At 40.9% G+C, this 144,179-nt stretch overlaps 1 long non-coding RNA gene across 1 annotated transcript; it reads right to left on the bottom strand.

Annotated features, from left to right (window-relative positions):
• Positions 1–39,722: 39,722 nt before the first annotated feature.
• Positions 39,723–99,781, bottom strand: LOC140712479 (uncharacterized). Its single transcript, XR_012094084.1, has 10 exons — positions 99,347–99,781; positions 93,098–93,280; positions 72,849–73,289; positions 69,357–69,491; positions 44,524–44,626; positions 43,570–43,623; positions 41,590–41,676; positions 41,147–41,281; positions 40,591–40,690; positions 39,723–40,097 (listed from the first exon to the last, which is right to left on the bottom strand). It is a non-coding gene; the product is annotated as an uncharacterized lncRNA (long non-coding RNA).
• Positions 99,782–144,179: the final 44,398 nt, after the last annotated feature.

The following is a 144,179-nucleotide window of genomic DNA, read 5'->3' as shown; positions in this document are numbered from 1 at the left end:
TAAGATAAGGAGTTGTGAAAAACAGGGTAATGATCATTTAAAATTTTAATGCAGGTATACCTCAGAGACATGGCAGGTTTGGGTCCAGACACTACAATAAAGTTAATATTTCAATAAAGCCAGTCATACAAATATTTTGGTTTTCCACAGTATATATGTTATGTTTACACTATACTGTAGTCTATTAAGTATGCAATATAATTGTGTCTAAAAAGATGTACATATCTTAATTTAAATATACTTTATTGTTAAAAATGCTAATAATCGTCTAAGGCTTTAGCCACTTGTAATCTTTTTGCTGGTGGGAAGGCTGGGGTGGCCATGGCAATTTCTCAAAATAAGACAATGAAGTTTGCTACATTGATTGACTCTTCCTCTTACAAAAGATTTCTCTATAGCATGCTGTGCTGTTGGATAGCATTTTACCCACAGTAGAACTTCTTTCAAAATTTGAATCAATCCTCTCATCTCATGCCACTGCTTTATCAACTGTTGATGGAATATTCTAAACTCCTTTATTGTCATTTCAACAATGTTCACGGTATCTTCACCAGGAATGGATTTTATCTCAAGAAGCCATTTTCTTTGCTTATCCATAAGAAGTGACTCCTCATTCATTCATTCTGTTAGCTTTAAACTTTTCTTCTGCAGTTTCCCTGCTTCTGTCAGTCTTCACAGAATTGTAGAGAGTGAAGGTCTTGCTCTGGATTAGGCTTTGGCTTAAGGGAATGAGTGACCAGCTCGATCTTCTATCCAGACCACTCAAACTTTCTCCCTGTCAGCAATAAAGCTATCTTACTTTCTTTTCGTTTGTGTTTTCACTTGAGTAGCACTTTTAATTTCCTTTAGTAATGTTTTCTGCACATTCACAAATTGGGTACGTGTTTGGCACAAGAGACCGAGCTTGTGACCTTTCTCAGCTTTCAACATGCCTCCCTCACTAAACTTAATTATTTCTAGCTTTTGATTCAAAGTGAGAGACAGGGGATTCTTCCTTTCACTTGAACACTTTGAGACTATAGGTTATTAATTGGCCTAATTTTAATATTATTGTGTCTCAGGAAACAGGGAAGCTTGAGGAGCTTGAGGAGAGGGAGAGAGCTGGGGAATATCTGGTTGATGGAGCTCTCAGAACACATACAACACTTATCGATTAAGTTTGCCATTTTATGTGGGTGCAATTTGTGGCACCTCCAAACAATAAGAATAACATCAAAGATCACTGATCCCAGATCACAGTAGCAAATATAATAATGGAAGAGTTTGAAATATTTGAGAATTAACTGAAATGTGACATGATGGCATGCAGTGCGCACCTGCTGTTGGACAAATGGTGCTGACAGGTTTGCTTCATTCGGGGTTGCTACAAACCTTCACATTGTAAAAAACCCGCTATCAGGGAAGCACAAGAAAGCAGACTGTAATAAGGCAAGGTGGGCTTGTACGTAACAAACAAAATAACTGCAATTTTAACAAACGCACACTTTCAGAAATTTGGATATTGCTTGCTTTGAGACATACCTCTATTCGTATATTATTTCTTCTGGTTTAATCTCTCCAGGAGTTTTAGAGTCACGAGCAACTAACATTTGTTTGTGGATCTATGCACTTGGTCCGTTGTTCCTGGACATACCTCTCATTTAAGATTTGATTCTTAGGAAGTGGATTCTTTGTTTGGTATTCGTATCTTTCAAATGGTAATCCAGAGATAACGAATGAAGGGGTTTTCTTGAGTGCCAGTACTTGACACTAACATCAAGGTTCATGTTGGTCCGTCAAAGCTCCCTTGTGTATGTGTACAGGTTTTCTTAGGAAAGGGTGAGGGGCTTGGGCTTCCATCTTTAGATAGTAATGCCAAAATGTCCCTGCCACACAGCAAGTAGGTTTTTATCCAAATGACTTATTAAAGAGATGAAAGATATTGTTCTTGAAATCTATTTTTAGCAGTCTGTGTCTGCAGTGACCTTAAACATATGACAGATGACAAAATGTAATCTCTTTTGAAATACTGTACGTGCCCACTTCATGCATTTTAAACACAGGGCCACTCCGAGCCCAGAGTGTCCCCTGTCAGCAAATGTGCTGTCAGCTGGTTTCCGTGTAGATTTCTTCTGCAAAGTTTCCATATGCATGCAAATATTTACTTCCTTTCTGATTCATAAGCATTACAGTTATGGGAATCAAGTGCAGCAGCAACGTTACATGCAAATAGGAGAAGAAGGGACAGAAAGGCATGATGGGAAGGGACGGTGGGGGAAAGGGAGCAAAAGAAACCTTGACACCACAACTGCGGCAGGAGATATTGGCCAGGTGAGGGCACAAAGAAAGCAGCTGGAGGTCCATGGGTGCCACTTGGAAGACTAGTGCAACCCTGTTATTTCTGCAGCTCTGCCACAACATACAGACATGCACTGAACGCTGTTCATTTCATGCCTTGTAAATTTACTTCTCCGTATTCTCTTATTACTATTTCAACATTAAAAAAGGTCATTCTTGGCTCGGCTCAGTGGCTCACAACTGTAATCCCAGTACTTTGGGAGGTCGAGGAGGGTGGATCACCTGAGGTCAGGAGTTTGTGACCAGCCTGATCAACATGGTGAAAACCCGTTTCAACTAAAAATACAAAAATTAGCCAGGTGTGGTGGCGCATGCCTATAATCCCAGCTACTTGGGAGCCTGAGGCAGGAGAATCACTTGGATCTGGGAGGTGGAGGCTGCAGTGAGCCGAGATCATGCCACTGCACTCCAGCCTGGGTGACAGAGTGAGACTCCGTCTCAAAAATAATAATAATGATATTTCTTTTAGACTAATTGTGTATCTAGGAAAATAAAGATGGATTAAATAAATCTTCTGAAAGTAAGTGTGCCTAAGCTCCTTTTTTTTTTTTTTTGCAATTTTCAACATATAAAAATATAAAGAGAGTTCATAATGTTTTTCAAGTAAAATCCCTGTAGGGTATTTATATGCAACTATATTTAAATTATTAACAAATGTAAATGGTGTTTTGAAAATATTAGAAATAAGATGCTTGGAATAGTCTGTGTACTCTCAGCACTTTCTGTGTATTTCTGTTCTTTAAATTATCTGCAAAAAAATTATTTGGGTAATGAGGGTAAAGAGAATAAACATTTCTTGAACACCTCTCTCTAGAACTTTGCATATATCATCTCAATTACTTTGAACAGTAAACAGATTTGGAATGTGAGGCTCCAGGCGGTTCAGTGATCTGCCAGCGTCACACACAGCATGGGAAGTGGCAAGGTTGATGGGGGTTTCCGGTTTTGTGTCACCCCACATGCCCTGCTCCTCGGGACCCAGCCCTGCTGGAGCCAGCACTGCCCAGCCAGAATTTCCTCAGCAACATGTGCTGCTTCTAATACTGAGACGGGCTCCTGTCCCAAGACCTGCACTACACCAAACATAAAATTAAACAACTAAACACAGCTCAACATTTGTTTTTTGTTGAATCGTAAAGCATAATTATTAAATATATTACTAGTTTGTTTTCATTTTTGTTAGAAAGTTTGTCAAACTAATATGAAGACAAATTAGACTTCTTCTTTTTTTTTTTTTTTTTTTCCAGATGGGAGCTTGCTCTGTCACCCAGGCTGGAGTGCACCAGCACGATCTCGGCTCACTGTAACCCCCACCTCCAGAGTTCAAGCAATTCTCCTGCCTCAGCCTCCTGAGTAGCTGGGATTACAGGTGCCCACCACCAAGCCCAGCTAATTGTTTGGAGTTTCAGTAGAGACGGGGTTTCATCATGTTGGCCAGGCTGCTCTCGAACTCCTGACCTCAGGTGATTCACCTGCCTCAGCCTCCCAAAGTGCTGGGATTACAGGCGTGAGCCACCACGCCCGGGCCTAGACTTCATCTTTGAGTGAAACAGAAATGAAGTCTTTTCAATCGTGTTATATAATAGTCATACCTCCTCATCAACATACACCAAGAGCCTTACTTTCAGAAGTGTGTGGCGTCGGAGGGAGCCATTAGCTTATTTGCTTGGCTACTAGAGCCAACCCTTCTTTAGGTAGAAAAAGTGATAGGCAGGAGTGGGAGAGCAAGTAATCAGTTAATGAGAGTAAACATTTAACTTTTTAATTTGAAAAACATATAAAAAGTCACATTATTCCATTCTACTTCAGTTTTCTAGAAGAAACTGTCATCAAATGAATATGCAATTCTTGAATGCTAAGGTATTTTTGCATTTCATTATAACATGATATAATATATTTTTATTCTCCTACATAGTGGGTTGTGCTGACTATATACACAGGCACTATCTTCCTGTCTATAGCTGTCTCTGTATGTGTCTTATAGCAGCAGTAGGCTAGTATTTAATCAGAAGAATCATAATTTCCTATATCTGTCTAGAATTTCATAGTTAAGGGCATTTTTACGTGTATTATCTCATATGTAAACTAAAGCAATTAGATTTACTTTCTTCACTGAACACTTTTCACCAAATGTAAAACAATCCATCTCATGGATGGACAGAAATAAGGAGGTGTCAATAACTGAGCAGTCGGTAACTCTTGGCCTGGCCCAACGATGGCATGAGCTTTGTCTCGTCAGCCTCCTGCTGGTTACAAGGGTGGCCTTAGGAGGAAGCGATGGACGGGGGGCAGTACCCACAGGTGAATCCTTCTGAAGCTCAGCAACCTGTACCTGACAATGTGAGGGAGGTGGAGGAGGAACTCACATCCTTCTCCAGATCTTCACCTGGCTTAGGGACTTGCAGAATGTTACCACTGAGTCTTCTTAGAAGGCTGCCTAAGCCCTTCATCTCTTCCCCAAGAGGAAACTGTTTAAGACTCTCACCCAGTCCTGCACAGGTAATGAGGAAAACACAGAATTGGACCGCAAGTCTCAAAACACCTTTCCCCTGGGAAAGTATTATTTTATTTTCCTGTGAAAGCACACACACACACACACACACCCACACTCTCTCTCTCTCTCTCTCTATATATATATATATATAATCTATCTATCTATCTATCTATCTATCTATCTATCTATCTATCTATCTGTCTAATCAACCTCCTTATAAAATTCTGCCTAAGACCAAGAGAAAGTTATAGATTCGATTTGTTTGCTGATGTTCCTTTATCTTTCTGAAGACCAAGATATTTGTAATCTGAAGTATATGTGGCAATGTATATTCAATGTGGGGAAAAAAACAGGATTTGTGCTTTGCCTAACTACTATTGTGATAGATCTGGTGGTCAAGAAGGGGCAAGAAAAGGTGTTTAGTCATAATCTCAGCACGACAGTTCCTCCAGGGAATAAACCCACCTCCAGCCAACCCGTCTCTCATCGAAGGGCTCATGAAGTGGAGTGATGTCACTAACCTGCAGGCTTCCAAGTCACTTCCATCAAATCATGGTAGCAGATGCATTTTTATATTTTTAAGATCATTCTTGGCAACCACATGATACAGCAGGTGTGGCTGTTATAAACACAATAATTAACTTTGGTCAATTATTTTTTTAAAGTCTAGAATAATCTGTTCCATTTTCAATTATAAAGTCCTTTTTTATAAAGTTACATAACCACAGAAGAGAAAACTAGGAAAACAGGGGAAAACTTCAGAGTTCCACAATCCTCGCAAAGCAAATAGCACATTTATCTAGAAAAATTTTATCTGCATATATTTATGTCTGTGGGGGCCTCTGTCCCTTGGTAACCTCTCAGTACCATCGCAGAGGTCTAGTCTCCTCATGAGCTTTCCTACCTTTAGATCCTGCACTAATGCCTCTAATTTACCCTGTGTCAACCCAGATGTAAAACTCAACTCCTCTCCGCACTCCCAGGTGGCCCACCTGCCCCAGGCACAGGCACCATCAAGCACAAATCCATTCTCTCTCATACACTGGGTACTTAGACATTGTGCCGTTCTGTTAACCATCGAGCCTGTGACACTATAAAGACAACATTCAAGCACCAAGATCAGAAAGTTTCATAATTACCCAAAGGCCATGCGACTGTTAACTTTGTTTGATATTTAGACTCTGATTTTCCTTGTATAGATGTTATCGTGCCTGAAATTTGTTGTAAATTTCTTTTTCCTTCCTCTCTCCCTCCCTTTCCTCCCTCCCTCCCTCCCTCCCTTCCTTCCTTCCTTTCTCTCTCTCTCTTTCTTTCTTTCTTTCTTTCTTTCTTTCTTTCTTTCTTTCTTTCGTTCGTTCGTTCGTTCTTTCTTTCTTTCTTTCTTTCTTTCTTTCTCTCAACTTCCTTTCTTTCTTCTTTCCTTCCTTCATCCCTCCCTCCCTCCCTCTTTCTTTTTCTTCTTTCCTTCCTTCCTACCTTCCTACCTTCCTTCCTTCCTCTCTTGCCTTCCTTCCTTGCTTCCTTCCTTCCTTCTTTCCTCTTTCTTTTTCTTTCTTTCTTTCTCCTTCCTTCCTTCCTTCCTTTCTTTCTTTCTTTCTTTCTTTCTTTCTTTCTTTCTTTCTTTCTTTCTTTCTTTCTTTCTTTCCTTCTTTCTTTCTCCTTGTCTTCCTCCCTCCCTTTTTCCTTCCTTGCTTCCTTCCTTCCTTGCTTCCTTCCTTCCTCTCTCTTTCTCCTTCCTTCCTTCCTTCCTCCCTCTGTCCCTCCCTCTCTCTCTTTCTTTCTTTCTTTCCTTCTTTCTTTCTTTCTTTCTTTCTTTCTTTCTTTCTTTCTTTCTTTCTTTCTTTCTTTCTTTCTTTCTTTCTTTCTCCTTCCTTCCTTCCTCCTTCCTTCCTTTCCTCTCTGTTTCTCTCTCCCTCTTTCTTCTTCTCTTTCTTCTTCTTTGACAATAGCAATATATTTGTTCACTTTATCCGTAAGTTTGCACTATTTATTTTAGGGGTTGCACTTCAACATATTTCCTTGGGCCCTTTTTATTTTATACCCTAGTATGACCCAGTTGTTCTGTAAGCCTGATATACAGTTGAATTCTAAAATTTATTTTCTTTCATTCTTTGATTAAATCCATGATATATTGAATACTTACTCTTCATTTTCAGATGTTTCAGTTGGTTTGTTTTGCAGTTGATTCTTTTTATTTTACACCACCACATGGGTGGTATAAACAGGAGGTGTCCTGCTGGTGACCTACAGATATATGTAGGTCTTCTGATTTGGGTTTCGTGTTGTTTTCCAGAACTTAACTTTCTATAGTGGAGCCTGTACATTCTTTAGTTTCCTCCAGGTGCTGCTGATTCTTATTGCTTTATGCCTGACCACAATTATTTTTTGATATTGTTGCAATAGCCATGTCCATTTATAATCCCAAATGAAATGAATCATTTTTTACCCTCTTAACTGATTCATATTGAGATTTTAGAACCCTGGGCTCAGTGGTTTACCCTCAGAACTGCAACACGAGTTTCTGCAGACTTCTACCAGAAAGGATTGCTGAAGAAAGTCCTTCACTGTTGCTGATGAGAAACCAGAAACTACATCAATTTGAGTTTTCTTTTATAAGTAATGGAAATTTAACCTTCTCTTTCTGGAAACTTCTAAGATAGGTCCTTTATTCTTGGTGTGCTAAAAACTTTATAAGTTGTTCTTTGTGTCAGTCCTTTTTAATTGTCAAATCAGCACAGTTTGGGGACCAAAGCCTTTCTGCAGCTCTAGAAAATTCTGTTCTTATTTTGTTAGCTTTTTCTCTCCATTTCCCGAGTTCTCTCCTTTCTTGAACTAGATCAGTATTGACTCATTTATTGGCTGATTCTATTCTATTTCACATTTCTTTATCTCTTTGTCTAAAACATGAGAGATTTATTTGACAATGTCTTCAATCTCTTCAATGAAATTTTATTTTTTTCTATTTCTGAAGTGCACTGTATTACAAATTCCGAAAGTCCACCCAGAAACTCTCTCCATACTGACATGTAACAGGGGCTTCAAATTTGTCTCCACAATCCACACAACAGCAAAAAACAAAGCAGACAAAATCAACAATTCTTAGATTTATCAGAGAACTGAGGTCCCAGCACAAACTAGAAACCCAAAAAGTAGAGAGGGAGACAGATGGGAGAATAGAGAGTTACAACTCACTGTGGTGAAAACTCATGAGCAGAAACCTCCAAGGGAATAAGCAGCGGGTCAGGAAAGCCAGACCTGTCCTTCATGAAACGTTGCAGACCTAACAGGGACAAGTCTGAAAGAAAAATTCTCCAGGGACCCAGTCTTCTAGGGTCACCCACACTTCCATAAATTTTACTTTCAGGAATCCTGGAAGTAAAATTGCCGTTTTGAAATATGCCAGAATATCCAGTTCTTCTTAACAATGCTTCCTTCAGAATAAACCATTTTACCAAAGCCTAACCTATTTGGGCAAAGAAGAAGACCCAACTCCAGCTCCCTTTAATCTTTCTGTCTAACCTAAGGGGTGAAGACACAGGAGCTCTTGTAAAGATCACAGCCCAGGGACACAGGCTTGCTAAAAGACTGAGGCCTAATTATAGGACTGTATAACACTTTCTTCTTCCCCAGAAAAGAGCCTCCAAATAGGACTCTTGTGTGAAAACAGAGGGAGACAACTAAAATAATTGAATCACACATTATTTAAGAAGTCTGTAGGGAAACCTAAGGACAACAGGAAATGAAACCCAGTTCATTATGACTGACTTACAATAAAAATGTACAAGGCATATTAAAAGACAAAATACACTTTTAAGAAACAGAATAGGCAAAACCAGACTCAGATATGGCAGCGATGTCAAAATTATCAGAGGAGACGTTTAACAACTATAATTGATATGCTAAGAAATCTAGCTGAAAAAGTGTACAAATCCAAAACAGATGCATAATGTAAGCACACAGATGGATGATGTAAGAAAGAAATAAAAGAAAACTCTAGAAATAAGAAACACAGTAATAAAAATGAAGAGTGCCTTTGATGGACTCATCAACAGATTGGAAACAGCTGAGGAAAGAATCAGGGAGCTTAAAGAAATGTCAATAAAAATGCCCAAAATTAAAATATAAAAGAAAAAAAGCAATGAAAAGATATAACAGAAAAATCGAGAGCTGTGTAACAGTTACAAAAATGTGAATATACACATAATGGGAATTCCAAAGAAGAGGAAAGAGAGGAAGAAACAGAAAAAAAAATTTGAAGCAATAATAACTGAGAATTTTCTAAAATTAATGATAGACACTAAACCACAGATCTAGGAAACTCAAAGAGTATTAATTAGGATATATACCAAAATGTCTATTCTTAGGTACATTATAAACAAACTGCAGAAAATCTGGACAGAAACCACAAACAAACAAACAAACAAACAAAAAACCAAAAAAAACAAAACGCTTTTTCTATAAAGAAGCAAGGATAAGAATTACACTAGACATCGCTTCAGATCATGCAAGCAAGAAAAGAGTGGAGTAAAATATTTAAAGTGTTAAAAGAATCGTTAGCTCAGAATTCTGCATTCACTAAAATTATTCTTCAAGAGTGAAGGATAAAGACTTTCTCAGACAAACAAAAGCTGAGAAAATGTGTTGCTAGTAGAGCTGCCTTGTAAGAATCGTCAAAAGAAGTCCTTCAGAGAGAAGGAGATTATGCAGGTCAGAACTTGGACCTACATAAAGAAAGCATGATTGGGAGGCCAAGGCAGGCCAATTGCTTGAGCTCAGAAGTTCAAGACCAGACTGGGTAAATTGGTGAGACCCTTTCTCTACAAAAAAATACAAAAATTAGCTGGCAAAGTGGCTTACGTCTATGGTCCCAGCTACTCAGGAGGCTGAGGTGGGAGGATCACTTGAGCCCAGTAATTCAGGGCTGCAGTGAGCTATGATCATAGCACTGTACTCCAGCCTGGGTGATAGAGTGAGAACTTATCTCCAAAAAAAAAAAAAAAAAAATAGAAAAACAAAAAAGAAAAAGGAAGAAAAGCATGATAGGCATAAATGAGGATAAAATAAAATCTTTTATTTCTGCCCAGGATATTAATTACTGATTGAAATTTTATTAATTATTGATTTTATTTATTTAAAAATGTATAGACCTAATCAGATTGTCTATTTCTCCTTGTATGATTGTATCTGTCAATGAAATGGTCCATTTCACCTATATTATTACATTCGTGGGGAAAGAATTTTTCACAGCACTTGTTTATTCTCCTTTTAAAAAGTGATCGGTCCTCTTTCATTTCTGATGTTTGCAGTTTGGATCTTTTCTCTTTTTCTCTCAGTTAACCTGGCTAGAAGTTTCTCATCTCAATTTTATTTATTTTCTCAAAGAATCAGCTTTAATTTTATTGATTTTCTCTAATGATTTTGTGCTTTCAGTTTCATTGATTTCTGCTCTAATTTTATTAATTCTTTTCTTTAGCTTACTTTAGATTTGTTTTTGTTTTCTTTTCTAATTTCCTAAAGTAGAAATTTGATTATTGATTTTAGATTTATCTTCTTTTTAATATATGCATTTACTGCTACAGATTGATCCCTGAGTACTGCTTTTACTGCATCTTACAAATTGAGAGCAGTTATATCTTCATTTTATCTTAGTTCTCCAAAGACTTCTTTCACCTATAGCTAAGATGGAGAAGAGCTGCAGAGTATGTGTTATACAGAAGCATGTTTTTAATCTCCAGGTATATGAAGTTTTTTCAAATATGCTTTCTGTTATTGGGATGAAAGTTTATATAAAAATACTCTACACTATTGCTCAGTATTTATGTACCTTTAAAACTGCTTTAGAAAAAGGCTTTAATTACAACAAATATCAGAACACTCAATCATGGTAAGTTAAAAAAATTTTAAATATGAAGTTTCACATTTTAAAATCTTTCCAGAATTATTTTAGAATTTTTAAAATCCGTTTAGTCGTAGTCTGCTCTTATTTTATAGAATTACCTTCTTAAATTTCTCTCAGGATGCTAATTGGAAACCATTTAAAATCTTTTCTGTTTCCTTAATATTTTGTCTTATTTCCTCATTCTTCCCATTTTAGGGGGCAAGTACTAGTGTTTTCTTCTTATCTGGTGACCCTTGGTTGTTTGCTTGTATTTATGAGTGAAGGACTAGATAAATTATCAAAGGCTTCTCAGAATTTCTTCTGCAACCATGGAAGCCTGTTTCTCCACCAGTTCTCCCTCGAGTAAGTGAGTTGACTATTACCTTTGCATACACAGGTAAGCTTTGGTGACAGGAACATTTCAGCTTGAAGCACACATGTGGGAAGCAGGGAGGAAGACTGGCTCCTCTCATCTCCATCCTTGATAGAATGAGGAAGGTTTGACTCTGGGCGATCCTTATTCTTCCCATGTTCAATGGGTGCACAGCACATTTAACTTTGAGAAGAGAACCACGATCAAAAAGCTGTTGGGCGTGGAGGGGATGGTGAGGAGAGGCATGTCTCTGTGTGAAAAGATTTCCACAGTTCTTCCATTGACAGTTTTGCAATTAATGATGTTGATCTCTGCCACACTTCCTATCCTCATTTTCCATACTTTTATTAAAAAGATCAGGGTGTCTCGAAGGGCACATCAGAAAGCAGTGTCTTCTGCCTTCTCTAATGCTATTTCCATGCACATTTCAGGCTATAATTAACTCTGATATATTTATAAATGACTCCAAATGTTTTCAGTGGACTAGATATTTATCAATATTTGTGACCTGCCTTTTACAAATATATTTCTTTGTACTTCCATACCATTACTTTAGTGGGATTTTAGGGAAGAGAGGAAATAATTACATGTCCTCCAGACGCTGTCTCGAACTTGAAGAAACACATGAGCTTTCCATAAGCATTCTGTATTGGATATCTTCCATTTCTTGAATGAGAGCGTAATATTCCATTTAGTACCAGCTCCATCATTTATTTACTTATTTTTTATTGTGTATATTTATCATCTCAGATTTTACTCTTAAATATATGATAGAACAAATATTACTTTTGTTCAAGTGGATTTTGCCTTCATTTAAATTATTTTCATTGGACAAATTCCCAGAAACAGGATTACTGAATCGGAGAAGTTATTTATTTTTGTAACTCAAATGGTTTTCCAAAGGAGTCAAGCCAATTTTTGCTGACACCAACAATAATGGAGAATGATAGTTTCTGTGCACTTTTTCACCTCTGGTCATTAAAACAATTTTAAATATTTGCTTTTTATGATTTTTCAACGTTTTCTTTCTTAGTTTGTTAAGTCTCTAATTATTATTTTTGCCTGGTTAATTAGCAAAACAAATGGTTTAAACAAAGAAATATCTTTTTTTTTTTTTAATTAAAGCCCAGCCTTCATTCCTATTTTTTTTTTTTTTATTTTACTGTGTTAACTTTTAGCTAACGAATTAAATGCAATTAATTCTCACTCATTTTTATTTATTTATTTATCTATTTTTTTGAGATGGAGTCTCACTCTGTCGCCCAGGCTGGAGTGCAGTGCAGTCTCGGCTCATTACAACCTCTGCGTCCTGGGGTTAAGAGATCCTCCTGCCGCCTGTAATCCCAGCACTTTGGGAGGCCGAGACGGGCGGATCACGAGGTCAGGAGATCGAGACCAACCTGGCTAACACAGTGAAACCCCGTCTCTACTAAAAAATACAAAAAACTAGCCCGGCGAGGTGGCGGCGCCTGTAGTCCCAGCTACTCGGGAGGCTGAGGCAGGAGAATGGCAGGAACCTGGGAGGCGGAGCTTGCAGTGAGCTGAGATCCGGCCACTGCACTCCAGCCTGGGCGACAGAGCGAGACTCCGTCTCAAAAAAAAAAAAAAAGAAAAAGAAAAAAGAGATCCTCCTGCCTCAGTTTCCCGAGTTGCTGGGATTACAGGTGCCTGCCCCCACACCCAGCTAATTTTTGTATTTTCAGTACAGACAGGGTTTCACCATGTCGGCCAGGCTGGTCTTCAGCTCCTGACCTCAGGTGATCTACCCTCCTCAGCCTCCCAAAGTACTGACGTTAGAGGCATGAGCCATTGCACCTGGACAATTCTCACATTTTAACCAATAATTTCAGCTTTCTTTACTTCCCAACTAAATCTAGCGCTCTATTTTTACTACCAATAAATTACTTTTTAACTGAGTAATGTTTTTCTCTTGTCTGTATAGTTGCAACATAGCAGTCACAAAAGAAGAATAAACCAACTGACTTTAAAAGATTAAAAAAATTCCCATAAAAAGGAAATGTGACAGTACCGACCAGCTGCTTTTCAGACCAACAAATAACCGGTTAACCAAAGGACTTCTGGCATTGTGTGCAAATATTGTATATAATTTTGAAGACAATCTGTAACATAGATGTTGTTGTCGTCTGCTGCTATTATCTAGGTTTTGTTTTTGTTTTTTGTTTTTAACAGCAGGCTAGAAGCAGCAATCTATAGAAACTGTTTTAAATTAAAGTACTTATGTTAGGAAAACCCTTAGAAGAAAAGCAATGGTTTCCAACAAGGCAAGACAGGGGCAAATCAAAAAATAAATAAGTAAATAAATCATGTTGACAGATAATTTTAAAGTCTTGTGTATAATAATGATCAATTGAATCATCAAAAAAAGTTAAAATCTTTTTAAGCCCCTGAGTTAAAAGAAATTATTTTGACATATTTTAGAAAATCGTATTCAATATATATTTTGAGCCTTAAAATTTTAAGTGGTTAACAGAAAAAGAAAACTTTTATCTTTGTTCACTATAGTTACAAAAATGTACAAAAATGGGAAATTCTTCATAAAAAGTAAATCATGAATTTTAAGTTACAAAGTTAAATTCTGGCTGGGTGCAGTGACTTAAGCCTGTAATTGTAGCACTTTGAGAGGTCAGGAGTTCAAGACCAGCCTGACCCACATAGAGAAAACCCCTCCTTAAAAAATACAAAAATTAGCTGGGCATGGTGGCAGTCACCTGTGGTCCCAGCTACTTGGGAGGCTGAGTCATGAGAATCACTTGAGCCTGGGAGACGAGAGCTGAGATTGCACCAGTGCACTCCAGCTGGGTGACAGAGTGAGACCCTGTCTCCCCCCACTCAAAAAAAAAAGATGAAATTCTGAGTCTTATGGCACTGTGCTCTGTGACAAGGACATAGCCGTTCCCTGATGACTAGAATTCTACCAGCAAAGATCTGATGATAAATTTATAGGGTTTTGATCAACTTGAGCAAAATAGAAATGTGAAATAATTAGTAAATAAAATAGTGTATTATGAACTGATGAATTCTGAGCACAGAGGCTAAGGTTCTAATTTTACATTATTGAAAATGTGTTCAGAAACAGCGCAGAGAGCTGAAAGGTAAATATAGATTGCAAAGACTTGCAGGTCTTCAGGTCCCTGCCTTGATTGGTTGTTGTATTGTATTTTATTTTCTTAAAGTAGATTGTAGTTCAGTTAGCTGAAAAACACGAATGACACATGATTTCAGCTTATAGTAGAGAAGTGATATGTGATGATGATTCAGTAAAAATCCTGTCCAAGAAACATACTTTTATGTTGACATCTTTAATATTTTGGCCTTTCTATGAAGATGTGAGTCTGTGCATGCCCATGCAAATCAACACTGATATAAAGACATACCCATTATGTATGAACATGATGAAATGCAAGTGCAAACTATGTGCCTCAGTGGACTGAATTTTAAAATCTTATCTTTGTAACAGGGTCGAAACAGAATACTTAGTCGATGATGAAGTTAGCAACAAGAATAAAATTAGATGTCATTCAAATGTTTTCACCCCATAACCTAAATCTGGTAAAATTAGGAAAAATTCTCTGCTGAATCCCAGTTGAGCAGAGATTCTCATAATAACTGCTATGGTTTGAACATTTCTCCCAAAGCCCATGTGTTGGAAACTTGATCTCCAGTGCAGCCGTGTTGGGAGGCATGAACTGATAGGAGGTTTTGGGGTCAAGGGAGTGCCGTTGTCTTCAGGAATGGAATAATGCCATCATTACAGGGATAGGCTTGTTATCACAGGAGTAATTTCCTTATAAAAAGACAAGTTCAACCTCTTCTTTTTCTCATCCTCTGTTTGCCCTTCTGCTATGGGATGACTTCGCAAGAAAGCTTTCACCAGATGCCAGCTCCTCAGTCTTGGACGTTCCAGGCTCCAGAACGATGGGCTAACAAAGCTTTGTTCTTCATAAAGAATGTACCAGAAAATCAAGAGATAACTTAAACTCCATGGTTTATAAAAGAGCTGTGGTCAAATTGTTTCACCCAAGACTCTCATGCTGTATTGCGTGTGAACGAGGACAATAACAGCATCTGGTCCCCTGGGTGGCCTGTACTTCCCTCGTTGTGCCCATTGTCCTCTCAGTGAGAAAGGAAGAGAAAGAGCTCTTGAATGTATTTGCAAAGAAACACACCTACATCCTGTACTCATATTGTTTGAGATCAACGAATAATTTAACAAAACCTTCTTTCTTGGCATTATGTGAAAATATTATATATGATTTCCAAGACAATCTTATAAGATAGATATTATTCTTGTCTCATTTTTCAGATAAGAACCAGGAGAGCCAGAGAGTTTAAGCAATTTCTTCAAGGTTACACCTTAGATCAATAAGAGAGTGGACTTAAACCATGTCTAAATTTTAAAAGCCAGCATTCTTAACCATGAAGCTGTAGTGCTTCCCTAGTGTGCTTGAAAGTGTCTACTTTAGTCGGTCATGTTAGCACTGGATAACAACTCAATAATTGATGAAAATGGATAAAAATCAGTTGTGATTGGATATTCTTTAAACTCTCAAAAGACAAAAGAGATTTTATGCCAGAGGAGACTTTGCACCCTTAACGTATTTTTTTCTACCAATGCCAGCTAAAGCTTGCTGGATATATATATATTACTTCTCAGGGACATATGCTGACAGGGTGGTTTTCTCTCTTGTACCAAACACAGAGATCATGCATTTAAGAATTACATGAAAATCTGCAATTATTCTTCTGGCATGACCTTTTGTCTGCTCCCAATCAGAGTCTATAAAACCCTGCCAGAACATGGAATGCTGAAGGAAAATAAGATGTTGTCTCAGCGCCAGGGTTCTTGTCCCTGCAGCTCACAGCTTTTCTTAACCAAGCAGCTTCTCAATCCTGAGGACACACTAAGCAGTGAGGACATAGCTGTACATTAGCCTCCCCAGCCTGTGATGTAGATGAGTGAAATTGTCATTCACATAGAAGCCAAAAACTGAAACATGCTCACAAAACAATCAACATAGATGACACGTCAGCCACTCTACGAAATCACATCCATAATCACACATTGCCAAAGACTAACAATGTTTTCCTCCCAAGTGGAAAAAAATAATGTTTCCAGGTGTCAGTGTTATTTTCTTTAGTTTATGAAAATAAATGAACATATTATCGCTGATTTTCTCATCAGTAAAGTCTTGAAATACCCAATATTTGAAAACTAACCAGAAGAAAATGACTTAAAAGGAAAATTTTAAAACAAGCCAACTATTGTTCTTTCAACAATGAAATGAATTTTAAAAAAGATGTTTATTATTTTCTTGATGAGTCATCTTTTATTGGACCGAATACATAATTCAAGTATTACTAAGTTCTTCAGCATCCTTGTCAATCTCTCTACATTCAACACTCATCGTCAGGGGCTAATTCCGGTTTCACTTTTGCACGAACGCTTTGCAGTGGCAATGAACCCATAATGACTTCTCTTTTCTTGGAGATCCAGATAAGCTTCATAGCACTAGTAATGTTTCAGGTGTCCTTTTTGTACATTACTGTTGTATCTACTACAGCAGGAAGGGTGCCTACCACATGCATAGTAACTGAAAACATGTCTCAACAGTTTTCATAGATATTGCCTATTGTTGGATAGTGCGTCTCCAATTCACATTTGGGAAATTGTAGGGTTGTATTGACTCACTGGTTTACCCTAAGATAGAGGGGTAAAGATAGCTAAAATAGGTACTTAGTTACACCTATCTATAGATATTTTAAAAATTTGACTGTCTAGTCTGGAAAATCCTTTTTTAATGTATTCTAACACTGTTTCTCTTATTACTTTCTATTTCTAGACTCTATTGCTGAGGCTGAGAAAAAGGAAGGTATTTCCAAATATGTATCAATACTTTATTGGCTGAGAAGGAGTCTGATTTATTTTACTTTATTTTATTTTATTTCATTATATTTATTTTATTTTATTTTATTGAGATGGAGTCTCACTCTGTCATCCAGGCTAGAGTGCAGTGGTGCGATCTCTGCTAACTGCAACCTCCACCTCCCAGGTTCAAGTGATTCTCCTACCTCAGCCTCCTGAGTACCTGGGATTACAGGCACACACCACTATGCCCAGCTAATTTTTGTATTTTTGGTAGAGACGGGGTTTCACCATGTTAATCAAGCTGGTCTCAAACTCCTGACCTCGTGATCCACCCACTTCGGCCTCCAAAAGTGCTGGGATTACAGGCATGAGCCACTGCGCCTGGCCGTAGTCTGATCTTTTTACAACACCCTGCAGTTCTTCACTTATTTGACTCCTGCCCTGATCTCAGCATCATGCGGAAATACGTACACGGGACAGAATGGAATGAGGGCTAACCTTATGGAGTGGACAGAATGGGCTGGCACCACCCTGCTTCAGGTGTCATGTTTACATCCTCTTCATGTTTATAGTCTTCAGCTTCACTTGCCTTCTTAGAAGCAATGTTTTGAAGAACATTAACTTAAGTCTTATACCCCTAACTATAAAAGTAAGCTATTTCATAATACTTGCAAAGTCAGGTAATTGATTCCAAGAGGAATGCAGGGGTTAGAATTGCAATTTCCTGCAAAGGAAACACCCATGTTTGGAAGCTTTCGTAGTTGTCTCTCCATTATTAACAGCCCTACTTATCTTTGACAGACAAGTAATAATGTGGCCATCTATCTCTATGACAGCAGAGCTGAATATATTTCCAACTTTATAAATGAATTTTAAAAGCCCTACAGACAAGTTTCATTAAAGTAAAGAATAAAAATTTGGTAAATGGAGTCTTTGGATTTTACTGAAGAATAAATCTTTACTATGCTACAACTGCTAATAAGGAACTTGAAGGTTAAATAAATAAAAAGAACATTTCTTGTGTACTAATGCAGTCCTCTTTTAGCAAGGGTGTGTAGAATGCTTTTAAGATGACTGCATTTATACACCCTTACAATTAGGCAAAATTACATCCCAGTATTCTGTTTAACAGTGGGTCAGCCATGGAAGAGCTCAGACATGTCACAAACAAAACTCAAAGAAGAGCCTCCATGTTCTATGTAGGCCCTTCTTGCTACATAGAAAAGTCCAAGTTCAGCATGATAATGTATTTCACAACTATCTTGAAAAAATCAAGTTGAATATAGTACATCTGGTCTTTTAGTAACAATAAAGTAGTTAAAGCATTAATAAAAACAGGTCTTTCTTCATATGATGCGGAAATTATCCTTTCTTAGAAGAAATTATCTTTCTCTTAAGAAACAATTTTCACGTATTTTTACTTTAAGTCAGAGGTCCCAAGCCCCTAGGCCGTGAACTGGTACTAGTCTGTGACCTGTTAGAAACCGGTTGGCACAGCAGGGAGAAGAGAGTGTTACCACCTGAATTCTGCCTCCTGTCAAATCAGCAATATCATTAGATTCTCATAGGAGCACAAACCCTACTGTAAATTGCACCTGCAAGGGATTTAGGTTGCACACGCCTTATGAAAATCTAATGCCTGATGATCTGAGGTGGAACAGTTATATCCCAAACAGTTATATTCCAAATCATCCCCCAAGTCCATGAAAAAAATTATCTGCCATGAAACCGGTCCCTGGTGCCAAAAGGTCGTGGAGCCACTGCTGTAAGTGAAGAGCTTCTAGGAGATTCTGAACATTAGCACATGGGAGAGTTGACCATCGATCTCTAAAACACATTTTCCACTTGAGCTTGCAAGATCCTTCCCAGGTGTCTATAGGTCCCAAGCTTTGCCACCTGTTCATCTCTTAAGATGGCTCTATATTTACAAGAAGCTTTCAATTTTGGTAGAAACGTGTGATCCTACTAAGGATGTTGTCAGATTAGTGGTGTCTTAAAATGATCTTATTTTATTGCATATATCAGTTACCTGATGAAATTCATTAGAATTCCTGTTATGTGGATTAAGATGGTGTAAACTGGAAAGAAATTATTTTCAGTTTCAAATAATTTTCTGATGTTGGAACCAACATAGAAAAGGCCTTGTGAGAAACCCTCACATCCACCCACACACATAGAGAGCTATAGTGGGTCTATAAACTACCCAATGAATATAAACTACAGTCATCCATCAAACAAGCCTCAACTTCCCCATGGTCAACTTACTAGAAATGACTTTTCAAGGCATTCTGGTCTTTTGAGGGCAGGGCAGTTTCAGACAAAGTATTTGATGACAGCTATTCTGATATTGGGAAAGATATTATGCATCAAAATTGTGAACAACAATCCTCAATTTCTGTAAAACTATTCATTCATCTATTATCGATGGCATAGTGTGTGCCAAGCACCTGACACTCTGGGAACCTGAGAAACAATGACGAACCACAGGACACAGCCCCTGCCCTTATGAAACACACGACACAGAAATAGCAAATTAGCGATTTTCTTTCCTTTTTTAACACCTGCATAGATCAAAAGGAGTTTTTTTCTGAAACACATCCGTGCATTACATTAATTAGTCAATAAACAATAAACATCTACTATGTGCTAATCTCTGTGCCATTGACAAATGTGAATGCTTAAACAGGAAAAGATATGGATGATGACTAACGAGAAATTATCGTTTAATTGGAAGACAGCATAAATGCATGGAAAGAAAACTAGGAACCTAGTAACTCAGTTAAGTTTTGATAACTTAACTAGCTATTGGTAGAGCCTTTGGGCAGTCAAAACTAGCTGTTGGTAGAGCCTTTGGGCAGTCAACTGAACTGGGCAAAATGTTAACCCAGGCATTGTAGCCAGGTAAGAATTCTGAGTCAATAATGTTAAGGATGGAAGTGAAAATCATACCCCAGCTATTTTATTCAACAGATCCTTTGAGCACCCACTGCATCTGGTAATGTGCTAAATGTAAGATCCTGGCATTACAGAAGTTAGCGAAAAGACGGAGCCTTGGCCAGCTAATGCGTTGGCCAGTTAATGAGGTGAGTACTATGAATCCCACTTTACAGATAAAGGAAATGATCCCCACGTAATAATCCACATTCCTCGGAAAATAGATGATATCTAAACCCAGGCTTGTACCTCAGAGATTTTGAAGACCTGTTGTTTTCTCCCTCTGCCATGCTGAATATATGTCAGATCTGTTGTGAAATAAACCACTAAAATGAAGTAAATCACCATGTCAAAAGGGAGAAAGACTGGCAAAAGTCAGGGAACTGTCTGGGGCAAGTTGCTCCGTGTCATGGCTATAAATAATATACAAGTACGGGAAATCTGCTACATATGGGGCTAGCTGTGACACACAGTGGTAGTCCCAAGGACTCAAAACAGCCACTTGAAAACACTGACAAAGATCCCAAGGGCTAGGGATTTATTCAAAAGGCAGGGATCCATAGAGGCAAATATGGTCAGGAAAGGTCTTTAGGCAATAACCTTTTTTCTCGTGGCTGTGAAAGGTGTGAAGGATTTGGGTAGGAGATGAACAGCAAAGCAAAGAGCACAAATGAGTTAAGGTTTTGAACAAACAATGGCATAGCCAAAACACTGAGAGACACAGGAAAACCTCTCTCTGCTGGGTGAGCGTTGAGCAACTCCGAAGTTGCACCTACTAATATCACACCATCAGAAGATGACACGACAAGCAATGTGTTTATTTAAACTCAAAATTAAAACTCATTGTTTTAATCCACTAGAAAAGGCTTGTTAACATGCCACCTCTTTGATTATTTCATTCTCAGTAATGTCTTGGAATGATATTTAAAAATTACTTCAAATACAAGTCACATACTATTTATTTAAAATCCATTTTCAAAATTCTTTTAAAAGTAATTACAGGAAATTATCTTCCTTTGTATCTTTCTGGCTGACACATCATATAAATCACCCAATGTGTCACTTCTGATAAAGCCCATGTAATCATATTACATGACAGGAACTGCCTGTCATAAATAGACACAATAACCTAATTTGGGAAACTCAGACAAACACAATTTCGTTTAAATTTTAGCTTAAAAACATGGGTGAAAGTCTACAGAGCATTGGTACATGGATGTGGCTTTGAAGAATATTTGTCTCATTTTCTTCTTTCAATCCTGACAGTTATTTCAGTTTCATACTTTAGATATAAGCTCATAAAAATGCATAAAATAAAGTATTTATAGCCAAAGTTAAGCAAAGAGAATGATATAATTATTGGGCTCAATTTGTACTTGGTTCACTAATTAGTCTTTTTGAAGTTCAGCATTTATACGGTAGTCTCTTCCTTGGGCAGAAAGCTGGAACTTGCCAATGACTCCATATTGAGAAAACCAGGGACTTTTAATAAAGAGACAAAGATAACCCCAAAATTGTATCTACATCGGTATATACTGCTGATCTTTGAATGTCATGATCAATAAGAACATCACAAATGCAAGAAACGAATTCTCTTGGACCACAGAGAATATCGTTAGGAGAATTTGCCATGCGGAAGGCAAAATGGGATTGGAAGTTCTCAGCTTTTACCGTTGGATACCAGTGGCTGCCAGGCAGGTGTAAACATAGGCTTACACCTATGTTGTTAGACATAGTGTTGGACAAGATTTTGGTCAGCTCCGCTCTGGCTGTGCTGAGTTGGGCAATGCTCTCCAGGGTGTGAGTGGCTATTCCTGTTACGAAGATTAAGGAAGCAAAAACTGGAGCTTTGGGGTGAATACAGGACACTGACATGTTTGGATTTCTGCCTCTTGACCTTCACTTGCTGTATCACCTATCTCAGCAGAACTCCAAAGTGAATGCCAACAAAATATGCTAATTTAGCTCTATTATGACAATTGAACATCATACAATAAGGAATCTGTTAAATGTACAGTGCTTTAAAATGTGTGTGTATGGTTATGCTTGGCTATTTTCATTCTCACTTGCTTGCAATCCAATACGTTTTATTTTTGAAACTGAAAATGGTGTGGTTTCAATCATACTATAATCCGGGGTATAAGCATTATCAGCACCAGTTAATAGGGGGATAAGATCCACATTAAAACAATACACAAATTTATCATAATCAGGAAACGATGAGTACTGGAGTGAGGATTAAAACACAAGCCTTCTGATGCTGGAATTCATGGTTTTAATTCTCTGTAGGGCTGCCCTTTCACTAAGGCTGATGGGTCAAGCTATCAAGAGAACTGAAGAAGACAAAAACAAAACTTAAAATGGCTGCAGTTTCTTGATCTAAAAGGTAATCAATTTAAATATTCAAAATCACTTTGAGGCCGGGGACAGTGGCTCATGTCTGTAATCCCAGCACTTTGGGAGGCTGAGGCTGGTGCATCACCTGAAGTCAGGAGTTCGAGACCAGCCTGGCCAGCATGGTGAAACCCTATCTCTACTCAAAATACAAAAATAAGCTGGGTGTGGTGGCGGTGTCCTGTAATCCCAGCTGCTCAGGAGGCTGAGGCAGGAGAATCGCTTGAACCCTGGAGGCGGAGATTGCAGTGAGCCGAGATCGCACCGTTGCACTCCAGCCTGGGTGACAAGAGTGAGACTTGGTCTCAAAAATAAAATAAAATAAAATAAATAAAATAAAATAAAATAAAATAAAATAAAATCACTTTGATAATAGCCAATTATAGAAAAAATAAAGCACTGAAATAATTTTATACTTTTTTCTGGGAGGCAATAAAAATGTTTACCTATACAATGAATGCTGTCTTCCTCTGCAAGACATAATCAATGCTCATTTCATAGTCTAGAGATTCTTCCGAGAGATGTTTGGTCTTTTGCAATTATGCATATCTTCATGGGGACGTGTTGGTTTTGGTAACCTGTAGTCATAATCTTTAGGATTAACTGTATAATTTCAAGAAGTATTCAAAATAATAGTCTTTTTTGTATTTCCAGTTTGATCAAGACTGTAGATTTATTTATTTTTTAATTGAATTACATCAGGGCACAAGCTAACACTTTTTTCTTGGAAGATACTGGAAACTTTAGACAGATATTTAGCACCTAGTGAGAGTCTCTCTTGATGCATGAATCTGTTACAACAACCTCTCTGCATTTAACAACGGCATGATCTACTGGAGATATTTACAAATCAGTACTACATTACATTGGTATGTAGAAGCACTGACTGTACATATAATACATTTTTGTCTCCATATTTTATCATCTGTAATCATTTTGCAGACAAGTAATAATGTTCCATCCAAATTTAATTTAAATTGCAACCGTATCCAAGTGCTACCAATGGAGATACCTCACATTGACAGCCAAGTGAATGGACGGCTGCCACGCCCAGATGAAAACCATGTCCCAGCAATGACAGGTCTGCCAGGACCTATCTTCTCCAACGACAGCTGCGGAGAGTACATGGTTTCTGACATTGACTATAAACCATGACTTGATTTCAGAGGCACTAAAATATGAAGAAACCACATATTTAAAAGTGATAGATGTGGTGAGAGAGGTCAGTGAGACAACCAGTTGCAAAGTAGATATAGACAAATCAGTTTTTCTACATGTCAGCAATAAAAAACCAGTATATTTTCCTTTGGTGTCGTTAGAAGATGTATTGGAAATGATTCTATTATTGTAATATTTATGCTATGATAACAATCACCTCAAAATCACTTTTGCAGTCCTTTGCAGTAAATTTACCAAGCAGCTTTCTAACACAAAAAGAGGGGCATCCCCTGAATTTTTTCCCTTTGTCAGGAACTGTGCTAAACGCTCCACAGATAACACCTCAATTAATCCTAATGAGGACCCATGTAGGAGACGCCACCTATGAGAAAAATGATAAAACTGAGGCTTAGAAAGAAGTTGATAAACTGTGAAAAATCATATATTCGTGGAAAAAAAAGACTGGCTTTTTTTTTTTTTTTTTGACAAGTGGAAACATTCAAGTCTGTTTCTCTTTAATTCTGAGGTTCAAGCAAATTCTCCATAATTGTGTTGTTTTAATAGAGCATTTCATCTCAGAAAAAGTTGCCAGAAGAGGTTTCTTCAAAAGTTAACAGGCCAAGCGAGATGACTTATGCCTGTAGTCCCAGCACTTTAGGAGGCTGAGGTGGATAGATCACCTGAGATCAGGAGTTCGAGACCAGTCTGGCCCACAGGGTGAAACCTCATCTCTATGAAAAATACAAAAATTAACCGGGCATGGTGGTACACACCTGTAATCCCAGATGCTCCAGAGGCTGAGGCAGGCGAATTGTTTGAACCTGGGAGGCGGAGGTGGCAGTGGGCTGAGATCGTGCCACTGCACTCCAGCCTGAGCCACAACGTGAGACTCTGTCTCAAAAAAAAAAAAAGGGTTAACAGAGGACCCTATTACTTGCTAGAAATGTTATTTTCAAATTTAGTCGAACTTTCTTAGTCTTTATAGGAAAAAACAAAGATTAAAGAAATCAAGTTTTATTTTAATAATTTTCAAATACTTCTCTGAAACATGGTGAAACTGTTAGAACTTTATCAGACCATAAACCAGGATCAAAAGCCAATAAAGACCTTTTATATTTTTCCATCTTCAAAACAAGGAGTGTTCTAGTTACCTTTTAAGAGATAATCTGAATTGGTTCATCCTTATGTAATCTTTATGGCTAAATGTAACCAAGGCCACCAAGACACCACAATGTGGCATGTATCCAGTGAAGATGCAGGCTTCAGTGAGGATAATGCATCAATATCAAAACACAGAAAACTGGTGAGGGGATGGCATAAAAGTTGAACTCCCTAAAATTAAATGGAAAAAGTTCCGGGGATCCCCTGAACTTTGTATTTTTAGTTTGAATGAGAAATCCCTTTAAACTCTTGATGTTGTCATAATTGATTTTCTACATTTTATTTCTCAATTTAAGTCTATTTTCAAAAAGGGGAATATTGGGTTACGTGTTTACTGACTGAGTTCAAATGCAAAACTACGGAGAAGAAAAACACCACTGAATTAGGCATCTAATAAGCAGTGTACATCGTAAATTGAGTGGTTTGAGAAACAGGGAAGTGTTTTCACTATATTGTCTACATGCTAGAGAGTCATTGCAGATCTTATCCAGTTAAATTGCTGCCAAAATTGCCTCCTCCTCACGCTATCAGTTGCCACTTCTGGCAACTACTGGAGTGATCATAAGTCTATAACCTCCTATAGAACTAGGATGCACCATAACCAGAACATCAACATCACCTTTAAAAGCAAATTAAAATCGCCACACAACAAACTCTGACGCTGGTTCTGTGAAAGGCATCCTGGAGCTAGAATGTCCGTGCCGTCCTCCTGTCCTCACAGCCTGCCTCTCAGGGCTCCGTCTGATGCTGCTTCCTGTCACAGCCCTGCAAGGAGAGTCTCTCGGGAATCAGCGAAAGCTCAAGGTTTGCATGTGACCGGCTGAATGAGAAGTGAACTGGAAAACCATTGGCAAAGGCACCCACGGGATACTGCACCCGGCAGAGACAAAGGCAAAAATGGAAACTGTCATCGATATTACAGAGGCGCTGTCTGACAGCCCTGGTATGTCATCATCATCCGGGTGTCCCCACCACTGAACACAGGGTGGGATTCCCGTGCCTTACTAAGGACTTCCTTTTTCTATGGACCTGGTGGGTTGCGATTCAATCTCTAGGGCACAGGTGTCCGTGGTACAAATATGCTGTCCTTATAACCATTGTTGAATTCCTGTGAGACAGGATTTCTGAGGCTGAGACCACTTTTCCAATAATCAATTTACCTGAAACTAATGCAACTAATCAATTTATTGCTTATACACAGGATTTTAAACGTCTTCCAGAATAGAAACAAGTGTCAGTTATTCTTTTGGTGAATATTTATGAGACTCCTGCTGTATGCCAAGCATCGTCCTGGGCACTTTGGATTCCATTGGAGAATGGGATAGACAAAGACCTCTGCTCTTGTCGAATTGACTTTCTGGTAAGGTAGAAACAGAAAACAATCAATAAACACAATAATCAAGTAAATCATACAATATGTGAGAAGGCGATAAGTGCTAAGGCAAAAAAAAAAAAAAAAGAGGAAAATAAATAAAGGTGAAAAAGAGGATTTAGAAATGTGAGAGCTTGATGTCCTTGGAGATTGCAAAATGTAAGCAGAGTCCGAAGGGTAGAGCTTCCATTTCTGACAGCATAACCTCCAGGAAAACCGTCAAGATTTTAAATTCAATGCAATGCAAAATTAACATTTGACTCTACTCACCTCAAATGCCCAACCTCTGCATCGTACCTCAGGGAAATGCCAACTTCATTCTCATTGCATAAACAGGCAGAGGACACAGAATTCTATTCAATCTCAAGGGGGATCGGCTCTGTTGCCTTCATATTTTTCTTATAAGGCAACAGGCTTATGTTATTTGAAAGAAATAGAAATTTAGACAATACGCCACTGTAACAATCACTGAGATGGTAACCGCCCTTTGAGGAAAAAGGAATGATGACAAAAGCAGGGATTCCACTTGGACATCCTGTGGCAGGTTTTCATGTTTCTCATAGGGCTGACTTTTCATACTGAGCCTCCAAATAAAGAACTGTGATTTATATTTAAGAGAAAGTAAAAAAAATTAATGTTTCTTCTAGTGAATCTTGCACACATTCACACAATAATTATATGTATATATGTATGTATGTATGTGTGTGTGTGTATATATATATTTAATGGAGGGCACCCTAAAATTTTACAAGAGAATGATAGGGTATATACATGTATGTGTATGTGTGTATTTAAATGGAGGGCACCCTAAAATTTTACAAGAGAGTAATGGTAGGGTATATACATATATATATGTGTGTGTGTATGTATGTGTATATGTATGTGTGTGTGTGTGTGTGTGTATGGTCCTGAAATAAATGAAATTTATCCCTTGGAATTAAAAAAAACCTTAGTAGAGGTGACGGTGGGGTGTATTTGACCATAGATTGAAGGAAACAGGCTGACAGGACAATCTGATAGGGCTGGGATTCTGCACGTCAGAATAAAGAACTACTCATATATTTTACAGCTGACAAACTGAGGCCCTCAGTTCTTGCCCCAGCCCAACCTGCACAAGGTCCCACATGGCATAAGCTGAGAGCTGTGAGGCAGTCGAGCAGTTCTTGAGCTTCCTGAAAGTCATTGCTGGGTCAGCTCGTCACACTTTGAACCAGCTGGTAAAGAGACAATGAGCCCAGTGGACCTGGGAAATCTGTTACCAAGAACACAGTGGGCAGCGGGAGCTTCCTGCTCACACTGATTCTCCCTGTCCCTAACCCCGAGAGGGTGCAGAGGCAGGGGAAGAAAGGGGCTGCACACAGGGTGTAGCCCTGCCGAGGACACCCCCATCTGACGTGGGCTGCTGGTCACCCTGCCATCCTCCCCTCCATGGAGAGATATTACCTGTAGCACACCGGGGTGTAAGCACATCCTTTCTGGGAAGGAGAGGGGGTCTTTATCTTTGCTATTTAACATTTAAATACATCTAAGCAAATTGCTGTTAAAGCCTAGATAGGAAGACGTGAAAGATTTCTCAATAATTGTCTCTCAAAAAATGCATCCCAGATTCTTACCCCTGACAGGTTGCTGGCAGATGTTCCCATTTGGTCAGCCACTCAATCAATCCGACCAACAATGTGTGTATGTATACGCCACCATTCATTTATCCACCCATCCGTTGATGGACACAGGTTAATTTCATATCTTGGCTACTGTGAACGCTGCTGCAATGAACATGGAAGTGCAGGTATCTCTTTGACCTACTGATTTCCTTTGGGTGTATACCAAGAAGTGGGATTGCTGGCAAATTTTTTGAGGAACCTGGATGTGGTTTTCCATAATGGGTGTATATATAACTTGAATATATTCAATCTTTATTTGTAAATACAATGTTGAAACAGAGCAGGCCCAAATCCACTTGGTTTGCCTCATTTAGTACTTAAGTAAAACATAATCACCAAAAATGCAACAGGATTGAAAAAGTTGTAGATATTCAGGTTAATAGATGAACATTGTGTAGACTATAACAAACACTGAAAAATTTTGGTGAGCTGAACTAATATTTTACTTTGCGTGGGGGAATGTATTTTTTAATTGATTCTTTTATTTAAAAGTGAAATGTTTATGAAACTGAACTTTGCCCATATTTCACAACTTTATATGGATTATCACAACCTATTTATAGGGAGATTACTTACATTAAATGTTTCTAGGCTGGCTGTGAGGAAGACTGAGAGATCTACAAATTCAATCTACATATTCATTCCACTGCTATTTATTAAGTGTTTGCAATGTGCTAAGTACATTATAAATCATGTGAAGTCCTCCAAGTCCTAGCCTAGTGAGCCTTTATATGCAGACATAAAGGCAATGAGCGGAAATAATGCAACATGTTATAACACTGACAATCACGCCTAGAAAACCTCACACAAACGGGACCTTTGTCTCTATCTTTATCATTCCTTACCTGAAAGTTGTTGTTATCCATATCTTTAAGGTCAGCTAGTTTTATTAAATGCAAATCTTAGCCTATCCCACTTAGAAGTTATTTGAATGACTGTTCATGACTTTGGGAATCAAGTTCAAGTTTCTTCCCGTGGTGGAATGAGTCATTCCATGTTTCTCCTTATCCCCATTTCCATTCATTTCTCCATTTCTGGAAATGCGATGTGCTATTTCATGCCTCTGGGCTTTGCAAATACTTTCCTCTGCCCAGAATACTGTTTCCTCCTTAAAGGCTAATGGGATTCTTTTTCTCACTCTTAAGACACTTTAAATGTCATTGTCATTGTCCTTTTTGAGATTGTGTTTTTTCTTGCTCATTGTACCTTAAATTTGCTTATAGATTGCACATAAATCAATGAATTATAGCTACTTTTCCAATTGTTTATTGTGGTAAAATATGCATAACATAAAGTTACTATCTCAACCATTTTAAGTGTGCAGTTCAGTGTTATTAAATACCTTCATAATGTTGTGCAACTACCAACACCATCTATTTCCATAGCTCTTTCCATTTTGCCAAATCAAAGCTCTGTACCCATTACATGACCACTTTCTCTTCTGCTTTCTATTTCAATGATTTTGACTACTCCAAGTATCTCATGTAAATGGAATCCTCAGTATTTGTCTTTCTGTGAATGGCTAACTTTACTCAGCATAATGTCATCAAGATTCATCCATGCCGTAACATATGTATGAATTTTCTTCCTTTTTTAGGATGAATAATACTCTGTTGTATACATAGACCACAGTTTGCTTATCCATTCATAAGTCAATAGATATTTGGGTTGCTTCCATTTTAGTTATTATGAATAGTACTATGAAAATGACTATACAAGTATATCTTCAAGATCCTACTTTATTTAATTTATTTATTTACTTCAAGACAGAGTCTTGCTCTGTGCCCAGGCTGGAGTGCAGTGGTGCAATCATAGCTCACTGCAACCTTAAACTCCTAGCTCAAGGGATCTTCTAACCTCAGCCTCCCTAAATACTGGGATAACAGATGTGAACAACCACACCCTGCCAAGAGCCTGCTTTTAGACCTATAGGTAGACTTGCTAGATCACAGGGTAATTCTACTTTCAGTTTTTTGAGGAACCACCATGCTATTTTACACAGTGACTGCACCATTTTCCATTCCCACCGGCAGTGCACAAGAGTTCCAATGGCTCCGCATCTTCACCAACACATTTTCATTCCTGGTGTTTTGATGGCAGCCATCCCAATGGGTGTAGGGTGGCATCTCATGGTGGTTTTGATTTGACTTACCTAATGATTAGTGAGGTTGAACATCTTTTTAGGTGCCTTTTGGCTATTAGTATATCTTCTTTGGAGACATGTGTATTCAAATATTTCTGTCAGTTTTTGAATTAGGTTATTTGTTGTTGTTTTTAAGTTATAGCTATTTTTAAAGATACTTTAAAAATACAATGTGAGCTTATTGAAAGCGGGAAGCATATTTTATCTGTATGCATATCTCAGTAACTAACACAGTACTGCGTACATAGTAGCTAATCCATAAATATTTATTAAAAGAACAAATAAATGAACGCATATGCAGGATTGCAGTAGTATTTGAGTAAGAGACCCTATTGTTTTCTGTTGTATAATACAGACCACTGCCCAGGTTTTCCCCTAAATCCAGCCTTCCTTTCTCCTATGGGGAAGGGATTTTTGTGAGATGCCAGATCCCCCAGCTGGAGACGAAGCTTCCACCCTCCGCTCAGTGGAGGTGCCTTCATAATGAGGTTTGGGTCAGAGCAATGTAAATGAATCAAGTCTGTGAAATGTCAAGGTCATCCTCAACACAGAGGCAAAGCACTTGGCTGAAATAATGCTGTTTCTCTTTTCTCTCGCCTGGACTCCCAGCAAGTTAATGACTCATATTTGATAGATGCCACAAAGCAGCTAGGTAAAACAGCAAGACTCCTAGTGTAGATGTGTGGGGCAGGACCCACACCCGTGGCATCAGCCCCTGCCATGTGATTAGAAAGGAGAAAGACACTCTGTTTTTTCTAAGACACTGGATCTGAGGTCTCCTCCTTCTCATCTGATACAGAAGTAGTCTCCACAATACATGCCTCAATTTTTTTTTGCTTTGTTTTGGTTTTTTTCGTTTGTTTGTTTTTTTAGACAGAGTTCTGTTGCCCAGGCTGGAGTACAGTGGCGAGATCCCAGCTAACTGCAACCTCCACCTCCCGAGTCCAAGCAATTCTCTTGCCTCAGCCTCCCAAGTAGCTGGGATTACAGGCCTGCACCACCACACCCGGCTAATTTTTGTATTTTTAGCAGAGGCAGGGTTTCAGCATGTTGGTCAGACTGGTCTCAAACTCCTGACTTCAAGCAATCCACGCGCCTCAGCCTCCCAAAGGGCTGGGATTACAGGCATGAGCCACCATGCCCAGCCGTACCTCAAATTGTCATCTAACTTTCATTAGAATGCTTCCACTAATGTTCCCTACCTCATGCGATAGCCTGTTCTAACGTTGGAAAATAAATATCAGAGTCTGCTTATGCCTAAGTTATACATCCTTATAATTTCCACTGGTTGGTTCAGTGATAGAGCCAGAAGCTCCCCGGCTCATGTGGCCAAGCCACACTCATTACATGAAGAGCATTATTATTGTCCTAGTAGCCTGTGCTCTTCTAGACAGTAAAATCATGGACTCTGAGCCATTTCTCCCATTACGAGTTTCCCAGATAATTTTTATGTTTTCACCAGGATTTTTCAAGATTCTGTGTGTTTCACAGTCTGTTAATATCAATCATTAAAGGCTACTTTCTGAAACTGAATTAAATGGGGCATGAACTCTGCCTAGAAACAGGTAGTACCATGTATAGGTAGAACATCTTACATTTTTTTTTATTCATTCAAGAAAAATGTGTGGGATGCTTATTAAATGCTTGACATTCTTTTGGGTGCTGGAGATGACTGGGACAATTCCTGCCTCCCAGAAGCTCGTCAACCACAAAGAGAGTAAATTTTCTTCAAAAACACTAGAACCGATCAATTTGCCTCTGACCCTGCAGAACAATAGTCAAAAGGGAAGGTTTCTCTGCCCATAAATATCAACAAAACTCAGCTTTCATTGCCTAAATGTCTTCCAAATACATTCCTCCATTGTACTAAAATTGACTTTTTTCAAAGACCAAAATATAGCAAGATAATTGTATTTTTAAAAAAAATCTTTCCAAGTCTATGGCCATCAAATATCCTTTATATTTCTCTACATTTGACGGGATCAAAGGTCATTTACAAATAAACACACGTCTCATGGCCATGTCTCTACAACTCTCTCCTCTCTGCTGAAATCTCCATTCTCTCAAGTTAAGGTACATGTGTGTCTATATGTTCATACATACAAATATAAATATGCACATGCATATACACACATGTATATGTATACACAATATTTATATATATTTATATGCATAGAAGGAAATCAAGCATTTAAAAATAAATTACATTCTTGGAAATCATCCAAGAATCTCAGGACAAAGACTTCTGAAAATGGCTGGACACCTACCTATGAGACCACTGTGATTTTTGATATATACCATTACAGAATTAATAACAGGATATGATGTAAACTGAAACACGAAGGATCGTGCTAGTCCAATTCTGATAGACGTCTTTTAAAATTGTGCCCACAATCCTACAATTTATGCTGACAAGCAAAATGATAATGCAAATAAAGAACTATATGCTGTAGTATTCTGCTTTCTAATCATACAATGTGTGTATACGTGCTGGGTGCATCCAATCCAGTGTGTTCCCCGGTTCCGTTTTACAAAAAGCCTGACCTAGTGGCTGTGTCAGAGGGCCTTCTGAATGATCTCCTCCAATAAGTACTGTGGCTCAATGTTCAGACATCACCAAGAAAATGACCTAGTCCATGAACCGTTCTATGCTTTGTGGACAGCAGTTATTCCCAGCTTATCACTGAGTTATGTTCTAATAGTTCACCTTTAAGTAGTTACTTTTTTCCTGTCAATTTTATTTACACGTGCAGGTGCGTTACACGGGTGTATTGCATGATGCTGAGATTTCGGATACAGATCCTGTGACCCAGGTAGTGAGCATTGTACCCAACAGGTAGTTTTTCAGTCCATGCCTCTCTCTCCCCCTCTCTCCTGTACTAGTTAGTCCCTGGTGTCTACTGCTCCCGTCTTTATGTCCAAATACCTCATGTTTTCACTTATAATTCATTTCTTTTTATTTTGTGGTATGAAAATTGCTATATTGAAAGGTTTATTGAACTCATAATTTTCCGGATCGTGGCACAAATATTTTAATGCCATAGATCACACGCTTCCTCTAGAAAACAAGGCTAAAACACAGTGACAAAACCGTCTCAGCAGTTGAGCCCCAGCAGGGGAGGGTGGAAGCAGTGGAGGAGTAGAGGGGACTCCGGGAACCCAGTGCTCTGCAGGAACTAAACGTTCTTTCTTAGGTCCCTCCAGGCACTGTGCATTTCTGAATCCCACACTAAACGGCAATTATTAACTTCTTGGAGGTTGACCACCCCCAGATTCAGATGCTTTGTCTGCTGTGCCCAGGAAAGAAGAGAAGTCCCATCCCAAGAGTTCGTAAGAGGGAGGCCCAGGAGAAGCACAGAACACACCCACAGGGTCTTTTGGCCTCTTCAATTTAGATTGACTGGAATATTTAGTGAATAAATACAATGTTAATTTTACTCTGCAAGAAAATTGCTTAGAATTCTGGTTACTGAGAGGGGTAATTTGCATTAAAAAATTAAGGCTTTTTTTTTTTGAGATGGAGTTTCACTCTTGTTGTACAGGCTGGAGTGCAGTGGTGCAATCTTGGCTCACGGCAACCTCCGCGTCCCGGGTTCAAGCAATTCTCCTGCCTCAGCCTCCCTAGTAGCTGGGATTACAGGCATGCACCACCATGCCTGGCTAATTTTGTATTTTTAGTAGAGATGAGATTTCTCCGTGTTGGTCAGGCTGGTCTCGAACTCCCAACCTCAGATGATCCACCCGCCCTTGCCTCCCAAAGTGCTGGGATTACAGGCGTAAGCCACCTCACTCGGCCAAAATTAAGGCATTTTGAGTGGAAAAGATTGAGATCCCAAAGGCTTCCTTGAGAATTCAAACTTAAGGAAACTCCCTGAGGTGGACAGATTTGGCCCACACAAAGGCGGAGGTGGAGCACAAGCATCTGAAATAGAGTCACAGCTGGGGTGGGAAGAAACAGGACTCAGTGAGTACGGCCTTCCCCTAAGCCTGAAGGTTGAAGTAGGATGGCTTTGGGTTCATGGTGCGGGAGTGCTGGAGCCTCTCTCAACCTGGGTATCCAGTCCCATGTGCTGGGGACAGTGGCTGTGGGAGAACATTTGAGGTACTATTGGAGGGCACCTGAGCTCAATTTGGGCATGAAAATATCCTTCACAAAGTAAAACAGTGACTTTGTTCAGGACCAGTTCTGCACCAGTGTCAGTGACCAGACCACAATAAAGGGCTCAGCAGAATTCGGGAATCCGGTGCCCTGCACTTGATGAGCGGCTATAGCTGGTGCATCAACAGCCCAGGGGCTCCTTAGCCAGGCTTGGAGCCAGCTGTGGAACCAGGTCTCTGCCCTGTAGCATCCTACTGAGAGGCTTCACGTGTTTCTTGCGACTGATGAAGTCCTCCAGCCTCACGGGGTCTGTCTGCTTTCCAGCTCCCTGTGCTTTCCAGCTCCCTGTGAACGTGCACCGACGCAACCTCAGGACTTCATGAGGGTCTCGCAGGAGTAGAACCTGGAGAGGAAAGAAGAACATTCTCCGGAAAAATGGGAGGATGCAATGGGGATATGTGTGTCCTTACTGGTGCGTCCAGGCTAATACACGGGATTAGTAGCCGCATGACAGAAGTATACTTTTAATGAATGCCAATCACAAATTATTAAGTTACTTCTAACCTTTTTAGAAGATGCTTAACCAATAAATTAATTGACAGAAAAGGAAGAGTCTAAAAAACAAAACACCCATTAAATCCAAATAAAGCAATTAACTGATCCTTTCACTGACTCTTATTTTGTCACCATATACAGATGGTCTAAGACGCAGATCCCACTCAAATCTCTAAATATGCTTCGACTGGTTTAAGATAAATATTACTTATTTTAATTAAGGTTTTTTAAATGTAAGGTCACACTTACACCCTGCCCTTTGTCGTAGTTTCAGAATGATTTATTTGTGTTTCTGTCTGAGCATCAGTGAACAGTGCTTGTTAACACCTTACATTTTTCTGTACCCCTGAACATTCAAACACCAAAGCCTTGTAGAGACACCCATGTGCACTAGGGGATGTCTTCATTTTATTCCTCTATAAAATGACAGCCAATATTTCAATCTGGAGAATGACTTCCACTGTTAGATTTCACAAGATTTTACATTGTGCTTTCTTTTCAAAACTATTTTCATTATTAAATTAATATACACAAAATTTGGAAAGGATTGGAGGAGAGCTCCCATTATTCCCCCCACCCTAGCGGAACTGATGCTATAATTTCTGGCCATGCTTTTAGTTTTCTTTCTTGTATGCTTATCTTTTACAAAGTTGACCTAATAAATAAAAGCCAATCTGCATCACGATTCTTCACCTAGAGTGATTTTCATTCTAGCCACGCCTCTTTTGTTTACAGGCAGTAGACACTGGGCTTGTTCAGAAAAATGATGATGTCGGCATTACAAGATCAGCACCTTGAGTTCCTGTGGGAACATCAAGGTCAAGGCTATGTCCCTCATGGTGCTGTGAGGGTGGAGAGCGCTCTCATCTCTGCTTCTTTCCATGTGCTCGCTCCACCCCCCGTCAGCATTCTTCCCTAATATCTTGACAAGTGTCCAACGATGTTCACTTAAGAGTTGACTTGGCTTTATTAACCCATTATTAACTGAAATAGTTTGGATATTCGTTCCCCCAAATCTCATGTTAAAATGTAATCCTCAGTGTTGGAGGTGGGGCCTGGTGGGAGATGAGTGGATCATGGAGGTGGATTTCTTATAATTGGTTTAGCACCATCCTTCCGCGATGCTGTTCTTGCAATAGTGAATGATTTCTTGTGAGATCTGGTTGTTTAAATCCAGTGGCACCTCCCCCAACCCTCTAGCTCCCATTCCTGCCATGTGAGACACCTGCTCCCCCTTTGTCTTACCCCATGATTGGAAGCTTTCTGAGGCCTCCCCAGAAGCTAATGCCAGCCCTATGCTTCCTGTACAGCCTGCAGAACTATGAGACAATTAGATCTCTTTTCTTATGAATTACACCACCTCAGGTATTTATAGCGTTGCCGGAACCGCCTACTTTACCATCCCGTTTCCATGGGATATTTAAGATGTTTCAGATTTTCCTAAAGCAAGAAGATTTGCTCTATTGACCTCTCTCTCCCTCATTATCTATCTATCTATCTATCTATCTATCTATCTATCTATCGATCGACCTACCTACCTACCTATCATCTGTCTGTCTATATATCTATAGATATCTCTCTATATAGGTATCTGTACACACATACACATATGCTTCTCATCTAACAGTAAAGTTACATCACAATAAATCCATCTTTAGTTGAAAATATTTTAGGCTGAAAATGCATTTGGTATACCTCATCTGCTAAACATCATAGCTTAGCCTTGCCTACCTTAAACATGCTCAAAACACTTCTATTAGCCTAGAGGTGGTCAAAATCATTCAACACAAGCAAGTGTTAAATAGTTTATGTAGTCTATTGAATACTGTGCTGAAAGTAAAAAACGGCATTGTCCCTGTAATCCCAGCACTTTGGGAGGCCGAGGCAGGTGGATCATCTGAGGTCAGGAGTTCGAGACCAGCCTGGCCAACATGCTGAAACCCCAAAACCCCATCTCTATTTTAAAAAAAAAAACACACACACAAAATTAGCCAGACCTTGTGGCGGGTGCCTGTAATCCCAGCTACTCGGGAGGCTGAGGCAGGAGAATCGCTTGAACCCACGAGGCAGAGGTTGCAGGGAGCCGAGATGGCACCACTGTACTCCAGGCTTGGCCGCAGGAGTGAAACACCGTCTCAAAAAAAAGAAAAGAAAGAAAAAAGAAAAAGAAAACTCGGCATGGTCACGGTCATGTGGGTTGTATGCGCACTGTGGTAAAGTCGTAGTTTCTGACTTGTGAGAGTTCAAGTTACAACGTTTTGACTTTTGATTACACCTATGCAATCACTCTGTTTTTCACCATCAGCACAGTATTCAATAAACTACGTAAAATATTCAACGCTATTTTTATATAAAATAGGATTTGCGTCAGGTGATTTTACTTACCTGTAGGCTAAGGTAAGCGTCCCGAGCACATTTAAGTTACGCTACGCTGATCTATGCAGCTTGATGAGTTAGGGATATTGAATGCGTTTTTGACTTACTGAGAGAGAGGGGGAGTTGGTGAGTTTCATGACGGGATGCCTAAGAGGGAGTCACAGACTGGCAAATTTAGTTGGATTAAAAAACAGAAAAGGTAAGGAAATGGACACAACACTTCTAAATGATCTGAAATATCTTGGTTGAGAAAAAAAGCAGTTTGAGAAATGAGATAAGAGTAGAAGAAGAAGACGTTGTGAGCTTAGGACAGCGGAATAGTACTGGGGTTCCTCCAAGGTTCCGACAAGCAGTCAAGGAATGAGATGAGGGAGCAGGGGAGGCAGAAGAGGGACGGGATGATTACAGGAAGAGGGCAAGGCCGGGAGAGACAAGAGGTTGTCTGGGACAGACTCGAATAGTTGTAAAAAAGAATGTAGAGAATTGCGGCAGTAAAAATAGAAACTCCTGGGAAGTCTTATGAATGGGGGTGGGATTGTTTAGCTTCATGAATGGGAGGGACAAAAGCTTGAACAATAACGACCTGGAGCCTCCTGTGAAGGAGAAGGTTTGTGGGTCTGCTGGGAGGGTCTGGAGAAAAGCAAATATTATGTCTGCACCAAGCTGAAGGGGGACACGTCTTTCACATGCTTGGAAATGGGAAAGTGGCCAGGTTGGATAAGAGTCAAGAAGGAGAATGAATTTTCAAAACCATTGAATGTCTTGACGGGGACTTGGCAATCGGACGGTATCGCTCTCTATGTTGGGAAACTCGGGTGAAAGGAAGTTATATAAGGAGAAATTAACAGTTTTGTTAAAAATGACATTTTTCTCCCTGTCATCCATCCAAATAATTCCATTGTCAGTGATATCCCTTTCCTCGGCCTCAGACCCTCCCTTCACATTCCGTCCCCTTCCTCTGCGGCTTCTTGCAACCCAGGCATGCGTCACTTTCTGGCTGTAAATCATGCACTTTTCTCTGTATCGCTTTTGAAATGTGAAGGATGCATTCTGTCATGTAATTAGTCACAAGGAGTCCAAGTGTCACCTTTTCCTTCTTTTTGCAGATCCCTTAACGTCTAGCATGCAGCCAAGCACTTCAATGTACACAAAATATTTACCAAATAATCTGAATTGTCTGGTTCCAGACATTGTTTGATTTATAAACATTGCTTTGGTGTAGGTTAAAACGAATGAACAACTCTCTTTCTTATACCCATAGATATCTGGATTATAATTGAATCTAATGCCGTGGCATTGTTAAGGACCCTGATCTATATATAGGGGGAAGACAAGGGACCACAGTCCTTCAGGGAATATTGCAACACTCCAATTATTTCTATCATATGCAGGCATTATAGTGCATAAAATTCAAAATCCCAAGTAAGATGTCACCTGTGTCGTCATCTCAGACTGAGACTGGAGTTGCTGCTGTGGTGTGTGTCAGGGGCAGCACTGCATTTCCCCCTGCTTTGAATTTACGACAGAGGAGGCAGAACCCAGGAAAGGTAGAAACACAGACTTTGAATTGTCATAAGGCACAATCAAATCCTAGCACGACTCTGATTGCACATGGATGGGGAAATTACTTACTCCCTCCAAACCTCAGTTTCAGTGTTTGTAATATTGAAACGCAGTAATTAATATCGACTCCATGGAGTTGGGACCACAGTTAAGTAAGAACACATGCAAAGTATTTAACACACTATGGGGCTTATAAAAATAGCTTAATAACTGGGAGTCATGGTGATTTCTTATTGTAATTATAATTAAAGATAAGTGTAAAGGGGCCAGGCATGGTGGATCATGCCTGTAATCCCAGCCCATTGGAAGGCCAAGAAGGGGCAGATCACTTGAGGCCAGGATTTTAGGAACAGCCTAGCCCACATGGCGAAACCCTGTCTCTACTTAAAGAAAAAAAAAAATAGCTGGGTATGGTGATGGGCACCTGTAACCCAGCTACTTGGGAATACAGGAGTATCTGGGATTATAGCTACTGGAGAGGCAGTAGAGTTGCTTGAGGCAGGAGAATTGAATCAGGAGCTTGAATCAGGAGGTGGAGGTTGCAGTGAGCCGAGATAGTGCCTCTGGAGATAGTGCACTCCAGTCTGGGTGACAGAGCGAGGTTCCATCTTTAAAAAAAAAAAAAAAAAAAAAAAAAGTGTAAAGGAAAATTTCAGGGCTCTAACAGTTCTGGTAGAATGTAAATAATCATCAAATAACCCATAAGGTCCTTTAGTCATAAAATGCTTCTTAGTAGCTAGGGTACCATCTCACAGGTTCCTGCGTAAGGAGTCCATCATCACGTATTTTTATAACATTTAACCTGAATATTGCATCCCCTAAGTTACAAATAAAGTTTTATTCCTCCATGGATTTATGTCATGGGTAAGACTGATCTATAAATTTTGAGTGCTGAGTTACCTCTTTAGGGCAAGTGTATCGTTCAAATACTGCTTTTTAATGTGAGAGTACTGGTCAACCTGCAGTTTGGGTTTTGAACAAAGGACTATGTAGAGATGTCGTCTGCTCTCACAGCAGAGAACACAAGAGCATTTCTAAAGACACATCCCATGCATTTCCTTCTAGAACATCTGGCTAAAATGACACATTTTAATCAATGTAATTTCTTCTTTAATCCCATGGATTTTTTATTTATTTTTTCTGCCTTTACCATATAGCACCAATACAATAATAAAAACCTAAGAGAAAACAAGTATCAGCTTTGAAAAGCATAAGTCCCAAATTCACTAACTTATCGAAATGTCTAATTGTTATTGTATTATATATTCACCAAATGAGTTGAATGGCAAATTAATTAGAGGAGGTGAGCCAAGATATATTAAAGCTAAGAAATTTAAGTTTATATTTTTGTTGCTTTGTATTTTTCAAAAAGAAACAGTTTTCAAGCAACTAGATATTTGGTGATAATTAAGTACAAAACTGTCATAATATAGGCAATTAAGAACAACAACAACAACCCTTCACCTTAGGAACATTTTATGTTGTTTCCCTAAAATCTCAATTCCTGATAGACATTGTAAAATGTCAGCATGGCCCACATTCTGAAAGCTCTTGAAATGATCAATGCGGTATCGAGAGGAAAGCTGAGAGGGTGAAAGATCACTGCACATCCCTGCGCTGGAAAGGCACCCGTACGAGACGAAATCTGTTTATCAATGCCAGTTGCTCCTGCTCTGCTAACGATGCCAAAATTCAGCAGGAGTTGCAGAGAGCTGAAAGTACACAAAACAAGTCAGTTACTTTGAAATCCTTGAGCCAGAGCTAAGCGTACCTCAACCCACATCCTGAAAACATCCAAGACGCAATCCTCTTATGTAATCTTGGCTCTTAGAATTCCCTTTGGCAGAGTGAGGAGGGCCATCTTCCCTTTGCCAGGAAAATGCACTTCAAAAGCACAGCCTACCTCACTTTCTACTATCTGATTTCAAAGCTCTGGTGCTTATCACTTGGACCCCTGCCTAGAGAACATTGCAAATTCCCATAAAGATGCATTAACACAAGATAGAAGAATCTGCCAGTCTGAAGGCATCTGTTCTTTGTCAGCTGTCATTCCATGAGTTTCTCTTCTGGATGTCAATGGCCAATGACACTGGCCTCGCTTCTAAACATGTGATCAAGGCTGAGATCCCAGGTCAGGGATACAAGCTGACTTCAGCCTTTTCTCGAATCTGGACTTTGCCACACCTCCACTCTGTGATGGCACACCTTCACAGCTTTTGGGAGGTCACAGCATCCACCTGGATTCGGTACACACGCTGATTTTCAAGGGCCCATCATGACTTGCAATGCTGCATAGGTGTTTTCTCTAAATGGTAATAATAACGCACGAATTATTACACTATTGCTGCTTGACAGAGCTTTTCCTGTGTGTAGTGGTTTTGGATTTCGGCCCACAAAGGCCATCAATTATGCTAGAAAACTAAGGAGCCGGGGGAAAATCACAGGGCAAAATGTATTTTGAGAGACATCATTGTCTAGACTCAAATGTCAGCCTTGGCACCCTCTTCTCAGCCTGGCCTAGATCCACTGTTGGGCAAGTTGATTCTAAAAGGTCCATTTCATTCTCCTCCATGCAAAGCAATGGTAAACAATCAAGTATGTCAAAAATGTTGTTGACAGTGCATGTTTCTTTGGGAAAGATTACATCTTAGTCGTAGCTCATGAGACTCGGGTCTGGATGGAAAAACCGTTCCAGTGGAGGATTTACAGAGTACAATCTAAATATAGATGACAAAGCAAAACAACAAGATGGTTATCTCACTTGACAAATTACATACATCATGGCTGGGTGCAGAGGCTCATGCCTGTAATCCCAGCACCTTGGGAGGCCAAGGTGGGTGGATGACTTGAGCCACGAGTTTGAGACTAGCCTGGACGACATAAGAAAACCCCATCTCTACAGAAAATTCAAAATTAACCTGGCATGGTGGCTCATGCCTTTAGTCCCAGCTTCTCAGGAGGCTGAAGTGGGAGGATCACCCAAGCCCAGGAGGTCAAGGCTGCAGTGAGTCGTGATCATGCCACCGCACTACAGCTTGGGGGGCAGAATGAGACCCTGTTACACACGTACACACACAAATTACCAATTACATACATTAAAAAATGCCTTGTATGTATCTCTATGCATTGAGATTTTGAGTGAATTTGTTTTCTTCTCTACATTTCTCTATATTTTCTAAGTTTTCTATAATAAATAAGCAGTACCTTGGAAATTCTTGTTCTGACTTTTCTTAAACAAAAGATATGTTGAAAGATTTCACCCAAATGAGAGCTTTAGTTGAAATATAGAATCTGAAATAAAAATTAGAAACATGGTTTCATAACAACTCACTTTAACCTATTTTCTAGAAACAGAGTGAGGAAATGAGGAATCTATTAAAAATTTTAAAATGAAATTTCAAATTCTTACCAGATGTTTTACAAGTAATAAAATATTACTCTTAAATATCATCTTTCTAGTCTTAATTTTTTGGATGTTTTATTTTTAAAGCAAGAGCTTTTTTTTTTTCTGTGTAAGTGGGATGGGAATGCTATTCATCACAAAAAAAAACTCAAACGTTTTAGATCTTAAAGATAGAGGTTGCACTGTGTAACTTCCTTAATTACACATTAGGAAGCGGAGGACCAGAGAACAGCAGTGACCTCAGGTCACATCATAAGTAAGGCAGGGCCACAGCTCGGGTGGGCTCACTCCCTCTCCATACTCTTGGCCTGGGATTTGTTGCAATTCTGGCCAAGTCTCTAGACGGCCTTCTATGCAGCAGTCACTGAGTAGACCCTAAAGGCTTTGACACAAAACGGAATTGGAAGTGGTCATGAGGTCATCAGATGCCTTTCCTAGGGCATGAGGGAGGAGATCACTTTGACTTATCCACACAGCCACTGATTTGCAGGGAGACTCACACAGACAAAACTATACTCCCACCAACACAAACACACTCACCACACACACTGCAAGGGTTTACTACTAATGCCAAACACATGTATTTGGAAAATTAAAATGCGTATAAAGTTTCCAGAGTTCTACTTGTAACTACTGGGATATCTCCTCCTGAAGTTGTGGGGAGTATGGGAACATCCCTTAAATGCGGGTTCTCACTTAAAAGAATCAGATAAAGTCCACTGAGACCACTTTTTTTTTTTTTCTTGAGATGGAGTTTCACTCTTGTTGCCCAGGTTGGAGTGCAGTGGTGCGATGTTGGCTCACTGCAACTTCCACCTCCCGGGTTCAAGTGATCCTCCTACCTCAGCCTCCCAAGCACCTGGGATTACAGGCATGCATTCCTGGCTAATTTCATATTTTTAGTAGAGACAGGTTTTCACTATGTTGATCAGGCTGGTCTCGAACTCTTGACCTCAGGTGATCCACCCATCTCGACCTCCCAAAGTGCTGGGATTACAGGGGTAAGCCACTGTGATGTAATCCCTGCCTCTTTTCTTTCCAGTCAGAAAGATGGTGTCACCGATATGGTGGAAAAAGTAAGGATTTAGAAACCTAAGGATGATAATATAACACATAAACCTCGCTTCATTCAAAAGAGTTGTGTGCTCTTGAGCATGTCACTAATCTCTCTGAATTAATATTTCTGTAAAATGAGGACAATATTACATTTCTCAATGCTCTGTCATAAAAATTATACACGCTACATATCTATGGCCTATTATGGATTGAACTGAGTCCTCCCCAAATTCTTGTGTTGAATGAGATCATCAGGACCTCACAAAGTGACTGTATTTGGAGATATGGTCTTTAAAGAGGTAATTAAAATAAAATCAGGTCAATGGAGTGGGCCCTAATGCAACGTGGCTGTTGTCCTAGTAAGAAGAGGAGATCAGGATATCAGACACACGTAGGGGGAAGATGATGCGAGGATATAGGGAGGGTATGGCTGCCTGTCAGCCAAGGAGAGAGGCCTCAGGAGGATGCCGCCCTGCTGACACCTTGATCTCAGACTTCCAGCCTCTAGAATTGTCAGGAAATAGATTTCTGTTGTTTCAGCCGCCCAATCTCTGGTGCCTAGCAAACAGATGCACAGATGTTCACAGAATACGTGCTCAACAAATCACAGTGGCTATGTTCACCATGATTATCACAGCTTTTCACTGGTAGAGAAGAATGTCGGCTCTGAACTGTACATTAGTGACCACACATGAGAGATTTTTGCAACTCAAATTGCAACTCACTTTATTCACTTCCTGTTTACTCCATCCTTGCAAAGAGTGTCACATTTAAGTTTCCTGTTTTTACAAAAACTTTATTATTGTTATCTACGAAGTATTTTTCTTTAAATTTTTTTTTTTTTTTTTTGGATGGAGGAAGAAAATAAAATTGTACCAGGAAGATGAAAATCAACCACAAATTATATAAGAATCTGCACCAACAACTAGAAAATTAACTATATCATAAAAGCCTACCCTCACCATATGAGCTATTGAGGTCTAGTAAATCATTTCATGCTAAAGGATTTCAGCCTCCTCGTCTCTAAATTATGGAGTTAGGTCGAGTCTCTAAAATTTCCTTCATCTCTGATTCCAAGGCTTGGCATTTAAGACTTCACTTAAAGTAGCAAAATAAGAACATTCGCTGATATTCCGGCACTCCGGGAGTGACATACTAGATGACTCTCAGTTATGGCCATTGTCCAGAGAGGAAGTTCAAAGACGGAATAAAGAGTTAAACATAGGAGATCAGGACCAGCCTGGCCAACAAGGTAAAACCCCGTCTCTACTAAAAATTAACCAAGTGTGGTGGTGGGCCCCTGTAATCCCAGCTACTCGGGAGGCTGAGGCAGGAGAATCACTTGAATCCATGAGGTGGAGGTCGCAGTGAGTCAATATAGCACCACTAAACGGCCTGAGCAATAGAGTGAGACGCCATCTCAAAAGAAAAAAAAAAAGTTAAACATGGAAGAATGGACACCGACCAAGTGAAAAACATCTTTCTATTTTATCTTATGGAGTTCAAGTTCAGTAAGAAAAACAAATGTGTTAATTAGCGACCAATTTTAGAATGAAAAAAATATATACAACCATGCATTGCTTGACAACAGAGATAGGAGAGATGGGTTCTGCAAAATGTGTCTTTAGGTGATTTCATTGCTGTGGGAACACCATAGAGGGAGCCTACAACAGGCTTACCCGGGCTCTTGTCCCCTGGCTACAAACCTGCACAGCGTGTAACTGTACTGAATACAGCAGGCAACTGTCACTCAGTGGTGAGGATGTGTGTATCTAAACATATCTAGACATAGAAAAGGTACAGTAAAAATACAGTATGAGAATTGTATGGGACCACTCTTGTATATGCCGTCCCTCTTGGACTCCAATTTTGCCATGTGGTGCAGTACTGTATGTATGTGTACATAATATACTTTCTGCAGCTGTTCTCAGACCCTGTTCAAGGTCTCAGACATGACTTTACCTATCATCACATTTTTATACAGAAAGATGGCTTCTCATTTAGAAAACATTATTGCCAACCAAAAAGCTTTCCCCAGTTAAAGACATATAATATATATGTAAATGTATATATTTATACATACACACGTGGTTCTATACATACATGTAATATATGATATATTAAGGTTGATATTATCGACATTATAGATAGCATCATGCATATATATACATATATATACAATTTAAGTTTAGAGTTAAATACATCTGAGTTAAAACTGAGGTTCTGCTATGTAATATGTACATGCCATGAGACAATTAGTTTCCACTTATTCTCATCTGTAAAATTATAATACTGCTTAATGAAAATATCTCTGTGAAAAATAAATAATATACGGGTGTGAAGAGTTTAGCGTGTGTCACATAATATACATTCGATGATAGTTAAATGTTAATTATTATTATTGTTGTGTTTTCACTATGTTTCTTCATCTTTTTGATAAATAATTCCAATATCTGTGAATTGGAGATAATCGATTACTCCAGGATGGAAATAAAGAATCTTTGTAAGCAGGCAGCCCAGTGCCAGGCACATGGTGAGTCCTGCCTAGATAAACTTTCTCCTTAGTCCTTCCTCTCGTCATTAGAAGAAGGGGAGGCTCCTAAATAGGTCAAGGGAGGGGAACACACCTGCCTGTTCCTCCAAAAGCCTCTAACTGCTCAGTTCTGTCCCCATGCCCCTGGGTGCTCTTTCGCTGGGTGCAGCCTGCATCAAGGTGGCCACAGTTTCTGCCCTGGGGCAGGTGCTTTAACCCGAAGGGAGCTCCAGCTTCTTTCTCACTTTAGGAGTTCCTTCCCTTCCCCTTCCCTTCCTTTTCCTTCCCTTCCTTTTCTTTCCCTTCCCTTCCTTTCCCTTCCCTTCCCTTCCCTTCCCTTCCCTTCCCTTCCCTTCCCTTCCCTTCCCTTCCCTTCCCTCTCCTCCCTTCTCCTACCCCATTCCCCTTCCCCTCCCCTCCACATCCTCCCCTTTTCTTTCCCTTTGTCTGTCTTTCTTTCTCTCTCTCTCTTTCTTTCTCTCTCTCTCTTTCTTTCTTTCTTTCTTTCTTTCTTTCTTTCTTTCTTTCTTTCTTTCTTTCTTTCTTTCTTTCTTTCTTTTTCTTTCTTTCTTTTCTTTCTTCTTTCTTTTCATCTCTTTTCTTTCTCTTTCTTTCTCTCTCTTTCTCTCTTTCTTTCTCTCTCTCTTTCTCTCTCTTTTTCTTTCTTTCTTTTTTGCAACAGAGTCTTGCTCTGTTGCCCACGCTGGAATGCAGTGGTGCAATCTCAGCTCACTGAAACCTCCACCTTCCAGATTCAAGCAATTCTCCCAGCTGAGCCTTCTGAGTAGCTGGAATTACAGGTGTGCACCATCACACCTGGCTAATTTTGTTTGTTTGTTTGTTTGTTTGTTTTAGTAGGGATGGGATTTCATCATGTTAGCCAGGCTGGTCTCAAACTCCTGACCTCAAGTGATCCACCCGCCATGGCCTCCCAAAATACTGGGGTTACAGGCAAGAGCCACTGTGCCTGGCCAGGAGCTCATTTTTCTTACCAATTCTACTTGAGTATTTACAAGGATGCTTTTCCTGATCTGCCTGTATGATCTGTATAATAGTGGAGAGTAAAAGATTCTTTCTCTTCCAATGTTTGCTCTACAAATTGCCCTGCAACCGATTATCTCAGAAACACTTGATTTTTCTTTCTCTCTTTCTCTTATTGTCTGTCTCTCTCTCTCTCTCTTCCTCTCTCTCTCTCCTCGTCTTTCTCCAGCATTCCTACCACCCCTACGTCTACTCCTCTTTTGGTGATGGAGTGGCTTTATATACTTGCAGTGTCCAACAACTAACCAACCATGGCTATTGAAAATAATTTTTTAAAGATTTTAAAATTTTAGTGTCTCAGTCACATTCATCTCATTTCTAGTGTCCCAGAGACATATGTGGCAAGTGGGTCCCATATGGGAAGGTGCAGATAGGGAAAATTTCCATTCACGCAGAAAGTTCTATTAGACCACCCTGTCCCAGCCTGTTCGGACCTTTAGGTAGGAATAGAGCTCGGAGATTGAGGATTAAGTGAGGAAGTTGCTATTGTAGCATGCAAGCAGCTGGCATTGCAGCCTGCGCCATGAGTCTTGCCTCTCGGACTCCAGTTAGAGTGCCTCTGTTCAGTAGTTTTAACTGTCCTATCTGTCTGGGTTAGACTGCAATCATTCCAAATTCAGTTTAAGTCAGCTTTGAGATACGTACACCAGAATACTCGATATAAGCCAGAGTTAGATTAATGGAAATACAGAAGCAGAGCAAGACAGGAGATGTCTGAGTCACTGAGTGCCACTCAGACAGCCAATGGAAGATCATGTTCATTTCTGAGCAGACAATCGAATCAGAACCCTGGCTCTGGGGCCTGTTCAGAGAAAAACAGAAATAAAGAGAGGACAAGGAACTGTATTGCACAAGATGACTAAAGAAAGTCTAAGTCTTTGATCTCAGAAAGAGAAGTTTAGAGGGATGTGATACGTGACTTCAGATAACCGGCAGGTAGCCATGACAACGATGAACCCTACTTGTTCTGGGGCCACAAAACAGAACTGGGAGGAATGGCTCAGGCTGTGCACAAAAAGATTTTCTGGCTAATACAAGGAAGGATCTTCTATAATGGCCAGTATTCTCCGAAAATAAAATTGAACTTCTCAGGGAGGTTTCAGCTTCTTTTAAAGAATTCTTCAGGATGGACAGTCAATGGTTAAGAAGGTTGAAGGTGAGACTTGAGCCTCAGACTTATCTGAATTAAGAGTAAGGACTGTCGGCAGGGTGTGGGGGCTTATGGTTGTAATCCCAGCATTCTGGGAGGCCAAGGTGGGCAGATCACTTGGGATCAGGAGTTCGAGACCAGCCTGGTCAATATGGTGAAACCCTGTCTCTAGTAAAAATACAAAAATTATCTGGGCTTGATGGCAGGTGCCTCTAATTCTAGCTACTCAGGAGGCTGAGGCAGGAGAATCACCTGAACCCGGGAGGTGCAGGTTGCAGTAAGCAGAGATCATTCCACTGTACTCCAGACTGGGTGACGGAGACTCCATCTCAAAATAAATAAATAAATAGAGTAAGGACTGTTACGTCCCTTCCAGGTCTGTGTTTCCTATGTCTGCATCTTCCGGAAAAGCTTTCACTCTATCTAAGCACTAAACAAATTCATGTCTCTGAAACAATCCATCCAATGTTTGAACCGCAATGCCGTTCAACCCCTAATGGTATAAAGAGGCATATGTTCAACTCACAAAATCTCCAAGGAACTAGTATTATCTCAATAACTCACAGGGATCTCAAGAAATGACCTGCCAGTAAATGTCATCTTTTCAGAGAACTTGTTTTTGTGAGAGTATTTTCTTCTTACGTCATTCTCATTAAAAGGAACGGAAGGGAAAGGAAGGAAGAGTGTCTTAGTTTTCTGGGGCTGCTGTCATGTAGTACCACAAATTGAAAGTCTTAGAAGAACCGAAGTTTATTGTTTCACAGTTCCGGAGGCTGTAAGTCCAAGATCAAGGTGTCAGCATGGTTGGCTCTTCCTGAGGGTGTGTGGGAGAATCTGTTCATAGATCTCTCCTGGTTTCTCATGGTTTGCTGATGATCTGTTTCATTCCCTGGCCTGGGGAAGCATCACCCTGAACTCTGCCTATTCCCTGCAGGTGTGCGCATGTCTGTCTCTGTGTCTGAATTTGCCCTTTTTCTAAGGACATCAGTCATATTGGATTAGGGTCCCCACCTTCGCGACTTCTTTATTTCATTTTATTTGCGACAGATTCTTGCTCTGCTGCCCAGGCTGGAGTGCAGTGGTACATTATCAGCTCACTGCAACCTCTGCCTCCCTGGCTCAAGCATCCTGACCTCTTTTAATTTGATTACCTCTGTGAAGACCCCATCTCCAAATAAAATCACATTCTGAGGTGTTGGGGGTTAGGACTCCAATATATCTTTTTTTGTGGGGGTGGGGAACAAAATTTAATGTATAACAACAGGAAAGCAAAACAGTCTTACTATATACTCAGAGAAAACAGCAAGAAAATAAACAGAAAGTAACCCCAACTATTAGCTTTCTATAATGGAAAATCGAATCAAATAATTTCCTCACTTAAAACACTTCAGTTGCTTCTCATTGCCCTGGGAATCAAGTTCAAATGCCTTCCCGTGCCTCCCGGTGCCTGGCTCTCCAAGGCCTGGTTCCTGTTTACCTCTCTATCTGTATCTTCATGTGTTCCCCTCTGCACATTCAGCTCTGGGCTTGCTCACTGTCTGGGTTTCTGGAACGTGCCTTGACTTGCCAGCTTCAGCACTGGGAATACTCGTGTGCCTCTGCCTGGAGTACTTGTTTCCCACCCTCTCTGCACCTGAAACATCCTATCCTGTCGGGTGCAGCTTACATTTTTCTTACCTAACCACAGACTGGGCCAAGCACCCCCGTAGGGAGCAATCACAGTCCTGAGTATCCAATGGGTGAGACGAGGCTCCATCCTAAGCCGGTGCCTTATATCCCCAACCTGAAACAACCCCACGTGCACTAAGTAGTCATGAGATTAGCAGACTGGGACGAACATTCACTGGAACAAGCCCAGCGGTGAAGACGAGCTGCGTTCACAGGCAGCCACCCTGGTGAATCTCAAGCTCACCATGTTACATCAAAGGAGTCCTGCGTAAAGTGCACATGGTGTGATTCTGTTGATATGAAATACAAATGCAGGCAGAGGCAGTGTTCGAAGAGCATGTGAAGGAGCTTTCTAAGAAAATTAAAAAGCCCCTTATCTCATTCTGGGCTTTGCTAACATGAATATATACAACTGTCCAGAGTCATCTAATTGGACACTTCAGAGAAAAACAATTTGATATTGACTTTTTACTGTACTGTCTTTCTCTACGCATCTCCCCCCAGCCTGATCAGGCATTTGCTCTCAGCAGAGGCCTGTAGAAGTCATCCATGCGCCTAGTTTTTAATAGCAGCTTTTCTTGCCATGTGTTCTTCTAAGCTGCCCCTCTGGGTATGACTTCTGGCGGCAGCTTCTGGACTGACACATTCATCCAGGCTTCCGAAGCTGGGCTGCAATGGCCTCAAGTGACGCCTCTGTTGCCTGCTGAGTAACCAGGCTTGTCCTCACCAGACCTTTGGAAAACACTGGCTCTCAACTCCATTTACAGGAATTATTCCACTTCCTGTTAGATTGCATTTGAGAAATAATTGGGAGTGCCACCTCCCAGTGGTGTTTTTTATCCCTTCTGACTATGCTTCTCTCTGGATTCGTGGTGAATGCTCAATCTCTGCAAGGAAGGAAGGAAAATGATAGACAGAGAAATGAGAGATGCATGCATACATTGAGGCAAAAGCTCTAGTCCCTCTCAATATGTTCTTCCCCCCATTCCTCAGCAAAGCACCATGATTCATAAGCATGAAAGGCCCCGGGAAGAATGTTTAATGTTGCATAGTGTCATGCATGACGTTACATGGTTTCCCAAAGCACTATCAGAAAACTGTGTAGACTAAACAGATACTGACAATACGCGGATGCCATGCAGACAACATAGAACTCTCACCATTTTGGGTAACTCAATGGGAGGATTTAAATGGGCCTTTAAAAATCTTCAAAACACCATGATTTAAAGAAAGCCTGTGACACTTAAGCTGTTCAGGCCATTGCCCTACATTTAGGAAGTGGATATGTTTCCTGCAGAGTGTCTTTCACCATCATATCTAAAGAAAAGAAAGAAGGGATTGCACACACCAACATGATACATGTATACATGTATAACAAACCTGCACGTTGTGCACATGTACCCTAGAACTTAAAGTACAATAAAAAAGAAAAAAAGAAAATAAATAAAAGAAAAAGAAAGACAAAAAAAGAAAGAAAGAGCTGCAATAAACACCATACATTATTTACCAATAAAAAATTCGGGGAAATATGGTTATAATGACTTTATATTCTTGCATAATTTTTCATGTGACTCAGTCAGGGACCCAATCCATTAGAATGTTAAAGAGATTCAAAGAGAGGAAACATCAGGTAAGGTAAGATATATCATCACACCATTTTTTGGTGGGAAGTAATAGAAATCTAACTCAAGCAAGCTTAAATAAAAGCTTAAAGAAGAAAAAGCTATAGTTCTAATAAAGGAGTTAAATCTGACATTCAATAGGACAAAGGAATCTTTCTAACCCACATATTTTTATGTGGTCTTTGTGATAAGAACAAAGCATGTCTGGGGAGCTACAAAGGTATAATTATTACTTAATAGGTCATCTAGAAAGAGCTAGAGGTAAAACAAAAAGGCTTTTGGTAAAGCAAATGAAATAATCTGTCGGTGATGGGTCAGTATCGGTCACCCACTGGCATCCGCTAGGGCAGACCCATGCTTCCAGACACAGTGTTGGAGAAGATTTCACTGCACGATGTGAGTCAGTGCAAGCCTAAGGGTCAGTGCCCCAAAACATGCCCAGGGATGCAGAGAGAAGCCAAAAGTAGATCAAGTTCACATCCCGGAAACAGAATTCCTGTGACAGAGGAACAACTGCATTGTGAATTGTGATCAGTGGTCTTGATGCTAAGACGAAACTATTCTTCTTTCTACAACTTTATTTCAACCATATCTGTCACTGTCATGAACATTTGATGACTTCTCCCCTTGTGTAGTTTCAAATGGCACTGGGGAAATGGGAGAGACTGCGTTTCTATTTCTCCCTCTGCCTCCCTTTCCTGGGTGAAGCCCGAACCCTCCTCGGCGAGGCCCCAACTTTGAGGTTGGCCTGTCCTGCATCATTTGGATGCCTGTTTGTTTTCCAAATATTCCTGATTTTTTTGGGTTGGGTCGTGGTGGAGGGTGGGATGATTGGGGAAAAAGTTTTTTTTTTTTTTTTCTGAGACAGAATCTCGCTCTGTCGTCCAGGCTGGAGTGTGGTGGTGTGACCTCAGCTCACTACAACCTCCACCTTTTGGGTTCAAGAGATTCTCCTGCCTCAGCCTCCCGAGTAGCTTGGATTACAGGCTTGTGCCACCACACCCAGCTAATTTTTGTGTTTTTGGCATAGTTGGAGTTTCACCATGTTGGCCAGGCTGGCCTTGAACTCCTGAGCTCAAGTGATCTGCTCACCTTGGCCTCCCAAAGTGCTGAGATTATGGGCGTGAGCTACTGCCTCCCACTGAAAATCCTTTCAAAAATGATAAACAATTGAAAACTTTGATAAAGTTTTAAAATATAAAATTAAAACTCCAAAAACAATGTCTTTTTTGTTTGTTCGTTTGTTTGTTTTTTGGAGATGGAGTCTCACTCTGTCACCCAGGCCGCAGTGCAGTGGCACAATCTCGGCTCGCTGCAACCTCCACCTCCCAGGTTCAAGCAATTCTCCTGCCTCAGCCTCTGGAGTAGCTGGGACTACAGGCATGTGCCATCATGCCCAGTTAATTTTGTATTTTTAGTAGAGATATGGTTTTGCAATGCTGGCCAGGCTGGTCAGAGATGGAGCTTCGCCATGCTGGTCTCGAACTTCTGACCTCAAGTGATCTGCCCAGCTTGGCTTCCCAAAGTGTTGGGATTACAGGGGTGAGCCACTGTGCCTGGCCAAAAATGGCGTCTTTACAGTCAGGTTTCTATAAAAAGCTAAGAAATTATATCGTCAAATGTTACATCTCATGAACAGACCCATATGTTTTGTGACATGTTTCATAGAAGGCATGATAAAAGACAACACCTCAGCTTTTAGAAATTCAGACATGATGATAATAAAACTTATGAATGGAAAGTTTTCCCGTTTTGTTTTCTACCATGCTTTGAAGAGCACAGGAGCGCATGGTGAATGCGAACGGCTGCCCAGCGTTCCCTGTAGCAGCTCTATCAGGGCAGGAAACACAAAAAAATTCAAAGAAGCTTGAAGTTTCCCCACCATACATCCAAACACACACACACACACACAGAGAGAGAGAGAGAGAGAGAGAGAGAGAGAGAGAGAGAGAGAGAGAGAGTGCAAACATGGAAGGAATCTCTATAGAAGAATGTGGGAAAAGACATGCATGCCTCTGGAATTTCTCCACAGGGTGCTTTCATATTTTTAGATGTCTACTGAAACCTTTAAGATTATCCAATGTAGGCCAGACGTGGTGGTTCACACTTGTAATCCCAGCACTTTGGGAGGCTGAGACGGGTGGATCATAAGGTCAGAGGATGGAGACCATCCTGGCTAACATGGTGAAACCCGGCTCTACTAAAAATACAAAAAATTAGCTGGGCGTGGTGGCAGGCGCCTGTAGTACCAGTTACTCGGGAGGCTGAGGTAGGAGAATGGCGTGAACCCAGGAGGCGGAGCTTGCAGTGAGCTGAGATCAGGCCATTGCACTCCAGACTGGAAGACAGAGCGAGACTCCATCTCGAAAATAAATAAATAAATAAATAAAATAAAAATAAAATAATAGATTATCCAATGCAGACCACCAGAAACCATGTGCAGGAAAACATCAGAAATGTCCCTGTGGATGTTTTCTGTCATGCTTCTGATCTTATGCAGTTTTTTTGCAGTTAGAGAAAGAGAGCAGAAGAAGACTTGATCATGGAGCTTCCTGTGGGTCATTAATGTCTGTTGAGAGAGGTGAACGGCAGGCCGTGATTAGGACCTTCTACCCTCAGACTTAAGATAAGGCAGTGGGTGTCTGTGTGGCTCAGCACACAGGCGGGTGTGGCAGTGGGTGGCTGCATGGCTCAGTACACAGGTGGGCGTGGCTGCAACAGATGCTTCTCTTGGCCTTGCTCTAGAGCTGTGCTGAAAGCTGCTGGAGGTGGGTCTGGTTTACTCTGACTAGAGCCCATGCTTACAATGGAGGGTTTTATTAATTTGGCCTTTTGAAAGCTGTGAAAAATCATCTCATGGAACCCAAACAAGGCTGATGGAAAAGACTTCTGTGCTGTCTTCAAAAATGTCTGCCAGCCCCTGTGTCTGTGCTGAAAACACAGAGGTGTTCCCTGGAGGAGACCCGTGGCTGCCTCACTTGGCCACTGGAACCATGCAGCTGTTGGCCCTCCAGCTAAAGTGCTCAAGTCCAAATCTACTTTACCTCAATGTTGGATAAATTAAAAGATAAAAATGTTTTTAAGTGAACTCGAATAAGTGGAGAACAGAATGTGTTTTCCAAGGAGAGTTTGTTTTTCTGGGTAGATTTTCCTATTCTAAAATGTCAGACCATCTACAGAGGACATACCGGTTCCACTTAGGTGGTATTTGATTATAAGTGTCTTATGATTTTAAGTTGCTTCACTGCTGCAATGTATATGCCATCGAAAGTTTTTATTCACAAATCATTTTCTTTAATTGAAAAAAGAAATTAAGATAGTTCTCCATGGAATACAGGAGATAAGTTTAGCTACTGGAGAGGAAAACGCAATGAATGTTTTCCCACATTCACTACTTAGGACTTTGGATGAGTTCCAGGGTCTGAAAACTTCCAAGTGAGAAGCAATCATTCTTTAAGGAATTTTAGTTTGGGAAATGTGCATAAAATCTCAAACTTTGAGTCCTGGTTATCAGCATACTTTGTCCTTGATGAGTATATTTCAGAATCCTTATTTATCCTAGTTTTTTCATGGAGAATTGCTACTCTTGCCTTTAATAAGTGATTGAGGAAAAACTATCAATGTAGGTTCAACGCCATCAAGCATTAAAACAAAAATCAGAAAATGAAGGGAAAAGGTAGTTGTTACACTAAAAATAATTTTTTAAAAACACTGATAGCCACCACTCATTGAGCATGTATGACACATTAGACTCGGTGACAGACAGTCCTGCGTGTTCTTTTAAATCACTGCAACCACAGTAAAGAGGCATAGTTATCCTCCTGTCAGGGGATGAGAATATGAGGCTTTTAAGGAGAAGCTAACGGATGTGAAGAAACAAAGGAATGAACCACAGGAAAATCTGGAAGAAGAACACTCTTGGCAGAGAGACCAGACCTGGGAAAGGCCCTGAAGTGACCAATTTTTGGCATCATTGAGAGCATCAAGAAACCGGTGTGGTTGAGTGGAGGGAAGGGAAGAGAATGTAGGAGAACAAGCCTGAGATGCCTGAACAGGCTCTGGCATTTCCCGAGATGAGACAGGAAGAGATTGCAGAGGTTAAGCCTAGTGGTATGATGGAACTCTAGTTGCTTACTCTGGATGTTGTGTGGAGGATGCCTGTGGTGGAACAGTGTCAGGAGGGCAAGAAAGTGGCAAGGCAGTCAGGGGCCATTGCTACAGTCCAGAGGGCAAGTAATGCCTGCATGAACCCAGCAAGGCAGCCATGCAAGTGTAGACATTCCATGGATTCTGAGTCTCTTTTCATAGCTAGAGCCACTGGGAGGAAGATAACTCAGAGGTGTGAGGAGAGGAATCAAGGGTAGCCTCCTGTTCTTTGGCCTTTGGAACAGGAAGGAGAAACTTGTCTGTTCCCGAGATGGAGGTGACAGTGGAAGGAGCCAGTCTGGGAACACTGGGAATCTATCTTTGGATATCACATGTGTCAGATGCTGATTACATGACCAAGGCAATGGCAAGCGGGTGATGAGGGGCACAAGCCTGGAGATCAGGGTTAGGGTTAGGGTTAGGGCTAAAGTCAGGGCTATGGTTAGGGTTTTTGCTAGCGTTAGAGTTTGGGGTAAGTTTAGGGTTAGGGTTAGAATTAAGGGTAGCGTTAATGTGAAGGTTAAAGTTGCAGAGATAAACTTAGGATCTAAAGCTGAGAAACCAACTCTACTCAATGTCATGGGGCTAGATCTGACCTGCAAGAGAGTGTGTTTTAAGGACTAGGTTGGAGGATTTTTGTGAGTTGAGTAGGAGTTAGTGATCTGAAGATGTAGCAATTTAGGTGATGTGTGACTGTCCAAGACAGCATGCTTTGTGCATGGCACGAAAGTGATGCATCTTCACACATAAGCAATGAATGCCTGGGCCGAATTCTGCTGGCAGTTCAGAGCACAGGACAATGGGGACCTGATGTTTTGATTAAGTAACATGAGTGCTAAGGGTTGACCTACCCAGTTGCTTTGAGGGTATGTCCTGAGGGCAAATAGTCTGATTAGGGAGATTTCAAAAAGAGGAACTGCAGATTGTGAGGATAGAAGATGGGACCATGAAGAAATAATGCAGGTAAGCAATCAGTTAGTCTGAAAACTGAGAAGGATTAGCCAACGTGTGACAATAACCAGAAGATGTATCCCCAGAATGAAGGGCAGCATTGTGGGAAGGAAAGTCAGCCGGCAGCGTCAGCTCGGGCTGTGGCCCTGGGAAGGACAGCCTTAGACATTGCCTCAGGGCTGACAATTGTAACGTGACTCATGATTTTTAAGAGAGCAGTTTTATTAGAAGAGGGAGCCAAATGGTAGTGGAATAAAGACTCTCAGGGAAGTAAGAGTCAGGGCTTGACAGCTCAGTCTATTTCATGAAATTTAATATCAAAGAGAAAAGAAGATTAGGAAGTATCTTAGCAGTGATCTAAAAAATGCCATTACTTTGTATATTATAGGACGCATATATTTTCATATTTTAACGGCTTTGAAAGCAGAATGCGTCTTACGATTGATGGCTTTTTTCCACTTTAATTGGCAGCATGTTCGCTTTCTCTGTGGTGCATAATGCCACCATGCATTTTATTACTGATATTGCTTCAGATTCCATAACATATGGGCAGGTCATGAGTGACTAAGCTAGGGAGAGGAAACCCTCTCAGTGGATGTGAAGGTGAAAGAGAAGGAAGTGGAAAGAGGTTATTTGGAAGAGCGTTATCATTCCATAAACATTCATTGAGTGAGAATATTGAAAGGGGTAGTGGGCGTGGATTTTTAAATAGAATCCTATGTCCAGAACTAGAACAAGGGAAGCAAGACAAGAGGAGGCTGATGAATGAGGAGGAGCAGGGTGACCTAAAGATTGGCTGTGCAGTGAAAAGGAGCAATGTGTTCTGCCAGGGTGAGGACACTGACATGGAGAAGGGGCTCAGGCAAGTGTCCCAAGAAAGAGGAACTTCTGGATAGAGAAAGATGGGAGTTCCTGGTAAAGGGGAGGGCCGGGGTGTGTCCCTTGAGTGGATTCTAGAAGTGAGACAAAGGTTAAGATTCTGGGCGTGGAGGAAATTCATAAATTTTGAAGGTAGGGTGCTGGGCGGGCCATCGGTATGCACATAGGCGAGTCATGGCATGAAATATTGGAGGAAACCCAAGTGTCCCCAAAGTCCTCAAGGGCCACGCAAGGGTGACCCAAATGTAGTAACAGTGACAAGGATATAAAGAAACGGTGACTTTTAAAAGTGGGTAAGGAAATGGATTTACAGGAATAAATTCCTAGGCAAGGCAAGGAATAAACTCCTACACAGCAACGCCTGAGACCCCCTCCCTAGGCTCCGTCACTCCTCGTGGAAACCCTGCCATTTCCCTTACTGTCTTCAGCTCGTGGACAAGAAAACAGGAGCTCAGAGAAGCTATGCAACTAATGTCCTATTTGAGGAATCACTTGGCTTGGAGGCTTCTCCTCCAGAAACCTGTGTTCTCAGACAGGACTTCGCTACTAAGTCAATTCTGCAATGAGATGGTCTCAGATGAGTCAGCTACCAACTGAGTAACAGGAGTCACTCCTGGGCTCACAGGCAATTTCTCAAAAGGGCCTCATCTCCAGGGACTGTGCTCAGCCCACTATCTGTCTGGAGCTCCTGCCATAAACTCAAAGACTGTGCAGGGCAGGATCAGACAGGGCAGGGGCCCCCTCTTTGCTTTAAGCACTCTGAGTTTGCATTCTGTGAGCTACATGGATCGGTGCTAGAAGGGAGTAAATATGCATATCCCCTGTCCCATTCCACCTCTCTCCAGACACCTCCCCGCCAGATCCTACTTAACTTGTTTATCAGATGCCGGCAGACACTTTCTGTGAGCATCTCTGAGAGCCCCAGCGCTGCTGGTGGCAGGTGGGGTGCTCTGGGGACAACTGCCCAGAAGAAGGCAGCTGACATCATGGCTGGGAGCATGAATGTCTGGGGTCCTTGGTCTACTAAAATATTGAGTATTATTCACAGTGAACACAAGAAAATGCCAAAAGAGGTGGCATTTGTCACAATGATAAAAAGATGGCGTAAACCACTGTTGGTGTGTCATCTTAGAAGCAGTGTGCTTGTTTTGCTCATAATCCCAAAACGTTCTGTTCTCTCTGACAATGAATGTTGTGCATCAGTCAACATCATGTTGTCGTGTTTTCCTCTTGACCCAGCATTCCTCGTTCCTTCCATTGTCTCAAACACAAATCACCAGTGAGGTGGGTCTCTTTATTAGTCTGTTTTTAAGAGACAGGGTCTTACTACGTTGCCCTCAAACTCCTGATCTCAAACTCCTGGCTTTGATCCTCTTGCCTTGACCTCCCAAAATGCTGGGGTTACAGGTATGAACTATTGCATCTTATAAGTCTTATTTTCAGAGGCCATTAAAGAAAAACGTTTATTAAAGTTCATGTAGCTAGTAAGTAGCAAAATTTGTTCTTGATTTTAGGCCTTGAGCTTGAATCTGAGCTTTTCTCAATCCAAAACTGCTAGATCATGATTAGACGATATCACCTCTCATTAGTTGTAGGCTAGTATTCTTAGCCACACTCCTTTACCCAGTCCAGCAATGTAAATACAGACAGTCCCATCACCAAAGAAATTAGGAAAAAAAAAAATAGTATTACTCTAGTAATTCTGACTAGGAATACAGGGTGAAATCATCAAAGCTTCCAAAGTTCAAATTAATGGGGTATTAAATAATACAATGTTGCATGCTTAATAAAAATGATCATCCTGTACTATTTTAATGAAAACCATTCATATTTGTAGTTCACTAAAACCAGCCTAATTCACACTCGCGTCTCAGGTTTATCCAGGAATCACATTCAGGTGGGAAAGTTTGGGTTAAAGATCCATAAACACAGGCTCTGCACCTATGTTTTCCTGCTTGAAACATTTTCCTTGGGCTCCCTTTTGTCAAGTAACCTCACGGTTTTTTACAGTAAGACTCTGTGTGGCAACTCTACCATGGTGCTCATGACAGCAGCCTGTGGGCCTGCTGTGCAGGGCACGGACCCCAGGACCTCAGTGCTTCCTCGGAGGCCAGCCCATCCACGGCTGCCACTCTGCATTCTCACTCCTGACTTTGCCAGACACGCTGAGGGGCTGGGGATCATTCTTGCATTTGTTCTCCAGGCAGCAGAGGAGCTGGGGTCCACAGGAGATGGTCGGAGAGGGAGTAGGTACGAAGTTCTGATTTAATCTCACCTTGATAGGAAGTATGATGTCAAGTCACCATGTCAATGCAGGAGCAGACACTGATGACGAGAAAGGAAAGGAGAGTCCACTGAGGGAAAGCCAGAAGGGAGACGGTTTCACGGCAGTCTTAGTCCATTCTGGCTGCTGTAACAAAAGACCAGGGCTGTGTGGCTTATGAACAACACATGCGTATCCTCAATGGATTCCCTGAGGCTGGAAGTCCAGGATGAAGATGCTGGTAGATTTGGTGTCTAGTGACAGCCTATTTCTTGGGACATACATGACATCTTCTCCCCATGTCCTCACAGGGTGGAAGGCATGGGGCATCACTCTGGGGTCTCTTTAATGGGAGCACTGATTTCACTCATGGGGCCCCACCCTCATAATCTCATCACCTCCCAAAGTCCCCACCTGCTGTCGCCAACACATTGGGAATTCGGTTTTCACATATAGATTTTGCAGGGACATAAACATTCAGTCCATTGCACTGAAGGTATAACCTACATCTACATAGGGCACATTTACCAACATTCTACAGATGGCACAAGGAAAGGAGTTACCAAACCATGCCGTGTTGATGCCAGGAGGAAAACCTAGAGCATTCATTCCCAGGCTTTTAGAACTGCGGGGCCAGAACCCTTCTCAAGTGTAAGTAAAGTGATTTCTGAGTAGAAAAGGGCTGTTTCTGAAGGTTATTAATGTAGTAGCTCCTTTTACCCTTCAGTTAAGTGATTTTCCATGAGAGAAATTTTCTATAGATAAGCAAATTCCCTTTTAAGTTTCTTTCCTTCCTTCCTTCCTTCCTTCCTTCCTTCCTTCCTTCCTTCCTTCCTTCCTTCCTTCTTTCCTTCCTTTCTTTCTTTCTTTCTCTTTCTTTCTCTTTCTTTCTTTCTTTCTTTCTTTCTTTCTTTCTTTCTTTCTTTCTTTCTTTCTTTCTTTCTTCTTTCTTTTTCTTCCTTCCTTCCTTTCTTTTCTTTCCTTCTTTCCTTCCCTCCTTCCCTCCTTCCTTCTTTCTTTCTTTCTTTTTTTTTTTTTCTGAGATGGAGTCTTGCTATGTCACCCAGGCTGGAAAGCAGTGGCACAATCTCGGTGCACTGCAACCTCCATCTCCTGGACTCAAGCAATCCTCCTGGCTCAGCCTCCCAAGTAGCTGAGATTACAGGTACCTGCCATCACGCCCAGCTAATTTTTGTATTTTTTTGTAGAGACAGGGTTTGTCCATGTTGGTCAGGCTGGTTTTGAACTCCTGACTTCAAATGATGCCCCCGCCTCGGCCTCCCAAATTATTGGGATTACAGGCATGAGCCACCGCGCCCAGCCCTTTTTAAGTTTATTATCCTCAGCTTAGATAGTCAACCTCAGTAGCCTTGAAGAAGAATCACAGAATGACAGAGCATGACTGGAATTTATCTGGCCAGTGGAGACAGGCATTGAACATCTAAGAAAACTGTCCCTCTTTTCCGTTGTAATAGTCTTCCTAATAAAACAAAAACAAAATGGAATTTTAAAACTTTAAGGAAAAGAACATGCTATTTCTTAATCTAGAAGTAAAGATTGCCCAGGGAGACGATAAAGGGATAAAATAATTCTCAGACTGTGTCTGCCTTCCAGTTTTAGTCAAGTCCCTAGAGGACCAGGAGAATAGATAAAAACAGCTGAGGGCAGCGGGAGGCAGGAGACCGCCTGAGCGACGGATGTGCCTTCTCATGTGATATAGTAGGCACTCGCTCCGGGACAGAAACAGACGTGATTCCCCAGCTCTAAGCCACTGTTGTTCTATGATCAGATGAGAAGCCTTTCAAGCAAAATGTCTTTTTAAAGAATGTCTTGTCTGTTCATTAGGTTGTTTTATTATTATTATTAAGTCAAATGTGCATATGCACTTGCAATTTTATTGACATAGATCAAAGGCCCATTTAAAGCATTCGGTTTAAGACCAGGGCCAAGCACCCCAGAGCCTCTAAAAACTGTCCCTACTTGGCTGGGTGTGCGGTGGCTCACCCCTGTTATCCCAGCACTTTGGGATGCCAAGGCGGGTGGATCACTTGAGGTCAGGAGTTGGTGACTAGCATGGCCAATATAGTGAAATCCTGTCTCTACTAAAAATACAAAAAATTAGCCGGGTGTGTTGGTACCCACCAGTAATCTCAGCTACTCAGGAGGCGGTGGCAGGAGAATCGCTTGAACCTAGGAGGTGGAGGTTGTAGTGAGCTGAGATCGTGCCATCCCGTTAGTCAGTTGTTTCCAGATTCTTCCCTCACACACTGATGTGTAACACAAGTTCCCAATGACGTGGTGGCTTCTCCCTGAGGATGTGGGAGGGACCCCCTGCTCCCACTCCCCACAGCTTGTGAGTTCGGGCTGCAGAGGGAGGGAGGGGGGGCAGTAGGTCTGTTCTCCTTTAACGGGGTGGCGTCCAGCCCCATCCCATCCATGACTTCTTCTAGGAGGTTTCCTTGGTGTCCTGCTAGGTAGTTAAGAGAAGCGAAGATTTCTTGATATGCATTGCTCATGCAGGCCTACTGTGCATTTGAATCACCTGGAGATCTTGTCCACATGGTTTCTGGTTTGGGTGATGGGGCAGGGCCTGAGAGCCTGACCATTTTGGAGTAATGCCAGTCCTGCTGGGTCACGGGTCACACAGGTGGGGGGCAGTCACCTGTTATTATCTGTCCCATTCTTTCAGGCAGTTCACTTGTTAACCAGAGACGGGGAGGTTTGTTGAATGCGTTCAAAGGCCTGTGACATTATTGCCCTGAGGCCACTGCAGTCCAGCTCTGTTCTGTAGGAATTAGTTTCTCTCCTTAGAGTGAGAGGTGATCTCACCGCAGGGCTCCTCGGTTGAGTGTTGGCCCAAGGACACTATCAACTCTCAAGAGAAGCGTCTACCAGCCAGCCACCAAGAGAAGCGTCTTCCAGCCAGCCACCCATGATTCACAGGGTTTAGGCTCTGGAACGGGGAAGAAGTGGCTCCACGCCATGGGAAGATCTGAAGAAATTCTTAGCAATCGTGTCAGTTCTGATGCTACAATGAGGAATCTAAATCAACCCTGGGATTGACACAACAAAAGCAGAAATTCCAGCGTATTTAGAAATAATCCCAATAATCCCGAACAGAAATAATCTAAGGTCTGCCATGGATAAGAATACAAAACTGGATTTAGGGCTGGATTCAGCAGGAAGGGCTTGAGGAAAGACAGGAAGGAGAAGGGGCAGGGAGGGGAGACACAGCTGATGGCCTCACTGTAGATTCAGGATGAGGATCAGTTAGAAGCATTTGGACAAAGGTCAAAGTTGTTAAAAAAAAAAAATTCATACACCATCAATCAAAATAAAACAACATGAATGAAGTGACTCAGGGAACACGCAGTTTGGCTCAACTGTAAACCGCTTCAGTAACATCTCGCTTCCCTTCTCCCGGTCAAGAAACTACATTATTCATCTTCTAATAATAGATTATCACCCTCTTCTTGGAATGACAGGAGCTCCACATTGCAGGAAAATAGCACAGCTCACAATACCTAGAAGAATATACACAAGACTTTCAACATACTTTGGAAAAAGCATCACAACAAAATGGCTCAATGACTAAAGAGAGATGTTTCTACTATTTGCCATAAAAACCAGAAAGGCTATTTGCAGAAAAAGAGCCAACATATTTTCTTGAAGTCATCGGTAGGCTGTCTCTTCCCCAAGCAGAAATTCAAAACACAATATAAACATTTGGTTCAAGTCTTGGCACTCTCTCCAGTCAGAACAATGCCCCTCCCTCTCCCTGGTGGTAGCAGAACTGGGGGAGCCCTGGGCTGAGCCCGTTCCCTCCCTCTCTGCCATACTGCCTGCTGGAAGACTGGAGGAACGTCTAAACTTAGCACATCGTGGTGTAGGCAAGATTATGCAAGCACAAGGAGATAGTCCAAGCAAATGTTCTGAAATGAATTCATATCTTCAAGATCAAAGTCTAGACTTATTTGCCCAGACACTCAGCGCTTCCCTGCTCTTGTTTTTGAAAGTTGTGGTCCTTGGCACCCAGTTAGTTTGTCCTATCTTCATAGACTCTGGGAGGGGGCCAGACACCCGCGTGGCTGTCTATGCGCGCTGCGCGCTGGACTCTCATGTGTGAGGGCGTGTTGCTGGTGTGCCTGCACATGCCCGCCCCGTGTGTGAGTGCTCCTTCTTCAGGAAATATTTTTACCTCGTTGCACATTCCCCTTCCTGCATAAAATGAACTCCTTCCATTCCTTAACCAAAATGATTCTTGCACATCATTCAGGATTCCATTTAAATGTCATTTTCTTTAAGGTCTTAAAGGGTATCCTCAGATCACTGGAACCCAAGTAGGAATTTGGATATCTCATATCCCTGCTCTGTTCCTTAACACATTTTTGTCATAATGTAGACCCTTGAATTTTTAATTGTTTAATGTCTGTCTCTTACTAGTCTACCAACTCACTGAGGATGGAGACCGTATCTGTTTCTTTATTGTTGTGTACCTAACATACAACAAAGTGCTTAACACCTGGAAGCCAGGTAATTAATAAATACATAAATGCATGAGCAACTGAATAATAAAGATAATTCCATATAGTTATATGTGGAAATACATATATTATACATATACTATTGTGATTATCATTATTACTTTTGTCATCGCTATTCTAATTTGGGTTCAGTTTTTATTAATTATTTATAAAATTCAGTAATTTCTAGATTTACCATAATGTAAATTATTACTATCTAATACGAAATTACTGTTTACCAGCAAATCATCACAAATTATTATTATAGTAACAAGAAACTATTATTATAACTAAATTATTATAAATTATTATTATAGTCTATGAATCCAACAGGAAACAACATCTCTTATTTTGAATTAGTAAGGTTTCTAAACTGGAAGGATCAGTTCTTCCTTATCCAGTTTAATTTCTACTCCTTCCGTGACATTTTTGCAGGTAATATGCCGGGACACACTTAGCATCCCATCAAGTTTTGGGTAAGAATATTTTCCATCTCTGGCTAGCTTGATTTGCTGAGCTGTGCTAGATGTTAGCAGCTACACTGAACATTAGCTGAGAGTAAATAATGAACATACATCAGCTTCCAACCCTGTGCCAGCCTGCGCCACGTCTTTGGCCCTGGGTAAGGTTAGATTAAGTGATGCCAGCCAATCCCCCTCTGCAGGCTCCTTCCCTTCTTCTTGGTTCCCCTTCTTCCCCAATGCCCCTCCTACCCCGCCAACAAGTCTGTCACTCCTGCTGCTCAGCCTGACGCAAGCCATACACAGCTGATGCATGGAAGAGGATACACTGGACACACAAGATGAAACAAACAGAAACTCAAGGCCGTCGATGCTAAAGCGACTCTCCTGGCTGGTGTTTGGAGACCAACACAAACTTTCTGGAGCATATGTCAGCATTTAAGTGGGAAAAAAATGGAAATCAAAAGATTCCCTTTCTTCTGTTCCTATCTCACCACTCCCAAACCATCGTTACTCTGGTCGCTTCAGGGGAAATTTAGGGTTGGTGGAAGGAGAGTGGTGCCCTGGGCCAGGTGGTCAAGAGTAGCATCACAGCTAAACTCAGGGCAACAGGGTGGAGACTGGACATTAATGACTGAAGTGTAGCTTTGTCTTGGGGGACATTCCACATTACCACCTACTTTGTGCATCCCTGCTCCTCTAAGCTGAGCAGTCTAACTTGTTCTTGAGATTAAACTGTGGTTCTCAACTTTGGCTACCTGTCGGTCACCTGGGGAGCTTTGAAAACTCCCAGAAGACCCAGGAGGCGTCTCAGGCCAATTAGATCAGAATTCCTCAGGCTTCCAGATGAATCCAATGCACCATTACAGCTAAAATGTCTGAAAAGGGTCAGATGGCATTCGGGTGTTAAATCAGACACAGAACAGAAGAAGCAAATGCTCTGTTTAAAAATAAGAGCCACCTATAATGAATGCTATTTTTAAGAGGTTTTATATAAGCAAAATAAAGCGTACATCCAACGCCACTTTTTTTTTTTTTTTGACACAGAGTCTTGCTCTGTGGCCCAGCCTGGAGTACAGTGGCATGATCTTGGCTCACTGCAAACTCTGCCTCCTGGGTTCAAGAAATTCACTGGCCTCAGTCTCCTGAGTAACTGGGATTACAGGCATGAGCCACCACACCCGGCTAATTTTTGTATTTTTAGTAGAGACAAGGTTTCCCCATGTTGCCCAGGCTGGTCTTGAACTCCTGACCTTAAGTGATCTGCCCACCTCGGCCTCCCAAAGTGCTGGGATTACAGGCGTGATCCACCACACCCAGCCTCTTTTACTCTTATAATAAATTTTGCTTTGTTAGAGTGGAAATAACATCAACTGTGTTACTCTATATGAAAATGTTCTGTTTCCCTGCTTGGTTTTACAGCATCTCCATTCCTACAGCTATAATTTTATATGATGCCTTGCTGGTATTTGCAGAGCAAAAAATATTATATATTGTACGTAGTTCCTTATGCCAAAAGGTATAGAAAGTGTTTTAAAACTATGGAAGAGGAAAGAGCATTAGGTTTATTTTTAAATCATAAAAATTTTATTTGCTTTTTTTTTCCCCTTTACACTGGTTGCTGTTACTTTAAAAGTCTTCTGGCATTTAACTGGCAATAAAAAGGGCAAAACAAACTGTTCCTTCCTTTAGATTGTGCAATTTTATTGCTCTGTTTTAAAGCGACCAAATACGCCTTTTAAAAAAATGCATGTTTAACCACCTTCTTTGTGTAAAGCAGTAGGGCTGCTAGTTGACAAACCCCAAGGGTAAGATAGTGGTTCTGTGGGTGCCTGGTGTTTTTCAGGGATACTTAGAAACAATCTGAAGTTAAGTGGCATGGAGGGCACTGGCTCCTAAGTCAAATGATTGCATGCAACCAAGTCAAAGACGACTGATTTTAGTTTGAGCCCAATCATGTCTATACTCAAAGTAAATGCAGAGTCGTCTAGAAGACCACAGTGATATACCACGGCTCTAACCAGAGGAATCAGTGTATATGTTTGCACTAAATTGGGAAGCCATTGACCAGAGTAAATGTTTTCACAATTAATCAATGTACACATTTTTGATCATATAGGCAACACTATCCAATACAAACAGTGAGTTGTGTTTTGCCTTTGGTGATGCTGTGCTTTCTGTTTTCGTAGCTTTCTACACGTGTTCACATAGATCGAAAAAACTGCAGAGTAATGAGTCAATAGCAAAATGGTCACTTGCATTCCAAAATATTACTCAGGCAGAAAATAATATGTGGATTTCATAGCAGTAAATATATTTAAAAATAAAAGTTGGAGAATTTGGAGGAAAAGAATAACTTTTTTGAAAATATGTTTTGCCTCCAAGGGAAATAGAGCAATAACCTCCACTATCAGAAAGCTTTTTATTTGTTTTTCATGTTTCTTCATTGCTCTATTTTTTTTTTTTTTTTTTTTTTTTTTTGGTGGCCATAGCAGCAATCAGAAATGAAAAGATTATTATTCGCTATGGGTTGGTGCAAAAGTAATTCAAGTCTTTTTTCTCTAATATTGCTTTATCTTATTACCACTTTCATCAAAAATGTTATAATAACAGTATTTAATTTTGATGGAATATTTCCTGCACAATAGATACTTTGCTAGGTACATTATCCACACTGTCTTATTTAACACATTAGGAAGTATTTATCTTATTGTACCATTTTGCCGTTATGAGTCATAGACAAATTAAGAAACATCCCAGTGTCACACCGCTAGAAAGTGTGAAGCAAACCCATTCTATTAAACGTTCCCTAATAAAACGTTGAACCCTATTTTTCCTTGTTTTGCTATTATTTGCTTTTGAAAGTTTATTAGTAAGTGTATGTAAGCTTAGTTATATTTTCCTTGAGAAAAATGAAACATTTATGTTATATAATGACCCTCTCTCTTTATCTTTAGTAGCGGTTTCTGCCTTTTAAGTCTCTTTTGCCTAATAATAAGAGGACTAAATCAGCTTTCCTTTGTGTGTACACGCATATGTGCACAAGTGTGTGTATTTACACAACGTTTATATATGTATATCAGTTTGTAACAGTGATAGATATAGATAGATAATCAGTTTACGAGAAGAAAAATTCTTTTAACTGCCAAATTTTCTAAATTCTTGTAATTTGGATGTGTCTCTCGTAAATAGCATTTAGCTAGATGTTTTTTAATCCAGTATGAAAATATTTGCTTTTCAACCAGAATGTTGAGTCTATTTCCATTTAGTGTTGCAGGGAAGAGTGCTAATTGCCTACAGTTTCCATTCTCCACGTCTTCCTTCTACTCATAGAACCTTCTCCCATGTCCTTCCCTGAGCTGAGTGTGTCCTGGGAGTGCTTGTAGCTACGTATGAGTGAGCTGGGGGAAGTGGAATGCAGCAAAGGCGCACAGTCTGCTGGGGGTGACTGGGTCTCAGTCTGAGAAAGGAGCTCCTAGGTGTCCACCTTCGCCCATTCCTGCAGATCCACGTATGGTCACAGCTGAGCAGGCACCTTAGAGCCAGTGAAGTAGGCTGAGAGAAGAGTGTACAGGGCCGTCCTCCAGCCCACGTCCACTCGTGGGGACTCTCCGGAGAGGCAGAAATCCACTCCTCTACTCTTCCTTACAGAAGCTCAGCCTGTTCTTCCATCAGAACCTTTTGGATTACTGACATATTTGAATTTTACTTTACTATCTCATATTGTGCTTTCTATGCTTCTCGAGCATACTATTGTTCTTTTGGATTTTTCCTCCTTCTTGGCATTTTTTGAATTTAGAGCTTTTTTCCTCTCCCTACATTTAAAAATTTTCCACCAAGTTGAATTTACAGTCCTTATTTCTATTATGTTAGTGTTTAGTATCATTTAACAGTTTCCATACAGAAGTCAAAATTTAATCACCATCTCTTCCCTTCTCCATTACAATGCAAAGGTCTATGCATATTGAATGTCTATAATATTTGCACCCTGTATCTTAATTATAACATTTAAATTCCAGAAACTGAATTTTTTTCTTTATTGAGGTTCTTTTGGCAACTCTCAGATTTTATGTCTTAATTTTACACTCATTCTTGAAAAAAAGTTTTAGTGAACATACAATCAGGTTGACTATTGATATTTTTCAACACAAATAGGAAGTAATTTTGACTCTTTTTTGATTTCCCTTGTTGCATCTGGGAAGAAACGTTAGTTCTTATTGCCATTCCTTTGAAATTAATCTGTATTTTCTCACTAAGGGCTTTAAGTAACTGCTGTTTGTTTGAAATTGTATTTTGAGTAATCTAGCTGTTGATTTTTCTTTTTACTGTATCCTACTTGGTATTCGACTTCAGAATTGGTGTCTTTCAACAAATCTGGAAACTCCTTACATATTAACTACTCAAATTCTCTCTTCTGGAAATCTGAGTAGATGAATTTTAGAACTCGCCTTCTTCATCAGACCTCTTTAATTTTACTTGCTTTATTACTACAATTGATATTATTATATCAGATTTACTTTCCAATTCACTATTATCTCTTCAACTGTGTAATTCGTAATGGAAACTGAATTATTATTTTTTAACTTCAGACACTTTATTTATCATTTCTAAAAATCCTACCTGGGGCTGGGCACGGTGGCTCATGCCTGTAATCCTAGCACTTTGGGAGGCCAAGGTGGGTGGATCACAAGGTCAAGAGATCGAGACCAATCTGGCCAACATGGTGAAACCCTGTCTCTATTAAAAACACAAAAAAATTAGCTGGATGTGGTGATGCACACTTGTAGTCCCAGCTACTTGGGAGGCTAAGGCAGGAGAATTACTTGAACCCAAGAGGCAGAGGTTGCAGTGAGCCGAGATTGCACCACTGCACTCCAGCCGGGTGACAGAGCGAGACTCCTTCTGACCAAATTCTACTTGGTGTTTTCCCTTCAAATTTGCTTGGCTGTTTTGTAGAGTCCTCATTATTTGCTTATATTTTTTAGTCAACTCCTATATTTAACTTTATTAAGCATGTATATAATATACACATGTATGTTACCTTTTATTTTGTATAATATATAATTACATAAATATATCACTTATAACAGTAATATAATTTATAAGAATATATAATTATATGGCATAAATTATAACAATTTATAATGGTAATATATACTTTATAAATATTTTAATCATAAATTATTTATAGGTAATATTATAAACATATAGTATTTATATATGATACATTTATATTACATATAACATTATATAATATACTATAGCTGTATTATACCTTAGACAATCCCAGTGTCTAAGAGTGTGCAGGATTTGTTCTGCAGTCAGTCGTGTCTGCTGTGTCTCACTCATTGTGCCTTCTTCCTAGAGGTGTTGTGTCTGGTATCATCATGTTTTTCATTATCTTTGAAACCTACCACTGTAGGAATTATCTGAGGCTGTGTTCTAGGTCTATTTCTCTAGAAAACGTTTATATTTGCTTCTTTAAAGCATATTATTATAAGCTTCAAGATTGTCTTCAAGGTTTATTGGACCAAAAGTTTTGCTGAAAATTTATTCGGACAGCATTGCAATTTGATGTGAGGGCCACCTTCTGGTTATGATCAGGAGTCCTTTGTTGATTCATTTCCCCACACTCAGGGCCAGGTTGATGGAATGCACCGCTTTATGGTGTTCCCTTCTGTCAGGTGTGTTTATTTCTAGTTCACTCTCACGTGGAAAGTGCAGCCGTTGAAGTCTCCTTCAGACCCCACCTGGTGATTCTGAGCCTTGGCCTCTCTTCCCACAAACCTTCCGCCGTCATCCGAGATTCTCTGGAGACAAAGGCAGCTTTGGGGCTCAGCCTACATCTGACTTTGACCTTTACTGTGGGGGTGAGAGTGGTGGAACTGTGATCCTAAATTATTTTTAACAGTCCAGCAACAGTGTATGTGTGTGCATGTATGTATGTGTGTCGATATGAGCCTTAAGATTTTGGGGGAGGAATAATGAGATAGTATTTCATGTGTATTTGTGTGTGTTCTGTGTATGTTATTTATTTCCAGAATGGCACAAAGCTCGTGATGGCAGAAAACATTTTTCATGCATCTGTAGTGTTCTCTGTGCAGTTGGAAATGTTGTGAATATTTGATTCTTGTAGTAAGTTTTCTGCTATAGATTTGCCCGATAGCCAATCAACACTGATATGGTTTAGCTCTGTGTTTCTACCCAAATCTCATCTTGAATTGTAATTTCCACGTGTCAAGGGAGGCAGGTGATTGGATCATGGAGGCAGTTTCCCCCATGCTGTTCTTGTGATAGCGAGTGAGTTCTCTCTAGATCCCTGATGGTTTTATAAGTGTTTGACAGTTCCTCCTTCGCATGCACACTCTCTTCTGCCAACTTGTGAGCAAGTGCCTACTTCCCCTTCCATCAAGACAGTAAGTTTCCTGAGGCCTCCCCAGCATGCAGAACTCTGAGTCAATTAAACCTCCTTTGTTTATAAATTAGCCAGCCTGGGTAGTATCTTTACAGCAGTGTGAGAACAGACTAATACAAACACTCTCTACCTCTGCAGTCCATGGACACCATCAAGCATCCCCAGCCACCAAGCCCCTCTGACCAAGCCCAGTTGATCAGTTCTGCCATTCGGGCTCTCAGGTATCCTGCATCATCAGGGGAGCAGACCTTCCTTTGAATATGTTCATGAGTAGATTTGGAAAGAACAGTTCCTGTTGGCATGCTTTTCACAGAGAAGAAAAACCCAGAGATCAACTGATTATCCTTTGTGATGAAAGAATGTTCAGCTTGATGATACCTTTAATAACCAGAAAATCATGAAATACTCTAGACTCTGGGTGGAAACAGAAAACAAAAACAAAAATAAATAAATAAATAACAACCTCTCTAGACTCTGGGTGGAAATAGAAAACAAAAACCAAAAAATAAATAAATAAATAACAACTTCTCTAGACTCTGGGTGGAAACAGAAAACAAAACAAAAATAAATAAATAGCAACCTCTCCAGACTCTGAGTGGAAACAGAAAACAAAAAAGCAAATAAATAAATAAATAAATAAATAGCAACCTCTTATTTAACTTTAATAACCAGAAAGTCATGAAATACTCTAGACTCTGAGTGGAAAGAGAAAGCAAAAAAAAAAAAAAAAAAAAAAAAAAAAAGCAACCTCTTATTTAACTTTGCATTTGTTTAATATTTTATGAACAAAGAGGTTAAGTATTGTCCTGTGTTATGAAAATGAGAGAAATACTTTCTTTTTTTCTTTTTCAATAAGTAGATTTTTATCATCTCTTTTTCTGATTATGAGAATAATTCATGATCATACAAGATGGTCAGGGTTCAAATACCAGCTCCACTGGTCACTAGTTTTATGAACTTGTAAAATTGCTTCAATTCTGCAAGCCTCATTGATAGAGGCATAGAATCGCCGTGATTCCGACCTCAGGCAGTTTTGTGAGACTTCAGCTGAAAATGATTGCAAAATTTTCTATGAAGTGTGGCACTTGGGAACCACAATCACACAAATGGTAATAAAAAAAATAAAAATGATCTTATAACATCTTGGTTGAATATGTACACACACACACACACGTATATATATATAATCAATATAGAAAAGCATAAATAAGTGAAATTGCAAATAACGTCACAATGGGAATTAGTTACTGATGACGTAGGTTGTGTTTCTCCCAAGCTATGCACCGGGAGCTTCTTGTCTTTCCCTCCCAGATCCTTTTCTTTGATGTTCGTGTTTGTGTGTAGTTTTTTCTAATAGAAATGAGGTATACTACCTCATGTTTATTACCTTCTTTCATCAAATAACAATATATTGTGGTTATTATTACATGGCAATAAGTATAGATCTATAATAGATGATCATTGTAATGGTTACATAACAGCCCATTTTATAGATATAACATGATTTATTTGTCCAATCTCCTATTGGTAGGTTTTAATGATTTTTATTTCCCTTTCTTCTATTTTTCTTTAATGACTATTGTCAGTTTTTGTGAACTTGACTACTGATTTCCGTAGCATAAATTCCAAGAAGTGCGATTGTACAATCAAATGGCCCACCTTGGTGAAGTTTTTCAGCTGTACTTTCCAATTGCATTCCAAAAATGTTGTAATTGCTGGGCACAGTGGCTCACACTTATAATTCCAGTTACTTGGGAGGCTGAGGCAGGAGGATCACTGAAGCATAGGAGCTCCAGAAAGGCTTGGGCAACATAGTAAGACATTGTTTTATATATATATATACGCACACATACGCATATATGTGTATATATTGTGTATATATATATAATTTACACTCTTATAAATGATGCATAAGTATAGCCATTTTTTCACATTTTTTTTGTAATTTTGGATCGTTCAATAGACAAAAATACTCTCTTTGTTGCGGTAATTCATGTAGTTTTGATTGCCAGTATAAGTGGGTGCAACCATGAAGCATGTGTAACATGATGCTGGCAGCTTCTCTATGTGGTGGGAGATAGCCTCACCACAGCAGAGAGTGAATGGGACTCCCTGCTCTGTGTAAGGCTTTCCCGCCCTGAAACACAGCGTGATTCAGAGTCCTGCTGTTGGCTCAGGCTTGCTTGCAAAAGCAACACAAAATTTCCTGAAAAAAAATGACTACCAAGAACCCATCTCTGGTTCAGAATTCAAAATATGAAAGCCTATTCAATGTAGAACAGGGCATGGCAGGTGAAGGGATTATGACCAAGATTTGAAACCCATGCATCAAAGAGAAACAGAGAACCTTACCAGCTGGGAAGGAAGGTCGAAGTCAAACTCAACACAAGAGCTGGGGAAGAGTATGTGGGAAGAGCTGGTGTCATCCAAGCACGTGGTTGAAGCTGGAACATGCTTCAAAAGCCACTGCGACAGCCCAGAGTCACACCTCAGGGAACAGGGCCTGAGCACACGATCCTGAACTTGGAGGGTGATATCCCTGGAGCCTGTGGGGGGCCAGGACCCAGAACAGGATGGGGAATGCAACCTCAATGGACACACCGTTTAACTGTGCACTACAGTGACGACCACAAGGACGGCAGGAGACTCCTCCATCATAGCCATCTTTCCTCTCTGCCTGATATTCAGACACAAAACCCCCAGGATCTATGAATAATTGAGAGGCAGTCTGGAGCGGGACCTATCATGCCATAGTTTCTGTTCACGAGGGCACGCCAACATTTGAGCAATTTACTGGGGAAAAAGAAAAAAAATAAAGCAAGTAAAGCATACCAGTCATTTTAGTGCTGTTGAAAGAAAGTTTTGCCTGTTTGTTGACATTTTGAAATTCCTGTTTTCAGGATTTTCTATTTATATCCTGTATCCATTTTTCCTCCCTGGATCTTGCTCGTTTACTCAGTGACATGGAAGAGCTGTTTGTATGCGAGTAGTGCCAACTGTTGTGTGTTCTGGAAATACTAGTGAAGGAAAACAGCTAGAGAGAGAGAAAGTGAAATGGGAAGTAAAATAACTTCTTGTTTTTAAGATTTTCTTATTTACTTGCCACTCTTACTAATAAATTCTTAAGCCAATTCGGTAATAAAAACTTTATAAAATTGTTTAGAAACCTTTTAGAACACTAGATCCTTAAAGAAGACTGGTAACTCCCAAGTTATTTAGGACACAGAAGCTTGAGCAGATAAGCTGGGAGCTGGGGAGGAAAACGAGAGCAGGAAGTAAAAGGAGGGTCTGGACTGACAGTGTCGCATGTGATTTGGCAAAGGGAAAGTTACATACAAATTTCTATTTGCTTGTGAAAATTTGTGCGTGGTCAAACTATTCTTGACCGTTCCAGAAAACTGACCCATACTTACAGTTGGAATTGAGACAAGGAGTACATTGTTCAAGAAACAAATTGACCTATTTTAGACAAAAAATGTAAACCTTGAAATCACATTTCAAAAGCATTAAAAGTCAAAAGGCTGATTTCAAGCCATAGCGTGAATGTTTACTCGTAGGAAACCAACAGCAGATTAATTATTCTTATATATTCAAGTGAGCACAGATTTAAAACCAGCCTTTTGCCAGGATATTATGTCAACACTATAATTTTAAAACGTGAATGAAACAAATGACCTCCTTCAAGTAGCTCCAATTCTGTAAAGGAAGGGCAGATGTATAAACAGACAAGTGCAGTGAGTATTAGTTATAGAACTATAATGACAAAGCCAGCATAGCAGAGTGGTTAAAATGGAAGCTCTGAAGACAGAATAACTAGGTTCCAGTTATTAGCTGTGTGACCATAGTCAAGTTGCTTAGACTCTCTGTGCCTCAATTTCTCATCTACAAAATGGAAGTAATAATAGAACCTACCTCATAGTTTGACCTTGGGATTACATTCATTAGTTGATACCCGGAAGCATTCTGAATAATGCCTCCCGTGTTATAAGCACTCAGTAAGTGTTAGTTGTTAGGGTGCTCATAAAGAGCATCAAACCTCAGTCTCATCATCTGTAAAATGGGGATAGCAATCCCTGCCTGCTCCGGTGATGACTATGATGCTTCTGTGAGAACATGAGAAGGTACAAAGGCTTGGAGTGTGATTAAGACTGTTCAAGGGAAAAATGTGATTTTAACTCATACAAATCCCTCCAAAGTATCTCCGCCACATAAAAATGTTGTGTAAGTTTCTTATTATTACATAATAAGTACCATTTTCCTTAATTTTCCACAATGGTTCACTTTGTGCTTTTACAAACATTGTCAGTAACGAGGCCCAAATTGCTGTTTGGCATCAACTGGCAGTGACTACTTCACATGTCATGAGTTTCATTAAACAGAAGCAAGTCAGAGGTAAACGTCCAGATGGCACAAGGCTCTAGGCAAAGCCCCCTTAACTTTCCAGGGATGTGGAACAGCCCACGAGCACACGTTCCAGGCAAGGCAGCCAGATGCACCATGCGCATCCAGGATGTGAAGATTAGGACCATGGTAATGGATTTCCCTACCACACAAAGTCCTCCCAGCTCAGCCAAGAATTAGCATGAATGAAGTGGTAGGACTAGATTTGCTGATTCTCATCAACGGATTCATCATTTACTGTACTCAGGATCAGCTCAGCCAGCTCAGCAGATTCTGTAGAGAAGTCTGATCTGGTGCCTAAATTCTGCCCCCAGGAACAAATGCCCCGCTAAGGAAACTTGGTCACAGAAGACACCGCCCATTATTCCTCATCCTCAGACCTCTCTTAGGCTCTCTGTTCTCACTTGGTATGCACGTATTAAAAGCTTTCAAGCTTGAGCATGGAGGTGGTTCATTTCCAAAGCCACATTCAAATCTTTCGGTGAAACTTTACAAAATAGCAGACAGTAGATGAAGGCAGAATAAATAAGCAACTCTTATCCAGCACTGTCAAAGATGCCCCGAGCGGAGTGCAGCTCCCAGGCTGTGAGAATGCAATCGTAGTTAATTTGACTCTGTTAATACCATGGGAAATGTTACTTGTGATTAGAGAATAAAATAAGACTATCTACCGATTTCTATAGATTGAAATGGCTAATGTTCTCGTAATTAGATCTTGGCATGTAAAAATAAAAGAAGAAAGAACATTTCTCCTCCCTTGCAGTGAATGGCCACCAGCGGTGTGCTCGCGCTAGGATTTCGAACAGCTCTTTGATAGATCATGGAATGAGACAAAACGTCTTCCCCGGTGTGCTGGTGACAGATCTCTTCCCCTGAAATCCACACCCTTACGTAATGTCATATGATTTCTGTGCCTACAAAAACCCTAAACAAGGCTGTAAAATCGATGCATTTGTGTTCGGGTTTTCTGGTTTCCCCGTTGTTGAATGTGGACTATTTTAGGTTACTGAGAATATTAGTCAAAGATTGGTTAAATATGTAATTTCTAAGTATCAAACCAAGAGTTTTAAAAGTACCTCTTTTTTTGTCATAGTGTTTCTTTTGTTGCTATCTTTATGCGTGTTATCGAAGAGACAAAATATCACGGTCTTAGCCTTCTAAGAGTTCACCATTTACATAGGTCCCAAGGCCCACATTCATGAAACAATTAGAGGGTAAAGATGAATCCAGGTTTTATGACCGTGAACTTGAAGGATTAAGGACTCGAAGAGAAGTAACACTGACAGCTGGGGTGTCAGGATTCAGGGAGACCTTCTGGACCAAATTGCCTAAGCTGACCACATAGCTCTGGAGGAGAAGAGAAGATAGGACAGTGTATTGCAAGTAAGGTCTTCTTGGGCCAAGGTCAGGAGAGTCCAGGAATAAATCAGACTGGCCTGTGGGGCACTTGGATGGTGGGAGGAGTTTGTTCTCCAGAATAGCAGGATCAAATCCTGGAGGACACAGAGGCTGATGCAGTGCAGTGCACTGAGCTTTTGGAAATGTTTGAGCAAGGAGACAGATGAAAGTAATTTCTAAGGAAGATTAGTCTGGCTGTAGTGCATAGAATGAAAAAGAATATGGAGAGTCAATGTTAGGCCATTCATCTGGGAAAGCGTTGCAATGATCTAGGGATGACAGTTGCACACTCTACCAAAAAGACACACTCAGAGTATAATTTGAGGGGAAATAACAGAACTTAGTGGTGAGCATAATGATAAAGATTTTTTTTGCTTGGAATATGTGATTTTAATTCTTTCCATGGAACCAACAAATTACTCTATTTGGGTCTGTTTAGTCTGCCATACTTAAAGGGAAAGGAAGCAGAGGCTCGGGTCACAAATCATTAGCAGAATGCTAAAGGAATCTTTGATTACTTTGAGAATTCCCCATTACCCATATACCTACCATTTGATTTTTAAATAAAACATACTTCCATATCATTCTGTGTTAGGTTAATCTGCAAAACAACAAATATCTCATACAGAATTTCACATCTTCTCCTGATCCTTGCTCCAAAAGTTGCCGACAATCATACCACTCTCAGCTAGACAGACGTACAGATCAGAACTGTAAAGAGTAATAGTCTCTTGGGCCGGGTACGGTGGCTTACACCTGTAATCCCAGCACTTTGGGACGCTCAGGCAAGTGAATCACCTGAGGTCAGGAGTTTGAGACCAGCCTGGCCCCATGGCGAAACCCCATCTCTACTAAAAATACAAAAATTAGCCGGGCGTGGTGGCGGACACTTGTAATCCCAGATACTAGGGAGGCTGAGGCAGGAGATCTACTTGAACCCAGGAGGTGGAGGTGGCAGTGAGCCCAGATCACACCATTGCACTCCAGCCTGGGTGAAAGAGCGAGATTCCATCTCAAAAAAATAAAAAGTAATAATCTTTTTATTAGGATTCCGTCAACAACCTCCACCCAGCAGTTATCTATCAGACGCTTACTGTGTGCCAGGTGGTATCTCACAGGCTGGGTTCCAGCTGTCAACAAGACAAACCCAGCCTTTATTCTCAGGGGGCTCAGAGCACAAAACATCCCTCTGTAGATAAGATCTTTTAAAGATTACCTTTTGAAAGTGTCTTCCCAGATACTGAATACAATTTGAAAGTAGGTGAGTCTTTCTTTCCCTACTTTTTATAGTGCAGAACAGATAGTAAATATTTACCAGGACCTTGTTCATTCAGATACCTAAAATGACATTTTAATGAAAATAATTGTAAATCAGTTTATCTTTATGCTCTGAGTCCTTAAGATTTGGCACAGTTTGGGGCCTTATAATGTATTCTCCTGGCCGAGCCAATTTTCATGATCCAAGCTAATGGCAGAGCTTCTGGAAAGGCTGGGGCAATGCTTCCAACTTCCTGGGAAGGTGGGGGTTACTCTCATAAACCCAGTGTGGGAGTGTTGTCTGAAGGCCTTGTTGGGAATAAAAAGATAATTAATAGGGTGCATGATACTGAATATAAATTATCCACAACTATGCCTCCCCTAATTAAACAGAAGAATGAAAACAAAAGGCAAGGACCAGTTTCACTTGTAACTCTGGTTTTCTACATTGCAATGTTGGAGGCTGGCAGTGCTCCCTATAAATTCTCTGTCTGGTGAACTCTTACATAAGTGTTTGTAAGAACAAGTCCAAATAGCTTAGTAAGATACTACTCCCCAATTTGTTTCTTAAAACACAAAAAGTGAGAAGCAGTCTGAAATGATGTAGTATACAGATCTGCAGAAAGGAAGCTTAGATTTAAACTTTCATCTTATTTTGAGCCAGTTTATTTGGACACTATAAATTCACCCTAAATAAAAAGATGCAAATATCAGTGAGAGAAATAGTCTTCCTCTGAGTGGAAATATCTACTAATTATTTTGAGAATTTATATTTCAAATCGCTCATGTGAGTTCAGCTTTTTTGTTTGTTTGTTTTTGTTTTTATTTTTGGTTTTGTTTTTTGAGATGGAATTTTGCACTTTCACCAGGCTGGTCTCGAGCTCCCGACCTCAGGTAAACCACCTGCCTTGATTTCCCAAAGTGCTGGGATTACAGGTGTGAGCCACGGTGCCCGGTCATGAGTTCAGTTTTAAGTGAACTGCTATTTTCTAAAAGGGCATGCTTTTAAAAACAAAAGATGATTTGCTGCACTTAAGAAAATAACATTATTAAAAATTTACTTGCCAATCAAAACCTTAAATACACTAAAATATTCTGGGACTTTCCTGAGCCAATCATGTGTGACCACCAGACATTCAGGCAGCATCAGACACCCTGGCTGCTCAGGAGGAGGCGCTTCCCCATGCATTCCAGGCCTGCTCCCTCCCCTCTGTCATGGAGTTTTATTAGAAGACAGACGCTGCATGCGTTTATTTCCATCTTGCTAGTTAATGAATTGAGAGTAGATATGCTTTCTAAAATGCTTCCAATGTGTTAGAACACCACCATTTTGCATTTCCTAAGAAGAAACAGAAGAGAAACAAGTGACCAGGCAAAATGGAGACTCGGCTGTTTTATCTGCTATTTAGAACATGAGGTCTTAGAAAATCAAGTCCTTAGCCTAAGTTTCCAGAAGCTCAGAGACATTGTAATACGTAAAAGTCTCATCAAAGCAGAATTTACTCTAACTTAGATGTCCCATACCCTGCCTGCTTCCCTCATCTGAATACTTTGTGAGGGTGGAAAGGGGATTAGAATGTTTTCCATCTGTGGTAGCAGTTTTTGGTTTTGTTTTTGGTTTTAATGCAAAAAATAAACAATGTTAATGACAAGTCATTATCTTCCTTGATCTAAAAAGGAACTTTTGTGCCAGACATGGTGGCTCACGCCTGTAATCTCAGTGCTTTGGGAGGCTGAGGCGGACAGATCACCTGAGGTCAGGTGTTCAAGACCAGCTTGGCCAACATGGTGAAACCCAGTCTCTACTGTAAACACAAATATCAGCCAACCGTGGTGGCAGGCACCTGTAATCCCAGCTACTGGAGAGGCTGAGGCATGAGGGTCTCTTGAACCCATTAAGCAGAGGTTGTGGTGAGCAGAGATTGCGCCACTGCACTTCAGCCTGGGTGACAAAGCAAGACTCCATCTCAGGAAAAAAAAAAAAAAAAGAAATAACTTTTTTTTTCTACTGGCTAAGCTAAGGACATTTAAAATTTTAGAACCTCAACATCTAAAAGAAAAAAAAAAAAAAGGAATAAAAAATGTTCCACGTCTCTGAAGATGGAGAAAATGGGAACTATTTTATCCGAAGTGACCTAGCTCCCCGGGGATGTAATGTTCCCCACAGCCTCTTCTGGCTGCTGCACTTCTTCATGAGTAAAGGATGTCTTTACAGTGTGCCCAGTCCCCTCTGGTCCATGTGGGATGCACGAGGACAGGCTTATAAAACTCCATACCTGCTTAGAGAACTCTGATTTTAAAGAATTTTTGGGGTTATGGACTGAATTAACCACGTTCCCCCAAATCCGTGTGTTAAAGGTCCTCATCCTTAATGCCTCAGTGTGTGACTATATTTGGAGGTAGGGTCTTTACAGGTAATTAAGGTAAGATAAGGTCATTAGGATAGGCCCCAATCCAGTATGACTGGTGTCCTTGTAAGAACAGCTTAAGACACAGACACTCGTGGAGGAAAGATGATGGGAAGAGGCATGAGGAAGGGACACTGTTCACGAACCAAGGAGAGAGACCTCAGAGAAACTGGGAACAGATTGGTTGATCAGAATTCCGACACTGAAAAGAAATGACTTGAACTTGATCCATAGACTAGTATAGAAACTTCTGTCTTTTTTGAAGGAGACGCTCAGGGATTGATATGCTAAGTTTTTTTTCCTTTATAAGTGGAATTTGACCTGTCATCTCCCAACACTAGGATTGGTTTCACTTCCCTCCTGATTAGTGTTTCAGAGTGACAATCAAAAGGTGAAAATTTTAGTTTAGTTCCGTTTCCTTCACGCATTGGAACAATTGGATGATTTTTATTTTAATATTTTCTGAACTTTCCAAATTTTCTCATTTCCTTCCTCCTTAGAAAGCTCAACAAATGGGAAAGAAACATGATTTCATGTTTCCTCCAGAAATGCCAGATATTTCTGAATCACAGAGGTACTCTCAGGCAATATATTTCTGTTACTTATTTATTTTTCTTAAAAAATACTCATTTACCAAATAGAAGTGGACCAACGTGACCTCATCAACAGGCTAATTTGTTATCGATGTTCAGAAAACGCTAAGAAGGTGCTGCTACTTTTCATATTTCTTACTAATGAATGAAGCGGGCAGAATTAGAAATTCCTGGCAATTGGCAAAGGATCCTAACACATGCAGTCACTTCCTCCTCCTATTGCAGAGAAGAAAGTGTCTGTATTAGTTGCTCCAGAAAGATAAGGTGCACAGAGGACTTTGCAGAGGGCTTTGCAGGGGAGGGAGGGAGGAAGCCTGGAGCTGGAAGAACTGTAAATAGTGTCCACGAGAGCAGCAGGACCAGAGGGACCAATGCTGAATGTGCCCTGACTCATAGTGATCGACAGGCTGATCGTCGCCAATAATCAAAAACTTATTTGTACCAGAGACTCTGCTTCTGTGTTCATGCAAAGGTTATTATCCTATGGTTACCTTTTCCTTTATTGAATATTTCAACACCTCTTTTTCTTCTGTGTCAGGTTTTGTTCTTGGCTCTGCTGCTGCACAGTGGGCCAAACAGACAAAAATCTTCATCCTTACAATCAACTATTAGCACATGGACACAGTGCAGCCTTATGAAATAGGACATTAGAGTCAGGTTGTCTGCATTTTTACATTAAGATGAAATATGTTTTCACCTTGTAAGAACCCCTAAAGATGACAGTAAACAGTTCATGTATTTGTTACTCAAGGCATGGTATATGTTCCCTGACCAGAAATGACTAGGCATCATTCTGTCTCCTTCCCAGATTCTATTTCTCCAGTGTCATTGGGACTTCTAGGAGAAAAGTTCTTTCTCTTCCTCTGGATAGCACAAGATACACATGCAATTCCTGGGAATTTTGCAGCCATTTCATCATCAGGAGGGAAATGATCATGAGGATAAAGATGTTCCGTGGGGTTTGGCAAATCCATGAGAATCACAGAGCACTGGTGGCAGGTGCCTGCTCAAATCATTTTTTGAATCTCATCCTCCCTAGAGACTTGCCAGTTCCACAAATCGTGTAGCTACAGTGCGGTGGTTTGGAAATACACATACAAATTATTTGACACTTGTCCTTTCCAAGTCAAATTTTCCTTTCCTCTGAAAGTGGGCCAGACTGAGTGACCTGCTTCCAGTGAATAGAGTCTGACAGAGGTGAAAGTGGCTTTTGAAGTGAGGGCACAGCAATGCTGTTACTTCCACGTTGTTCTCTCTTGGATAACACAGTCTGGGGAAGACCATGGCTAAGCCATAAGGGCAATCCAATGTGGGAAGAAACTGGGCCTCTTGCCAACAACCACCACACATTGGCCACCATGGGAGGAGTCTTCAGGTCCTGAAGCCCCCAGTGGCCTCCTGAACTGCAGTGTCTTGAGAGACTCCAATTACCTTGATCTGAAACTCCTGATTCTCAGAAACTGAGAGGATAATAAATGCATTAAAACTTTAAACCTCTCCATCTTGAGGTGATTTTTTTTAATGCAGCAAGAGATAACTATTGCAGATTTTGGTAGCACAAGTAGATGCATAAGCAGTGAGGAGTTGGAAAAATATTGAGGAAGGTGTAAGTGACAACCAGGGGAGACTTGAAAACACTGAAAATAAATATCTGCTGGTTGCTATGAGAAGACTGCAGGGGAAGGATTAATGTAAAGTGAAGAAAATGTTGTTGAAAATGGAAGAAAACTGGATCCTTGTTACATAGTGGCGGAAAGTTTACCAATAGTTGCACTTGCAGTAATGTGAAAAATAGAAAATACACCTGATACACCTGGTGATTGGCTAAAATTTCCAGGTAGAGTTTCCAAAATGCTACTGGGCTGCTTCTTGGGAGAAGACAGAGATCAACTAAAGGAAGAACAGATACCAAAGAAAGAAACAAGGACTCCTTAATTTTGAAAATTATCAGCCTCCTCTGATGATAAATAATACTAAAATTAAGAAATGACCCCCAGACAAAGAGAAAACCCAGAGTTCTATCAGAAACACATGGCAAAAAGTTGAAGCCAGGTATGGTTTTCAAATTCTTTTTAAAGCCTCAGAAAAATCTAAGTTGAAGTCTCAGAAAATCACCCATTCAAACAATAAAACTTTTAAGAAGCATAAGACTATGGTTCCTCAGTTGTTTAGAGAGGATCCCAAGGTCAAAATGGGTTATCTTAAAGACATTTCTGGGTATGGCTTTGGTACGTTGGAATACACTACAATAAGATTCATGGGAGACCCACACAATTTTTCAAGACAACTGTAGCAGCAGATGAACCACTAGCTTAGACTGAAAAGGAAAGAGTCAGTTCAGAAAGAAATGGCTTCTTAAGACCCATAAATTTCTATAAGTAAGAAGTAGCTGAGGAAACTACTTAGCTTGAAGCACTGGCCACATTTCACGGAGGAAAAAAAAAAAAAAAAAGATGACTCAGAAGATCCAAGAAGGCAGAGTCAGAAGACATGTGGGTTTACTCACACAGCTTGAGAACTGCTTAAGGAAGCACCAGTATGTGTCCTGGGAAATTTCAGAATTGCTGTGGAGCAGTAGCTGCCATATGCCTGTGTTGTAAATGGAAATGTGCCATGGTGGTTATTTTGTGCCCCTCACACCATTCATTATATGCTAGTGTTGTGTTGTTCTTTTAGCTCATAGTTCTTCAGATCAAGAGAGACTGAACCTAAGCAGTTGAACTTCAGTAACATCACCAATGAGATTTGGAAAGAGAGTGAATTGAGTGTGTTTTGTATGTAAGGGGGTCCTTTTTTTCTTCTAACCAAGGTAAGAATTCTATTTTTTATTTTTTATTTTTTTTTAGAGACAGGATTTTGTTCTGTTGCCCAGGCTGGAATACAGTGGCAGGATTACAGTTTACTGCAGCCTCAAACTCCTAGGTTCAAGTAATCTTCCCAGGTGGCTAGAACTACACATGTGTGCCACCATACTCAGCTAATTTTTTTAAAAACTTTTTGTACAGACAGGATCCTGCTATGTTGTCCACGTAGGCCTCAAACTCCTAGGCTCTAGCAATTCTTCCACCTCACCTTTGCAAAACACTAGGATTACAGTCACGAGCCACTGTGCCCAGCCAAGGAAAGAAATTTTAATCAAATTTTTATAAACTGGAATATCTCTGATTTGGCTTTTAGAGTATTCTATTACCGACATTTATGATATACATGGGGGTATGGATTAAACAGCATTCCCTGCCCCCACAAAAATTCATATATCAAAGCCCTAATCCTCTATGTAACTACTTGGAATAAGGAAGTAACTAAGGTTAAATTAAAGCATAAGGTGGAGCCCTGATCCAGCAGAATTAGTGTCCCTGTGAGACCCCAGAGAGCTCACTCTCTCTTTCTCCACCACATTAGAACACAGCGAGAAAGCAGCCATTTCCAAGCTAGGAAGAGAGCCCTCGCCAGAACCCTAATTATCAGGCACCTTGACTTTGGATTTCCCAGGCTATAGAGCTATAAAAAAGTAAATTTCTATTGTTTAAGCATCCCCCTAGTCTGGCATTTTGTTCTGGCAGTGATATCATTAATCTGAAACCCTAAGATCCTTGAGAATAAAAGAAGTGATGATTTGGGCCTCGTCACAGCTTGTTTATGAGTTTTGAGGCCATAGTTCCTAAACCGTATGACTTTGTCGGTCTCCAGGTTTTAACTGGGGACACGATGTAACAAAGGCACTTTTACTGTGAAGCTATAAAGTTTTGGCAATTTTGGATCCAGCTCGAGGAAGAATGAATTAGAGGTGCTTTCAGTTTGAGTTTTACTAGGATATAACTGCATGGCTCTTTGTCAAATCTAATAAGCAATTGCTCACCCAAGCAATAACAGAGGAATGCTTCGGAAGTATGCCCCTCCACACCCATGTCCAATGCCTGACATCAGGATGCCAGGTGTAGCAGGCTACGGTATGCCTAGCTTGGCTTCTCAATCTTGTTTAGAAAGTAACTCCTTTCATAGCATCTGAAGGTGTCCAACTCTTCAGCATTTTGCAAGTTTGTGTTTTCATTTTGGGATTGTCTCCTAGATTTAAAAACACCCGTGAACAGTTGAATTTTTCTTCAGACTAAGTATCACGAAATGGCCTGCTCACTACAGTATTCAAGCCTTAGAAATTGGGTTTCGCAGTGTTGTAAGGACTCCCAGATATGCAATATACATTTGAAGACTTAAAAGAGAAAGACAAACACAAATAAGATGGAATACATTTATTTGAAAGATACATAAAGCCTGAATGTACCATTTAATCTAATTGGAAAGATGTTTTGGAAAGTTTCAATGAAATGGGAAATTATGAGCTCCTTATTTACACACATAGGATGGTCATGTTTCAACTATTTTAAGTGCATTTATTAAATAGAACATGAGAGAAATACAGGCACAATATTAATGGAATATAAAACAAAATAAAAAGGTATGTGTTGAGAATAAAATACTTTGACAATGAAACTAAAATGTAAAACCCATTTTTTCAGATCAAACCAAAGGCAGTCATTTATTGCAGCTGAGAAACAAATTTCAAGCAGAAGCCATGAAAAGGCTGTAGAATTATTTGATAATAAGAAGAAGAAAGAGGAGGGGATCATAGACACACATTGTGAAAAGATTCAAAATCTTGCTGAATTTGTATAAATTACTGGCACTAAGTTAACATGAAACATATGAGGCCACCAGAAATGGGATGTTTTTGATAAATGGGTTAATGAGTCTTATCAATCAATTCAATTAATCATAAGTAAACGAAAACTTTTTTAAAATCTTGAAAGTCCTTGTAATCTTATAAATTATGTATTTTATAACAGATAACTTTTGTTTTTCTTATAGTATAAGTGTTTTGCCAGAAGGTTTCACAAACTGAACAACAGCCTTAAGTTTATATGCCATTACCAATGACAACTTGTAAAACTAAAAGACTTTTTTGAAACTATTAATTTTAAAATATTCCATCAAATATTCTTCAGAAAAATTAAATTTTACTATTCATTTTATTAAATAAAGATACAATAAACTTTTGCCCCTGAAAAGCTGCTCAATTAGAATTCTAACAATTTTTTTAAATACTTCAGTTAGGTAAGGCAGCTAATTTTAACAAAATTATGTTAATTTGCTGAAATGTATAATATTGTCATATCTGTATACTTTTATAAAGATTGCAATGTCTGATTTATTTTTTTCTTTCTAAATAAAATTTCACTTTATAATTTATTTTATGCTTTTTTTTTTTATTATGCTGAAGTCTTGCTTTGTAGCCCAGGCTGGAGTACAATGGCGTGATCTCGGCTCACTGCAACCTCTGCCTCCCAGGTTCAAAAGATTCTCTTGCCTCACCCTCCCAAGTAGCTTGAACTAAAGGCATGCATCACAATGCCTGGCCAATTTTTTATATTTTCAGTAGAGATCAGATTTCATCATGTTGGCCAGGCTGGACTCAAACTCCTGACCTCAGGGGATCTGCCTGCCTTGGGCTCCCAAAGTGCTGGGATTACAGGCATGAGCCATGTGCCTGGCCTATGCTTTTATTATTTTGTCATCTTAAAGGGCCTTCGAAAAAATGTGTGTTTCTGGCCCTACAAAATGTAATCAATTCACAGTGCAAAGTAACATTTATGACTATGTACTAGTTCACTTTCAAAAAATACATGGAGAAAATGGAATTACTTCACTCTATCGTTTTACTTTACTGTTTTATGGCTATTTAAAAATGCATTACAGTTCCCCCCAATAGATTATATTGTGTTAAACTCTACTTTTTAAAGTAAAGGCAAAATTATTAAAGTACAGATCTCTTTAAATAAGAAAAGCAACAAAAATGAGGACCTAAGACATATTTATTTCAGTTAATATGCAATTCAAGAATAAAGATCTGGCAAAATAAGAGAAAAACATACTTCCCAAGTGGTTATGGCTGGAGGGATATGGATGGTAGACTCCATGAAAAAAAAAAAAAAAAGGAGAGATGAAAAGCCTTTTTCAATCCCCTCACAGCCAAACCGAATCTTTCAAATCATCTTCACTTTGGGAGGATGGGCTTGCCGCCCCTGGCCAGACCTACAGTAGTGCAGATGTGGGAACACACCATGATACTAACACGAGGCGTTTGAAGACTAGCTGGGTCACTTTGTTGTGAAGTCTGATTGAAGTCTCTGGTTGATAGAAAAATTGTATCTAGAGAGAATGGTTTTTGTGGATGATGCCATAGAATTTAGCTAAATGGTTGCTTCCCACGGGAGGGCTTCTAACAGTCGTTAAAATAGTTCCATGCTGTGAATATAACAAGAATCTCTGCTTTGGTCTAAGTCAACAAATTGATTTTCACATTAAATAATAAACTGAATATAATATTTTAAAAGTGTTTATGATATATTGCAGCATCACTGCTGGAACTTATCAACAAGAACACTAATGCGTGTTTTTCTATAAAGATTTTTTTCCAAGTGTAATTCTCTTTTATGAGCTGCTTAACCTACCATATGCTTGAAACACGTGACACTTTATTAAATGCTCAATAGCGGAAGCATTTTAGAAAAATATCAAGTGGAACTAAAACATAAGAAGAAAAAGAAGAGGCTGATGAGGAGAAAGATAGAGGTTGGAAAAAGAAGGAAGATGTGGCCGTCTCTGCAAGCTTTATAATATCACAGAGGAACTCAAGATAAAGCTCCATGAAGTCAAATGAGCAAACCATATGTGATCAAGCCATAATACAGACATTCTCGAGACTCTGATGTGGATAACACAGCCTCTCTGTAATTTTGATTATTTGGTTTCAAAGAGAACCTAATCAACTTGTCAACTGGTAGACTACATTTTTTAAAATAGCAATTAATTGATATTTTTATGTAATTCAGAAAAAGTTTCTAATATGTCAGCAATATTCTATAAAACTTCAAACTTTATCAAAGCGTAAATTTTGAAAAGTTACCAATAATAGGTTTGATAATACACTTACTGCATTCTGTTAATTAAGTAATAATTACATAAACTAGTAAAAAAATTTCATCTATCTTAGGATAGGAATTGCATATTTTTATTTGCTAAATATAAAATTGTATATGTGTGTTATTGGGATCAGCCTTGTACAAATAGTAATTATAATGATAATTCAATATAGAAAAATGTGACACTTAGAGCTGCATGGGCAAAATTAAAATATTTTATTTTCAATTTTTGTATTTCCTTCACAGAAGGAATTATGAAACAATCAATAAGAATGTTTTGAGTAAAGATTACTTTAAGATAAAACCTATGCAGAAATAAAATCGGAATGCAAGTTCAAAGAGAAAAGGGAATAATGTCCAACTTCCTGTAATTGAAGAGTTTGTTTGTATATTTCTTTTAATAGGTGGTGGTCAGTATCAAATCACTTCGTTATTGACATTCCACTGACTACATTTCGTAGAACAAGTTTATAGTTTCATTATTATCTGTCCATAGTATCCTGAAATTTGCATCATTTGCAACTATTTCAGCATATGAAGAAAAATTTTGTATGTCCGTTAAAAACGACTGAGAGTTTGCATTTTGCAAAACAACAGGATAGAACAGTGACAAACATTTGGAGATCAGTGTTCTAAAGCATCCTGAAACATCCTTTCTCCAGCAGAATTACCTGAAAATCCACACACTTTTTATTCATTTGAAGAGCTTTGTCACTTCTCTCAAAATAGTGATCAATGAGAAAATTATCTTTATTATATGTTTCTATGATGGACTACGTATTATTTTGTTGAATTAAATAACAATTCATCACTATTTTAAATGATTTTCTTTCTTGAAGCTATTATTTCTGATGAAGTTCAGTTTGTTTTGATTTCAAAAGTCCACTCGGAGGGCATGTCTAATCTTTTATTTAATAGTATGCTTTATACACATGTTTTGACAGTAATCTTATAGCATTAGATTTTAATTTAAATAAATTAAAACTTTTTATTTATTTATTTTAGAGACAGTGTCTCTATCATCCAGGCTGGTGACTTCCTCCTCCCAGGTTCAAGCGATTCTCCGACCTCAGCCTCCTGAGTACCTGGGATCACAGGAGGGCACCACCACACCCCACTAATTTTTGTATTTTTAGTAGAGATGAGGTGTCACCATGTTGGGTGGGCTGGTGTTGAACTCCTGACCTGAAGTGATCCGCTTGCCTAGGCCTCCCAAAGTGCTGGGATTACAGGAGTGAGCCACCACGCTTGGCCTGAAAACGGCATTCTTAGCATCCGGTAATCTTATAACAGACACACACACACACATAAACACACACTTAAGGAATTTTCGCTTTTAGCACGTTAGAAATATATTAGGAGTTATTTTCAATATTAGTTTCATTAGCCATACAAAAGAAAATAAATTAAATTACAGTAGATAATTGAAACTTGTAGTACACACTGCATAGATGTAACCATCTGGACTCAAACTGGGAGGAGCAAAATAATCTTAACTGATATGTTCTTCTCTGAACAGATGTTTCCAACCCCACATGGAGGATACGAATCTCTTAAAATAACACAACATTTCCAGGAGCAACATTAGAATTATCAGCAACATATTGCTGTTCACTAACCCTAATGAAAGTGTAAATACAGACAGAATTTCATAAATGCCTTCAAACTGGGAGAGGATTGTAATTTACTCTTCAGGATATTTTGCTATATGTGGCAAGTGCCCCGTAAATATGTATAAATGCAGCTGTAGCCACAATTCCTGTTAAGAAGTTTCCACATCCTGACACTAAGGCAGAAGGTCATGTGTGCATGTGGGTGTGTGCTAGCCATTCTAAATCAAAGGCATGTCACCCCCGACGAAGCTCTCGCTGTCAAGAGCTCTCAGCATTCCTTCTCTTGGTTGAAATCTAGGACTAATGTTTCCTTTATTCAGAAACATTCCGTTCTTTCCTGCCCATGCATAGCTAAGTGTTACCGTCCTTTAGATGAGATCCTGCATCCAGCTCTTTGCCTGCATTTAACTTTTTCTTGCTTCAGGTGTGACGAATAACCCAGCAGTCATCTTGCCTTGAACCATTACCCAGAGTATTTAAAAGGGAAAACTGGGAGGCATTAATAAAACAGGGGGACATGAAAAACACAGGTCAAAAGTAATCATGAATAACGACTTCCATATTCTGTGCGTGAAACAGTGTCTGTTTACTCTGGGCTTTGCTGGGTGCCTGTTCTCTACAGCAGGAATGAAGCAAAAAGTGAAAGCATAATTCCTCCCCAGAGTGACAGCATTCTGGCCTGGGGAGCTGAAGTGTGCACAGGAATCAGTCGCCGTTTCAGACTAACATGACTGGAGAAGCAGACATCACCTGGAGACCGGGTCTGGAAAGCGAACCCCAGACTGAGTGTGCTGAAGGGTGCAAGGGTCTTGGATGGAAAATTAGAATCCTTATTTTAAAAATAAATCATGGGCATCTAAGGAAAAGAAAATACAGGCTCCAAGTTTTTGAATTAAAGGGGTTTTAGAGCCGGCGAGGTTGACTGACTTGATCCATCCAGAGGTCAGGTGATGTTAAGTGGCGTGTCCTCAGTGGAGACGCCAGACTCTCTGATAGGAACCCACTTCTCCGAATCCTTCTAACTTCCCTACGGAAGAGGCAGGGAGTGAGGAGTTAAGGTTGGGAAGCTCAGATGAAACTCTACAATCTAAAACAGGATGCATTAAAGAATACAGGCCAAAGGGTTCAAAATCTATCACTTTCCAAAAACACAGTGACAATTTATTGCAGAAATAGCCTGAGTAAAATGAAAATAGGCTGAGTTCAAATGGAAAATCAGAGAGCAATTAGGAGAACATTTGAGGCCCAAACCAAGATGGGCTTTGTTTTGTTTTACTTTGTTTTGTTTTGCAACGAGCAAAGTGCTCAGAAAAGGGCCCCAGCCTTAAAGTAGGGGGAGAAAGGGCCTTGGGGAGGGTTGGAGGATAGAGGGACGAGAACAGAACGGGGGCAGAAAGGACAGGCAGGGGCTCTGCCTGGGGAGAAGCTTACTCAATGCAGTTCCGCACAGCGGGCCGGGGCTGTGTGTTGATCACGTCGCCCATCCCTCAAGAATCCTTAGTGCAGTGAGCGAGCATAGGGCCTTCAAATTGCTGTCTAGGGGACATTCCTAGTGTACAGCCAGGCGGGTCCCAATACGAAGAAGAAGAAGGGCCCTGTGTTCCAGGAGCAGGTGTTTGGAGGAGAAAGTCCTGAGCTCCTCGGGCAGTGACAGCAGGTGCGCTTGTGCAAGGAGTCACAGGCTTGGGCTGGTCCTGAGATTTGGGGACAACCCCGGGGCCACTCATCTTTCCTAGGAGGGTCCATTTGTCTACGCCGGATCCTTAGAACAACACTTCTCAATCCATCCGGGCTCCGTCTCTAAATCTGGCAGGTGGCCCTCAGCACACATCTCCCTCCCGCCCCCCAAGCGCACCCAGCTGTGGGCATTATCCAATGCTGTGTTCCAACAGAGCCCAGGACTTCGTCCTCGTCCTGAGGTCCTGAGGCAGGAGCGCTGTCCCGGCTCCACCAGAAACCATCTGTGTGGGTGGAGGGGGAGTTACCCAGTTTTCCCAGTGGCTATTACCTCCTGTGTAAAGTCAGGGTGAATTTCTAGCTTCTCTAACTTTAAGTTTTGATGCTATGACTAAGAGGACTTTTGTTTTGTTTCATTTGGTTTTTCAAAATGAGTTGTGTGTGAATTTTTTACTATGCCAGAGTCCAAGCAGAAAAGAAACCAGCAGAAGGAGGATCTTCTATGACTGCTTTTAGCATTTAATGCAAATAGAGACCTTCTGTGAGACTGAAGACCAGGGCTGGCCCAACCATGGTGCATAGTGATGCTGAAGAGAAGGAGGGGGGCTCTGAACCCCCCCCCCCAACGATGTTTCAGGCCTGTCTCCAAAATGCACGAGGTGGTAGCTTTGGGAAAACCCCTCAACCTTTTGGCACCTCAGTAATTTTATCTGTAAAATGTAAATAAACTGTGCATCCTACCCAGAAGGAATGTTGTAAAACCAAAATGAGGTATTGCACAGAAACGGGTAGAAAAAGTGTCTTGCTCACGGTAGGTTCTCCATGCCTCTTGTGACTGCATGGCCAAGACCTGGAAGATGGGGGTTAACCCTGCGCACTGAGCATATTGAGGCCAGAGAACACTCAAGCAAGGCCAGGAGCAAGAAAGCAGCATGGTGAATCCTGGGCAAGGGTGGTGGGAGATGAGTGACATTCTGATATGCTGCAGAGAGAAATAGAGGGAGCGGCTCCCCTTCTCACAAGGGTGTCCTGGCACTCTGGACTGGACTAGTCAACCCTCCACCTCACCCTCTGCCATCCCCCTGTCTGGCTATAGTAATTGGAGGAAAGGTAAGCACTTCACACAACAGAGCAGTAACAACCCCTCTCCCCAAGGTAGCTGTCCACTGCAGGGGCCACAGTGCCATGTCCCAATGAGAAGTTGCCCTGTGATTTTCTGAAATTTCCAAATTTAAACTCAGAAGTCCTGGCCAGGCGTGGTAGCTCACGCCTATAATCCCAGCACTTTGGGAGGCCAAGGCGAGTGGATCACTTGAGGTCAGGAGTTCGAGGCCAGCATGGCCAACATGGCAAACCCCTTCTTTACTAAAAATTAAAAAAAAATTTTTTTTTAATTAGCCAGGCGTCATGGTGCATGCTTGTAGTCCCAGCTACTCAGGAGTCTGAGAGGCAGGAGAACTGCTTGAACCCAGGATGTGGAGGCTGTAGTGAACAGAGATCCAGCCTGGGTGACAGAGTGAGATTCCGTCAAAAAAAAAAAAAAGTCCTTTTAGGAGCCCAGAGATGTTGGTAGCTATGAACCAATGTAGTTTTACAGAAAGTCCAACCCAGAAGTCAAAATCTGAGTCGTCAGCCCATCATTCCTGTTGGCATCCGATTGTACCCATAGTCAGTGCCTCTCTTAACCCACGCCTCTCCTAACCCTGACGTGATCTGGTTTGAGTTATATGCAACCAAAGAGACTTGACTAGCATACCTTCTGCTGGCACACTCTCAGCCTAATACCACCACTACCAAAACTCATAACGCTCTGTTTCAACACAGAAATGGAAATACTTACAAAAATATGTTGCTTTGACTACCTCCATCTCTATGCACTAGGTTGTATAATATGAAACTCTATATGATGAAGTATATAAAATGTCCAAGTGACATTTCATTCCTGATTTCCAACACACAGTGCCAGCCAGGATCCAAAATTCAACCCCTGGGGTACTCCTCAGCACTGTCTCTTCTCACTGTCCTGATTTTAACACTTAGCTGACTGGAAACCCTTTTAAACAATGGATAAATACGATTCCCCAAACATGTTTAGCTCAGCTTCCTAAAAGTGTAGAAATATGTTTTCTAATACTGGACATCAGATTCAAAACACAAACCAGCGAGAATAGAATCTCCCTATGGATCCCTGTTTAATTAAATCTACGAGTTTCCTGGTAGGAAAAGTCTTATGGAGCACAATTTTAGCAATTTACCTGAAATTTAGCAACTTACCTGAAGTCTCCAAGGTGGGGAAAAAGAAGTGGCAATGTTCTGACTCGAAACAGGTAACAATCTCTCAACACACTAATAATCCCTCCAGCTTAATTTTCTGGCCTCCTGAAAATCCTCTCTCAGATACACTGTGCAGTCCTCTAGATGAAAAAGGAATTTACCTTGTCAACATATTGTGTATATCTTTGTGTACAAAGATTATTGGAACTAAGTAATTATTTTACCATGAACATATAAAGGTATTACAAAAAGCAGATATTTTTCTTTATGTAGGGGTTAGAGGAAGTGAAAAAAACTAAAAGCATTCAATTTTCAGTCTGACATTAAAATGTGGACGCTTAAATTAATGTGGGTTAAAAAGTGAAAGACATATAGGTGTGTGTGTATATATATACACACACATATACACATACATATATATATATAATATACACAAACATACACACACACATATATTTTTTGAGACAGAGTTTCGCTCTTGTTGCCCAGGCTGCAGTGCGATGGCATTGTCTCCACTCACTGCAACCTCTACCTCCCAGCTTCATGCTATTCTCCTGCCTCAGCCTCCCGAGTAGCTGGGATTACAGGCACCTGCCACCACGCCCAGCTAATTTTTATATTTTTAGTAGAGACAGGGTTTCACCATGTTGACCAGGCTGCCCTTGAACTCCTGACCTCAAGTGATCTGCCTGCCTCTGCCTCCCAAAATGCTGAGATTATACGTGTGAGCCACTGTGCCTGGCCAAGAGACAAAAATATTAAGGAAATAATTTACCCTTGAAAATATATCCTGACATCAGTTTTTCCCTTTATTTTTCTAAAAGGATCAACAATGACAGACGAAACTGCTTTGACGTGACCAACAAACTAGAAATTGATGTCAGTGGTATCCTTTTTAAAATGACTAAGACTAACTTACTTCAGTGATTTTAAAATTCTTGTTTCTTCTATATTTGTCATAGATTATTATTCCTGGTGCCTGCCTAGCCCTTTTACTAGCATTTAATCAGCAAGCTGTCCTCCAAATTAGGCAGTATATCCCATTCATTTCCAATAGATACATAAAATCAGAATGGGTCAAATTGTGCAGCGTATTGCTGAGTTTATAATAAATATTTCTATCTGTAGGCAGCAATCATGATTTAGAAGCAGAGGCACACAGTATGCAACAGCCAATAACTAAAATAAATTAAATAACCCTTCGGCTCATTTCTTGGAATAAAAGTTTAACATGAGATCTCCTTGTGCGTAATATCAATTGCTTGAAAATGAAGAGAAGAATATTTTTATAAAGAATAACTTGCGGTTTTAAATAGGGTATTATTTCTATTAAAGTGGACTTAATTTAAAGTTATAAAAATTAATTCAAAGATTTTTTTTTCCTTTTAAGAAGGAATCTTCCTATTGCATCACTATATTAACAAATGGAAGAAATAAAGTAAAATAAATATGGGTTCCACAGTGTTTACATACAACTTAAACACGGCATATCATCGTCTGGTCAAATATTTGTAGTGCTGATCAGAGTACAGATTTGAGGATACTACTTGAAATAAACAAACGCTTATCTAAATCTCGGAGGCCTGCAAAATTAAGTTTGGGATTTCCCAGAAGCAGGGAGCAGGCTTCCTACAAGCATCTGGACTTGGATCTGCACTTGGGGTCATGAATCTCTGGAGCCTGGCCTGCTGGACGCAGATGTCACAGTGTCATTCTGCCTTCCTCACTGTCATCAGAGGCTGCTGAGCAGTGGTGCTCTGCTTTGGACCATCAGAGATCAGCAAATAAGGTTTGCTGTGCAGGACACAAGCTTCAACCGCTGTTTATCAGTCGCACTAAGCCGTGTGAGATGTTCTCAGTTCCTACCTCTCCTTCTGCGGTAACTATTGATGTGCAATTTCTAAAGCTCATCTTGAAAGTGGAGTCTGAGCTCCTTCAAACAACTTCTCCCCTTCACATTCCTCACTCCGCTATTTCTAGCAGGCAGTTGACGTCTAGTCTCTGAGGTGGACATGTAAAGGCTCGGCATCTCCGATTTCCTGGGACGGCCTTCTCTTTTGATGTCCAAAACAAGACATGAACAAGCCTTTGAGGACCAGTGCATAAGACCGGGCCCTGTCGGTTCATTCAAGTACCTCCATTAATACTTGTTGAGCAAATGCATAATCTACCCATTAATGAGGTTCCATGCAGCTAATCAGCAAAGGTGAGAATCTGTGGAGCCGACATAGGCCGCCCTCTCCTAGGAACCAGATATTTTATTGCTGACATGCAAGTTTTAATATGTTTTTTTTGCATTGGATGCTGACTAAAACGTTCATTTTTAAATAAAAATATGTAAATGTTCTGACTTTTCTCAATTTGCTTCTTCAAGGCAATACAGGAGAATACTATTACTTGGATGTTTAAGTAAAATACTAAAAAAGAAGAAAAAACAAAAAGAAAACCACAGTTCTCTAAAAACAAAACAATTCTATTCAGTCGCCACCCCTGCTTTCATAGGGAGGCATATATGTATTTCTGGTCCCCAGTGTTGACATCATTAAAGGTTTTCCATTGCAATTTTCTATTTTGATGAAGAGAAATACTGTGCAATATTTGTCATTCAATGCAGCCAATGCTCAAGTGTCCAGTTCAATAGCCCTTCAGCTCCCTGCATAGTGGTCCCTGTAGCAATTCACGTTTAAAAACTATTCTATACGTTATATCACTTCATCAGCATCAGAACCTTAGGAGGCCCAAAGAACACCATGCCCCAGGGCACCCAGCAAACAGCAAAGCACTTGAATTAAATTATTTCCCCTGAAGCAACCACCATCGTACCTACGCAATATGATAAGCTGATCAAAGAGATTTGTTTTTCATTAGGAGTCGAGGATAAAATTGATAGTGGATAGAGAGATGTTTGTGTGCAGTGTACGGTAATAATCAGGAATGAAGTAGTTAGCTTTTTGACACTTGGATGATCAGCGATTAGCTGCTAGATGCTTTTGAGACAATAGTTTATTTGTACGTCATATATCTTGGTGAAAAAAATCTCACTGGTATTATCAGTGAGTAGATCTTTCAAAAATGAAATGGGAGCCCCATCAGTGAGCCGCACACACTACCTTTTTAGGACAGAAGGGAGGCATACGCTTGGTGTTTTGCACTGAGGGTATTTGTGATTGTGCCAGGAGTTCAGAGCTGTAACTCATTGCCATAAAACCTCACATTTTTTTCTTACAAATAAATGGGCCAAACCAGCATGTTCATTGTTTGTAGATTACTTGTAATAGTTTACACAATCCTCGTAATTTCTTCCAGTGAGGAGAGATGATGCGCCCCAGCAGAAAGAGGAGGGAGAGGCTGAACCAAGCCACTGTGCGGCGTCTCAGACATTCGTGCGGCAAACGTGGCACCGCAGGACTCTCACACAAGGGCTTCTGCGCACACCGGCACCTGCTCAGTCCTGTTCCAGGGTCAGGTTCTGGGCACTGAGACAAGAAGCAGATGGGACTGGAAGCTACAACTGTTCCCTCCCCTCTCCTTCCAGCTCCTGCTCTAACCACACAACCGTGCACTGTACAGATGCAGGGATGTCACCAAAGTGGGTGTTTGAACACTGGATCCAGAAGTGGGGATGACACTTGGGTCCCCCATGACCATCCTTGCCTTGGGCACCTTCCTCATTGAGGTCTCCATGAGGAGATGAAGAAAAGCTTCAAGGGCCAACAGAGAGCAGAGATGTAAGGTTCACCCACTAACCCATCTCCCTGCCCCCCAGAGTCAGATTCCAGCTCCTCGGCTGCCTGCACCAGGGGCGTGAGGCTGCCACCAGCCAGCCCGCTCATCAGCCTCAGAGAACCATCCAGACCTGAGAGACCCAAAGGGCAATTCCAACAGGGAAACCTGCAGAACCAGCAATGATTTAAAACAAACAAAAAAAGCAAACAAACCCCTCAGGAATGCAGGCTGTTTCCTCATCTTCCTTTTGGACCTGTCTTCCTTGCAAATTCCTTCCAAGAAGGGAAGACTCTTCCCACGCCAGCTGTCTCTGCTTTGCCGAGGTTACTTGGTCATTGGTGGTGTTATCCACTTCAATATGGAATTAGCAGCAATGTCTACTCCAATGTGTACTTACAGAGAATGACAAAAGCTTTATGTGAACACAGTAAGAAAATGCTTGCGTACTTACAGCACCTGGCATCTGCCCCTGGGGAGTGCAAATTAAGTGGCACAGTTCCCCCGATTTCAATAATTTATTACATCTTTGCTATAAAATGAATGAAGGGGAAAGCCAGTCATTATCCATTTTAAGACGTGAACAGGGACTAAAGGCAGAGCCGTGCACTGCACAAAACAAAAACTATTGGGATTGGAACCTTTGGTGCTCTCAGATGTTTCACCTGAAGGTGTTCTTCCAGTGTCCAGGAGCCCACGGCAGCAGCGTGAGCCAAGTCATGCATGGCGGCCCTCCTGGGAATCTGATATTTTAAAATCACCAAGGATTTTAATTAAAAGGAAATTCCGTGTACAAAAGGAAAATACATATTCCCTTTTTATTCTCTCCTCAGATGTGTCTCGTGATAACAGCTTTATTCACTTCTCTTGGGGTGTCTTTAAGACGTGTATCACAAGTAGGGCAGCAGAGCCTCCTTTCTGTGATGCTGTTGGTCTGCAGTGCTCAGGTGTAGTGAGTGAGCCTGTCCTTTCCAGTGAGGGCCACAGGGGCTCTTCCTGCGTTTGCGTCCCTGCACTCTAGCCGTAAAGGGACTGCCATAGCCATTGCCACCAGTCCCACTCGGCATTCCTGTATCTGATTTTATTTTTGCAGCCCCTCAAAGGCTCTTGGTGTGTCCCAGAGCGAGTTAACTTGCTGTTGAAAGTCTGGATACATCTGGGCCAGGCGCGGTGGCTCAAGCCTGTAATCCCAGCAATTTGGGAGGCCGAGGCGGATGGATCACAAGGTCAGGAGATCGAGCCCATCCTGGCTAACACGGTGAAACCCCGTCTCTACTAAAAATACAAAAAATTAGCCGGGCGAGGTGGCGGCGCCTGTGGTCCCAGCTCCTCGGGAGGCTGAGGCAGGAGAATGGCATGGACCCGGGAGGCAGAGCTTGCAGTGAGCTGAGATCCCACCACCGCACTCCAGCCTGGGCAACAGAGCCAGACTCGGTCTCAAAAAAAAAAAAAACAAAAGAAAGTTAAAGTCTGGATGCATCTGTTGAAGGTAGCTGACCTCTTTTCTGTAACTACCCCAGTGTCTCCCTATCTCCTACCTCAGGACGCACATGTATCTTGGGGCTGGTCCATTCAGAAAGCCTATGGAGGTGGCTGCCAGCTTAATGAATTGAACCCTAGCGACCAAGGAGAGTTCAACATTTGAAAAATTAATATATTTTCAATCATCAAGGTCTACGCTGTACCAAACTGTGTTTGTCTAGTGGCTAGGATTGATACTAATGTTTGAGTAAAACTAATTAGATGAAAAAGAGAAAGTTGAAAATGATCAGCATGAAAACTGACTCACTGGAGAGATCTCAAGCCAAAAACCTCCCGAGATGTTCCTGCGCTGGCCATTTCTAACTATCCAGCAGGGACTGAAGTATCACGGTAGCAAGGGTGAAACTAGATTTTCAGATTAAAAAAAAGAAATCCGTGATAATATGATCCCACCCCCTTAAATATTTTGCTACTGAAAAAAAAGATTTTACCTACAATAAAATATTCAGGTGAACCTTTTTTATGCAAAATGGACAGAGAGTCTTAACCTAAAACACCTAAGTATTATTTAAATTTCTTATGTTTCTTATAGATGAGTCAAAAAATATATCCTTGATTCTGAACTTATTAGAGCCATATGGCCAATCATAAAAAAAATACGTCTCTCTCAACACTTTCACTGAGGAGGAGCAGGTTGAGGAGCGTGGATCCAGGCTAGCCCTCTTGGGCAAGCCAGGCAGTCTGTTCAGGAAACATCTCTTTAAAAATAGCAGCAAGAGTTTCCCTTTTCATTTAGACATTGGTTTACCTATCCTCCACTAACAGCCTGTTAAAATACCATCCAAGTGACTGACATATTTGCAAAAATTATTGTAGTTCTCAGCCTCGTGGGAGGCCCCAACTGAGAAAGCAATATGTGGCTGTCTTTGAGGTAAAGCCTTAACTAGAATCTCAGACCCAACGCTGGATGATGTCACGCACCCCAGGAATAGAGTGTGGTCCTTCTAGGAAGGGCCATTTCCTGCCTATATCCTTTTCTCTCACCTGAAAGAACCAGAACAGCCCAGGGATCAAGGGCCGCCGGTCCTGCAGGGAGTCTCCTACCTCATGACCTCATTACGTGCCTGTCCCCAAAGCCAAGTCACTTTGCTCCTGATTCCCAGATTCTGGCCTGTGTTTTCTTCATCAGATTTATCTTGATGCCTGTCATGCAGTATTCCTTGAAAGTCAACATCCCTCAAATTCCTGTCATTCCCAGGAGACATGGACTGTGTGTCAACAACCTCAGGCACCTTTTATGACGTGGAAGGCAGGAGAAAGCACGGCTCATGGACACACTGCTGTGTCCTGTTTTTGTCTGGGCGGTGCAACCTTTGACAGAGTAGTGGACCTGGGCCATGTGGGAGAGACCACCACAACTGCCCAATGGGAGTGTCACAATTCCCTGAGCTATCAGAGCCAGGCTGCCCCGGAATGTAGACTCGGACCCGGAGCTGATGTCACAATCACAGAGTTCACTATTCAGTGAATGCAGGATTCCTAAGTTTCCATCAGGGTTGAGGCACTGCACAGAGACTCCGAGAATAAACCATGCAATAGAGGCACAGCTGTTCGCTGAGCCTACCCTGCAATGGAGGTGGGCAGGATTAAAATAGAAATAAGTGCATAAATAGCAATTTGAGGGACCAGACAGAGCATGATGGGAGCATGCCAGAAAAACAGAAAATCGCTGGTGTTCTTTCTGCACAGGCCAATCCACAGGTGCATGTGGATAGTCTACAGTCAAAATATTGGTTCTCAATTAGGTGCATTCATTGTTTAGGGATCTAATTAATTTAAATCATATTAATAAATATCTGTGCAATCTTAACTTGGACAGGTCACTTAAACTCACTGGTCTCTCTTACCTTCTCTGAATAAGGATGTTAAAATTGATGAGCATGAAATTTCCTTCTAACATTACGATTCTAAGATTCAGCAATAATAATGGAAATCAAGGTAATTATCCCTGATCTAATTATGGTGTAATTAGGAAGCAGATGATGTGCCGGTGATAATGGCGGCTGATGGTTTCTCTGCCTGCTGAGTCTCAGGCCCGTACAACTTGCTCTCCGAAATGGATTTTGAGTTTGGAGTAGCGTGCTGATTGCGACACATTGTTATTCTGAACCCCAGTGTCTGTTAAGTGGCATTTAATTAGTCACATGAAATGCTGACTCATCCGTTGTCGAAGTCTTCATTCAGAAGAGAAATGTCCATTCAAGACAGATTCAGCAAAATTCGTAATAAAAGAAGTTGTCTGGGGTTTTCTGTTCAGAATGGAACACGCAGGAAACTAAGAGCACGCTTTGCTTATTTCAGTCCTTTCAGAACTTTATTTTTTTCATTGGAGATTGTATATATCCACGTTCACTTAGCACCTATATATTTATAGATTTTGATTTCATCATGATAATTTTGGAAAATCAAGGGGTAACGGGTTTCCTTTTTAAAAACAGAAATGTAAGTGTGGAAAAAAAGAGATATATCTCATCTCTGAGAATCAAATTTACTTGAGGTTTTAGAGAATATATACATTTTTAATAATTAAAAAGTTACTTTATTAGTTAGAATGCAAGTTTGGCAGAAATATCAGGATAAAGCAGGAGACTCTGGAAACAGTCTCTTGTGGTCGACGACACTGAACCCCTTCACTGTCCCCCATAAGACGTCTGTCCGGTTTTGTCAGGAAAGCCATCGATTTGCTCATTAGAAGCTGCAGCTCAGTATGTTGTCCTGACAGAGCTTTGCAGCTGAGATTGCAGCTCTCCCCTGTGGGCTGTCAGTGAGCGTCCGTTCTAGTCCTGGTGGCTGCTGCGAGAGGGCACGCAGAGTCTTACCTCAGTGTGCAGCTGTGCCATTCACTAGCTGTTTGCTGGCTTGAATATTTCCAGCTGTAGATTCTGAGGCATTTGTGATAGGACCACATTGTCATATAGAAGAAATTTTTTCCTGGATCTCTCCAATAAAACCTCCTGAGCAATAGTCTTCTCTATCTACCAACAAAAGATTCTCCAAAGCGCAGGTTGTTCATTGTCCCATAACAGAGAAAAACAATTTCAATGAATAAAAAACACTTTATGTTTTATCTTGTCCAGTAAAGACTTTCCATTTTAGAAGGAGCTTTTATATTATATCATCATGACCTAAAACTTTGGCTTACTTTTACCTGCCAAAAGAAGTGTTCTTATTTTAATTTGTTCCAAACCTATAGAAATTAGTCCATTTCCCCCTATATCCTCTAATAATAAAGCTATCTCAAGGTATGCTTTCCTTTTTTTTTTGGTTTTGTTTTTGAAATGGAGTCTTGGTTAGTCATCCAGGCTGGAGTGCAGTGGTGAGCTCTTGGCTCACTGCAGGCTTCACCTTCTGGTTTCAAGTAATTCTCCCACTTCAGTCTCCCAAGTAGCTGGGATTACAGGTATGTGCCACCATGCCCAGCTAATTTTTGTATTTTTAGTAGAGATGGGGTTTTACCATGTTGGTCAGGCTGGTCTCAAACTCTTGGCCTCAAATAATCTGCATGTCTTGGCTGGGATTACAGGCATGAGCCATCTCGCCTGGCCTAGGGTATCATTTTCTAGGGTTTATATGACAAATGTTAGAGAGGTCATGACCTCTCACCCCACTGGAATACAGCCCAGTTTAGAACACAATTAACTATTCTATTGCTAGGCTGTAAGAAAAGAGAATCTAGTTAAATAAGAAATGTCCAGAGCCACCTTGTAAATGTCCACATTAGTCTCTTTTTACCACCATTGTATTAGTACTGAAAAGTATTAGTACTGAAAAATTTATGCGAGCAGCAGACTCTGTGTGACTCGAGTCCTTAAAATGCAGTGTTTTTGTGGGTAAACCGGCATGTCCTCTGCTGTACATAGAGTGTCATTCCTCACTGTACGACACATTTTCTTCATGTGTGCTGTTTCACATCTTCCAATAGCAACTTAGAATAGTCTCTCTTCAGTTCCAGTTAAAATCATGGTGTAGGCTAGTATTTTTATCTAAATTAGGGTTATTTGATTTCACTGAGGTATATAGTAAAGAGACAGCCACAAATCACACTTAAGAGAAAGCAGAAAATTGAATGGTTGTTCCTAACGTTCACGGCAAATGACAGGGTCTTAAGAGACCACCCAACTTCCTGGTCCAAAGCAGGAAGACAATTCAGTTTGTCAAACACTTGGATACTGATGCCAATTTAAGAAACTCTCATTGTTTTTGAGCTGTGTTAACATTGCCGTATTTTAATGAAATTTTTTAAATTACCCTAAAGGAAACATTCTGATTATCAGTATTATTTACCTAGGCCTAGATGGAATAATAACAAATACAAAGAATTGACAAGTTAGAAGATTTTCTTATATTTATTCCCTTTCTGATTGATCATCAGAAACCATTTTAAGTTATTTCAAGTAAATATCTAAGCATGTAGCAAAAATGTAAATGGCCAACCTGTTCAGATTTGTGACTGTGTACTTGTCTCTAATTGTCCACTGTTAGAAAAATCATCTTCCCATTTCTTCCTTTGCCCTTTGGGTGTTCGTCAACAGGTCATTGGAGAATGAACATTAGACCAAGTCGATGTCCAGGCACCTTGTTTCCTTTGGGAATCTGGCCTTATCTGGCAAGGATCCACAGGTACACAATTTAAACCTCTGGTGCTCAGACTTGGCCTCAGTGGTCCTGCCTTCAGTGGCACCCAATTCACATCTCTCAACCTCTCTCACTGCTGAGGCCACCTGAGCTACTACACTTTCAATATGGGCTCCATTTTCTCCTCATCTTTAATCACTTCCTTCTGAGTTTAGTTTCACTCTGGACTCCTGCTTTCTTCACTTTCTCTCCCATTTAGTGGTTCTGTGGACAGTCTTCTGGGTTCCATCCTATGACTCAATTGGTCCCTGAAGCTTTCCCTCTATGAAAATTGACTCAGGATGGATTAAAGATTTATGTGGAAGACCTGAATCTATAAAAAAAAAACACTAGAAGAAAAGCTAGGGAAAATTCTCTTGGACATTGGTCTAGGGAAAGAATTTATGAGTAAGACCTCAAAAGCACAGGCAACAAAACCAAAAATAGATTAAAAAAAAAAAAAAGAAAAAAGAAAAAAAAAAGCTTCTGTTCAGCAAAAATAAATAATCAGCAGAGTGAACAGACAACCTACAGAATAGGAGACAATATTGCACACTGTGCATCTAATAGGGCACTGATATCCAGAATTGACAAGGAACTCAAACAACTCAACAACAACAAAAAAAAATCCCATTGAAAAGTGGGCAAAGGACGTGGACAGACATTTTTTAAAAGAAAACACACATATGACCAAAAAGCATATTAAAAAATGCTCAACATCACCAATTATCAGATAAATGCAAACTAAAACCACAATGAGATGCCGTATGACACCAGCCAGAATGCCTGTTACAAAAACAAAAAAGAAAAAGAAAAGAAAAAACAGGTGTTGGTGAGGATGTGGAGAGAAAGGAGGACTTAAACACTATGGCAATGTGAGTTTCTACTCTGAAAGTTGCATCTCAGAGCACAGGCTCTGGTGTGAGCACATGTGCAGAGCACCATGGTGCACACAGGCTGCGTACAACCACAGCGGTAAACCAAGTGACTGTACTGATGAGGAAGCCTGGATTGTGTTAGAATGCCATTTCCAACTTTGTTTTTAAATGATTGTGAGGATTTGTGACAGTATAAATGATTGCGAGCATTTGTGATAGTAACTCTTGATATGTTTTCTCTTGAGATGGAAGGAGGGAAACTGGCACATTAAATTACTGTTGTCAAGTTTCTTTACTTTTCAATCACAAACCCATTTTGTTTTGTTTTTGTTTTTGTTTTTTTGTTTTTTGAGACAGAGTTTTTGAGATGGAGCACTCCGGACTGGAGTGCAGTGGCGCCATCTCGGCTCACTGCAACCTCCACCTTCTGGGTTCAAGTGATTATCCTGCTTCAGCCTCCTGAGTAGCTGGGATTACAGGTGTGCACCACCACACCCAGAAAATTTTTGTATTTTTAGTAGAGACGGGGTTTTACCATGTTGGCCAGGCTGGTCTCGAGTGGGATTACAGGCGTGACCCACTGGGCCTGGCCCATAAACCCATTTTGAAATCACCCCTACTTGCTTTTGAATTCATGAAGGAACGTCTGTCCAAAGATGGGGAGCACCACTGCAGGTCCCTAGCAGAAGGCAGCTCCAGGCAGACAAAAGTTCCCACCAAAATTAAAGGAACCAGAAATCAAACACAGTAATAAAGGCAGAGGTTTTAAAAGATTATTCCTAGAAATACATTTTCCTTTTTGAAACTGTTTCTGAAAAATTAAAAGGGAGCTCAAGAATCTTTCAGCAACAACTGTAGAAAAAAAAAATATCAGGCCTGTAACCCCAGCATTTTGGGTGGCCAAGGCAGGAGAATTGTTTGAGCCCAGGAGTTCAAGACCAGCCATCTCTAAAAATTAAAAAAAATAATAATAATTAACGAGGCATGGGAGCACATACCTGTAGTTGCAGCTTCTCAGGAGGCCAAGATGAAAGGATCTCCTGAGCCCAAGAGGTTAAGGCTGCGGTGAGCCCTAATCATGCCACTGCACTCCAGCCTGGGTGACAGAGTGAGCCATGTCTCAAAAAAATAAATAAATACATGAATAAATAGAAAAAAAAATCTCAAATTGTTTTACTGCTTGGTAAAAGTATTAGTCTTCTGATTCCCTAGTAAGCCCTTTTCCTTGAACTTTGGTCACTCCCTGATTATTTGAATATTTTCTTTCTAAAGTACATTTGGGTTTAGGGAGTGACTGCCCACATTTTTTTCAATTTAATGCTCATTACTTGCCTCATTTTAAAAGGAAAGCATCCCAGGCTCAGAAGGTGAGAGTTCCCAGGAGAGGTGGTGTGTGAAGCAGCTGGGGAGGGTTCTGAGATTCCGATCACAGGCCCTTGTCTCGTACTTTTTAAAGTTCTCTTGTCTGGGCTTTTGTTGAATTAATTTTAAAAAAAAAATTGAAATCCCAGCTACTCAGGAAGCTGAGGCAGAAGAATCGCTTGAACCCGGGAGGTGGAGGTTGCAGTGAGCCGAGTTTGCGCCACTGCACTCCAGCCTAGACAATAAGTCCAAAACTTCATCTGGAAAAAAAAAAAAAAATTGAAGAGCACATTGTATTTTTTCTATTCTTAATTCCTGCTATTTTGGAACTTAGGATGTTTTAATTACTCAGGAAGTAAAATTTAGCACTTGCTCGTGGACCCATAGACAGCTGAAGAACAGGGCTTCCAACCTCTCTTCCTCTTCCAAATATACATATGTTATGTGTACACATGAGTTATGTATGTATACTGTGCACATAGATATGCATGCATATGCATACATGTAATATCACATACATTTCATATATATGCTATATGTGTATATATACATTAGTTATAGATGTATATTGTACATATAGATATATATATGCACATACATGTAATACACACACACACTCACATGCATGTCAAGGTTTTTTAACCCCAGCACTACTGGCATCATTTGCAACCAGGCGATTTCTCCTTGGGGGGGTTTCTCTGTGCACCGTCAGATACTCTATGCCTGGCCTTCACTTGTGTGATGCCAGAAGCATCCTTTTCCCAGTTCTGACACCAAAAACATCACTAAACATTTCCAAATACCTCCCAGGGGAGCAAAATTTCCCCCACTGATGAAGAGCAACTGATATAAAAGCCTATTTTCTTCAAAAAAAAATACACAAAATGTAAAAATTCCCTACATATCTAAAAATAAATGAAAATGCAATTGAGTTCTATCACCAAATTAGCTGTTGGGGAATAAAAAAGAAACAGCAGATTTAAAAATCATTTCTGTCATCTCATTACCCGCAGACCACAGTTTTCACAGTCCAACCTTCTGCATTTTGACCAGATCCTCACAATTCTGAAATCACTGTTTCATCCATATTTCAATAACATGTATAGTCTCAAATGCAGAAAGGGAACATTGTTCTGCATTTTATCTTCAGATTTCCTTCCAACTATCTTTGGAGGTTTATCAAGTAAATGTGACTGTCTTGTGACTCTGTCTATTAATGTACCACTTCATGTGTGTCTTGAGATTATAATAGAAAACATCGCTTACATCAAGAGACTTGTGACTAAGTTTTAAAATCCCAAAGCTCTCGTGATTCATAAACCATGCAGTTCGCAGACTCGAGGGTGTTCAGTGTTGAGTAAGCCCCGGTGTGGTGGACGCTGTCTGATGTGACCAGCAAACAGGCAACCCATTCACTAGGGATGAGGCCACCCCCTGCAGGCTTTTACCCCTTTCTGTGTGGTCTCTGAGGATGTCAACCCCCCGTGTCTTAGCCTCCGCTGCAGAGTTGCTTCCTGAGAAGATCCTCCCTATGAGGTTGGGGTCATTCAATCAAATAATCCTACTGAATAATTCTATCCCCCTTTCATCTATTTGGTGGCAGCAAAAGCATCAAATTCCAGGCCCTGACATGGAGAATCTCACAGTCTAGTGGGCTTTTGACATCTATCCCATCAAATTGCCAGAGAGTCAAAGTTTCATTCTAACCTTATACGTAACTACTATTCAAGGGGCTGTGATTTTCAAGGCTGCTGAAGAAGACTGATATTCTCAAGATTTAAAAAAATGAACGCAAAACAATCAAACAAAACATTCTAGTTGTTTACTGAGAATGCCTTTGAGTAGAAATGCTCTGAACAGTAACGTTTCCCGAGAGTGAAGTGTACCCCGAGTTCATCTGAAAATAGTCAGGGTTTGGATAACAAAGCAAGGTTCACATAGATAGACAGGTCTGTTATCGGACGCAAAGAGGAAGGTTACTCTTCCTGCCAGATAGGATTATTGGCACTCACGTCACAAGAGAAGACCCTGAAGGTGGAACTGGAGGGCCTGAGGACCACAAGGAGACCTGTGTGCCTAGAGCAAAGTGAGCCTAGGCATTATGGCTGGGCGGTGAGGGGAATTCTTGGAGCAGTGAAATGGATTTGGCTCTTTCCCTTAGAGACTGTGGGTCTTCACCATAAACTCAGATGCCTTCAGCAGCCACACTGACAGCATAAGTGAGTTCAGGAAAAAGCAAATGTGCCCCTGAATCTGTATCACATTTTATCAGGCTGGATAGACACACATTCCGAAAAATATTCTTATAATCACAAAATGAATCCTGCTTCATGATGGGCAGCAGTAACTCACCTGGGGTATGAATGTTGGAGATCAGTCATGGGTCCTGGGGACACCAGCCCTTCCCATCTTGAGTTTGGTGGCCGTGGAAGAAGAACGTTTGGTGTCTAGAAAATTACATTTTGTTGAGAGAAGCTCAAGTTGGGACTTTTCAGTGCTTAACTATTGATTTAAAATTCCTTACAACTCTCCAAAGAAAACGCGCCTGTACCTCAGCTGTCCCATAGTCAAACGGTGTGAGGCTCTGGACCGCTCATTCTCCAGTGACCAATGAGAAGACAAGGCTCAAAGAAGCCCCAGGACTCCCAGTCCCGACTACAGGCTGCAGACAGACAGACGCTGGCCCTGCGACCAAGTGCTCAGGGCAGAATGCTTCACCGTGACCCAAGTGAGATTCGTCCAGTCATTCTGTCTCACTAATCACCCCCAAAAAGTGATGAAGCTTTACACACCGAGGAGTCTCTCCTTCCATTTGCCGTCGTCTTAGTCCCTTTGGGCTGCTGTAACAAAATACCACGGCTAGGTGGCTTATCAACAGCAGACACCGATGTCTCAAGTTTCTGGAGGCCGGACGTCCACATCACAGGACCAACAGACTTGTGTCTGGGGAGGCCTTGCTTCCTGGCTCATAGACTGTGTCTTCTCTCTGTGTCCTCACCTGGTAGAAGGGGCAAAGGATTTTTCTCTGGGGACTCTTTCATGAGGGCACTAATCTCATTAATGAGGATTTCACTCTCATGACTGAATCACGTCCCAAAGGCCTCCCTGCTCCAGCACTCCCACCTTGGAGGTTGAGCTTCAACCTATGAATTTGGAAGAGGCTCAAACATTCAAACCTTGGCAGACCTAAAGGCCTGGTACCTTCCATGATGTTTTTCCAAGCACCATTGATATCTGCTTCTCCAGGAGGCCTATCTTGACTACCTTCCCTTACTTTTAATCTTATAAATACGTGTCATAGAAACCCAACTATCATGTTTGTCTCTGTTTCATTTCAGCTCTCTAGTTATTTCATTTTATTATTTACTTATTTATTTTTTGACAGAGTCTTGCTCTGTCGCCCAGACTGGAGTGTGGTGGCACAACCTCAGCTCACTGCAACCTCCATCTCCCAGGTTCAAGCGATTCTCATACCTCTGCCTCCCGAGTAGCTGGGATCACAAGCATGTGCCACCACGCTTGGCTAATTTTTGTATTTTTTAGTAGAAATGGGGTTTCACGATGTTAGCCAGGTTGGTCTCAAGCTCGTGACCTCAGGTGATCCTCCCGCCTGGACCTCCCAAAGTGCTGGGATTACAGGCATGAGCCACCGTGCCTGGCCTCAGCTCTCTAGTTCTATACACAGACAACCCGTGTTTCCTCACTGCAGACTACATTCTATTTAATTTGAAGGAAGGCCTGTGTGCTGAGTGGGTGTGTGTGTGTGCAGTGTTTCTAATACTCGCATGACAGCTCAGAGTACACAGATCTGCACAGCAACCCTGAGTGATGCCGTCAGGGCCATAGCAACACAGGCACAACTATGTAAGGACATCACTGAGAGAGTGGAAGGAAAGCCTTGGGGTTAGAGAAGGGAGTCCCTGGGCTATTGAAATGCCAAGCAAAAAAAAATTCTTTTTAGAAAAATAAGTAATATTGTGAAAGTATCATATGCCACGCAAACAGAAATTGTATTCTACTATGATACTGATGGGAAATGCATGACTTTCTTTCATCTAGGACCAAAACGTCTGAAGCCAAAACAAGTTGTTATTCACACCACTGGCTAATGAAATTAAACAGAGCAATCAGCCCATCCGGGTAAAAACTGCAGCTTTCCTGCTAACGTTCTAGTGATCTCTAGACCTATGCATGTCAGATGCATTTTATATGTTTTGGAAAATACGATGTTAGTTTGTGTCCTAAAATCCGATCATCATAATTCAATTGAGGTCATCCGGTAACTCTAAAGACGGAAGTGTGATTTTTAAAGATAAAGATTTGGGGCAGGCAAGATGTTATGCTTCTTCAGACAGGACATCTGAGCATTTAAGTCTTTAGAATGTGGGATGTGTTGCAATCTCCTCTCAGACAATGTGCAGTGGTGACGGAGTGGGCTCTGAGCTTTGTGTCTGAGTTGCTAAGCTTCCCAGGAGCCGACCTAGCTTCACTGAGGACGCGTTCGCACTGGGCTGGCCCCCAGGTCTGCCACCAGCGAGGGAAGCACCTTTAGGAAATCACCACATCTGTTTACGTCTTGCTCATGAATGGGGCTCCTTGTGTCTGTCCCATGCATCTCACGTAACTGTGAGAAGAAATACATCAATGACATCACACATGGAGAACAAACTGGTCTCAATTAAATCCTCTATTGGTTTCATATGCTCCAAGGTATTAAAACATAAGAAACAATATTTTTATAAACCAAAAAGCAAAGTTGTAAAGGAAGAAAGATGTGCCTATAAAGGCCAATGACAAAGATAGACAATTTGTTTGACAATAATAATTATAATACATTAAAACCTTTATCATTCAACAAATATGAGTATGTTGACTTTGGGCCAGACACGACGACACAAAACCACAAGATAATATTTATACAAAAAAGATAGACAGATGTACTAATTAAAGTAGAGTAATTAGTAGATTATTAGTATAAACCATGTGTCACTACATTAAATAAGTAAGTTATGGCTTAGTATGTCACGTTACTTTGAATACCGCACAGGTCTTCAGTGTAGACCCACTTTTTATCAAAAATTTCTAAAGAAATGTAGTGAAGTGTTTCTAAATAGCAGAAATCCTGTTGCAGTAACTGCAGCTGCTGGCAGCTTTGATACAGGCTTAGGGAGTGTTTGGTCCGTAGCAGTTTTATTATTTAGGAATGACAGAAAAATAAAATCACCAACACCAGTGATATGCTATGTTGTGACAGTCTCTCCCCCAGCTCTAATACTGAGGCTGACTCAGAAACTGATTCTAATTCTGGTCCTGAACCTGACTTATCCATTTATTACACTGTTTTTCCTATTAGCTCTCTGTTTCTCTCCTCACCCTACAAGAACCTTTCTGTCAAATGTCAATATCTGCTAACATCAGGCACCATCACGTCTTCATTTCTGGCAGACAAGACCCTGGGACGAGGCCGAGAGGGTGGAAGGAAGTCCCCTAGAGAAGGGAGTCCCTGGGCAGGGCCCCACCTGACACGACCCAGGGATAGGACGCCATTCCCACTCCAGGGATGCCCCAAAGTGGGCTTCCCAAGCTCCTGTGAACAGAGAGGAAGAAGCCACTCCAGAGAGACACATGCATGGTAAAAGGTAAGCTTTGCCACGTCGCTTCTGAGCACGTGTGCTGAAGACCGGACTAGTCAAGCTGCTGTGGGAAGTGGAGGGAAAGTCCCCCTCACACCAGCCCACAGTCTGCTGCTCCCCACGTTCCACATCAGGTAGCCGGCACTGTCCCTGTCAAGCACAGCATTTCTAACCGTGATGCCAAACGCACCAAAGCATGGGAGCCAAAACCATTCTTGTTGGTGGAGCTGCCTCTGGAAACCGTTTTTCAATATTGTCTCCTGAAAGAGAAAATAAATTATCTAGTGCGAAGTTTTTAAGCAATGTCTACAGGTATGATTTCCTCCATATCCCAAACATAGTTGAGGGAAGCAGGAAGGGAGGAAGGGAGAGGGAAGGGAGGGAGGAGGGAGGAAGGGTAAAGGAAAGAAGGTGGGGAGGGGAAGGAAGGAAGAGAGGTAGAAGGTAAAAAAAAGAAAGGAAATGAAAGAAAGAAAAAGAAAGAAAGAAAGAAAGAAAGAAAGAAAGAAAGAAAGAAAGAAAGAAGAGAAAGAAAGAAAGAAAGAAAAGAAGGAAGAAAGGAAAGGAAGAAGGAAGGAAGGAAGGAAGGAAGGAAGGAAGGAAGGAAGGAAGGAAGGAAGAAGAAAGAAAGAAAGAAAGAAAGAAAGAAGAAGAAAGAAAGAAAGAAGAAAGAAAGAAAGAAAAGAAGGAAGGAAGGAAGGAAGGAAGGAAGGAAAGAAAGAAAGAAAAGAAAGAAAGAAAGAAAGAGAAAGAAAAAGAAGAAAAGAAAGAAAGAAAGAAAGAAAGAAAGAAAGAAAGAGGAAGAGGGAGGAGGGTGAAGGGGAGGGAAGGGAAGAGGAGGGGGAGAAGGGGGAAGAGAAGAGGAGGAGCAGGGAGGGGAGGGAAGGGGGAGGAAGAGTGAGGAAAGGGTAGTGGGAAGGAAGAGAGAAGGGAGAAAGGAAAAGAAGGGAAGAGGAAGGGAAGGAAGGGGGAAGGAAGGGAAGGAGGAGGGGGGAGAGGGCCAGGGAGGGGAGGGAAGAGAAGGGTGAGGGGAGGAAGGGGGAAAGGAAGGACAAAGGGAGGGAAAAAGAGAGAAACAGAGGAAGGGAGGAAGGAGAGAGGGAGAAAGAAGAAAGAAAGCAAAAGAAGGAAAGAAAGAAAGAAAGAGAAAGAAAGAAAGAAAGAAAGAAAGAAAGAAAGAAAGAAAGAAAGAAAGGAAAGAAAGAAAGAAGAAGAAAGAAAGGAAAGAAAGAAAAAGAAAGAAAGAGAAAGAAAGAAAGAAAGAAAGAAAGAAAAGAAAGAAAGAAAGAAAGAAAGGAAGGAAGGAAGGAAGGAAGGAAGGAAGGAAGGAAGGAAGGAAGGAAAGGAAGGAAGGAAGGAAGGAAAGAAAGAAAGAAAGAAAGAAAGAAAGAAAGAAAGAAAGAAAGAAAGAAAGAAAGAAAGAAAGAAAGAAAGAAAGAAAGAAAGAAAGAGGAAGAGGGAGGAGGGTGAAGGGGAGGGAAGAGAAGAGGAGGGGGAGAAGGGGGAAGAGAAGAGGAGGAGCAGGGAGGGGAGGGAAGGGGAGGAAGAGTGAGAAAGGGTAGTGGGAAGGAAGAGAGAAGGGAGAAAGGAAAAGAAGGGAAGAGGAAGGGAGGGAAGGGGGAAAGGGAGGGAGAGGAGGAGGGGGGAGAGGGCCAGGGAGGGGAGGGAAGAGAAGGGTGAGGGGAGGAAGGGGGAAAGGAAGGACAAAGGGAGGAAAAAAGAGAGAAACAGAGGAAGGGAGGAAGGAGAGAGGGAGAAAGAAAGCAAAAGAAGGAAAGAAAAGAAAGAAAGAGAGAGAGAAGAGAGAAGAAAGAAAGAAAGAATAGAAAGAAAGAAAGAAAGAAAGAAAGAAAGAAAGAAAGAAGGAAGAAGGAAGGAAGGAAGGAAGGAAGGAAGGAAGGAAGGAAGGAAGGAAGGAAGGAAGGAAGGAAGAAGGAAGGAAGAAAAGAAAGAAAGAAAGGAAAGAAGAAAGAAAGAAAGAAAGAAAAGAAGAGAGAAGAGAAGAAAGAAAAGAAAGAAGAGAAGAGAAGAGAAAGAAAGAAAGAAAGAAAGAAAGAAAGAAGAAAGAAAGAAAGAAAGAAAGGAAAGAAAGAAAGAAAGAAAGAAAGAATGAAAGGAAGGAAGAGGAAGGAAAGGAAGGAAGGAAGGAAGGAGAAGGAAGGAAGAAGGAAGGAAGGAAGGAAGGAAGGAAGGAAAGAAGAGAGAAGAGAAAGAAAGAGGGAGGGAGGGAGACAGGGAGGAAGGAAGGAAGGAAGCAAGGAAGGAATGAAGGAAGGAAGGAAAAGGAAAGAGAAAGAAAGAAGAGAGGGAAGAAAGGAAGAAAGGCAGGAACGGTAGGAAAGGAGAGAAAGAACATGAATTGTATCATATGAGCAGAAAATATAAAAGTGATTATTTTCAAGTAAAGAAGTACCTGCAGTGCAGGATGCATTGCATTAATTAATTCTAACACATATAAATAAGATTTCTTAATGTCTACATGCACATTATTTGGGTTGCTACAGATACCTCAAATTTAAGTCAAGCTAGCTGTGCAAATGATTTTCTACTTCCTGCCAATCTCCCTAAACATCATCCATGACAATACCCTGCCTTTGTTTTGGTTCTAGAGCTTGGAGGTTCTAGAGCATCAGGACAGGCAGAAATATGGAGAAAAAGCTAAAGAATGTGTGGATTTCAGCTCTGCACCACCACAGGACAGCAGTATCGTGAGGCAAGTGCTTTCTGGAGCACTTCGTACACCTCAGGTTCATGATACATATTAATTAATTGTGACATTTGTGTTTTAAATTAAAAATAAATATAGTAGAATTAGTCTGTATCTATGCTCTCTGATATAGTAGCCACTAGAGCCCTGTATCTACTATTTGTATTTTAAAAATTTTAAATAAATATGATTTGAAATCCAGCCCCCCGCCATCATACAGGCCACACTCCCAGTGCTCAAGGATAAGCTGCTGTCAGCTGCCACGTGGGACAGCACAGGTGTGTCCTCCATTGTGCAGGGTCTGCTGGGCAGCCCTAGGCCAGGTCCTGCCCATCCAGGTCCCCTGAAGCCTACAGGCCATTGAATTCTAACACATATAAATAAGATATCTTAATGTCTACATGCACATGAAGACTGTCTTTGGATGTTGTACCCCCTATCTGGCTTCAGGCTGTCTTCAGATGTTGTACTCCCTATCTGGTTTTGGGTATTCTTATTTTTCATAATTCATCTCCCTGCTATTTTAGGGTAAGAAGCAAATGCACCCCTGGGAGCCTAACCAGAGGTTTCCTCCCCACTGAATAGAGAACTTCTAGGTTGCCTTCAATTCCACCAGGTCTAGAATTTTCCCACCAACCACTCCTTGCCAGGCTTTTTATCCATAATTAGTTTATTGATCAATTGGTTTGTTTTGTTTTGCTTGCTTGCTTGTATTCATTCCAGTGTTTTCTGAAAGCCCAAAGGTACGTTCCAGATCTGGATTCTAGATCTAGATATTAGATTTTCTAGGATTTTTGCCATGTTTTACTTGAGTGACGCTCTTGTAAGGTAAGGGATTCCTTCCTCCCTATCAGGTCACCAGGCACAAACGCATGCTAACTGTCCCCTTCTAGGGCCTGCATAACACTCCTTTTTGACTTTCATGGTAGAGTCACATACATTATTCAAAGCCTCTCCTTGAAGATCTAGGACAGACTCTTTGTTCTGGTTATTGCCTTTTACAGATACACGCTGCCAAGCCCTGAGCTCATCTCTCTTCCTGTTGGCTAGTATTTTCATCTATTACTTTCATTCACTGAGGCAGAGTGAGAAATTAGTACCACAAAGAATAATTGGTGTGGGAAATGACATGGAGAGAAGGAGAAATTGACGCTGACCATTAACGTAGATAGTCTTCTTTTATTTTTCTCTTTGGTTCCATTTATATTTCATCTAGAGTTGATGGGTTTAGAGATTTTCCTTTCCCATTTTCTTTAAGAATAGTTGTAGATGTGTGTGTGAGTGTGAGTGTGTCTGCACTCCAGCTTTCATTCATAATTTTATCTGTAAGACAAAATGACCTTGGCTGGTTTCTAGGGCTTCCTCTATTTTCTTATCTACAAAAAAAAAAAAAAAAAAGAAAGAAAAAGATAATTGACTGGGTGCAGTGGCTCACGCCTGTAATCCCAGCACTTTGGGAGGCTCAGGTGGGGGGATCACCTGAAGTTAGGAGTTCTAGACCAGCCTGGTCAACATGGTGAAACCCCGTCTCTACTAAAAATACAAAAATTAGCCAGGTGTGGTGGCACACAACTGTAATCCCAGCTACTCGAGAGGCTGAGGCAGGAGAATCACTTGAACCCAGCAGGCTCAGGCTGCACTGAGCCAAGATCATGCCACTGCACTCCAGCCTGGGTGACAGAGGAAGAATCCGTCTCAAAAAAAATAAAAATGAAAAAGAGACTGGATGGGTGTGGGAGGGGGTGGTGGGAGGGATCTCTTGAACCCAGGAGTTAGAGACCAGCCTGGGCAACATAGGAAGACCTCATGTCTATTTTTAAATAAAACATTTTTGTGAAAAAGATGATTAAACAGTGCATGTCTATTAGCTTTCACCCCTAAAATATCTGTTAGGTTATTAAGATAGCAACACATGAATGAGGATGCCTCGTGGGATGAGCGTATTAACTGTTGCAGATGGCTGCAGCTGGGACATCCTTTCTTCATGCAACTGTGTCATCTTTATATAAAGTGTGTGAGTGCCATGTGGACAAGGGAGATTTAGGTTAAGCTCCCTGCCTTCTTAGCACATAGCCTAAGCCATATGATATATTTCATTTAGAAATATCCAAAGCAAACACATTTCCTCTTCAATTAGGAGTTTAGTTCCTATTCCTATCAAGATGGTAGCTGTGCAGCAGACTCTATTAATGTCCTATTCTAGGGATTTTCATAAATTTAGTTTGGGAATGCATGGCTTTCAATCCTGGAAGAAGTTTTCTTTTTGTTTTTGTTTTGTTTTGTTTTGCTTTTTAGATGACAGCTTCAGAAAATAAATTAGTTGAAAAACTAAACAGCACTATGGACAGATTTTTCACAGATTTGCCCAATAACTGTTCACACGGACCCACGTGCACACACACAAGCACGTGCACGAACACTCACACATCTGACAGCCCCAGGCACACACAAGGATGTGCACAAACACTCACACATCTGACTTCCCCAGGCACACACAAGGAGGTGCACAAACACTCACACATCTGACAGCCCCAGGCACACACAAGCACGTGCACAAACACTCACACATCTGACAGCCCCAGGCACACACAAGCACGTGCACAAACACTCACACATCTGACAGCCCCAGGCACACACAAGGAGGTGCACAAACACTCACACATCTGACTTCCCCAGGCAAGGCCTTTCCTGGCTACAGACTACTTTCTCTTTAGTCACACTCTGGAGTGGATCCCGCTTTCTCAGAGTTCTCTCCTGGCCCATTCTATGCTAAATGATTCCCGGCCTGGGGCTGGTAGCAGCTGTGGTCAGAAATGTTCCCCAGGCCAGATGCGGTGGCTCACACCTGTAATCCCAGCACTTTCGGAAGCCAAGGCAGGTGGATCACAAGGTCAGGAGTTCCAGGACAGCCTGGCCAATATAGTGAAATCCCTTCTCTACTAAAAACACAAAAATTAGCTGGGCATGGTGGCGTGCACCTGTAATCCCAGCTACTCAGGAGGCTGAGGCAGGAGAATTGTTTGAACCCAGGAAGTGGAGTTTGCAGTGAGCTGAAATCGTGCCACTGCATTCCTGTCTGGGCAACAGAGCAAGACTCCGTCTCAATAAAAAAGAAAGAAAAAGAAAAAGAAAACAAATATCCCCGAAAGTCCCTAAGTGTATGCACATTATTTGCCATCAATGCATCGGGGTTTTACAAATGACTCTTTATTCTATTAGTTTATTACCGCAGCCTATCTGCCTAACCTTGCCGAGCACTGGTGTCCTCATCTGTAACGCTGGGATAGCGTGGTACTTACTATAAAGGGTGTTAGGGAGATCAAACGCAGTCAAGCTCAGTTCTCAGCACACAGAATTAAAACTGAATAAATCATTATTGTTATTTTATTAGTGACAAGTTTTCTAATCTTGAAAGAAAATATAATGCTTTGATTTTACAGTAGTCTGCTAGTTACAGTCTCTCTTTTTCACCCAGCTCATGACTGTACTGTTTGTTCTGTTTTGCTGATTTCAGTGAGGTGGTTGGGAACAAGCCTGCATCTAGATATCTTATGTTTAAATCACAGATGACTGACTGTATAGCTGTGTTAGTTAAAGAAAGATGGCCACAATAATAAATAAACTCCAAAATCTCACTAGATCCCGATTGTGGAATGTATTTCTTGTTCATATCATGTCTGAAGCAAGGGCTCTTAATTAACAGGGTGCTTCCCTCCAGGCAGTGATTCAGGGACCCAGGCTTTTTCCCTCTTTTCCTCTACATCGTCCACTTGTGGCTGTCAACTCACCAAACTCTACTACACCAAAGTAGCAGATCAGGATAGTATATGTGGCATTTCTCATGGGGGTTTTGTTGGCCCAAACCTGGAAGTGGTACACATTCCTTCTCCCTACATCAAGCAGACAGAGCCTCAGTCCTATGTCATGCCTAATTGTAAGAGGTCCTTGGAATACTGCTCTGGGCTCAGAAGGAAGAAGAGGTGGGGTTGGTGATCATCGAACCACTCTGTCCAATGAAGTTCTCTGGAAAAATGGAAACAGTGCACGTTTTACTGTCCATAGCACACAAGCACACAGAGCAGGAACCTCTCCCATCACAGCTTTGATTAATTTACTTCCCTGAGTTTTCACGTCTATAATGGGGAATAGCAAGAGCATGCATTTCAAAAAACTGTGGGAATTAAATGAGTAACACTGTCAAGATTTGTTAGTTTTATAATTACGTGGCATCGTGAGCTCCTTTCCAGAGGGTCTGTCTCTCTAGCTAACAGCGGCCACGTTCGAACCTTCTTAGCCGCCACTCCAGGTGAAGGAGCATAGTTAAGAGAAGCACATTCTGAAGTCATGCCTGGGTTTCATGCCTGGCTCTCCTACATAGTTTCCAGGCTATGCTGGGCAAATGATGCCATTCTCCATTTGTCTATCCATAAGGTGGGTTGTTTTGAGGATTAAACAAGGTGGCAGACATGGAGTGCTCAGCGAGGGCCTTAGTTGCTGCTTCTCGCCCCACACAAAGGCCCCTTATCCAACTTCAAGTCACAGGGCCACCTGAATAAACTGATTCTTCGCTAGTAACTGCCTCAGCCACTTGGGAATCAACGCCAATACTGGCCACATCGATCGGCATCACTCCTCACAGCTCTCTCACCATAGTGGCAATGACTATGTTTTTAACCTCTGGGAAGCTCGATATTTTCACCAGGATCATATGTTTTGTTATTTTTGTTCTAACATTTTTCCTTAATTTCCAGATTCATAGCCCATGAGCTACCAACTGAGGGTGGCTCCGAAGGACATTTGATGATTTCTTACGGTCACAGGTGACGCACAAAGCCATCCCGGATGTCAGTGCTGTGCCCTGGTCTTCCTTTCCTAGAAACTTACGATGGGAATCCCTGTGTCCGGGTTCTGAGAAGATGAAGGGAGCAGCTTCACTGTGCATGAACTTGGGGAAGCTAAAGGGCAAAGTGTGGGGCGGGTGTGCTGGTGAAGATGAGGGTGAATCTAAAATGAGAGGATAAGGTACCAAAAGGATAAACTGGGGAATAAAGACCACTTTCCTCCCCCAGGCACTGAACTAAATGGCTTTCAGGAGATATAGAGCAGGTCTCCAGGAGAACTGTTGGGTAAAATCAGCAAGTGGGCTTAGTGCAGTGGGGTCTGCACTGGTCCCCAGCAGCCCTCTTCACCACACAGATCATTTAAGGAAAGTCAGAGACATGCTCAGGCATCTGACTCTGTCACACAGGCCTCCCATTCCAAGCAGGGAGAGAAGTTCAGCTTATTAGTAAGCGATTATTAATAACATAAACAAATACTTCTGCGATGAGGTAAAGCAAGCGATTTATCATCTCAGAATGTTTTAGACAAATGTTTATAATTTTGATGCCAATGACAACAATCTCGTCATCCGTGCACCACACATCATTCAGGTCATAGCTGCATCGGTTTGAGTAACAATTACTTGATTTTGTGCATCTGAGATAAGTGTGTTTTACAGTGGAATTACTCTGATAAGGTTGCATCCAGGCAGCAGTGTTTTAAGATTCACTTTTGAAATTTTTCTTCTATGACCAAATGATCATTTGCATTGTGGCGTTGATCATACGAGGTACCAGATGAATGTCTTTCTTCAGCAAAGTGTTCACTGTCAACATGAATAAGTAGCTTTCACATACATGTCATTTAAAAAATTCAGCTTGAGGCCAGGTGTGGTGGCTTACACCTGTAATCCCAACACTTTGGGAGGCCGAGGCAGGCAGACCATGAGGTCAAGAGATCAAGACCATCCTGGCCAACATGATGAAACCCCATTTCTACTAAAAACACAAAAATTAGCTGGGCGTGGTGGTGTGCACATGTCATCTCACCTTTTCACCTGGAATCTCCTTCAGGCAGGAGAATCGCTTGAACCTGGGAAGCAGAGGTTCCAGTGAGCAGAGATTACACCATTGCACTCCAGCCTGGCGACAGAGCAAGACTCCGTCCCCATCAAAAAAAAGAAAACAAAAATTCAGCTTGAAATTTGCCTCAAGAGCAAACCAAACTTACTCCAAAAGGTTTGATTCCAAAAAGTACATGTGCCCTCACTTGCTATAAACAGCGAAAGGTTGCTGTGTGGGTGCTGGCCCCATGGAAGAGGAAGGAAACAACTTTCAGAACACACAGTAATAAGCAACTTAAAATAAGCCTGTGAGTGAGACCTTCCCTGCCTATTGCTGGGAAGTAAAATAAACATTTCCAATAGAGGAGAAAAAGCAGAAGTCTTCATGAAAATGAAAACTCCATAGAATAGAACAGGATGAGGCTCATGACTTTGGACTCAACAAAGCAATAAATGTCATTTTCAGGTGATTAAATGTCACTGTGATGCTGAGACATTTGAAAATGGCATGAGCCATTTATTGTAAATATATGACTGCAAAACCACAAATGCTATTCCTGCTACAGGACAAGATAAAAGCAGATATAACAAACCAAACTAAAGGAAGAGCTATACTCTCTCCCTGTGGACGAGGCATTGAAAGCTGGTGTTATTTTGATCGGGGTGGATTCACAGTAGGGTTATCTGGCTATCAGCACCTGTCTTCTCTCTTCTTCATTTCACCAACTGGGACGGGGCCAGGCGCCCCAATTTACCTTAATCTGTAGGCTCCAGTCTAGGTTGTTCTTGGAGCATTTTTATTTTCCTCCAAGATCCTGGGGATCTTTTCAGACTCTCTCACCTTTGATGATTGAAAGGTATAGGGGTCACTGTGTGTTGGGCGTGATCAGCCATTTCTAATACACCAGCCCCCAAGATATTCACGGGCTTGAATTTCACCTCCTTTACCTCTTTTATTGGCAAGTTCTTGATTCCGTCTAAAACCAAATCTGGTTTGTAAAAGATATGGTGTTGCCAGCATTATGATGTCTGTGCAAAGGTGAGTGAGACTGCACGTGAGTCGTGCATCCCCACAGTGACCAGCTGCACAGTGGGCTGCCGGGAATGATAAGGGTCGGCCTCCCCGTACCCAGCTCACTCCTCCATCATTCAGGAACCCATCCATTTATTGTATTAGATGAAGCTTTAAAGATTCAAAAAATGGGCCCCTTCCTTCGAGGAGTTCACTTTTTAGAAGGAAAGTTAAACATTTCACAAAAGAGTTAAAATAACCAAAGCCATCCACAGTCACAGATCCAAAACATGAACGCAGGCCGGGCTATCCCCAAAGCTCTTTTTCCGGACACTGCTGCATGTGAGGGATGTGGTCCCGGGGACCAGACTCATGATATCACATCTGGTGACTCAGAGACTTCCAAGAGCTTAAGGCAGGCCCTGGGAGGTTGAATTTGGTGCTCTTAGGTCAGCTGCAGGAGAGACACCACGGTCCAGACTCAGAGCCTTTGATCTTATTTAACAGGGCCCCAAAGGAAGCATCTCATTCAGTCCTACTCCCCACAACCAACTTTCAAAGAATTAACTCTGAAAAACATATCAATAGTAGATGTGCTTTTCCTAAAATTCGGACCTCACAGACAGCAAGGACCAAAGACTTTGTAATTGAGTTATTGACGTGCACCTCAGCACCATTTGGAGGAGTGGAGGCGTGGGAACGTGACACGCCATCAGGCCCAGCCTGTCCCTTTGGATATCGAGACACTTGCAGGATTAGAGGCTTTCACAGTCGCTCCACCATCCCATCTATCACTGTCCAGTTCTATAAATTGGAATGAGAGGGAGTTGAAATACAAAAGGGTTACCTTGAAGGATATTTGTAAGAGTACAGCAACCAGTGTAAGAAGAATTCCATATTTTTCCATCACAAGGTTTTAGCCAGTATCTCTGGAAGATAATCAAGGTCAGCCTTACAAAATAAATGTGAAGAAAGACACTTTTCACTGAGATCTTCATTTCCATGTGTTCTCTGACCCCCACTCCCAGCTACCCTTCAACCTTCTCATTCAACAGTCTTTCCGAGGACACATTCCATGGCCCAGATTCTGGGAAGAGGATGCAGCTCACATCCAGGAGGCTCCGGGACACTCAGGCCCCCACCCTGTGGCTCATGTGTGCTGTCACTTGATTCACTTTTACCATAATCTTCCTAAACCCAGTCCCCCGTGAAACCGTCTTTATCTACATATTTTTTAAATTCATGTGTTTGTACACCGGTGCTCTTTTACTCAGTGTTTAGATTTCAAAATAATTTGAGGTGATCTAAATGTATGTATTAGTGCCCCCTCCCATAAAGATCCATTACCTGCTTTCCAGGAATTATCTCAACAATCATATTCAGGAGGGACAGAAACAACCATTTTTTTCTTTGGCTCTTACTCTGTGTGACTCTTCACATATATATGATCTTCAATCCTTACTACCACTTGGTAAGACACGTGCTCCTGCTTTGCAGGTGAGGGAAACACAAATGACCCACAAAGAAATAAGCAGAGTTTTCCTAAAATCTAACAGGCCTTCCACGGTCCAGGAGCAAGGGTTCTGAGGCAAAATCGTCTCTAGTGAATCTGATGAAAGTAAAGTCAGAAACCCCACCTGATTCATCTTTATTCCCCAGGGATGACAGACTGTCTGTTTGCAGTATTTTTGAAGATAAAGAATATCAAACTGAGACAATCTGGTGGTAAATATGTGCTGTGCATAAGAACTATTTGTTGAATTTTGAGTCACACAGACACACATAAGTGGTGTCTCTTCCAGCTGAGCAGCAGTTGGTTTACCCCATTCAATTGTTTTTTCTCACCCTAAAAACAAACCCATCCTTCTGATTACTGAGACTTTACTTGAGATATCGTGGTAACCCCCAGGTGATTCCTAGGACATAAACCAGGGGTCGCAACCCTTGGTACCAGCGGGAACATGCAGACAATGGGTTTAGGTGGACGGTGTGTGCGATGAAGAGGAGGAGAGCTTGTTCTCAGCTCAGTGATGAGGATAGCTGGGAGTGACAGCCCAGTGAAGAGGGGTTAAACACTCTCCACACACAGCCACCCAGTAAGTGTGTGTGCCAGATACACAAGTTTCTCAAAAGAAGCCAGAAATCCATAGTTTTATGTGAAATTTCATGATTTTTAAAATGTTATGCTTATGTTTAAAATTCTGCCTGGGAATTTTAAGTACTGTTTGTTCATGTCATAAAACCCAAGAAATTAAATGGTTTTATGCTCAGAATTATATAAAAAAATAACAATCAAAGTTACATGGCTTTACATACGGGTCACAAGGAAAGATATTACATTCATACTCCCTCCTTTTTAAAAATGTTACCAGGACACGGAGATGACGTTCCTCTGCAGACCCCCCAGTAGCACTGTACCTTCAGTTAAATAACTTCTACTAGTGGGATGGGAAAATAGGAAGAAAGGAAATACCTCCCTGTGAATGTCGTATACATTTACCTCTACACAGAAGCCCCGGACCTAGGCAAATCCAATGACTGTTCTGTTTTGCTTGTTCTTATAGGAAGATTGATGTGGCCCAGACCACTGGCTTTCCCACAATCAATTCCTTCTCCGCTCAGCCGAACTCCCAGCACCGCCAGCACAGCTGGCCCCCAGCACCCAAGGACAACCTCCGCTTCTCCACAGCACTTCAAAGAAGCTTTTCCATTCCCTCATTCAAATCTCCATCCTACTAATCCTCCATCTCAACCAGGAACTTGGCTTCTAATTTTCCTAAAAGAAAGATGACTATATAAATAAGTAAATAACGGTGAAATACAATAAAATTCTGCTCAGGACAACGATATGAAAAGCGTCTTGGAGCAACAATTTGAGACCAAAACCCACATCTGAGCCTGGCTTGACAGCTGCCAGTTTGGAACTTGGATGTGGCAGCCATGGAGGGCCTCTTCACAGGTAGCTCATTTTTGGAAAACTTTGTTCCCAAGGGCTCCTCTCTCAGCAGTGGGCTGGCACCCCAGAAGCCAGCGTTGGGCATTTGCGGTTCTGGGTAGCTTTTCTTGGCCGTTGGACAAGAATGCGTGGCCGGGTCTGAGCTGATGACCCCACAAAGACACTGTGACAGGTCCTCAGGCTGCCCAGGCAGAGCTGGCACCCTGGGCAACGTGTCTTCCAGAATGTTTGGACGTGACACTAGGCCATCACAGGTTTTTGTAAATCTCGATGTTTTATCCAACGATAACACAGAGCAAAAATTTTAATGCTATAATTTTAAAAACACATTACTTTCAAAACGTTTTAATTGACACATAATCATTGCACACATTATTGGGGTCCACAGTGCTGTTTCGATGCATATCATATACAGTGATTAGATCAGGGTAATTAACATATCCATTATTCCCAACACAAAGAAATAGGAAGTCATACTTTTTATACCTAATTACTTCAGCAATGATTGGACTGTACTGAAAACAAGCATGAAAATGCTCAGCTCCAAAGGCATCTGTGCCAAAAGTCAGGGGAGACTAAATGAGGAAACGTCAAGTAAAACTTCCTTTTCAACCAGAGCAACAGTACAATACCTACATGATTAAATTAAGTCTCCAACACAATGTTTAGTCTTTAATAATAGTAGGGCTGTTTCTTTTTCCTTTTTTTTAAATTTAATTTTGGTCTTATAGTTCAAACTGCTAAATATAGTGGCAAGTTGCCAGCTTTTGTTAATTTCCTAATTGATTACAAGATATTTTGCTTCCTTAAGACTTGAGAGAATATTAAATCTGATAAAATGCAAAAATTTTGCTCTCTTCTTTTAATACGAGATTCCAGTTACAAAAGGAAATGATTAAGAAAAGGAAATCAAAGGCCATTTAATTCCATTTAATTTAGCAAATATTTTTTGATTACCTGCCATGTGCTTTCGGTAATTAACACTGAAATTATAAAAAAGGATTAAGAATCTGTGCATATTTTAGAGCAGTTTGTAACATAACAATGGAGATCTCTATTTCAAAACTACTGAAAAATTCATTTGGAGTGCAATACTAGTATTGAGACGTTTTAAAGATCAGAGACAAACTACCTTCAGTTTGAAGGCTGCAGGGATATTAGAGGTTCTGAAGTATTTCACGGCAGCAAGTCACTGGGAAGAATGAATTCAAAGGTGAATAAAAGTCTGAAGCCTGTAATCTAGGGAATGGAGGAACCATGAGAAGGCACAAGAAAATTGGGGGTGGGAGGATGAGGAGGAGACCCTGAAGGAAAAATGTGGCTGTGGCTGTGGTGAGTCTTAGGGTACAAGCAGTCACACTGTGTGGATCTCAAAAAGACCATGAAATGCACACCTTGAGGTCCAAGAGCCCAGAGCTGGGAATGTGCATTTAAAAAATGTCGAAGTACTTTGGGCTGATCGTGCTGGCGCATGCCTGTAATCTCAGCACTTCGGGAGGCTGAGGAGGGCGGATCACCCGAGGTCAGGCATTTGAGACCAGCCTGGCCAACATGGTGAAACTCTGTCTCTGCTAAAAGTACAAAAAAAAATTGTCTACAGAGGGAAGTTGACTAAAGTCTTCTGCCTGAAAGCCATCCCGAGGTCAAGGAAGAAGGTTGGGATGGAGAGCAAAGAACAGCTGAAAGCCAGAATTTTGCAAAAACCTACATTAAGAATAAGGAAAAAGAAAGCCATGGGAAACAATAAAAGTGAAGGAGAACCATAAAAATGTATTTTGATAAAAACCTTAAAAAGGAAAGCTATCCAGAAGAATGTTGGAATCAAAGTACATCTAGTAATGTCAAATTTACAGAATTTCAAAGACAATGAGACCGGCTTGCTTTGGGGAAGGAAAGGTGCAATTTGATAAGTGATTTTCATAGAGTCACAGGATAAAAAATTAGCTATCAAGGGACAAATTATGAATAAGTGAAGTGGCTGCAGTGAGAAAATAATAGCCAAATGTTTTGTGGAGCTGGACATTGAAGAAAGCTTGTTATATTGAACAATATAAAAACTAAAGTCAGGAAAAGGTTTTTCTGTTTTTTATAGGGGAGGAATGATATAATGGGGAAAAAGAAAGTACAAAAGACAATAATTGGTGGATAAAGATTCTGAGGATGAAGTACACTTCTTAAAGAAAATATAGGTGGAAAAGAGGATTATTTCCTCTAAGATGAGAGAGAAGAAAGTGAGTAGAAAGAGAATTAGGATACAGAAGGAAAAAAAAGGAAATCTGAAATAAAGATGAGAAAAGCCAGCAACATTTGGGATACGCCTGATAAAGGAATTGAGTTAAAAATCTTCGAAGTATTGAGGTGATGAGACTCATGGATTACGGGGCCAAAGGAGCAGGCAGCTTGAGCAAAGCAAAGGGGTTTTGATCACTGCCATCAGAGTATGATAGGGTTTTAGCAAAGAGTATCAGCAGGGGCAGGGAGAATATATCATTGCATGTGTTGTTATATTCTCTATTTCATTTGTTTATTTTTTTGCCAAAGTGTAAATGATTTAAGAATAGGACTAAAATGTATATCACCCAGAATACTTAGCTCAGTTGAATGCTTACAATAAATCTTAATTAATTTTATCTGCTAAAAACCTTGCAATAAAACTAAACACTTTCCTACTAAGATAAGAACAAGGCAAGAATGACCTTGCTCACTACTCCTTTTTAACATCCTACTGGAAATCCTAGCTAATGCAATAAGACAAGAAAATGAATTAAAATATATTCAGGTTAGGAAAAAAGAAATAAAATAGTTTTGCTCACAGATGAAACAATTTTCTCAATAGAAAATCTCAAAGAATGTAAAACAAAAACAACAAAAATAACCTCATGGAACTAATAAATGATTACAGCAAGGTTTCAGAATTCAAGATTAGTATACAAAAATCAAGCTGCGCATGGTAGCTCATGCCTGTAATCACAGCACTTTGTGAGTCTGAGGCGGGTGGATTGCCTGAAGTCAGGAGTCTGAGATCAGCCTGACCAACATGGTGAAACTCCATCTCTACTAAAAATACAAAAATTAGCCTGGCACAGTAGTACTATACACACACACACACACACACACACACTCTATATGTATATATATACACACACACACAAAAATCAAATAAATTGTTTTCTATATACCAACACGGAAAAGTTGGAATTTGAAATTAAAGCCACAATACTATTTACCAACACCAGACAAAAAATACTTCAGTATAAATCTAACAATATATATATAAGATCTAAATGAAGAAAACTATAAATTGTGATGACAGTAGTCAAAGAGGAGCTAAATAAATGAAAAGGTATCCCATATTCATGAATAGAAATATTCAATATTGTTAAGACATCAGTTCCTCCCATAGTAATTGATAGATTTATTATAATTCCTATCAAAATCCAAGCAAGTTGTTTTGTGGCTATCAACAGACTGATTCTAAAGTTTATATAGAAAAGCAAGAGTCCCAGAATATCCAACACAGTATTGAAGAAGAACAATATTTAGGACTGAGTTAAAGACTTACTGTAAACTACAGTGATCAAGACAGTGTGGTATTGGTAAAAGAAAAGACAACTAGATTAATGGAACAGGAGAGAGAGCCCTGAAATACACCCACACAAAGGAACAAATGCAATTTAATGGAGAAAGTTTGGTCTTTTCAACAAATGACACCAGAACACCAGGACATCCACATTCAAAAAAAGGAATCAAGACACCGACCTTACATCAAGCTTGTTCAACCCATGGCCTGCAGGCTGCATGCAGCCCAGGACAGCTTTGAAGTGGCCCAACACAAATTCATAAACTTTCTTAAAACATTAAGAGATTTTTATAGCAGGGCATGGTGGCTCATTCCTGTAATCCCAGCACTTTGGGAGACTGAGGTGGGGGGGGTGGATCACGAGGTCAGGAGTTCGAGACCAGCCTGACCAATATGGCGAAACTCCATCTCTACTGAAAATACAAAAATTAGCCAGGCGGGCACCTGTAATCCCAGCTACTCAGGAAGCTGAGGCAGGAGAATCCCTTGAACCCAGGAGGCAGATGTTACAGTGAGCCGAGATGGCGCCACTGCACTCCAGCCTGGGCGACAGAGCGAGACTCCGTCTCAAAAAAAAAAAAAAAAAAAAAAAAGTTAAGAGGTTTTTCGTTTTTTAGCTCATCAGTTATCTTTAGTGTTAGTGTATTTTATGTGTGGCCCAAGGCAATACTTCTTCTTTCAATGTGGCCCAGGAAAGCCAAAAGATTGTACACCATTCACAAAAAATTAACTCAAAATGAATAATAGACATAAATGTGAAACAAAAACTGATAACACTTCTAGAAAATGATATCACAGAAAGTCTTCAGGCAAATGACTATGTAATGTAAGTTAATGGCCACTGAGAATAGACACCATGACCACCATGTCTGCGGGGAAGTCACTCACTCAGAGCTTCGGTGAGATCGGCAGCTTCAACTTTAAATATCCACTAGAGTAATATCCATAGTATTACCCAAATTTGTTGCCTTGAAGTGCACTTTGTCTATAACCTAAATATTTCCTTCTACATTTTTAATCTGTTTTCATGTGTACTCTTCCTGTAATAAGCCTCCAAGCACGTTGCTGCTTCACGACCCTGAGAAGAATGAGACGGCACACTATCACTGACTACACATAAATTAGAGAGGTTTCATTATCAGGGCCCTCTTCACAGATGTCCTGTCAAAAGCAGGTTTCAGGGTGAGAACAAAGGACATACGAAGGAGTTCGCGGAATAGGATGGAAAAAGAAAACCTGTGAAAACGGAATCAAACCATAGGGTGACAAACCTCATTGCCTTCAAATTATGCCTAGAAATAATAACAAAATAGCATTCAAGTCAAGTTCAGCCCCGTTTCCCTAGACTGCACATCATAATTCTACTATTACACTGACACTGGATTGTACGTAATATTACTTAAAAGATTACACCATTTGGCTGGATGCAGTGGCTCACGTTTGTAATCCCAGCACTTCGGGAGGTCCAGGTGGGTGGATCACTTGAGGTCAGGAGTTCAAGACCAGCCTGGTTAACATGGCGAGATCCTGTCTCTACAAAAAATACAAAAATTAGCCGCGTGTAGTGATGCATGCCCATTGTCCCAGCTGCTCAGGAGGCCGAGGTGGAAGAATGGCTTGAATCTGGGAGGCAGAAGCTGCTGTAAGCCAAGATCATACCACTGCACTCCTGCCTGGGCAACAAAGAGAGACTGTCTCAAAAAAAAAAAAAAATACACCATTTGAAATTCAGAAATTATTTCTGCATATGTCTTCTTTTTTTCCTTACAACTGACTGGAGCCTTTTCTTTTATTCTTTTCTCTGCCATCAGCCACATGTAGTCTCACTTTGGAATAATGTGGTTGATCCAGGTATGTTTGTTGTTAATTGGAATGCCAATGAAAATATAATTAGAACAGACTTTCATAGGATATAACAATTAAAAAATTGGGAGCCAAGTTTGGTTTGAAGTTGGGTTTCTATGGAAATAGCAAAGCTCTCAGAATAACCTGCCAGGAAAATCTGAATTCAGTATGAAGTGTCTAGATACCAACAGCAGGTAGACCACAGAGATGAGAATCAAGAAAGAAAGATCAAAAGTGATTAAGAGAAAAGAAATAAAAAGTGACAATGACAAAAATACATGTTATTGAAGAAACGACCATGCAGTGGATCTGAAAGAAAAAAAAAAAAAATCTAGAGGGAAAGAAATGTGTGAGGTAGCATTAAAGTTCATATCGAAAAGTACAGCGATTATATTTAAAAAGAACATTCATATTCTTTGCCCAAGAATGTCATGAGAGTGTATGCCATTACATTAAATTATAATCTCTCTGGGGAAGAGGTACAAGCAAATTTACTAAGGTATTTAAAATTGCACTTTAAAATTTTTAAAAAGGAATTTTTAAAAATTCCACTGGGAGCAATAATTCATTGGCAACTATATCAACTCGACAAAACGTTTCCAGCTCTAATTTCATAGGGCCGGATTAAGTTCTTATTTTTATTCTCTGTATTATATATATTTAATTACCATCTTCAGAACTTTAAAGAGAGCTAAAAATTGAGGAAATGATGGCAGATGTCCTCAAGAAAATAGGCATGCTTTTAAAAATTACATATTTAAATCTCAGATCACAAATGAAATATTAAAGACTGATAGGGTTAGCAGAAAAACTAATTCATCTTCACTCATCAAATCTGTATTATGTAGGAATTTTATTGCATTGATCCATTCTATTCCCAGCAAGCATTTACTCCAAGCTTGTCAAGAGATCAGCAGCATGGACTAGAAGACACAGCATTTGTTTAGGGCAGCCAGGACCTGGTCAAGGCCTCCTCTCTCTTTACTGGCCACTTGGCTCAATTCAGTATATATATTTTTATCCAAAAATTGGAAATAAAAATACCTGCTCTGCTTACTTCACAAGGGTTTAGCAAGGACGGAATGGATGATTGGGTACTGAGCTCTGTCCAAAAAATTACATAACTCTTCCAGGCCATGAGCCAATTTTATATGACAGTAGGAGAAACACATACCGAAAATATTTAAGTGCCAGACAAAATTGAATATATGATTAAAAAGAGCAATACATATAGAAAGTGCTATAGCAGTTCAGAAAACGGGGGAAGCCAATAGAGACTGAGTTAAATGTGTTTCTACAATCTCCCTAATGACCCACACTTTGCCTTGAAACACATCCCTAACCTGAAACCTTCATGCTCTGTCTTCAAACTGTTTTCATTTGTTCTATCCCCAGATTATAGCTGACCACTTACTATAATTAAGTCATTCTTCAACCCTCTGCCTGAGGTCTCCTCCACTGCTTTTGCGGGACCCAGGATTTAGCACTGAGTGTGGGAAACGTGGCTCCAGGTCCAGTGTGCTCTGCCCTTCTCATTTGGTGTCTGGAGAGAATTCCTTTTCCTTCTCACTCCTAAATTTCTCTAATTCTCTGATTTCTGAGGCCGCTCTTTAAGAAACATTCTGGGATGAGTTCACGTCCTTTGCGGGGACATAGATGAAGCTGGAAACCATCCTCCTCAGCAAACTAACACAGGAACAGAAAACCAAATACCGCATGTATAAGTGGGAGTTGAACAATGAGAACACGTGGACACAGGGAGGGGAAAATCACACACCGGGGCCTGTCGGGGGCTGGGGGATAAAGGGAGGGATAGCATTAGGACAAATACCTAATGCATGTGGGGCTTAAAATCTAGATAATGGGTTGATAGGTGCAGCAAACCACCATAGCACATGTATACCTATGTAACAAACCTGCACGTTCTGTACATGTATCAGAACTCAAAGTAAAACAAAAATACAATAAAATAAAAATAAAAACATTTTGTGTACTTCATGAAGCAATTCTGCCATAGGCCTTAACGATGGCCACTTCTCACTCCAAATCCCTACCCTGCGTCCTCATTGTTTCAGGTTCAGTTTTGGTTTTAGAATAAATGATTAATCGAATTCTCCTGAAGCAAATGGCAGGAGACATTCTACTCTGGTTGTAATAAAATTTCATTGCAAATGCACTGATAGAAGTCACAGTGAAATATTACAGGGTCTAGAGACCAAAGAGAAAACAACCAGGAATAAAGGAAACGAAAAAAGAAATCTTCTGAACACAGTTCTGGGGGAGAACTTTACCTTTAGATGGTGTCATGGATATGCCTCAGCCCTTTTTCTCATGCTACTGCATTAGTCTGTTTTCACACTGCTATAAAGAAATACCTGAGACTGGGTCATTTGTAAAGGAAAGATGTTTAATTGACTCACAGTTCTGCGTGACTGGGGAGGCCTCAGGAAACTTACAGTCATGGCAGAAGGGGAAGCAGGTGCATCTTACATGGTGAGAGAGAGTGTGTGTAAAGAAGGAGCACTGTAACACTTCTAAAACCATCAGGGATCTCATGAGAACTCACTCACCATCATGAGAACCCACATGGGGGAACTGCCAATCACCTCCTTCCCTCTACAGGTAAGGATTAAAAGTCCTTCCCTCTACACGTGGAGATTACAATTTGAGATAAAATTTGGGTGGAGACACAGAAGAAAACAGTATCACTAGCCATTGAAACAGTGCTATGTTTTGTTAGAAGAGTTTTGTTTTGTGTTCAGGGGCAGAGAGGATGTTAAGTGAAAGGGATTTAAGATATTTTTGAATTCTTGGTGTGGAGGAAATAAAGGGTGATTATTACTGTGTTGTTCAACACTGCATAAACACCCTCTTTTCTCTGATCTGGACCAAGAGCATCTCCAAAGGAATGGGGATCTGTCCAAGACAAGAGCTTCCCAAAGCTGCTGTCCTGTGTGTAAGGTGACTCAGCCATCCTTAATTGGCAATGAACTAGGTTCTGCGAACTGTGTTTCCCTGATTCAGGTCAATAGTTGCTACTGATTTATAGCTATGGTGGGATAATTTAGGTGGAAGGACAGAGCGTCTTGGTTATAGAGATTTATGAAGTTACCTGACCAGCAAACCGCATTATTCGTGATGCCCGCCAACCAGGTTTCAGAAACATTTTTTTCAGTGACATTCTTCTAAAGCATCCATCAAAGACAGCCCCCAGGAACATTTTATTCCTGATTGCCATATTTTCTTCACTTATTGTAATTTGCTTAAGCAGACGTTATGATGCTAAATTGGCTTCGTATTATGCGCAGAGGTACTAGCTTCCAATACCTTCTGAAATAAGCAAGCAGAAGGGGTAATTAAATCTTGTCTTTTTCTTCACATTGCTCGGCATGTTCTTTTATTTTTCTGGCTCCTATGCTGACAACCCAGCAGGAGATTTTACAAGCCCAAAATACCTGATTACTTCCCAACCCCAAAGAAAGGGACAGAACATGCTTGGGAAGAAGGAAAGCTAACGGCAGCTTTGCTGGGGGTGAGAACAGGGTGAAAGTTGAGGAAGCTCAGCGCGGAATGAATTCCAAACAGCTTGGGCAGGGGTGACCTCGCCGTCTGCCGTGTCCTGAGGGGCAGGTGTCACACTGCAGTCACATCACTGTTCTTTCATTATGTGATGAATTTCCAATACATCCCTGACATGGCAGGGGAGGCAGCTTCCAAAGTGGAACCATGTTCGAGCATTCTGTCTTCTACTGCTACCTCAGTGGTATAAACATAGAAGTCGTGGTTTGCTTAGAGCAACTCCTGGCAATGAAGGGAGAGACTGAGACACTGACCCGGGATTCCAGGCCTTCTCTGAGCAAACACACAGTGCAGGTCACCTGTGCTCTGCTCCTGTAACGACACCACACACTGTCTGGTGCATCCGTACTGCCTAGGCCTGGGAACACTCCATTCCAGAGGAGAAAGAAACCTGATGTGCTCATCGATCAAGACCGTGACTCTCAGAACAGGCATCCAACTAGCCGTCTGTGGTTGGATAGAGAGGCCCTGGGGCGTACCTTCAGACCTGCTAGAAAGCTGGCCTCATAACTGGCCGGCTTATTCCAGGAATGTTTTCAAGGTCAAGCTGATCACACTGCCGAGGCTACAAGCACACAAAGGCTGCAGGCGCAAAAACAAAAGATGAAAAAACAGACGCCCAGCAGAGAAAACAGGGTCAAAGCTGCTGCCGTGCCTGTGAGGCCTTCGCTGGCCGCCTGCATTCCTGCCGCAGCCAGCGGCCATCCCGCACCTTCCCGCCAACTGCAGAGACCTCAGTCCACCCTTGCCTCTGACCTGTGTCTCCCAGGCTGCCTCTGCACCTGCCTGCTAAAGCCCTCCTCAGGTTCCTTTGGTGAAGTATCCAGTGATGAATTTTCTCACCAGGTTCTTAAGGCAAAGAGGAGTCCATCTTGGGTGGAGGCTGAGAGACAGGCCTCCGTGGAGGGGGGGATGGAAGAGTTCTGTGAGGAAGTGTGGTGGGCTGGCTGGTGATTTCTTCATTTGCAGAGGGGGCAGGTTTGAAAGGGAGGTGAGAGAAGATGAGAAAGAAGATGAGGGAAGGGGAGGGGAGGGAAGAGGAGGGTAGGGAAGAGGAGAGGAGGAGAGGAGTGAGGAAGAGAGGAGGAGAGTGGGGAGGAGAGGAGGGGAGTAGGGAGGAGAGGACAGAAAGGTCTGGAGAAAGAGCCAGCCAGCCAAGGTGGAGGAATTTTAAAACACAGATATCTGTCCTTAACTTTAACCGAGTTAATGAGTGAATTTTCTCACCAGGCATCTTACTGGGATGTCAAGTAAGACGGAGGCAGAGGTTCAGGTACTGATGGTCACTGGGATGATATAAAAATTGACAGAAACTTGATGACAGAGAAGTCCCACTTTTGTTCTGTTTTGCTTCATAACTGTTGTTTTTTGTCTTGTCTTTGTTTCTGACTCCTGGCCTTTGTCTCCCATCCCCTGCCTGACTAACCAGATGCACACACACTCCAGTCCCACACAGAGTCCCTTCAACTCGCTCCAGCCTGTCAAGCCTCTGCACATGGCAGTTTCTTCTGTTTTTCCTGGTTCGACCACCTTGACCTGGTTTTTCATCTTTTTGTTTTAACTCCTTTCATGTATCACCCACCTTCCCTATCAACTGTGCTGCACACATTGGATTCTGCTGTTCCTTTTCCGAGCTAATTCCTCCCTGTCCTTCGGTTCTCAACCTGCATGTCAGCTCTTCACGGAACCAGCTCCTCCACCTCCCTGAAAACGTGCAGACCTTCCATCCTGTGCTACCTGACCATCGGGCTTCTTCATGGAATGTATCACAGTTGTCATCAACTAGTCACTTGGATATTGACTTGGATGAGATCTATTTCTCCCTGTAGCTATTTTTGCCTAATTGCAAAAAAAAAAAAAGAAAAGATGGTTTCTTCCTCAGTATTTCTGAGTGTCTTTCTGATGAGGGGAATGTGTGTGCCTGGCTGTGCTGCTGTGACCCACCACTACTGGCTTGACCTTCTCCTCCTCCCGACACCTCTGAGATGTTATCATCTCCCATTATACTTCTGCTCACTGCCGTTCTGTTTCATCTTAACCTGAACGTGACTCCCATCAGGGCTCACACAGGGCTCCTGGTCACTTGCAGTGATTGACTGAAGCTTTGCGGAGGATGATGTGCGGTGCCTATAGTAGAAGATAAATTAATCCAGTTTAGTTCATACACGCTCTATAGTGGTTGATTATAGTAATTTATCACAGAAATTTTGCATCATTTAACAGATTGATAGATTCAAATTTTAGTAGCTATAAAGTGACATTTTAAAACAAAACATGACAAGATGGCAACTATGCTTTTACATTACTAGTGTTTTAACAGAGACCCACTTCTCACTCAAAACCAGCTGAAGTTAGAGTTTTGCCACAGCTAGCTCAGATGATGTCTCTTTCTCCTCTGCATTCAAAGCACTCATTGAACTCCTGGGAAAAGACTCATAGTTTCAAGGGCTCCTGAGAGTTTTGTGTGTCTGTCTTATCTCAGGAATTGCGTTATTCACTCATTGAGAGTAGTGAGGGTGTTGGCTAGTTCTTTGATTTGACATAGAGTTTGACATGGAATGGTAATCAATACACGTTGACTGATGTGTTGGTGAAAACTGGGGGGCCCTGATGTCCCAGTAGAGTAAGAAACACGAACGCATGCTTTTAGGTCAACACCACACAACGTCATAAATGGACAATTTATAAATCACCTGAATTTGCTATTTTTAACAAGTATACGAATCTTTGCGTAGCACTCTGAAAGATTTCACTGAAGCCTCACCAATGAAAAGTTATGATTTTAAACATAAAACAAAGCTAGGTACCTGTGCATGCAGCTTGACAGTCGGACAACCTGCTGGCCCCTGCTGCACTTCGAAATGTTGCCACACTCAGCACTTCACCTCCAACCGAAAAACACTCAGAGAAGCGGCTCATGAGATGTTTAAGAAAAGCCTTCTGCGCCATCCCAAACTGGGTGTTAGTGCTTGGCCTTCCTCCAGCACCTCACAGGCATCTCTAAAGTAACCAAACCAACAACCAAGTAACCAAACCAAAGTCATCCTTTGTCTCCATCCACCCCAAATTCTGGTCTGGGCCATGCAGTCTCTACGTGGACATGTGGGGCCACCTTCTATGTGGGGCCTCCCAAACCAAACACCTCTGCCTTAGCCCAGCCCCATCCTGCTTCCTCACATCTGGTCAACAGCCAAATCCACCTCTCTGTGTTTCCTGAACTCATCCCTTCCTCTTTAATCCCTATGAAACTGCCTTCCTTCAAGACCTCCCCACCTCTTCTCTGCGCTATCACCTACCTCCTAGCTGGCCTCTCCTGTCCCTTCTGCAACATGCTTTGCACAGATGCCCCGGTGGCCACACCAAAGACAAATCCCATTAGGTCTCTCCTGTAACTCAAAGCCCTCAAGGATACCCGGCATTAACACTCGAGAGTCTCCACTTTTAAAGCTGTAACAAAACCTCTCCAGCGTCAGCTCCTAAAAACCCTGCCTTCAGCTCTAAATTTTCCAACTAGAAGCAAAACCTAAAGTTTCTCAAATATCCCCACTGCTGCATATCTCATTTTCTTGGTATCTACTGTTCCCTCTACCTAAAATGCCACGAATCCAACATCAACTCAGCTTGTTGTGATGGTTAATTTTATGTGTCAACTGGACTGGGTTAAGGGATGCCCAGATAGCTGGCTAAACATCCTCTGGGTGTGTCTGTAAGGGTCTTTCCAAGAGAGATTAGCACTGGAATTGGGAAACTGGGCAAAGAAAATCTGCCCTTAACAATGTGGATGGGCCTCATTCCATGTGTTGAGGGCCTGAGTAGAGCAAAGAGGTGGAGGAAAAGAGAATTTGCTCTCCGTGTTTAGCTGAGACCTCCATTTTCTCCTGCCCTTGGATATTGTTGCTCCTGGTTTTCAGGCCTTCAGACTTCAGATATATATGGAGAGAGAGAGAGAGAGAGAGGAGAGAGACATAGGTAATATATCTATCCTGTGTCTAAAGACCTGAAATATCTAATGCAGAGAAGCGTATATACATATATATGTGTGTGTGTGTGTGTGTGTTAGTCCATTTCATACTCCTATGAAGAAATACCTGAGACTGGATAATTTATAAAGGAAAGGAGTTTAATAGACTCTACACGGCTGTGGTAGAGGCTGTCCTTGGGTGAGGACACGGCCAAACCATATCATATATGTGTGTGTATATATTTGTGTGTGTGTGTGTATATACACACTATATTTGTTCTGTTTCTCTGGAGAACCCTGACTAACATACTTGTCAATGTAGAAACATAGCAACTTTCTTTCTTGAAATAAGCAAGTGACCTCTTTTGGGTAGCTGTTGATGGACAGTCCAATATGTCTAATTATTTTCTTATTTCAGCCACTTCTCTACGTTAGATATTTTTGATAGTGAATATATAGAATTATACTTTGAATCATTGAGCACAGGGCATTAACTCTTATACATGGAAGATTCTCATGAGATATTTATTTAGGACGGCTTTCTAATGGCTCTTACATTTAGTTGACAAGCACGAAAGCATTTTACAAGAGTTAGGAAGCAGCTGCTCCGACCTCATGAATGAAGGAAAGGAGAGGGCCAGAAGGCCATTCTACCTCACACCCTGTCTCCCAATAATCTACAATATGAGCTGTTAGACAACCCCTTTAAGGAGAAGTTTACATCCTGAGTATTTATTGCCAAAGATCAGAAGTGTGTGACTTACACTCTCATGCAAAATTCAGATCTTAGGAAAGAGGAGCTGAATGTAGAGCCGCCCAGAGCCTGAGCAAATGCATTAAAAGGCTCTCAACCTTGCAGCAGATGTTGCGAATAGAACCCAGATAACTGACCACCCCAGTGGAATGGCACTGGGCCTCTGCCACTTAGCGGGACTTGTTTTTCTCCTTCTCAGATCTGGTTCCCCAGAAACAAACCAGAACTCACCAGAATTAAGACCAGAATTTACCTTCAAGAAGGGGAAACTGATAGGGAAGAGGAAGAAGAGGAAGGAGCCTACCCACAGCCTCATCTCAGGTGAGGTCCCTGGCACTGCAGTCTGGCCCCACAGGGGAATCCTGAGTGTTCACTCTCTCCAGGGGCCGGGGAGTCAGGCTTTCAGACGCTGTCAAGTGACAAGTGAGTCCAAGGCGTTTCTCTCTGACCCTCCAGGGAAAGCAGCTCTGGGAGCCCGAGGGGAAGCCCCCACAAAGGCAGCTCAGGAGCTAATGCTAAGAAGCAAAGGCAGCAGAGGCTGTCATTCAGATTTATTCTTTATCATTCCATTACTTTTTTTTAACGTTTCTTTTTGGCCAGGCATGGTGGCTCACACTTGTAATTTTACCACTTTGGGAGGAGGCTAAGGCAGGCGGATTGCTTGTGCCCAGAGTTTGAGATCAGCCTTGGCAACAAAGGGAGACTCCCATCTCTACAAAAAGTACACACATTAGCCTGGTGTGGTGGTGCATGCCTACAGTCCCACCCACTCGGGGCTGAGGCAGGAGGATCAGTTGAGTCCAGGATGTGGAGGCTGCAGTGAGCAATGATCACACCACGGCACTCCGACCTGGGTGACAGAGCAAGACCCTGTCTCCAAACCAAAAATCGTTTTAAAAAATTGTTTTTCTTACATAATTGAACAAGTTGTAGAGAATGTAGGTAAGTCCTTATATGTGAATATTATATAGTCACCTAGGGTGTCAAATCTGAGAAATAAAGGGCTGGATATTTATAGCACAGTAAGATTTTTTAACTTCTAATTAGCATTTACTGCAAAACTTGTATGGCACATGGATTGAATCTTATTTGTGGTTTAAAGAAAGAAGAGCTATTAGATATAAGGATGTAATCGTTGAATTAGGATCTAAACATCTCGTAACAGACCTACATATTTGGAGGTCAATAAAGCAGGCTCAGTTATATAAAAAATAACCATACAATTCCCTCAGAGGCATCTCTAAGTAGCGATGGAAAACACGTGCCCTGGAATCAGACAGCCCCACGTTTTCACCACTCCTCCACGATATGCACTGTGAGATCGTCAGCAAGTGATTAACCCGCACCGTGGCTCAGTGTCTTCATCTAATGGGTAGAGACAATAGCACCTATCTGGCAGGGTGGTCATTGTTGGGGATTTAATGACACAGTATACATAAAGCACTTAGTCTACTCAACAATTCCAGCCATCTCTCCTCCACAAGAAGCAGCGTAAATGAAAGATATTGTTCATGTGATCAGATGGAGATTGAGGTATAAGGAGACCTTCTTATCAATAAGAGGATGTCATAACCAAATCACATGCAATAGGTTATTAAAATGTCAGACACTGTGATAGAAATTTGATACATACTGTATCTTTGCATCCTCAGAGCAGCCTAAAAGCTAAGTACTATTATCCATTGATTTATGTAAACAGAGACTCCGAAAAGTTAAGTCATACAATATACAAATCAAGTAGAATTTGAACCCAAATTAACACCCTAAGATAGACATGGAAAAAGGTGTACTAACTTCAAGGAGGGAAAAATAGAACAGTTAAAAAGCATGAAACTAGGACATATTCAAGGAGCCTGGACACACTTCTTATAAACAATCAAACCACAATTAAACTCTCATGACACTTGTCACAAGAAGAATGCATGTTTGTTCCAGAGGTCAAAAGTGTAAGTAGGAGATAGAAAGCGGGTTAGAAGAGCATTGATAGTTTGGTGATGAGATAATGCCCATTAAAACCTTAGCTTTTAATAGTTCTGTATCTTTTTAAGCAGTTATCAGAAGGTAAATATTGCCCAGTGGGACCTGAAATGTGAAAGGAGTATTAAAACCATCTACCAATCCCACTCACATTCCAGGCAGAGAATGACTATGCTGAAACCAAGGGTCACTGAAGCAAATGCTGGAAATATTAAGTCTGGGCATCTGGTTCGAATTAATTTCAGTGGCAGAAGAATATTATCAATTACCTACTAAAATAGAATTAACAATATTAGTGTGGAACACAGAGATACCAATCCTTATTTACCTTGGTGGACTGAGGTAACCTCCAGAGATCCCAACTCAACCCAAGCAGGGGGACCTTTGGCTCAGAAAACCTTGCTCCGTGTTCAGCACGCAGACCGTGTATGCATTCGCTGCTTCCCAACTGAAATGGAGACCACCACGTTGTTACAAAAGGCTGGCGCCATGGTGAGCAAGTTCCTGTCTATCAACTCTAGGGTACCAGTGCAAAGGGGTAAGACTCCAGGCACCTGGCTTGAAGACACACTGGCCCAGAGTAAACGCCGTTCTGCCAACTGTGGGTATTGCAGCCAATTCCTTTCCAATCCTCAATTTCCTTGTCTGTATGAAGGACAGTCATGGAAGTTGCATGAGACATGCATCCAATGTTTGCCACAGAGGAAGTCCTCTGAAAACATTAATTCTCATGTTATTAGAGCGTCTGCCATTTTATGGTGACTTCCTCTTTTCACATTAATCTCTTATTCTGCTGTCATCCTTTTCATGTCACAAACCTGAAAGCTAACAAAAGATTGCCAGTTCCACTAGAGTATATATTCTATCCTTTGGTCTTCTATTTTGGCGTAGTCTAAAACACTGTGCAGCACATAGAAGTGTCCAATAAATTTTTGGCAAATTAAAGAGATTGGAATATTAATAGCATTAGCATTCGTTCTATATTTTCTTTGTGCTGGACCCCGTCCTAAGTGTTTTACATGCTTGAACTCCTTTAATCTTTACTAACAGTCTTGAAACGTAAGTACTGTATGAATGAAATACATTTTTGATGAATTAAAAGAATGCCATTTTCGTTGCCATAGCAACATGGGTCTGAAACTATGAATCCGAGTTTAGAAGACATAATCACTGTTTTCTGCCTCAGTTTTAATGTGCCATTGAAGGTATTTACATGAAAACAGCTACGGCATAGGGCCTGCCCCCAAGGAGATTTTTATCATCGATATTATTGCTGCCCAAGATTGAAAGTGGTTGTTCTAGAATCTAGATCCCCAAAATCTGGTAGGGCCGCATTTCGTGAACTAAGGCATCCAGACCCAGGAGGTTCTTGGTAACATTTCAAAGACCTGTAAAACCAAAGGAAGAAAGTTGGTGGGTATTTGGGAAGTTGGGTTTGGATTCGATTGTTAAACAACTTAAAACATTAGTTTCTAGTGAAACACACATGATGTATTACAGAAAGTTCACTGTTTGCATGAATGTTGAATATATATGTTGAGTTCACTTCAAACTGCTGCAGACAGACACCCCCAGGCTCCCACTGTTTCTGCTTACTCTCGGGCAGCCCAGAGTGCATCACAGAAATCTCTGGCACGCTGCAGCCTCCACCTGCAAAGGAAATGTGCCTCATTGAGGGCAGAGCTGCTCATCATGACAGCAGCAACCAAGAATGTGGTGGAGGTGCATCTTTAATGTGTTATTCTTGAGCACCATATGAGCGAGGTGGAGTGACTGCTATTATTTTGTTTTAATTTTCTCACAACTCACCAGCCTCCATGGACTGATTTTATCATCTGTGCATAATGGTGCAAATTGGGCAAGGATGGGAATGCACCAAAAGTAAGTCTGCACCATGGTGGTGGCAAAGGGCAACGCCTAGATACCGGACCCAGAATTGACCTTGTATTTACCAAAGGCAGTTCTGCAGAGATTGTCTTTAAAATACCTTATAATCAACCTCAACATCCATTTTTAAAGCAGAAAAACTTTGGTGTCAGGATTCCATTTTCTTTTTCTTTTTTGAGATGGAGTCTGGCTCTGTCACCCAGGCTGGAGTGCAGTGGCGTGATCTCAGCTCACTGCAACCTCCATTTCTGGGGTTCAAATGATTCTTTTGCCTCAACCCCCTGAGTAACTGGGACAACAGGCACATGCCACCATGTCTGGCTAAATTTCTTTCTTTTTTTTTTTTTTTTTTTTGTATTTTTTGGTAGAGACGGGGTTTCACCATATTGGCCAGGCTGGTCTCAAACTCCTGACCTCATGATCTGCCCACCTTGGCCTCCCAAAGTGCTGGGATTACAGGCATGAGCCATGACACCTGACCCAGGATTCCATTTTCTAATTACTTTTTCTCTTAAGTGGATGGACTTTTTAAAATAAGTTTTATTTTGTTTTTAATGGACACATAATAACTGTACATGGTTATGGCATACAGTGTGATGTTGGATGTATATATATATAGATTGTGTAATCATCAAATAACACAAGGATGACTGACCTATCCATCCACTCAAACACTTGTCATTTCTTGTGGTGAGAACATTCGAAATCCTCTTTTCTAGCTATTTTGAAGTATACATTATTATTGATTCTAGTCACCCCAGTGTGCAGTAGAACACCAGAACTTACTCCTTGTATCTAACTGTAAATTTGTACCTGTTGACCAACCTCTCCTCGCCCCCTCCCCTTCCCCTCTTCCCAGCCTCTGGTGACCACTGTTCTACTCTGTGCTCCAATGAGATCAACTTCTTCAGATTCTACATCTCAGTGAGACTGTGCAGTGTTTGTTTTTCTGGGTTTGGTGTATTTCACTTAACGTCATTTTCTGCAAGCTTATCCACGTTGCTGAGAATGACAGGATCTTATTCTCTTTTACGGTGGAATAGTATTCCATTGTGTGTGCCTTATTTTCTTCACCCATTCATTTACTGATGGGCACTTAGGTTGATTCCATCTCTTGGCTACTGTGAATAGTGCTACATAAACATGGAAGTGCAAATGTCTCTCCCATAGGCTGATTTTGTCATCTTTGGATGCATATCCCAGCAGTGGGATTGCTGGATCATCTTTGGTGTACAAGGCCGCTTGTATAGGACTTTATTCACAGAACACAGTCTAAAACTGTTTGCCAAGTGAAATAATTATTAGAGAATAACGGTGATGGTCTGGTTAAAATACATTCTATAACAGGAATTTTTAAGATCCCATTTATATAACATTCTCTAAATTTAAAACATGATTCATGCTATTTATATTAATTAGGTAGTAAAACAAGAAAAAAGGGGTAGAACTGAGCTGAATTGTCAAATTATTATTTTGGGTTTTTTATTGGTTTGCTTTTAATAAAAACACATGAAAGACAAAAATAGGTGGCATATGCAGCTTTACTATCACCAAGTCACTACTTGTTAATATTTTAGAAATTCTTTAGTCTTTTTTGCATATCTTATAAGGTAATTACACTGCCGTGTTATTTGTCATCTAACATAAGCACATCTTACATTATTAGAAACTTTTACACACATTTTGATGAGTACTTGATATTTTGTTGCCTAGTGGTAACATGCTATAACTAATCATTTCTATATTTTTAAATTTAGATCATTTCTTATAATTTTATTATTATTATAAATACAGCTTGATGAAAGGTTTTGTATGCATCCAATGTATCCCATATTTTGGGATTATTGTCTTAGGAAGATTTTCCAAAGTAAGGAAACTGAATCAGCGGGTATGAATATTTAAGATTTTTGCCAATTTGCTTTCTTAAAAGGCTTGCACTTATTTATATTCATACCAGCAATAGACCTGAGCACCCATTTTTTTAACTAAAAAAATTACACATTAAAAAAGATATCATGGCCGGGCGCGGTGGCTCAAGCCTGTAATCCCAGCACTTTGGGAGGCCGAGACGGGCGGATCATGAGGTCAGGAGATCGAGACCAGCCTGGCTAACATGGTGAAACCCCGTCTCTACTTAAAAAATACAAAAAAACTAGCCGGGCGAGGTGGCGGGCGCCTGTAGTCCCAGCTACTCGGGAGGCTGAGGCAGGAGAATGGCGTAAACCCGGGAGGCGGAGCTTGCAGTGAGCTGAGATCCGGCCACTGCACTCCAGCCTGGGCCACAGAGCCAGACTCCCTCTCAAAAAAAAAAAAAAAAAAAAAAAAGATATCATTACTTTTTCATGCGAGTGTTTTGAGCAACAAGAATGGCTAAATGCCAGAACTGGGATGGGTAGTTAGTGCTACACGAATGTAAGCATGAAGTGCTATGCTAGTAAAGAAAGTTAAAAGGCAATTTAAAGAGTTAGCTTTGAAAGATAAGTAAGACTTAGAAGGGCAGAAGAAAACGTATGCAAAAAATACAGAGAAACAAGGTCTTTGTGTGGCAGAGAAGGGTTTTGTTAGAACAAGAGGTTTATTGATGGGAATGGTGTGTGTGATATAGAATTTGATGTCAACTTGACTGGGCCACAGGGTGCCCAGATATTTGGCCAAATATTCTGGGTATTTTTATGAAGGTGCTTGTATGAGATTAACATTTAAGTTGATAGATCGAATAAAGCAAATTGCATTCCCTAATGTGGGTGAGCCTCATCCAATCAGTTGAAGGTCTGAATGGAACAAAAGACTGACCTCCTCTGAGCAAGTGGAAATTTTTCCTGCCTGTCTGCTTTTGAATTGGGACACTGTTTTTTTCTTGCCTTCAGGCTTGAACTAAAACATCAGCTGTTTCCAAGTCTTGAGCCTTCCATTTGTGACTGCAACTCACCCATGAATTCTCCCAGTCTCCAGACCGCAGACTGCAGAGCTTGGTATGCAGCCTCCATAATCATGGGAACCAGTTCCTTATAGTAGATCTTTTCCTCTGGGTAAGCACATCCTGTTGGTCTGTTTCTCTGGAGAACCCTCATACCGCACCTTTTAACAGTTTCCTACATATTCGCTGACGAGCTGCATTTCCTTACTTTTGAATTATCTGTTTATGCTGTATACCTATGTATCTATTATGACATTTCGTATTGATTGCT

The sequence above is a fragment of the Chlorocebus sabaeus genome, chromosome 9, assembly GCF_047675955.1.
Source record: "Chlorocebus sabaeus isolate Y175 chromosome 9, mChlSab1.0.hap1, whole genome shotgun sequence".
Lineage (NCBI taxonomy): Eukaryota > Metazoa > Chordata > Mammalia > Primates > Cercopithecidae > Chlorocebus > Chlorocebus sabaeus.
Note: the sequence above shows the minus strand (reverse complement) of the source record. Positions and strands in the feature narration are given on the sequence as shown.